Source organism: Lonchura striata, chromosome 2 (genome assembly GCF_050655825.1).
Source record: "Lonchura striata isolate lonStrDom1 chromosome 2, ASM5065582v1, whole genome shotgun sequence".
In the NCBI taxonomy this organism is placed as follows: domain Eukaryota; kingdom Metazoa; phylum Chordata; class Aves; order Passeriformes; family Estrildidae; genus Lonchura; species Lonchura striata.
The window spans coordinates 97,218,041-97,362,219 of NC_140704.1; the positions used below are offsets into that span (position 1 = coordinate 97,218,041).

Sequence of the window (144,179 nt, forward strand, 5' to 3'; positions counted from 1 at the left end):
AATGGCAATGCTTCAACATCAGCTGCTGTTCTTTGTTTCAGGACAGGGATCTGAACCTACAAATAAGGTGTTGTACATGGGTATCCACTCTGCTGGAGGGAAGAGAAGGTCCACATCAGCCTATCTGTAGATCATGCTGCCCTCTTATTCATTCATGCAAATACAGAAATAAAGACAAGCTATCAAAGGCTGTACCTGCAGCCTGGTGATTCCTGCATTGGTCTTAAACACAACTTGATCCTGGGACATATTACTGTGGGGAGGTGAAGGTAGGGTGATCATATCAGAAAAGTTTCTTCTGATGTTGAATGAAAAAAAAGTTCTGCAAACCCTCACAACTGTCATAGAGCTAAAAAATTGTTTTGCACATAGCCCTATGGATTTACAAGTAGTATTAATTACTTAGAAGGTTGCTTTGGCCACCTCTGCCAATGTACCCATTACAAAGTTATTGAGCAGGGGTTTAGGTAGGGGAGGCACACAGTTTTCTCTCTTCTGTTAAACCTGTTAACTCAAAATTGCATCATATTTTTCCACATAACAAGCCTCCCCTGTGGAATGACCACAGGAAAGCTCAGGTGTGCAGACTAGCCATTGTTTAATCCTGTCTTGCAGTCAGAACTCTCCTCACATGGAACCTGTAACCTGTTAATTGCCTTACCCTCATTTATATGATAAGTGGTTCATTTCCTTTATTGTGATTGAATCCCCTCCCTATATTACAAGAAAACTGGAGCTGCAGAGAGTGCTTGATTGGATTTCATTGCTGTAGGCCATTTCTTAAACAGGTTACAGGTTGACAAACATAGAAGGGGGATCAATATCCATCCTTTGCCTCATTGACAAGCTAATCTTTTCAGTAAACATTTCATCAGTACCTGCCATTTGTATACACACCTGCCTCGTGAGGATGGAGAAAGCTCTGCTTTATAAGGTTTAGGTAACTAATAAATGAAAAGACAGGAATATAAATTGGGCAAATCATTAAGATAGCATTTTTTAGGAAAATGGCCTTTCACTGCCTGCAGAGTATAACCAAACACATTTCCAAGCACTCTTAATTTTGATTAGGTTGCATTACACTGAGACCTGGTGTCAGCTCCTGTTTCTTCAACTCAGCCTGTACTGCTCTCTCTGGAAAGGTCTCTCCCTAAGCCCAAAATCTCACACTTGCCAGAGCTGAAGATATTAAATGAGCTCAGGGGAACTAAACTGTCTCTTTTTCAGGCACAAGGCCTGCCTGCTTTTTTCCTGCTTTTTCGTTCCAGTGCAGATAAGAAGGGCTGCCACACTCAGTAAAGTGACATCCTCCTCTCTTATCAGAGGTAACAGGGCTCTATTTTGAGTTGGGATTGAAGTTGGTGCTCTACTAATAATTTAAAACCCATGAGTCACTCTCCAAAAGAAAGCAAGTGCATTGTGTTAAATGTGTTGGGAGATATTTTTTTGTTTGCTTTTGTGTCACATGTTGAAGCCCACTTCCCCCACAATGATGTGGGCTAGAAACTGGCATTGTCTCTGACATAAATAAGGGCCAAGAGAATCACTGTATTTAGGCTTCTTTTACAGTCCTGCGTATCAGAATTGCATGTCTGGATGACAAATGCTGCCAAAATTGGTGATGCTGGATTTCAGTCTAACGTAAGATGGAGCATTAACACATTCCTTGGAAGATATCTAACTAATAGTTGGAAGGTCTGGGATAAAGGAAAATGAACAGCAAACATAAAACTTTGTGTTGACAAGAAAATTAAGTAATTCTGGTATGGATACTTTAGTAATAAGTTTATTCCTACCCTCCTGTCTTTATTATTAACCAAAAAGTATATCTTAGTGATGTGAACAGGTTCTGAAGCATGGCAGGTAATTTAATTCTTTTACTAGCCCTTCCTCTACTGCCAGGATCCAGAGCTATCATTGGCTGTGCTAGAGGACTGCACTATTTCCTCTTGCACTTCTGAAATGCCACCAGCAGAAGGATGAACACATGACAAATATTCCTTTCCAGGTAGAAAAGCCTCCCTTCTGTGCTCACCATGGCTAACAGAAGAGGGTCTGCTGGGGCAACCTGGCTACTGCTGCATGCTTTAGCTAAACTGGCTCTGATCCCAGCTACAGAACTTCACCTTACTCCAGCTTTAGGCAACATTAAGGCTTCCAAGGCATTTCCATACAGAGCTGCCTCTCAGGCTAGGATGGGAGGTACTGGTCCTCTGCAGTCATATCATACAGGCAGGATACTGCACCAGCTCTGCTCGTGGTATGTGTTTGTTCCTTTGGACATCTTTAATTTGCCATCTCACAAAGTCCTGCAAACCAGAACAAGTCCCCTGCAATAATTTCAGAGGTAAACTGTTTCTCAATTTCTCACTAACTTTCCTGTTTCCTTTCTTCTGTGACATAAAGAAACTCTTCAAAGTCACACAGTAACACTTTCCAAGCAAATACATTTTGCAGAGTAGAATATATTAGAGGGGAAGTAATAGCCACTGAAATAATAGTAGAAATATTTTGGTGCTGCATCTTGCTAGTGAAAAATGAGGGCATACCACTACTCAGTGGCATCACTGAGTGTAAAGGCAGTGTAAAGGTCAGGGGAACACACACACAGTTCCTTTTCTCTCCAGTGGAGTATTCCAATCAGTATTATTTTAAAATAATAACTAAAAGCAACACATCTTGGAAGTCAATTCTATCATCTATATAATAATAGGGAGAACAAATAGAAAGCAAGAGATCAGGTAATGTTCAGCAACCTGAGAAAGTATTTAATGTAACATTTTCGCAGCATATTGGATGCCCTCTTTTCTTTTATCAAGCTAGTTCATGTAGGCCTGAGAACTTTTGTTTTCTAGACTCTTCAATTAGCAAAACAGTGTTAGAATACATCTTTTATTTGATGTGCAGACTAGAATAGAAATGTAATAGAAAAAAAAAAAAAAAAAAAAATCGCATACCCATAGGTTAATTGCCAGCAAATGTTGCTCAAGCAGTCCTGGGTATGTTGATTAATGGCCTCAGTGAGCAGCTGAAAAATAGCCAGGCTGCTGGAAAGATCATTAGCAATTTTAACTCCTCAGCTATTGTGATGGGCATAGAGAAACAATTGCTAACATATATAATGCGTTTTTCTGAGTACGGCGGCACACTGAAACCAGTTATAGCAAGGGAGAAACAATCACTGAGTTGCTCTTGAGTTCAATTTTATAGAAGTTTACAAGACAGAGAAAGAAAATATTTTTTTATTATTGTTTTTCCAAAGCTTTTGGACATCTCCTTGATAAATGCAAGGGAGGTTTTATACATAAACACAAATACTCAGTTCTGCTCATTAAATCCTATTATTTGAAGGAGAAGAGGGACAGAGATGCTGTGTGAAAGGTACCGTGACAGAAAGTGTGGTAAAGGCACAGCAATATAAAGCAGAGCTTTTTGACAGCACAGAAGTCCTGGGGCTGAGGAAAAGAAAGTTGATCTTTCAAGCTGCCTCTGATCTTTGAAAGCTCTGAATACCACTGCCTCCAGAAGACCATGTTCCTTTTGGGAATTCATTACAATATCTCTCCCTATCCAGACACTGAGGGTGCCACAGTGCCAACTGAAGTTTTGGGAAGGAAATCTCTCAGCAATCAGAAGAGGGTAATTCAAAGCTCTTACACACCACTCCTGGCCATTTACACCACATAAAACCAGGGCAAGGATCCCAGCATCCTCCTTTGGATAGAAGCCCAGCTCCACGAACAGTCATAAATTGCCTCTTTCTAGCTAAGCTCTCAGAAAAGAAGGAAACACCACACTCAGGCTGACTCTTCCTAGTGAGGCTTCTGCAGGCTAGAGCATGGCCCCACAAGGTCCTGAAGCACTGCATGCAGGAGGGTGGGAAAACAGGCAGCTGAGAAGAAAGCTCATAGAAACATGCCTGGATACATGGCAGTGAATACTTTGTTCAGGAGCAAAGCAGCCGCCAGAAATTATGATCAGGTTCCTTGGAATGGTGCACCTTTCAGCTGAGTGTGTGGGAGGCAGGGTGTATTGGTACACAGGTCTGTCAAAACCAGTTCTGTGCTGCTGAATGATGTTTCCAGCCCTACGAGTCCTCAACTCACTTCAGGCATAGCTGGGGCATCTCCTCCGTCTGCTCCACTGCACAAACCAGATGTGCATAGAAGATCCTTGGAAGTCCTGCTGACATTTCTGTCGATCCTCCCATAGTCTTTGGGCTACCTGCCCTTCCTTCAGCCCTAGGAATTTCATAATGACCTCTGCCCACCAGATCATGTCCTTACCGAAGAGTAGCATATGGGTGATGCACTCATGAGCAGTCATTGCTCTCTCCTGGACTATCCTTTGGTCAGCCCTGGTCAAAGATACAGGCACCATATAAACCCTTTATGAAGCATCCCTGCTGCTAAGAGCTCTCTCTTCCTGACATTTTTCTGTGCTAACCCAGACAAACTTGTGACACCTACTGTCAGAGACTCCATGATCCATATTAGCACTCAAATCCCAGGAGGGGGAAATAAAACAATTTTGAACGACAAGAGAAAAAGGGTGGCAAGAAGCTGAAGGCTATAGCTGGCTGATAATTAGACAAGTTCAATTGTAGCAGGCTCCTGGAAAGCTCATCAGAAACAATCCCTCACATGGTTTCAGAAAATATGCAACAGGAAATTACAGCCTGAAGGCACTGTGTTCACTAGCAATTCCCAACCAAGGAAAAGAGAGATGACACAAACCGAAATAATTGCATAAGACTCTCTGAGCTTTACATGCAAGCTCTGCACTTGTCAAGGGAAGTGGGCAAGCAGCCAAAAGGGACACAATATGTCACTAATTATCAAATATGGGAGACAAATAGCCGGCTTGCTGGAGAAACAATTCATAGAAACAGGGAAACATAGTATCTTTTATGTTGGAAAAGACCTTTAAGACTATCAAATCCAGCCATGAATCCAGCACTGCCAATTCCAGCACTAAACCATGTCCCTAAACTCTGAATGATTTAAATATCTCTAGGGATGGTGACTCAACACATTTCCCACAATTTAACTCTGGAGCAAGGAATTTGGTAAGGTATCTGTGATGGAAGGGCAGGGGGAAATCCCTTCATGCTCCTTACTCTTGGCATAGTTTTTATATTGGAGATTCTAAGAGGAGACTCAGCCAGTGCACAGCACAAACGCAAAGCATGCCAGGCACTCTAAACTACTTGCTTTGGATAAGAAACATACAGGACAGGTAATTTTGCACAGAAGTTTGCCACTGTCGTAAGGCAAATGAACCCTCCTTGGCAATCCCACAAAAAAGCCAACTCTCTGTTGCAGAAAGCTTCTCTGTTTTGCAGAAAGCCTAACTAAATGGTGGGGAATGAAGAAAAGTGGAGGCAGGAGGAATGAGGAAACTACCTACATCCCCTGTTGCAGCCTGGAAGGACACAGCTTTCCTTCAGATGGGAGAAAGTACGAGAGGTCCAGCCAAGCTGCTCTGAAGCAGTGTTCCAGGCAGTGATTCCCACTTCTGTGCTCTGCTACTCCCGACACATCGACAGACATCCATCAGTACACGTACAGGTACCCAGCACCTCCTTCTCCCCATGCCTAAGGCCAGAGAGGACACAAAACAACACTGGGAACTGTGTCAGGCAGGACACTTTTTGTGAATGTCTATATTGTTGCTTTGCTTTCTGGCAGCTGAATGTGAATTTTGGATGCAGGTGCAGCCCCCGAGCCGTAGCTACAGGCGCAGACACCGGGCTCACCAAAAAAAAGGACAGACTATAAATCCACTCCCTGTTCCCATCACTTTATCTCACTGTACGTTTGTGAGGGCTCAGTTAATCCCCTTCCAAAGCGCATTTTCAGTCGAATTCGTGCAGCAGAGCCCCGGCTGCCGCGGCGTGAGGAGCGCTCGGCCGGGGCTGGGGCGCCGGGAGCGGCGGGGCCGGGCGGGATGCGCGGGGCTCGGCTGCCCCCTGCGGGCCGCGCGGGGAACTGCCGGGTAAAAGCGGCGAGAAGCGGCAAAGCGCGCACGGCGCTAAGGGGAGAGCTGATCGTGGAACCGCGGAACGGTTCGGGCGGGGAGGGACCTTACAGATCATCGAGTTACTGTCCTCCTCGTCAGCCCCATCCGGCCTGGCCTGGGACACTTCCAAGGATGGGGGTACGCGCAGTTTCCCTGGACAACCCCCTGCAGTGCCTCACCACCCCTACAGTGAAGAATCTCTTCCTAATAGCTAATCCAAACCCACCTCCTGTCAGTTTAAAGCCAATCCCCGCATCACTACGTGCCCTGGTGGAAAGTCCCTCTCCAGCTCTCATGCAGGTCCCTTTTACACGCTGGAAGAATCTACAAAGTCTTCTAGGAACCTTCTCTTTTTCAGGCTGATCAGCCCCACCTCTCTCACAGGAGAGGCGCTCCAGCCCTCTGATCATCTTCATGGCCCTTCTCTGAGCTCAGTCCAGCCGGCTCACATCCTTTTAACAGCAGAGGCCTCCGATGCTCCAGGGATGCAGTACCCTGGGAGCAGGCAGAGGCTCTCCCCGGAGCACAGCAGAGGGGCCGAATCCCCTCCCTTGCCCTGCTGGCCACGCTGCTTTGGGTGCAGCCCAGGACAGCGTTGGCTTTCTGGATCGAGAATGCCCATTTGTCGGGCCATGCTGAACTCCTAGTCAACCAACAGCTTCAAGTCTCCTCAGGAAGAGGTTTTGTTCTTTTGGGAAGGTCAAGGAGGGAAGCTGGTAATTGAAAATGCTTAATGCAGACTTTCTTTTTCAGCTTCTTTTAAAGACCAATCGCAATACTTCCCCAAATGCTCTGTTATGATTTAACCCAGAAGACTAGAAATTAACCCTCAGACCAACAAGTAATCCTCCTCTTCCTCCTTCTCCAAAAAGACCTTAGAAATTATCTGCAAGCCTCTAAAAATAGGTATTTTTCTCAGCTTAGCCTATTCTTTGTTCCCAAGGCAAATGTCACTTCTACCTCTAAAACTCTGTCTGAGGAATGTCTTGTTTTGCTCTAACCTGACAGTAGATAACCTTTCTTTGCCACCTCCCAACATCCACAACTTTCTAAGATGTGGTAGAGAGTGGGGCAATACACCAACACAGAGCCTTTTTAGTACTACGCTGGCAAGTCAAGGTTTAGTGTATGTACAATTCCAAAAAATCATGTGGCTTTTGGGTGAGTCACATCAGCAACGTTATCCTCACCTTTGCATTTGGACTCCTACATACACCATGGTTTGTAGCACAGCCAGAGTTCATTTGCAGCTGGTATCAGTATCACAGTCTTGGGTCACGAAAAAATAAATGAACAGTCTGGGGTTTTTTAATCGTTACAATCATACTTACATAGACTCTTTGTGGAGTGCATGAAGCAAGCACTGAAGCTATTTGAGTGGCTTTGTGTTTCTTCCAAGTCCAGTTACTTCTGCTGCCCTCTCAAAATGGTCTGTCTAAAAATGTCCAGACATCCACTTGCCGTTATCATTTTAAATAAAGATAAGTAAAGCCTTGTTTTTGTTTTGTTTTCTCTCTTTATCTACCTTCCCATTTCTCTCTGAACTTAAAATAAAACCTAGGTGGCAGCAAAGATTCTGACTTGACTCACGAAAATACAATATGTACAGTTTTGCATCAATCATTCAATGAATTATAGGGCCAATAGCATAAAAGTCATTAGAAAAAACCCAGATTATTTTAATACTGCCAATTTCTTTAACATCAGCTTTTACCTTTACGTCAGTTGCGGCAAGCCTGTTATTTTTTATAGAAAGTTCTGTTTTCATTCCCATCTTTCTTGTCAGCTGAGGGCTGAGGGGAGGAAAGCCCCAAGGCTGCAGTTCCTGAAACACACACACACCTGAGTGGGAGTCGAGTGGGTTTTCTTTACTGACAACACGTCAGCCCAGAGAGGGAGCAGCAGAATGAAGCAAGGGACAAAGCAGGAGCTCGGGAGAGAAAGAGGCACTCGTCTGCAGCCTCAAACCTTTGCTCAGTCTTTGGATTAAGTGAGGATTTATGATCTGCTGCATGATTTAGCCTCTCTCAGGTCTCTTCTTCCTTTCCTGGACTAGAATAGTTGCTGCTTTTATTTCCCCCCATGTTACAAAAGGAATACTGTCATACGTTAATGTCCTGCAAATAAAATTTGATGATTATTCGACAAAGAATCAGGTAACAGCAAAGGCTTGAGTAGTTCTTATTCAAAAATATTTATTTTTCAGTTGTTCATTATATGTGTCAAATTCTTGGTTACAGCAAAAAAGTTGTAACAAACAGCATTACAGTAACATATAATCAAGCCATAAGAGTGCAGTTTATTACAACTGTGTAAACAAAAAATAGTATTTCTGTAATGGCACTGTCCATGAACCAGATTATGGCATACAGAATCCCAGCAAAAGTCAAGAGAAACTTTTACAAAGAAAACAAACACCCAAATTGAAGAAGTATATGAACCTGGCCAAAATGGCCCAATCCACATTTAATCAGAGAAAAGAGTGTCCCCAGAATTTTTGCTTGGCTTGTTCTTAAGGAAATTTAATTTTTTTTTTCAAGGCATTAATCCAGCGCATGAAATAGTACTATTATTGAATAATATTAATAAAGAGCATACACCTCTTAATTATGACAATGTGAATACCCCTACTGTTACATTATTAAAGGAGATGAGATGATTTTGGAATGTTATTGCCTGTATAGCATGACACCTTTGAGAGATATTCCTCAGGAAATAAAAATAAATTACTGAGAAATAAAATCCAAAGTACATCATCAAAGAAACTTTTTTGTGCATAAATATCAAAAAAGTAGAGTCTTATTTTTATGCAATGAAAGTAAACAATTTGATTATAATACAAGGTACATACTGTAAACTGTAGGATACACTTTGAGTGAAAAATATACTAATCTCAAACATATTTTATACATCATCATCTAAAATGAGATTTTAAAACTTCAGGGATTTTTTTTAGATCATGCATTAGTTACAACTTGCTTCATGGCCACAGTTTTGTCAGCAGCCTTTTAGTGTTCTTAATAAAAACACACAAGTCTGAATTTCACTACATTTTACACATGTACCTTTCATACAGGAAGTTTTGCATATGTTCCATCTGCAGAGAGTAGGTCCCACAACAGCAGGAGGTAAAGACAAAGCCACCAAGGTCCAGTTATTAAAAAGTGCTGGACAGCTGGGAGCACATAATTACAAGCTGGTATCTTCAGTTTACAGAAAGCTATACATTTGTTTGTTCAAAAAAAAAAAAAATAGACATCCAACATGTGGTTACTCACACGCTGACATAGAGCTCATGCAAACAATTAGAAAAAAATCTTCCCCATTTTATCCTTCAGAAATGCTGCTTATAGTTCATCCTCAAATAAATTGAGGTTCCCTCATAAACAGAAGGGGCCTGATGTGCAGATTGACTCAAGCAAAATGTAATTGCTTCCTGCACACTGAGACATGAACAGAAGTATCAAAGAGGAGATTTCATTGACTTGGGCTTCATTTCAACACTGTTAGGTCCAAATCCAAGTTCACTTGTCATTAAGCAATAAGACTACCTTAAAAAAATAAAGTTATTTTCTTGGAGGAAGAACATTTTCTTCATAATAGCCTGGATTTACTACATTTCCAGCTGGATCATATCTAGCCACCACAAATGTTGAGCCATCACTAGCAGATGCCTTTCCAACTCCCATCTTTTTTGTGTTCTTCCAAACCATTGCTGTAAAGTGACCTGAAGAAAGAGAGAGAAACAAACATTCCCTTTAGATACTAAATCTGTAACATTTCCTTTAACATGTGAGGTGCTGGGGGAAAAAAGAAAAATATACAGCTGCTTCTTTGTCTAACATGAGAACAAGCTAAGGACATGAAAAGGAGCCCTAACTCTACTAACACCCTACTCTTTAGTGCTGTGTCCAGTTCTGGCCCCCCAGTTTGGGAAGGACACTGAGATGCTTGAGCACATCCAGAGGGGGCAACGAGGCTGGTGAGGGGCTTGGAGCACAAACCCTGTGAGGAATGGCTGAGGGAACTGGGGTTGTTTAGCCTGGAGAAAGGAGACTCAGAGGTGACCTCATCACTCTCTACAACTCCCTGAAGGGTGGTTGTGGTCAGGTAGGGTTTGGTCTCTTTCTCCAGGCAGCAACTGACAGAATGAGAGGGCACAGTCTCAAAATACGTCAGGGAAGGTTTAGGTTGGATATTAGGAAAAAATTCTTCACCTAAAGAATAACAAAGTACTAGAATTGTCTTCCTAGGGAAGTGGTAGAATCACCACCTCTGGATGTGTTTTAAAAAAGACTGGACATAGCAGTTAGTGCTATAGTCTAGTTGAGGTGTTAGGGCATAGGTTGGACTTGATGATCTTAGAGGTCTCTTCCAACCTCATTATTCTGTGATTCTAGCATTTTGTCTTGAAAACCCCTAACCTGATCTGTTTTCATACTACTATTCCCATTTTCATGTTCCATGTTTCATGTATCCAAATAAGAACATGTAGCAGGAGAATCGTGAAAGAAGTAGCTTGATAAGTATCTGATGTAAAATTTGACAAAGATATCAGTCTGTACTCCCTGCAGTGTGAACAGCAGCTCTGAGAGTGACTATTATTCATTTGCTTTAATTGCCTCATACTCCCCCATGTGTTTGCATGTGCAACTCTTAAAAAAACCCCACTGTTTCTGTTTTTTCTTCTGCTTAGTTTAATAGCCACCCCTACATTGTTGTTCCCACTATGAATAGGCCAATCCCAAAGTCAGGGAGAAAAGACTCATTTTCTTAATCTGAAACAAGGTCAGGTGCCTCTCTTGCTTGAGCATTATTTAAGGAACAACATTCTCAAATACATTTTGCACTAGATTGTTAATATGCAGCCAATGACCTGTTCCCAGTCTTCAAATTAGCTGAAGTGATCTCTGTGAATAGAGTGATATAATTCAGCAGAAGTCACATGTCAGTGTAAACAACACAGTACATTTAGTAAGACTCCTATATGATTCCAATTTAGTATTTTTTACAAATTAATTTCCCTTAAATATAAGCTGCCTGTTCAAAACTTTGAAATCAGAGGAGAAATGCAGTACTAAAAAACTCTACAAATTTTGCTTATTTTCTAATTTCTAAGGGGTTTTTTTATACTTTTGTAAAAGTTTTTAGCATAATAGTAGAAGTTTCATCTTTGAAGAGACAGCTCCCAGTCTGAACTTACCTGTCCTAGAAGAAAATCCTGGGTTTTGAAAGCTGTAATTTTTTATTTCACTGTACCATCTATCAGCCACATCTTTTCCTGAAAGACAAAAGAAATGTGCTGCAGAATCATAACATAAACACAAAAGTGGAGCTCACTTACAGCCTGGCCAGTAAGATCTTCTGTAACTTTCAGCTTGGAAGGTAATGAAGACATCTGCCTCATCTTGGATAAGTGCTCCTGTCATCAGGTTTATACATACAGCTTGCACCAGCTTCTTCCTCTTGAAATGTGTTTGAAAATGCCTAAGTGTACCAGATTTTCTAAGCAAAAGGTTACACCTGTGGATGTTTACCCCTTCCAGCTCCAGGCAATCCAAAGAAAAATTAAATTTCTGATGTCTTTTTAGTTTCCCATGTTTTCACCAGCATTGAATATTTCTGACTGTATTTATTTTTAGAGGTGTCTACCTAGCACTAAAGCCATTGTGAAGGCCCATTTTGAGGCACTATAATCTGGAGTACTACAGAAACCTCAACTATTCATACTTAAGAGCTGTTTCTGTGTGGAAGCCTATGTGTCCAGCGTTTTCTCATCCCACCCAAGGTTTTCCCTGACAACAGCTGCATAAGGACTATGACTACACCAGGGATGTAGCTCAGACCCATATCTGCAGATGCAATGCAGACAAATGTCAAATGTTACTTGTTTTCCATTACTGTTGTTAGGAAATTCTTGTGCCAAACACCAAGGGGATGAGAGGGGTTAGGTTTTTCCCTGAGCAACCTCAATAATTAATTTTCTGCTTAGCATTCCAGGATGTATCATCCACACAAGGCCAGGAGGTTTCAAAGCAAGCTGCCAAAGCTGTTACGCCTGCCATCGTGAAGAATGCTGGTTCCTGGTGGACTGTTGGCTGCAGAAGAGCAATGAGTCATGCTTTGCTATTTCACAGCAAAAAGTCTTAAACTTGTGCACTTCTGGAAGTAAGGCTCTGTGTTAACCTCTTTAAACTTCAGTTTGTTATGACTGAAGTCAGCTAAAGGGATGATGCTGTTAGCCTGGCAAGCTGGCTGTCAGAGCCCCAGCTGATAAGCAAATATTCAATGAAGTGCTATCTCTAGAGAGGTTTATGAACTTGAAGTACTATGAACTTATATGCCACTTTGGTCGTGAGGAATAGTGCTTAGTAGAGTAAATATCTTTTTCTACATAGAAAGGTAACAAAACATCTCTTGCCTCCCAAAGTAAAAGTTTCAGGAATAACAATTGGTTCTTCTTTTCCTTCTCTCCTCGCACCAGAAAAACAAACCCAGTAGACCTGTATTATGGTTGAAGTATGTAACACACACTTATTCCTTTCTTCCTCACACTAGAGCTGAAATGAAGGCTAAAATAAAATGCAAATAGTGACTTTTATGCAATACAAGGGGAAATAAAAAGCACATAGTAAAAACCCATACAACAAACCAATCCTGTCCCACTCCAGATTTCATAGCTTTGAAGGATTTAGATGGGTTTGTGGTAAGCTGGGTGTAACAGAAGTACAGAAGGTGACTGCTGATATATCAGGCCTTATGAAGCCCATATATTTTATGTGTACTAGTGCTGAAGTGAATATACTACATAAGCAAGATTTTAGCAGATGTAGGACTGCATTCTCACTGCTGCCAGGTATTTATTCACTCTGTTAATGTATCAGTGTAATATAGTATTTAAAGAGAAAGTCACTCCCACTCTGCTTACTGTAGCTCTGAGAAGCGTGTCTAGGTTGTATGTGACAGAACTTAAAATCTACATAATGCAAGTATTGCAGGGCACATGGAAGTTTGGACAAACACTTTATCTTCATAATTAATTTGCTTTTAATTAAAAGAACACTATAATTTTAAAAATTGTTTTCTTTTTAATTCAAGAGAGATAGAAATGGCATCAGATAAGACTGCCTCAATCCTATACTTGAAAGACAATGAGCATAGTTAGACAGCACAGTCTATCATGTGTTAATTCCCAGATTTCAAGGATGAAAGGTTTCAACTGACTGAGGCCAGGCAGTTAAAGCTGAGAAACTGATCACTGTTCTCCATATTTCACATGCTGGATCAAGTTTTCATTATATAGCATTGCTGTCATCATCCTTGAATTAAAAGAGTCATGGCCTCGTAAACCGTGAGAAAATAAAGACTGACTTTTTTCCAGCAAAAGAGAAGGTCACCAAAGGACTAGGCAATTTTCTACAAACTCTGTCCTGAAATCACGTAAAAGAAGTGTCCTGTAAGTGAAGGCAATGAATGGTATCTGTCACATGGCACAGGAAGTGAGGGGGAATGCAAAGCGGAAGTTATTACTTTGTGAGAAGACAGGTAGGTACCTAGCAATTGATTAAACAGCCTCTCTTTCCTCTGAAATACTTTTATTCTGATTCTTTTCCCTTTGTGGAGCAAAGACAATGCCCTGATGGGACACAAGCCAAACCAGTGTTGAAAGTGACAGCTGGCACACAGGGGACCAAGGAAAACCCCTGTTTTGAACCCAGCAACCTCCAGGCTTCCAGAGAGAAAACAGAACAAGGGTCAGGAGTGCACTGAGCCTACCTGCTTTAGCAGCAGCTTGCATCCTCAGACTTACTGGTTCAGAAAACTGACCACAATATTTCCATTTAAATGTATTATGGAATAAATTATACAGTCATATTTAGGGTCCGTTTTGATTGCTTTTCAATGTTTCATTGAAAACAGCTCACCCTGCTCCCAAAGTTCCCCCAAAGCAAAGGAAGTTGGTTGCGGTTCAAAATGCTTTTCAGTCAGAAGGAAAAAAGCAGAAAAGAAATTGCTCACATTCCTGATCAGAGCAGAAATGATAAGGTTTACTTCTCTCAAGAAGCACATGGATGTGCCCTGCAGTCAGAACTGCAGCTTGAACTGTTGCTCTGCTTGTGGAACTGATTAGTAAATATTCTGCTGGGCTTTTTTATCACCCTTCCTCTTTGCACTGCTGTAAACTGGGCTCAGAGTTTCAACGCTTTCACTATGGAAATGCGGTTTGACTGCACCCTTCTCCGAGTGAGAGACAGCTCACTGATGACCTGCTCAGCTAAATTTACTAGATATTCATTTCAGAACAGGCTGAATCTCAATCTAATGAGTTTCAGTCATGATGGACAATCTGCCTCAGGTGAAAACTTGGCGCAGCAATCCTTGAACTAACATCCAAGTATAGTTTTGCCCAAGACTAGGACCAGAACCAGCACAGTGATGTGATTTTATTTGCACAAGCCACATGCTTGCAACATGGCCACACTGACTGTGCCTCAAGCTTCCTGAGAGGGTCAGATGAGTGACCATGTGGGCTCAGTCCATATGTAGGACTAACAGTCTAAATTATGTCCTCCTTATTATCAAGGGGCCACTGCATGTAAGCAGTGACTTGTCCATGCTCTGCATCTCATCAGCTGTGCTGTTGTGTCATTAAATGTCATTTTTAGCTATTCTCCTGGGTGAAGAGCTCCATTCTGTGCGGATGTTGAGGGTGTGAGGGCTAACAACTGGTACCAGACCAAGGGTTGCAGGGAGCTCTGGGTGGTGCCAGCAACTGGAACACCAGAAAACCACAAGAGGAACCAGCTGGTGAGCAGGCGAAGCGCTCTGGGGGGAGCTGCAGAAGTGTATGGCCATTGCAGGGTGGGTTCTGGTCAGCAGCCAGGACCTGTGTGTGTGAGATGCACTGTACTGAGGACTGGAGTGGAACTGCAACCTCAGGAATTGGTGTGTCCAGGTGCAAGCTACTGGAGAGATCAGAATCCAGGGACAGCTACTGGGCTCACAGTGTCTGAGCTCAGTTACTGCTGGGATCCACACTGGAATTCTATTTCTATTATATACATATAGATAAACATATGTAATATAACACTATACAAGATGCATTACATCTACTTTTAAATCATTTACTGAGAAATAGGCATTTGTATTTCTATATACTACATTAATTTACTTACATATGCTCCGGTAACATATATTGGAATCAGAAAGAAAGGGAAAGAGGAAGAGGCTACTGGTGCTGTTCATTTTAATACTGACTGCATCTATTTGTGCTGCTCTGCACATAAACACATACCCACAATATATTGTGTAAGGCTGGAAACACATTCCCAGCCTGTGCAAGACTGGACACACATTTCCAGCGTCACCATTGGGAACACAATGCTGTGGCAGCCCTATTCCTGTATTTAGCTCACCTCAACTGGGCCCAGTTAATTCCTCTGGGCCCAGCCTTACTGTTTCTGCTCATACCAAAGAATGCTTAAATCCTCAAGTAATCCCACTAAGTTGCCAAAAACATTCTAATAGAATCACATAGGCCATATTTCTCTGCAAATGGACAGCACCTTGGTGATCTACTTAAAAACTAAGTTTTCACAACATTCTTTCGACCAGTCAGGGGAAAGAGGGTAGATTTAACATTGCCTTTGAAATAAAGTATCTGCCTAGACTAAAGTCATACCAATGGCTTTTGGAAATAATTCTCTGCTTTCAACATCCCTCATGCAGGTCCTTACTTTATTTTACTTTATTTAACACTATGGTATGAGCCTGGTGTTAGACAGCAATAGATACATCAAGGCAGGCCTTCAGTCAGAGCACACTCCTCCAGGGCTTGGACAGACAGTGCTTGTGCTGTTCTGCACACTAGTCCCAACCTTAGGAGACCCAGATTCCTCCCACGACAGATTTGGGGGATAGCTGACTGGATTTCTCTTACAAACTCTCTAGAGTTTATAAATCATAGTGCTTCCATCAGCAAGAGGGCATGTTCTTCTCAGCCACACCAGCCATCCCAAACAGAATTCAGACATCCAGTGCTTGCCTTCAGCCTCCCAACACACGAGAAATAAGATGAGGCATCCTGCAAAGCCTGACATAGCACAGCTGCCAAGGCAGGCTGCAGTCTTGCGCATTAGTGGCAGATGACAGCTCACTTATTTGAACAGACAAAGAAAAGTCTGCCACGGCGCAGTTCCTGCAGGACTGGAGGGAGGAAACAGCTGTCAACTCTTTCTTGGATTACAGGGATAAACATATTTCTAGCAACAGCTTTAGGCTATGTAACTCTAAAATCCTGAAGAGAATTCAAGGTATTCTTGTACCACGGGAAGAGTCATATTAGACGGCTTTATAGCTGAAAGCTTAAATCTTCCCTGAAACAAGAAATGCATCTTCTGGCATTATTACAAAACTCAGCAAGAGCCAAAATAAACAACAGCATCACTTTTTGAGAGAGAATACAGAGTATTCTAGAGGTTTATTGAGTCTTGCTTTATCTGGGAAAGAAACCAGAAGACACTGCCTGCCTTTGTTAAGTCCCTGAATGGATGTCTTAATCCAAATTTCAGCCTCATTGAGCAGGGTACAAATTAACTATCCAGAGGGAACTATATGAGAAAAAGAGGAAGAATGAACCAACTCCACAGAGGTGAAGACTAAGCCTAGATGAGAAAATAACTTCCTTTGAAGAACTAGCTTTCTCATTCTGGTACTTCGAGTGAACTTGTTGGAAATACAGAAATGTTTCACAGAACAAAAGAGGATGTAGTTTAATTTTCTCAACATGGTATTTAATCCTGTGGATAAAAACCAGCAAAACTTTGCAAAACTGGAAAATTATGTATGGAAATGGTGTATTGAAGAAAACAGACCAGATCCAGAGAAAAGACAGACATTTTGTAGAAGCATTTGTGTGTTATGTTTCTAGCTCTCTAAAAGGGAATTCTGTGGCTTTAACCTCAAGGGAAGGAGCACAGGCCAGTAACACAAACAAGAAAGAGCTAAGATCAGTCAGTGAGTCATAGCCACTATTCAAACTCTGCCATACATCTGTGTTTTCCCATGCTGCTCCGAATCCTTTCCTCACACCCTTGCAAAGGACAGAATGCCAAATATGAGCAGATCAAATTGTATTTTTCCACCATGGGTTTCTTTTTCAACATGAAAATTTGGACTAGAGTTGGCACTTGAAGAGGAACCAAACAGCATCCCTGGGACTAAAATTCACTAAAATTTCCAGGTCCTTCAAACAGAGCCTCCAGCCTACAGAAAAGAGCTTCTGTTTCTTTGGGTCTGTGCTGAAAATTCCAGGGGTAGACTGAAATAAAAAAAGCAAGTGGTCACTTTTAATACATCCCACCTGCTGTCCCAGCAGGCTGAGGCATGAGCCTTACTCACTGGAAGGAGGCAGGAGGGAAAAGCCTGCTGAATCTCTCTCCAGCCAAGGGCTCACTACAGGCTATCAGCCTGACCAAAATTCAACTCCTGGGGCACCCAAATCAAAGGCTCCCAATTACAAATTACATTTACAATCAGAAAATACATGAAGTAAAACAGTCTTCAAAAATGTTATAATGAAAAAGGGCATAAAGCTGTCTGCTACAGATTGGAAGATACTGTGGAAGGACATTAGCCACTTTCACTTTGGTGTCCAGTGCTTTTGCCCCTACAAACAAGAACTTCTGTGCAGTGTGCAAGAGACATTTTTCCACTTCCCTCACCACAGCTGGGCTGTAGCCAGACCTCTCTTTGGCTGGGACAAACTAAGGATCAAGGTGAAGTAGGAGGCACTGTTGACTTCCTTCTCTCCTGCATGGACACACAAGTGCCACCAAAGACAGCTCCACAGCAGGGACACAGGGAGCAGCGTAGCTGCCAAGTCCTGCCTCCAAAGGGACATAACACACCACCACAACCCCATACTCCCTCTGTGCCCACATATGCTTCTTGCTCTCAGGACACATAGGTGACTGCAAACCACCAGCCTGACCCCAGGGAACCTGGACTGGGCTATGCTGGATACATTTTTGAAATAGAGGAAACTCCAGCACCCTTGCTACCAGATGCAAGCCAAAGTACTTAAGGCATTAATCAGGCATCTGTGAGAAAACAAGTGAAGAGAGCTCACCTGACTGGTCATAGGATGCCCATGCCAGGTTTTCTCCACAATTCCCATTAGCAGATTCAGAGCTGTGCTTGAGGACTCTCGTAGTAGCCAGTTCTTCTGCATACCTAGCAAATGAATCCACACATTGAGTTAGGGACCACAGCTGCAATGAGCAGAAAGGAGGAGGAAGAGGATATGCAAGCAAAGAATTGTGCTGGAAGATGACGGGTTTAAGTCAAGTTGCAAAGCCCTGAAGCCAGAGATGCTTTAAAGTTACATAGGTCAATGAGTTAGACAAAGAAAAACACATTTTCCTTCTCTTTCATGAGTGTCTGCATAAATTCTGAGAACGGCCTAGAAGAAATGAAAGGGCAGATCCCCTTACACCACATTTTATCCAACACCTGGAAATCCTACGGCCATCCTCAACCACAGCTGTGGGTGGAAAGGGACGTACCTACAGCAATTGCTACAAGTGCCACCTCCTGGCATTTCTAAGTACCTCACAGGTAAATTAAATGTTCTCAGTGAGAGTGGGAAAAAAATAGATGTGGGAATTCAGTCAAAGCAAGCATAAACCCCCTACATTTACAAATGAAAGAAAAAGGTCAATTGCAAAAAAAGAGCAATGTTCCAGGCAATAAGATGGAAGAGAAGGGGATCACATGGAGACTCTGAGGCAACAACTGTGTAAACCAACATAGGGATAAGCAGCACTGTTTCTATAGAATTTGACATGTGGGTGAATGTGGGATGCATTTTATTTTCTTAGAAAAATAGGGTTAAGAAGAACATAATGGGTAAAGCAATTACTCTCTTTATTCAGCATTAGAAAGGCTTCAGTACAGAGATAGGGAAATTGGAAAGACCATTTCTTATTTCCTATAGTGGCAACAAAGAGAGTCATCAGGTCATAGATTTAAAATTCAAGTGAGACAAAGCTCTTCTTCTACACTGTGCAGCAGAAGTCATTGCCACAGGATAATGCAGGCACCAAAGCACATGTGAGTTTGAAAAAGAGAGACGCAAAAACAGTGCATGGATGTGGGGAGGAATCTTCACAGCATCTTAAACAAGAGCAACAAATAAATGAGCATACAACTTAATGCTTAGGAAAATGGTAATGTCCAGGATAAATCCATAATTTCCAGAAGAAGATAACAGGGGAAGGATCACATTTGTTTTGTCCTCCTACTCCTTCCCTAATCATGAAAATCATGAATTACCAGCATCTGCCAGAGACATGAATTTTGTGCAGCTGAACATTTTGACCCAAGCTAGTACTTCAGTCATTAGGTTCTAATTTCCTTCTGCCCTAATCCTCCTACAAAAAAAAAATTATTCAGCTACATCCATTGATGTAGAAAATGTGGAAATAATGAAAACTTATCAGTTGCCAGTTTGCTAGATTCTGGACTAAAGAATATTTAGATACTATCTTTACAGTTTCTGTATTTTTTCTCAGGATCCTCATATCCCAAGTTAGAGGCAGGACTGAGACTAAGTACACATTGCAGATGGATGAAGCTGCCAGGGATTTGAGACAAAAGGTGATTAATCCACTCCAGCTCAGGCAGTTGAAAGCATGAGATTTTCATCTCAGATCATCACCCTATGCTTCATTACAGTCAGAGATAAACAGACACCTGCTGAGGCTGACTCATCTCATGTTAAAGCAGGGATCCAATAGTCAGTTCACCTGTCACAGTAAGTGGACCTGAAAATAGTAGGAAACACCATTTTCAACACAGGTAGAGAAGCACAGAAAAGCACCCAGAGAGAAAAGCACCTAAATACATATCAACAAGGTATATATATAGGATATACCCAAAGAAAAGGTGAAGTTTTTATTTTAATTTAAGAATATGCAAGATCTGTCTTAACAAATATGAGGTTTCTTAAATTTCATGTCTTTTATTAGGACCAAAACATTTCTTGTTCTTGATATCAACCAGTTTTACTAGTCTCTGAATATGTCTTTTAAGTTACAGACCTCAACCAAAGAGAAACCTCTTTGTTGTTCATCACAGCAGGGCATCAGCTGAGACCAAAGAGGGCTGTGAGGAATTTCTGAAGGATCTAAAAATACCCAGCAAGGGCAACAGCACACTTAGAGATAAATGTGGAGCAATGCATATTTGATAGAATAATCTGAACTATTCATACAAGCCATCTTGTTCAAACTGAGTGTTGCACTTCTGAGACCCAACAAGTGCTATTGACAAGTCAATGAAATCTCTTCCTCAGTGTGAGCATGAAAAACAGAAACAAAAAAAGAAACCCTTAGAAGAACAGAAGGAAAGCCCCAGCAGATTACAAGGTTGGTGGATGAGTCACTGGCTTTCTGTATTTTAGGAATGCTGTATCCAGTTATAATGGTGTGTCAAGAAGAGGAAAAAAAAGTGAAAACACCAAGATTTTTCTTGCTGCCAGAGGTCATGTCCACATGCCATTTACATGGTGTGTTGTACAGCACAACACCTGGGAGAAATCTAGAAGCCAGGAGCCAGTTCATCTGTGTGACATCTATGTCCCATCATGCTGGGACAATAAATCAGGTTCTGGAAAGACTACAGCATCTCTGACTCCTAATAACTCAGCACAAAGAAACCTGTGTGGTTATGGTAGAAAGAAAATGGGAGGAGATCTTATGTCTAGAGTAGGGATCAAACTGCCCACCATTTAGTATAATTTATCTTCTAAATAGTTTAATCAGCATTTGCTCATTCAGTTATCTCCTTAGTACTGTGAGGATCAGCATGAAAAAAAAATTGAAGATTTTTAAATCTACTTTTTGAAAAAGATTGCTGTAAAGAGAAGGGAATTAATCTGGTTATCATAACTATGGTAAAGAGGACAAACAGTTTTGGACTCAAATTTCTGTAAGGGAGACTCAAGTCAGAGAGCAGGAAGATGTATTTACTGTATGTTAGAATGAGAAGAAGTTGTGCAGACTTCAACACTGGAGTAGAGGCAAGATTTTTTCTTTCTGACAGAACAGAGAACATATAATACTTTTAATTTTGAGGCTGGGAGAGACAGATAAATTAATCAGAAATTACTTCCTCCTGATTCTACTGATCTTAGACCAGTCACCACTTCTTACCATGAAAAAGTTATTTTCTCACTATTTCAGCAGGAGTAGATATTCTCCTGCAGATGACAATCCCTCATCTGACAGAAGTGGTGGTGAAGCATGTTCAATACAACTGGCCTTTGCAGAAGACATCTAACAATGCAGACAGATGTAGTCCACATCTGAGAAAGGCTCCCAGAAAGATTTGTACAGTTCTGACAACAGAAGTGTCCATGTGACCAGCTACAGCTATGAAAAAGAGGGGATGAAAGAGCAGAGTCCCTCACTTTCTACTCAGTAAATCTTCACTGGTTATCAGCATGCCAAAATGAAACAGTAGTAAACACAGTAAACCTAACAGATAAAAGTAAACACAGTCAAATATAACAGATAAAAGTGTCACAAATCTCTTTAGAGAAAAGAAAAGACTGAACTCACTGTTGGGCTCCTCTGTTTAACTTCTTGCAGAGTTTTAATGGGGGGACTCCATGTTTCTTCCGGTAGTCATTGTGTACTTTCAAGACTTCTTCAGCAAATTGTTTGGAAGCTGAAATCACATTAAAAAAAATGGAAAGGTCTGTCAAATATAGACATTAGTGAAGACAGAAAAAACATACCCTGTACCTAAGCCCTGATGCAGGCTGGACAGAAGAACACAAGAGTATCCTCATTATCTGGCACCAGGGTGAAATGAACCACTGACTTCCATCCAAAAACAAACTCTAACAGATACTCCCATTGGGAAACTACAGACTCACCAAAGGTTGAAGAAAACTGTGATCCTTACTGCTTTCCTCAATAGCAAAGTGATTTAAGGTTGGTCAATCAGTTTGTCAGTTCAAAACCAAAATCAGCTTGACTGACTTTCATTTTAAGATATCAGTGCACTGCATCACCAGTCCAATTTCAGAGTAAGCAACAAATAAGTCTTTTGAGGAGATGCATTAAAAATGCAAATGATTGTCCCTCTATGCAAGGATTGTCTGTATTATTCAGGGCACCACCTAAAGAGAATGAAGATACTAAAATATTTAGATCTCTGCAAGTACTTGGAAACATGCACCATTCTTCTAATTCATTTTATAGTACAAATTCATAGAAATCTCAAAACACACCTTTATTTGGCTCAAGACAAATAAATGTTCACAAACAGCAAGTGGTAAAGAAAGAAACAACTACTGTGGCATGGGGTTTTATATTTATTAATGATTCACCAGCTTCATTGCTGAATATCTCAGCATGACTACCATCATTTTCCTTGTAAGACACTTAGGAAACCCAAACAGATCCTATGGCTAGAAAGAGTTTCCTGTTATTAACCTTGGATTTCACAAATTTCTCTCACTACTTGATCCTGACAACTAAAATCAATCATTCTCTGCTATATTAACATTATTCTCTTCTGCTGTTTGTAATGATGCACTTTCCCCACAATAGAGCTGTCAATTTGCACACATTGCTCTCAGAAATTTTTCCTAAGATGATTACCCAGCTCACTCTCATGCTTTAGGCTGTTCTTGGCGTTGTCTCTAGTTTCCTCAATAGTACTGGGATAATAAAGCAGCCTAATATAATCTCAGTATCCAATGCATACAAGAAAGCCATTACTATTTAATGCAGCATCTTAAATCTTTTGAACACAGCCTGAAGTTGGTTTGAGTCTTTCCTGACCAAAGAGTCGTTGTGGACATATATCTAACATATTCTCCATAATATGCTTTCAGAATCACTTTTTTGGTATCAGTTTGTTGGTATAACACAGCAGCCCTGTTGAACCTGGTGACATCTGCCCACCACCTTCTTCCTCTTCAGTTCTCCCTAATTTTGTGTATCACAAGTTGCACATCATCAGAAAAACAGGTACCTCCCTTCTGGTATTCATGCACACAGACTCCTTTTTGCTAATGTACCTGCCCCATCAGTCTTGCTACCATAGCTCACAGCTCACTGATTCCATCAGGCCAGAGTCTTAAACCTCTCATCTGCTCTGTTACAGAGGTAGCCAATTTCTACAGCATTTATCACAAGTCACTGAGGAAAGCAAGCCTACATCAAATTCACTCGCTTCCCTGATGCAGGTGGTCCAAGCTTCCAGCAAGGAAATGTTAAGACAGCCTACAAATTAAAGACATTGAAAAACATAGCTTTGAAAGTTGCATTACATACTCCAGACTAGTTTTTTTGTTTTGGTTTGTTTTTTTGTTGTTGTTTTTGTTTTTTCCTTTGCTTGAGACCATGCTAAACTTGTGGCTGTTATCACCTAGACTTAATATCCCACCAACTCAGAACTGAATAGATAAACAATTTGACCTGCAAGTATGGAAGTTTTTATCCAAATAATTTGCTCTCAATGACAACATAAAATTGAAATTCTAACTAAAAAAAAAGAGTCAACTGAAATACAGATTTTGCAGTGTTCAGTCAATACATTAACAGATATACTGCAATGTAGCTCTGTACTAACTTTTTTGACTTACAAAGATAAGTCATGGACAAAACTGAGTTGCTTCTATGCTGTCCCTGGAGAGCCTCCTTCCTCCCCTTCCCTCAGAGGTGGCTGCTATAGAAATGCTTATCTTCTGTGACTCAAGCTCATGTGCAAACCACCTCCCTCTGTACAGCTTTTCCCGTGCCTGATGATGTGTGGAGAGGGACGCCCAAGTGCCAGATATATTTCAGATTTGTTTCAGAATGCATGTTAAGTTTTTCCATTTTACCAGTGTTCCATACACGGAGAAGCCAGGCATTGAAAGTGGGAGTTAATGGGAGTTTTCAGGCTCCCACCCAAGTGGGAACAGCTTCCCAAACAGCTGTGGAGACGTACTTCTTTCCCTTCATGTAAGCTGCTTAAGCTGCTAGAAAAAAATTATTTTCTACTGCCAGACAGTTAAGTTTGGTCATGAATCATTACACACCTTAATAAGTAAAACAACTGAAGGTATTAGATACAGTTACTTGCTTCTCAATATTCAAGTATTTGCCTCTATTTCTCATTCTTCTGGAAAACAGGCTAAGAAAATGGCAGCATGTGACTCTGAATTTCTAAGCTATGATGTGGTACAGAGCATACCTACAGCTGCTTTGCTCTTGGACTTCCAGTTTCATTGATCAGCTTTGTGTGACAGGGAAAAATAAGCAGAGGAATCTAGGTTGCCTTTTCCCATCACATTTGTTTTTTTGAGAATTCTATTTCTCTATTCTTAGTGTCTCTAAACAGTGCCAATCTACTCAGTCTTTCTTGCATGAAGAGCTCTTCATGCCTGAATCCATACAGCCTCTTGTTAGAGCTGTCTTCTCCTGTCATTTCTGCTTTAGTTTGGGCACCAAAACAGAGGTGAGTTACCTGAGCATGTGTTCCACAACATGAGCTGCCCTGCATCACCTCTGCAGCTGTCAACTGCAGCTCCTCTCCTGGTCTTGGGGAGCCACAAGATGAAAAGAGTGAATTGTTCACAAAGCACCAAATCCTTACACAGCAGAAATGCTGTGGGTAGCCTTCACCTCAGCACAGGGGACACACAACATTATAGCAGGCACACACATGACTAGCAAAACAGGCATACATTTTTATGCCTAAGTATCCACCCTAGTGACTCAAAAATGACCCCTGTATCAATCTCCAGAGGTATTGTTTCTTCTAAGTGCTTGTTGTTCTATTGCTTATGGATTAATTTTCACTGGTAATATTTTACTTTCCATAAATACTAACTTTTTCTGTTTAGCCTTCAAATAATTAATATATAATGCTATCAACAAGAGAGACTTGGGACTGTTCAGTCTACAGAAGACAATGCTTTGGGGAGACCTTATTGTGGCCTCTGCTTAAAGGGGGCTTATAAGAAAGACAGAGGCAGACAATTTATTAGGGCCTGGAGTGATAGGACAAGGGGTAATAGGTTTAAAATAAAGTAGATTCAGGCTAGATGTATGTAACAATTTTTTAATTATGAAGGTGGTGAAACACTGGCACAGGCTGCCCAGAGAGGTGGTGAATAACCCATTCCTGGAAACATTCCAGGTCAGGTTGGATGGAGCTTTGAGCAACCTGATGTAGTCGAAGATATGCCTGCTCTGGGGCTTGTATTAGAGGACCTTCAACAGCCTCTTTGAACCCAGATTGCCCTACATTACTATGAAACAAATCTCCTTCAGAATCCTATAGGGAAAGATACCATTATGTCTGTCTCAATCTCTCTCTCGGAACCATGACAGAGGCCTCAAACTCTTCACCCAGTATGTGCATTAGAGTTAAATTGAGATAACGACCCCACCTTTCAATCTTCCCCCAGAAATAAATACCTAGAAAGTTGCTTTTACATTAACAGGACACTGCATGTTACTTCCATGTTACTCTTTTGGGCCCAGATCCCAAGCAGAAAAAAATCTATCTTGCTTCCAGCCAGGCCAGAGCTATTTTTTACAATAGCCAGGAGGGACCACAGCTCTCTCATCATCACAGAGGTGGTATAGAATAATCTCCAGGGACCACTGGAGATTATTCTATACCATCTCTCATCATTTTCGAGGAATGGGGGAAGGGGTCTCTTCCATGTCAAAGTAGCATGGCACGATCAGCTATTTTAGGCTCCAAGTGGTAGTGAACATTTGCATATGAATCACTCACCTGTCTTGCACATTTTTCTATAAATATTGTTGCTGTTACTTTTTGTTTTCTCTCTGTTTCCAGTAAATCGCTTCTCATTGCTGTTTCCAGTAAATTGTTCTTATCTCAACACGTCTTTACGTTTTGTTTCTCCAATCCTCCTCTCCAGCCAACCATGGAAAGGGAGAGAGGGGATTGAAAGAGCAGTGCATCATCTGGGGTGGTTTCAGTGGGAACACTAAATTGGAGAATACCATTCCTAAACCACAACAGAAGCCAAGTGCCAGAATACATAGAGAAGACAGATGCAAAGTAGATAGAAAACACATAAAAGGTAATTAAATAATTGTTTAAATACTGAATTTAAAGCTCCGATTTAAAGCCGAAATCCCTTCAGTCTCCCTTGATTCTGCAGAATTGTTCTGCTCTACCCTGAAGCAGAAGTGGGTTATAGAATAAGAATGCAGCAAATACAGCTTTTAGTATGCCCAACAGGTTTGTGGAAAAAATTAATTAGAATGTTAAGGGTACTGTAAAGTAATTACATCAAAAAGTACTTTGCTACTGTCCCAGGTAACTGATACTTATATTTGTGACAAATTTCTCAAAGTATATTCACTGACTGGAAACAAATAAAATTCTCAAGTAAAAGAAACCCCGACTTCTAAAGACAACATTTGCAGCTAGACTCTTTTAAGAGAACTGACATTTATTATTAATCTTTATCCACACTTGAATTGTAACTCTCTGGAAACCATCCCTATCTGAATCTTTCCCACTGTGAGAATAGCATTCCTTTTATGGAGAAGTGATGGATGTCTAACTGATATGAGAAATGTTCAGAAGATAGTCATGTTCTACTGCACTTTAACTCAGCACTTTGGTTTGAAGCCACAAATGCTTCAGGGTGGTCTCATGCTGGCTGATGTCTGCGGTAACACAGGGAGTGAATGTTCCATGCTTCTTTTTCCACATATTTAACTGCACTTTCTTGCCCCCCCCATTGGGGACTGTAACATCTTCCAAGACTGGCCCTTAATGCTCTATTCATTTGGGAAAATATATCTGACACTTCCATTCATGATCCCTTTCCAGCCATAAGAACTGATCTCCCTAGTGTTAAAAATCCCCTTTTCTCGGACATAACTGGCTGATTGCTTGGAAATAAACAGAAGAAATGAAACCATATATAAATCCTGGAGGAAAGGAAAGATAAAATCATACTATGTTTAGAAACTATTGTATCCTGGGTGGCGTTTCCTTGCCTCCTCTTACACAATCAAGAATTCAATAAAGGGGAAAGATCTCCATCCCATACAATAGGCATTTATGAGAGAGATCATAATTGCTGGTACATTATTTCCCTTCCAACCTGAATTATCCTGTAACCTTACTGAAAGTTAGAAGAGAAACTATTGCTGATGGAAGTGAAAGGAATTGGGAGTTATAATTAGATACTAGTTTAAATGGGAGTAGTTTCCTGGAACCTTCCCATGTTTGCTGCTCAAAATAGCTTTCTTTTCAGCTCAGGAGATCCTTCTTCAGGGAGGAGTTTGTGTGATGTTTCTCAGCATCCAGTTTTGCCTGAATCTGCTCACATGCTTGCTTATCGCTGGGGTGAACTTCAGGACAACAGTGAGATGTCCAAGTTAACAGCATCTGATGGACAAGGACCCCACTCATTTCAATATCTGGGCTTGCTCTACAGCAAACTGACAACTTAATAACCTTGCATTACCTATGCCACACAATGTTACACACTCTTTTCCCCCCATAAGCAATTTGGGGCATGTGGCCTGAGAATATGAAGCTGCCAGTGCAATAATGTTTCAATGACGTGAGTCATGTCACTATTTGATTGCTAATCCTATTCTTGCTATAATAGACAGTGCTGATTACTTCCTCATTTAAGGCCTTTTATAAACAGCAAGGCAATTGACTGCCCTGATTAAAAAGCAACACCTGGTAAACTGGAGGCTGCACAGCTCTGAGAGGCAGCAGAGCCTTCTATGATATAGGCATTTACAAAACAAGCAGCACTAATCAGCAGCCTTGAGTTCTTGATCACTGACAGAGGCAACTTGTCACTTCCACTGGAGGCAAGGGTGTGAGAAGACCTTGGCTTGTAGCCTCTGTCTCCTCCAAACTGACCAACAATCAGAACAGCAAGCAGTCACTTCCATGGAATGTTCATCTTGCATAAGGTTGGAACTGATTGCTCATCATCTCCAGAGCAGCCAGTCCTTTTGCATGAAAGACAATCAAAAGTGTTGTTTTTATTACTATTCTGCCAGGAAGGACACCTGAATATTGTAATCATGCCACACACCCACAGAGACAACATTTGTAGGCAGCTAATGTGTATGCTGCTATCCCTTTTCAAAAGACAAAGGAGACTCTCACATCAGAAGGACCTCCTGTTCTTAAATCCAACTGCCACAGAATTCCTAGGGCACGTGCACTTCCAAACACAAAGCAGTAAGTGACCTGCATGTGTTAGAATCACACTATACAGGAGAAGTAATTCATGTGATCTTCTCCATCTCTTCTTCCCCCAACGTTCTATCTGCTCAGAGTTTATAATTACAGAAATTTATTGAAGAAAATAAGGCACAACTATGTTAGCTTATGAGTAACAACAGAAATCAGTTGTTTTGAGTAACTGTAAAGAAGTAATTGAACTGAATAATATTTCTATTCATATTTTGGATTCTGCATGTTCTTATGCTCTGCAGATGGACAACAACAGACATAACCTTGTTTTTTACCCAGTGCCAAGCTCAATTTACATAGCACTGCTAGCTGTGTGGTGCCAACCAAAGTCTTTGGAAAGTGAAGAATTTTGTAAACAAGAATCAAAGTGAGATAGAACAATACCATGTCTGCTGGGATATGCTCCAGCATTTTACCTCTATCATTCATGTTCTGTTATGGTTTGGGGTAAGCATACCTGATCTAGCTTTAATCTCATCACTCAAATATCCTCCCACATTGCTTTTCTGCCAAGGACATCCAAGATAGCTCTGGCAATGCTCAAAGTATGTTTACTTATGCACCTCCCTGAGGCATGGAAATATGGCCATGCACATTTCTTCTGATCACTGATGTGTGTGAACTCACCTATCCAGTACCCAAAGCCAGGCAGGGAGGCACAGAAATCTTTCTTTACTCACATTTACTATCAATTACATCACCTGTTTTTCACCCCTCTGCTCAACAGGCTAAACTCCAGCTCTTGCAATTCAAAATATTTTTAAAAAGGTATTTATTTTATAGAATCGCAGAATAATAGAATAGTTTGGATTGAAAGAGACCTTTGAAGGTCACCTAGTCCAATTCTCCTGCACTGAGCAGGGACACCTTCAACTATACCTTGTTGCTCAGAGCCTCATCTGACCTGACCTTGAACACAGGGATACATTAAATGATGTTTACAGTGACCTAAACAGGCCCATATTGTCTTGCTACACAACACCCCAGATTCCTACCACTTTCTAACACCTACTTGCACAGGAGCCAGTTCTGCATCAGGGAGATTCGGCCTCACCCTATCCCCCTCTGCAGGGCCAACCAGCCCAGCTCTGGCTGCTGTTCAGACCTTCACAGACTGGGCAGAACTTGCCTACATGTGCCTGTAAGAACAGAACAGAGATAGGCTCCAATTTATCTTTCAGAGAACAGCACAGCCTCTACAGAAAAAGAGATCTGACATAGCCTTCTGGCCTGTTGAGATAAATAATGAGCAACCAAACAGTTAAAATCAAAATACTTGTTTTCGCATACTTTTTGTTCCTGAACATAGAGCAGCAACAGAAACAAATTCAAACCAGGCAAGACAGACACTACCAACCATACTGATAGAAAATGCAGGGTTTGCATGTTTCCAGTAATAAAACATTTCTTAATGTCTTTTTTTTTTCTTTTAATGCACAACACAATAGTATTGGAAACCTTGGTAGGTATCTCAGTTACTACAGATCATCACATTCTATCTTATTCTTCCTGAACCCTACACACTTGTTTTGGTATTTATCTGCCTTGAGCATGAGGTGTTAAGGGTATAATCTAACAGCTGACAGAAGCAACCACTGTTGTAAGGGGTGGCTGCTGCATTCCTCCTCCCCCATCAAAACCCTGATGATGAAACAGACAGGTAAAAATTTGGCCCAGAATACTGTCAAAGCCTGACACATTCCTGGAAGAATTTTTTTTATCCTACTGAACTATTTTTTATCCTTATTGAACTTGAACCTGGCAACCAACGCCTTCTGCACACAGCAACTGGAGATGAGGAGCTATGAATTGAATTACACTTGGTTTTGAAAAGTCATCTTTCCACCACATGTCCAGTTCAGCTCTGGTGTAAAGAAAAAGACAGTAACTTGTGTTGGCAAGTTCTGCAAATGTCCTAATGTTACCAAATGCAAAAGCTCAGTTTCTAGCAGTTCAGAACAATCCATCTTCCTTATCCCCACCAGTCCTGTAAAACCAACCAGCACAACTCTTTCTCATTTTGGCAACTTGGGAGTATCTAATTTCTCAGAAAGCAAACAGGTCACTTGTCTAGTATGCCTGTATTTTTCTCATGACCTGCCATGACTGCCTCTTACCAGGATGCTGAAGTAAAAGTCAGCATTTCAGCTGAAGATGTAGCTCATTCTGCAGAAAACACAACAGTCCTTTTACTGTACTCTGAAAATGCACCTTAAGAGTTAAAAACAGCACATGCTTCTAAATGAAATTAAAACCAGCATGGAAAATTGTATTTAGTCTGGCTCCTGTCTCTTCTTTTTCTTAAAACTCTTTCTCAGCCCCTCTTTGTCTTTTTTTGTACTGACTCAATATGCAGAGCAGTGGGTACCTCCCAGCCCTTTCTATGGAGTCCCGCCCACATTTGCAGAAGTGGGAGAAAAAAGGAAAACCAGCAGAAAAATAAAACAAAACTCTAAAAAGAAAACCAAATTCTGTAAAATAATTGCAGTATTTACTAAACCTGATATTGACAGCTTCTGCACACACTTGCCAGAATAAAGAGAGCTATTCCCCCGTAGGGAGCAAGTGGGGAAAGCTCCCTTCCCCCACGAGGTTGAACCCAGGGGGAAGTGGGAGAAATAAGACTTTTAGCAGCCTTTCCTACCACCGTCCCAGCCTGATCAGAGACTCCCACTGCTCAGCAGAAATCCACGTGCTCCAGAGCGGAGGAGTGGAGCTCGCAGGCAGCTGCTTTCCCGATCATCGCCTGCAGCTGCCGGCAGGGATGGATATCCCCGGCGGGGCCAGGGCTGCCCCCCGCCCCCGGCCGCGCACAGCTGCGCCGGGTCAGAGCCCTGCCGGCACGGCACTCCCAGCAGCAGGGCAGCAGAGAGCTGCCAGCTCTCCATCTCCCCCTTTCCTGCAGAAATACTATCCTTGTCTTTTTGCTTAGAGCTCTCTGCGATCTGTGGGACGGCTGCCTGCACCCCCACTAATCCAAATGGTGTCTGAAAAGACCTTGGGGAGGGCAGAGGGGGTCTCTGTATTTGGCTTAAGTCTTTGCAGGGGTTATGACCACGGGAGGCATTTTCTAACCCTGACAAGGAAGTTTCAGTACGAATTTGGTTTCGCCAGCCTGCAGCTTCCAGGGAAGAAAGCTGAGTCAGAGGAGCCGATACTTTCAACACTCAGCTCTTTGCAATGAAACACAGCAATGCTAAGTCTCTAGCTCTGACACTTGGAATGAAGATGGCTTCAAATATAATCTAATAACTACTAATACAACACTATTGGAGAGTTTTTACCAAAGAACTGAGATTTCCAATGCCAAGTTTTTTTTTTGCATGGTGATATTTAGACCTCAAGACAGATTTACCAAAATCAAGAGGTTAAAGAAACTGCTCATTTAATTTATATTAAAGTAGTAGTCCCGCTTGTCATGAATTAGAGCATCCTTAAATTAAAACTTCAGGTAATCTCTGCCTTAACCTTTCTGACCCAGGAGAGGAGTAAGGAATCTGTACTGAGGTCAACCAGTTACATGTCCATGTACCCTAGTGCAGAGAAATTTGTCTGCATCATACCTTATGAGTACTAGAGTGGGAACATATTTTGTATTTCACATGAAACACAGAGGAAGCAGTACTCTGTACAACAACTGTTCTCCCCATTCAAAGGCAAACCACATTGAATGATCTCAGACAAGAATTTTAACACTTCAGTGAACTGGAAAGGGCAGATGGGATCTAGTCTATAAACCAATTGTCAGGACAGGATCTCAGTTTTATGATTCATCTAAAAATATTGCATGCAGCTCAAAGACAATAACCTGGAACTAGTTTAACATTGGTTTGCATTACACAAGTAGTTAGAAAGCATTCTTAACATGCACCTAGATTTTAAGCTCTATTTGTATAACCACTTAAGGATGCAAATATTACCCAAGCCTTGGCAAAGGAAGTTTCTGGTCTGCCATTGTTCCTAAGTTTGTAAAAATCAACTAATGCACAGCAATAAATGTGCAGGGGGAAAAATGAAGATGGTAATTGCTTTATGACTGTTTTAGCAATTTTCATCCATTAAAATAAAAGAAGATTTTTATTCCTTTGGAAACTGTGAGGTGCACAGTGGAGTATCTCTATTGCTTTTGCCCAATGCGGTTTTCTAATGTAATGTATAGGCACGACACTGATTTGGTATTTGTACTTTTTAGCATGGTAAGTGCTGAGCTTGATATTTCACAGCAACTACACTTACTTAAATTGTTATAGGGTTATTTATCCCAATCTAGCTGCCAGGATATGAGGCCAACCCCCCCACTGGCAGCTGGACTTTGCTAAAAAAAAAGCAGGTGGTTTGTCTGGACTGGGTGTCATACCAGTAAGCCCTTTACAGTCACATCTGCAGACAGCTCTGATCTCATCAAGCAAGCTGACCTTTAAAAATAAAGAAAAAGGGAAAAAATCCAAAACACCCATGCTGAGGCCCTTTAAAGTGTTACTCACACAAAGATTTTCCTTAAATTTCTCTGAAGAGGCCTATAGTTTTGACTCATTCAAATACTAAATTTTGCTGAGCATGTCCCCGTATGTGCTGTTCACACAGAGGACAGAGAGACAACATGCCACCAGGCTCTTATTTGTCACAGAAACAATACCCTAAGAACAAGAACAAATAGTCCCATCCAGTTTCACAGCTGTTTCAGAAATTCAGGACAGTTTTTCACTCGTGGCCTTAACAGGACAAAGATGGAGAAAATCCAGGGCACTAAGCACTCTCCTCTTAAGGTCTCTGGCTCCTTGGCAACTTTGGAGAAGTCTCTCCAGCCTAAACTGAGCAGAGCACACAGACAGCCAGCAGCAGTGGGGAAAGAACCAACAGCACAGACAGCAGCAGTAGCAGCAGCAGGAAAAGGCTTAAAGAATACGTGCACAGCTGGGGAGAGGCTTAGGAGCTGATCAAGTCTATTCTCAGTTAAACGGTAACCAAATCTTACATTTAAATCCTTCCGACAGGAAGGGTGATAAAGTTTACCCCCCTCGAAGCATCCTGCTGCTTTTCTGCAAGGCTAGTAAGTTTTGTCAGACAGCAAGACACAAAATAACTTTAAAGCTACAGCATTCGTAGTAATTTTTTACAGCAAAGCAAAAGTATTTTAGGTTACAAAATACAAACTTTACAAAGTTTTACATGAAATACACCTAGCTCTGCACCGTGCAGGCTAAGGAGGGGGGTAGCTTTTCTTTCCGTTTTTTTCAATCCAACCCTTTGTCAGAGAGAAAGCTCCTCCCAGGCTGTACCATGCACAAATGAAAGCAGCCTTCTCCGAGGAAAGCCACTGAACGCTTTAGCAATGCTTTCCAAGCACAAAACCAGACACGGACTTTGTGCGAGCACACAGCCACCTGCACGAAGGCATTTGCTCACCTGATTTCCCCATGACCAAGTGGGTTTCTTTTTTTTTTTTTTTTTCGGTTCTTTTTTTTTTTTTTTTTAATTTCACCTGCTTCCTCCTCTCTTGACTGAGTTTTGCCGCTCAGTGCCGGGATGAAGTGTTCGCAGTTTCAGCTCAACTTCTTCATTCGCTTGCGACCGCTGCTGGGGAAAAAAAAAAAACAAACTCGCTACCGCCCCTTCTTGAGCGCTGGAATAAGCCTGCCCATGCCTTTATAAGGCATAGGGACACCGCTCTTTTTTTATGAAAAGATCCGGGTTAGGGTCACGAGCTATTTATCCTCCGCAGTAACCAAGCAGCTCCAAAACAACATATGTTTTCACATACCATTTTAGGTTAGTAATCGCATCTGTCTTCTGATAAGAGTAGGCTGTGAGAAGAGATTCTGCTGACAAATAGTTCTGCTACCACAATGGGCATAGCCCACGGAGCTAATTCATACAGCTAAATGCTGTTGAAGTTTTACCCACTTGCTGTACGTAAAGTTGTAACAGAAACGTGATAAGGCACTTTGAAGTATAACTACATTTCTATGTCCAAAATGAATCACTTCCTGCCCTGTTAGAACATAATCTGTAGAAGGTATTAGTAAAATAAGATTTTGCAGGTTAAAGAGAAACAGTGCTGATGGTGTGTTTCTGTGAAAAGCACTGGACGTGAGTACGTCTCATTTCATCCGTGTAAGCACGCTGAGCCACTGTTATCTTCACATTACATCAAAATGCCTCAAGCCAATCTGGCAAATATTAACCACTTTAACTACAGTGAACATGATACTTTGATTTAACTTCAGAAGTGCTGCATATCTACAAACACTAATTCTGTTACGTGTCTCCAACTTTCATCTTCTCATCATCACAAAAATCATCTGAGGTTAACGCTTCCCAATTTTTTACAATGCCTTTCAATATGTCAAGGTTCTTCTTGGTTTTGTGCCAAGTCTGCTGGCTCATCAGGATTTAATTATCCTTTGTCCAGCTCTGCAGGCTTGGCTCCATGGTAAGTAAAGGAAAATAAAAAGATGCAAGGGTTAGGTTTTTCTCTTCTTATGCAAGTAGCAGCAGCAGGTGAGAAAAGGCAACCAACACGCTGCTCCTCCTGTGGTGGTTCCACTGGCAGGATGAAACACGGGTTGAGAGAGTGTCACTGACAGCTCATGGGTTCATTGAGAAGAGGCACGAGGACAAATGATCACCACCCAGAGGAGGAAACCACAGGGTGTGAAACCACGGTCATCTTCACAGCTGCCCAGTCTTTTCCTTTGCTGGCAGCAAGGCAGACAGCAGAACATGAGACGGAAGTCAGAGAAGGTGCAGAAGGAAATCTCTTCCCGGTCTCTCTGCTGTAAGTGGCAGTAGTTGGCTGAGGAGGAGGGTGGAGAGCTGGAGTTGGTACTATCAGAACCCTATCAGGAAAAAGCTGCTGTTTTACTTGCTTGCAGGAGTGAGCAACCCATGGACCAGGCTGAATGAATCAGATCCCTGGTCTCTGAAAATGCTCTGCTAAACTTAAAATACTGGGCTATACTACTCCTAGGACATACATCAATGCTCAGCAATAGCCAGTGCCACCCTATGGCCTTGACAAAGAGTAAAAGGGATTTTATATTTGTATAGCTGTGAGTCTCTGGTATTTGAAATGGTCACTTATATTCTCATATTTGATTGTTATATTTTATACAGTTTATGTTTTAGATCTTTATAATATTCAGCTGAATTATAAAGCAATACCACTTCAGGACCTGGACTGCTAGTAGGAAACAGCACCAAGCATTTTCAAAAGTGACCAGATATACCTGCATAACATATCCTGTGAGATCACAGCTTAGAAAAGAGGGTTTCTCTGATCTGACAGAAATCCAGTGATATCTACAGGGGGAAAAAAAATTTCTGATCAGAAAACAAGGAAACCAAAATCAATGCTCCAGCCTGAAACATAAAAAGTATCAGTACAAAGTAAATGTAATGACTCATCAAAGACTGGAAAGCAGTGTAAGCTGAGACATACAAAAGCAAAGAGGAAGGAGGGAGCTGGGCTCTTTTATTATTTTAACATCACCTGAAAGTTCCACACTAAAGAATATTACTAAAGAATATTATCAGATGGAAATTTAGAGGAGGTATGTACACTAATAATTAAGAATTCAAACAAGCCTTTGAAAATAATAGGAGTGATTAAATAAAAGCCATTGCTAGTGATAATTTTCAAGCTGTAAGCCATTAATATCCTCTTACCAGTTTCAGGCAAATGTAAATGGTAACAAACAGGATTTTCCATTTCCTTTATGATGTGTCAAAGCACCTCCAAAACATGATTCTTTTACACAGAGAAAATATTAGGATGACATGGGTATTAGCTAATAGTAGACATTGGAAACTACATTACAGCTACAGAAATGCCCTATGCAGAGGAGTTGCCTCCTATGGCCACATCTACTCAATGTTTCTGGAAAAAGAGCAAAAAAAGGTACAATGTGGACTGACTAATTTTTAATTGTTTCATGTTCCTGTTAAAAGGAAAGCAGAACAGAAACAACTGGCTAAGAAAAGTAACACTTACCTAGTAAAGACTGGTGTAATAGATGTTCTTTCTGGAAATAGGCTATAGAGCAAATGAGAAGGAAAAATGGAATTTGAAAGGAAGTGCATGAATCATTACAATCAAGAAGTTAGTGATAACTCATTAGCAGTAGAGCTATTTCATCTACATCCTGAAAATCTGTGGCTGAAATTTTTGTGTCAAACTAACTGGGCTATTCAGAGGACAAAACATTCTACATTCTGTTCCATCTTCCCTTTTCTCCTAACAAAGCAAATCCGTTTCATCTGCCCACATCAGACACTTCTCTTTACCTTGATGTGACTGACTCTAATGCACAGAGTCTCATAACCTCCTCTGGTGCCACCAGATATTTCCCTTCTTTGTTTCTTGCCTCTTCTGGAAGCTTCCTGCACCTCTTTTTCTTTCTTTGGTGCCCCAGCTTGCCCCATGTGACCAGCCCTGGGTAGCCACAGGCACTCCTGTGGTGCCCCACAGGTTGCCCTAGGGCTGTGGACCTGGCAAAGCCAGTGTTGGAAGTGGCAGTGTGGATTTCTGGGCTCAGCTGGGATTGTGCTGTTGCTGCTGCTGCTGCCTGCTGTCTCATCCAGCTTGGTCTTCACAGCCGTGTGCTGACAGCCTTCAATATTCCTCCAGGACCCTCCACCAGCCAGCCATATATGGCTAAATCTGTAGAAAGTCAGGATTAAACAGATGTCTTTTTGATAGAGCAAGGAGCCCCAGGCAGATCCCAAGTAACCTGTTGTCTTCCCAGAGCTCTGCCTGCACACAGCTAAATACCCCCTTCCATCTGGCAAGGGCAGCCCCCTAAGCAGGGCTCCACAGCAGCTGTGTGCCTGCTGCAAGAGCCCTGGTAGCATCATGGATTTCAGCCTGCACACTTCTGTTCCAGCAGCAGTGCAAGTAAGGAAGTAGCAGTCAGCCAGCTGTGCAGATCCCCAACTGCTGGCAGGCAGGTACGGACACATAGAAGGAAGCCTGAGATGAACCTTCCCATACGTGTACGCTCTGATGGGTTCAGTTGATACAAATGCCTATCATCATCAATGCTTTGAGTCATTAGTTCATTCCATCAGTTGGCATTCATCAGGTACAATTAGGTGTCCACACAGACTGGAACAGACTTTTGACAACACTGTCATACACCAGCCCTGCCAGGGAGGTGTGGATGCATCCCATCCTGCTTTTAAATACAACACTGAGCAGTTTCTCCACAAGTCAAACCATGCAGGCAATAAATTTGTGAGCAATTCTAAATGTAACAGATCTGTTTTCCCCAGACACCCTTAACAAATGACACTAAGGACCAACAGTATTTATATGACTACAAAAACATTACACAGGAATAACATCGTGTACAGTTACAAGAATCATAAGTAAACTGAAAAATAATGCACAAAGCTGTATCAGGCAGCAAGAAAACTGCTTATTTGAAAAAATGAAAAAATGAAATGGGGCAAAAAATGATGGTAGACTATTGAGAATATTCTTCCTCTTGCACTTATGCCAGGCTTTGCTTCTGGGCTCTATATTGGTATTGCCATTTCACCTGTGAATTAAGCCATGTGGTGTAGCAGATCAAAAAAATCAACTTGAACACAGTTGGAGATGTTTTACCATAATACTCAGTTGCTGAAGAAAATGAAACTAACTGAGATGGAAAGAGGAAGAGTGCACAAGCAAGGCTATACCTCTTTTCTAAGCACTATGCTGTTATCAGATGGGCACATCCACAAAACTCTCACACAGAAAACAGCAGACTGTGATTGCAGAATAGTCATTCACTTCAACTTCTTCCTACACACTGCAAGATAAAAGTAGCGCGTGATTAATCATCATCATCATAGAATTACAAAATGGTTTGGGTTGGAAGGGACCTTAAAGATCACCTAGTTACAATCCCCCTTACACTGTGGGGGTTGGAACCAACAATGGTCTCAAGGGCTGGGTTCCAAGCAAAGGTTTGGGGAACAAAAATGTGTGAGTACTGCTGGCCAATGGAGTGTAGCACAAGCACTGCCATTCTCTCGAGAGGCCCAGCTGAGATTCTCCAGAATCATCTAAATGAGAGCAACAGTACACTGATATCACCAGAGCAGGGCAGTGAAGTGCCCACTTCGGACTTGGGATGTACCTCAACATGGCTCAATCTACAGGGGTTCTCACTTCACAAAACAGTAAGAATAAATCTCTCAGCATGGTTGCTCTCAACTAGCTCCAAGCAGGAGCTAGGAATCCCACTTCCCACCTGTCCAGATGACCGTAGTGCTTCCCCTCCACCCTACCAGGGAGAAAGGGGGCTCTGTAAGACACAGCTCAGTCTCAGGATACAGAGGAGTTAAGGGAAAGAGGGGGAGAAGAAGGTACCATGGACAGACTTGACACAAAGAAGTATTCGGGACCACTGAAAAGGGAGTTTTTGTCATTTCCTCAAAGTGTTACCTCTCTCCTCCAAGGCTGCAGTGGGCTGAACAGTATCTGGAGCATGCTTCATGGGCTCTCTGCTTCAGCACAGTACCTCAGGTTGAGTTTAAACACCATTTTACCAGGACCACTGTTCTGTAGCAATGATAAGAAAAGGTAAATGACAGTCCAGATGAGCACAAATACACAAAGGGGTCAGACAACTAGGCCAGTTGCTGACTTCCAGTAGTGGTGTCTCCACACAAATACACTGACCAATGCAGCACCTATATTTTGCCTTCTTGTGCATTGCCTCACAATCTACTACTTTTCACATCTGATCCACATAACCTTTGTTTTAGGAAAACCTCATCCTACTGACTGGAAGAAGCTCCTGCTTAACAGCTACAGATTTAGCTATTACATTAAAATATCCTTGTACATGAAACACATTATGAGTCAGAAAGTAAATTTGAGCAGTTACTCATAAATGAGATCACACAACTCTGATAGGTCCTGGAAACCATCAGTTTAAACATTCAGAACAAGACAAGAAAGCACAACTGATACAGGGAAATCATTAGAGAACAAACAAGAAAAAGGCAAGTTGTGGTACTGTTTAAACCTCTGATTTGCTTCTGCCTTAAATTACATGGGTCATCTTAGTTTTCTGATCTTAGTTTTAGATGCAACGGGCACACTTCCACAAAAGCAACCCCTGACACCAAGAATAAGGGCACTGCTTATCACTAGCAGATGAACCACCACATTTTAGTTGATAAAATATTGCTGGAAGCAGGCATCTGAGCAGGACACACAGCCATCTCTGTAATGACAAGAAGGTTATTCCCAATACCGTATTTCTTTCCTGTTCTTCTTTCCCTCTGTGATTCCATGCAAATTGCAAAGCCATCCCTGTAGAGAAAAGGGCTAATCAAAGACACATGAAGGAAACAGATGTTAATTCCAAAGCAGCATCTCCCCAGCTGTACATGAGGACACACTGCCAGGGAAAGTGCTTTGCTTGCCTTCTCGGGGGGATAGCCAGGAGTAGAGGAGTGTCACCCCTCACCCTTGTGCCAGGACATCAGTGCTGGGGCTGGAGTGTTTGTCTTGGCAGAACTGATTTTTAGCCAGGACAGTCCAATGACCTGGGTAGCTACCTGCAAGTTCTACTGCTTTTGAGAAAGACGCAGTAACCAGAGACAGTAACAGCAGCCTGGTCCAGACACACACTAGAACTGGCCCACAGTTCTAGTACAGTTACAGTCTCTCTTAAAACTATGTACTTGGGAAAAGTGCACACTGAAGGGAAAAAAAAAAGCTCCTGAATTGTGAAAAAAAACCCATCACATATATACATCATGTCTGTTGTGCATCTCCATTTTTACCTGCCAGTTGAGGGATCTTGCCCTCCTCTGTTGATACTCACAGCTCTGTCACCACAATTTCACACCTTGGCACATGTCCTGGTTTACCTCCTGGATATGCTATTTTCTTCCTCTTCCATTCGTACATAAGACTCTTACTATTCCTTTTTACTTTTTTCTTTTTTAATTTTTATGAATCAAACAGAACCAGCTTTATTGCCAGTCTGCAGTTCTCAGGTGCTTCTGTCATATTTAGTGCCAGTCCACAGTTTTAATGTCCTAGGATTGTGGAAATTTCTGCTTTTGTTTTTTCTTAAAGGTTGCTTTTCTAGACCTCTTGCTTGTAAAGAAACTCCTGACAGTGTCACCTGTAAGGAACGGATGGCAATTAATTTATTTTTAAATAATATAAGCATTTGAGCTATTCTTATGAAACCTACAGCTTCTGAAACAGTGGGAGATGAGGAATTGAATCTTCTTTTCTCATTGAGTGCACTTTCCCCACATGAATTCTGTTCCTTTGTCTTTTCACTCTGAACCCTCTGATTAAATCCCTGCTAATATTCAGTTAATTTTTTTAGGTCTGTCAGCACATTCATGTCTGTATTTTCAATATACTTTTAAAATATACTATTTAAGATCCCATATAGATTGCACATTGGAATGATTATCAATGCAATTTTAATATATTTTATCACTTTAATAGCCCACCAAAGAACGTACAACCATTATTAAAGTTGACAAAAATGAAGTATCGTTTTGAGTCTTTCATGTGGGGTTTAGACAGGCTATCTAGGTTTCCCTACCATATCCTTTAGTCTAACATAATTTCAAAGGCATTCTTTCAATTTTTCCTTTTCACAGTTTGTATCTATAGGTGATTGCACTCTATCTCCCTGGCATTGTACTGTATTGTCCATGAGCAACACTTTCTGTCCCCTTTTTTTCTGTTTTGCTTGTTCCTTAGTACTTTTAAGACATCATGAACCATTCACATACCCCTTGCAGTTTTTCAAAATCATAAAAAATGGCCAGCATTGAAAGAGTTTGTGAATAGGTAACAAGCATGAAAGACAAGAAAACTCCCAAAATCTCTGAGATCAGCTGGAGTCTGTAATGCCATCTTTAGGTTGTACTACCACCCATCGGTTTGAAGTAGAATCAACAAAAGCAGCTGAGTGGACTAAGCCTCAGCTCTGCTGCTGCAGCACAGCCTGCCACAGCAGCTCAGCTCCTACAGGGATAGGAATCCCAGCAGCTGGAAACTCCTCATCCCTGATGGATTTAGCTGCAGTGGCTAGAAAAATACAAATTCCTGTTATGGTCCTCTTTGACCATAGCTGTATCTGACAGGGTTTTTGGCTTTTCAAGAATTTTCTTGGTAGCTGGTCAAAGACCAATTTCTTTTCTACAAAAAGTGAGGTAATTTTTAAAAAGTAATCGCTTAAGAAACATTTTCCTTTTTTTTTTTTTTTTAATGGGAGCATTATTTACCAAATCCAAATATAAAGTTCTTTTCAGAGACGAACGTGCAAGCTATCTTCCTCTTCCTTCTCATTCTGTGAGGTCTTTCACTCAGGACGACTCTTAACAGCTTTAGCTTGTTACTTAATTCTTAGTGTTGTAGGCAAAACTACTTAACCCTGAAGGTTATTGTCAGCAGAAGTAATGAAATGCCACAGGTTTTTATGTCAATGTAATGCAGTGCACCTTTAAGTAATTTATCTTATTTGATCAGATAATCAAACCTGTTTCTTTTCATTTCATCCTTCTGTAATTTCTTTGGGCTTTACTGCAGTTGCAGCACTGCTTGACTGGAACAAAATCTGCTGGTCCAAAAATAATTAAATACAAATATCAATCTTTCTGTGCCAATTTCAGGCATAGTTTATCATTTAACTAAATATCTATGTAAGACAGATCATGCTGATTTTTGTCCAGGGGCTATGAAAAGTGTAGGCCTCTAACATTCAGTCCAACCTGACTGTGATACAACCTCACTGCGAATATCTTGTGAATGCCGCTTCTTTGACATATTGACATACATTGTACAGAAAACAGATAATTTATAGAAAGCTGCCATCTTAGTTTCAATTACCATTAGGCTAATGCTAATTAACATTTGCCTAAAATGTACGTAAGAATATAAAAACTTTTAGTGTAACTTTTGCTAGGATTGCTTTAAAATGTTTGCTTAATGGCATAGAAGAAAAGTAATATGTGTATGTAGACTCCTTTGTTGATACTAAACTTTAGCTCATTTCACGTGCCTGATACCCAACTTTTAGCACCTCAGTACAGTAACCACATCTTGCTTTACACCGTTTCTATATGAAGAGCTCCATGTTAAAAACAGGTGATGTAGCCCCATAGTCACTGGCTTGTATCTTGGAACTCAGGCAAGAGGACAAACATTGTGTAGGGAAAGATGCAAGGAGAGCCTTCTGGGACTGTGAATATTGGTATCAGTGGATTTTGAGATTCAGGTTTTGTCTACTGCTGGCAAACCCAATAAACATTGAAGCTAATTCACAATATACTTATTACTGGTTTATACACTAACATAAGGTAACAGACAGAATAAATGAATATTCTGATTATTTCTTTACTGAGTGTGAGCACTTGATATGTTTTTTTATGTTACTCCTGCGAGGTGAGACTGACCATGAATAAGGAGACAGCCAAGGTGCAAACAAACCAACGGCAGAGTGTATTTTGTCAGTATTATGAGAATGTCTTAATTTCATCACCATGAGCTTAATTTTATAACACATGAACTGTGACCTTGGTATTGTGTACATGTATTTTTAAAAGCCAAAATTCATTTATTGTCTTTTATAGCATTTCCTTAAAAATTTTTCCATGTATTGTCCATTATTTTCAGCAATAAAAGTATTTTGGAAAATTTCCAACATAGCCCTATACTAATTATAGTAACTGTCTGATTTTTGTTTGTGGTGTGCCTTGAAGATACAGCTCTTCTTTTTCCATACAACAGTTCAACAAAAATGTCCACTTCAGGATATATGAATTTTCACTCTTATTAATATGAACAATATTGTCTGGAAAATATTCAGCTCTATGAACTTACTGAAATCTTTATTACTATTTCAAACACCATCGCTTTAAAAGAAACTGCATTTTAGCTCCACACCGCAGAGGACAAAGTTATTTGAGAAGGTGATTAATTTAATTAGATAGTTGCTCTAAAGATTTTTTTTTTCATACCAGTGTTAGTATGTTTAGAAGTACTTAACTGCAGCCTTCTGTTGCTACACTAAGTGTGTAATTTTGTTAGATCTCACTGAGAGGGATAAACCTTCAAGCATTATTTATGCATACACTGAAAGGCACCACACCTTTTGGAAATGCAATGGTTGCTCCAGTGGAACATCTGAATAATGAATTATTTATGAAAACAAGGAGGATGGGAGGGGAGCCTTCTTCAAAGTCTGTTTCTTTCTGCATGTTTATGTGATTATTTTTCTATGTTAAAATTCAGGTAAGTTTGACATCAGCACTGCTTTTGGAGCCCACTAACTTTGACTTGAAAATTTTTAATTTTTAATAAATGTTGCTTCAGATACTGAAGATGTTTAGACCCCAATCCCTGCTGGTCTTTGGAGACATGATCTATTAATATATAACCTCTGCTCTGGAACTTCATACCGGTTTTTTGCGCACAACATGAAATCTAGAGAAATATTGTTTCTCTAAAGCATTCCCCCCAGACTTGAATTTTGAGTATTCTAATGAGTTACACTGGCAATATAGCAGCAGAGGTACAACTTGTTCAGAGGATTACATCAATTTATGATTAACACCTTCCAGGTGGGTAACTACGGTCCGGTGAAATGCAAGACAACAACAGGGGTTAGCCAGCTATTAGTTTATTGATAATATAAATTGCAATCAGCATGGGAAGCCTCAGTATCCACAGAGAGTTGTGAAGGAAAAGCAGTCTGGTCAGGTACCTGATGGAGGTTCAGTCCAGAGTCATACCTCCCTCAACTTAGATACTTGTTCTTTTTGACAGAAGTTTTTATACATCTATGGCTCTCTCTCTATATATAAATCTATTTCATGCCCACCTCGTTACACATCAAACAATAAATGATGCAATAATTAAAAGCTTGGGTCACTGTGACCTGAGGATCATCAGTGCAGCAGGGTGTTTGCTTTGTGAACTGGGACTAAATCTCATGGACTGAGCCATGTCCTTGATTCCTGGATGACTTTCCCATCCTGCCCTTGCAACAAGTACATCCCAATGTGGTGCATTTCTCTGTACAAACTGCAGGGACCAGGCTTAAAACCCTGGAATAGATGTGAAACCTTAGGCATAGTTTTTCTTTCACCTTAATCAGCACATTATGAAAAAAGACAAATAAACCCCCATCCCTGTAGTAGAACTATTTACACATGCAGCAGCACAGATATTTACGTGTTAAAAAACTTATATACAATAGTATGTTTCCTATTATTTCCATATTAAAAAGAAATGTAATGCAAAAATATTCTTAAATTCCTTCCCCAAAATAATCTGAAAACTTACGTGGTGTTTTAGGAAAGCTTTTGAAATAATGTGCACAAAGATTACCTGAAAATATTGCCTGAAGGAAGACAATGAGAATCAGAATGGCAATATGCCATTAATAGTGCTTAGAAAATGCAGCTGTTCTGAGGTTGGTACTCCTTTTGTTCACTTGGCTCTCTCTATTCTGGCTGATTCATATCAATCCCAAAGCAAAAACCATCAATAAGGTGCTTCATTAAGACACGGAAAATAGTCTTCTGTCTTGAAGAGGACTGGAGGTTCATAGAGGGTCTGCTGCTGTCGTGAGGAAGACGATTTCTGCAAATTAGAGAAGTTTATTTTTCGCCTGTTTCATAAAGCATTTTAAAGCAAAGCCTGCAGAGCTAAAATGCAAAACAAGAAAAGTTTTGAGGCATGTCTCCTTAGTTGAATGAATTCTTAATCACAGCTCAGATGAGTCTGGCATGTTCCTAAAGTTAGTAAAAAAATTCAGCCTTTGACCTTTGCCATTCCAGCACCTAAAAAGACTCAGTCCTGGAACTTGTACAATATGCCAACACTGCAGGAGCAAAACTGCACCATCCAGCTGATGGGAGAGTCATCCTTTCCAAGCCATACACCTTTACCTTTTCTGCTCCAGCCTTCAAATTCTGCTCAGCCACTTCTTTTGAGTCAACTCTGGGCCTGGGTTCTCATTTAGTTACTCGAAAAGTCTTCCTATGGAAACACACCTAGCAAATGATTCTTTCAAGAAGGTCCTTGAAGATTCTTTCAAGAAGGCCTTCAGCTCCTGCTGAGCTTCTACATGTAACAACACAGTTTAAAATAATCTGATAGTGGACTGGAAAAGAGCTGTTTTTCAGGGAAAGTGTACATGTTTTTTTTTTAAATATTAACTGTACAATGTTTTGCTGTATCAAATGGCTCATTGAAAGAGACAACATCAAGGACCACTAGTGACCACTGTGTCAGCTTTGCTACCTGTATATAATGCTGCAACACAACGCAGACACAGGATATATTTTCAATGCCTGACATTAAATAGAATGCTTGAAATCAAGATTTCACTCATTAGAAGTTCTTTTCAACCAATAAAGAGATTCTGATGAACTATTTCGTAGAGCCACGTCAGTCTGGAATGAGGAAATTAGCCTTCACCAATAATAAAAGTTAAAAGTACACCAAATATCATTGTTTGATAGCCTTGGAGTTTAGGATGGTTTTACAGCACCAAAATGAAGATATAAGTAACCATACCTACAAATCAAAGTGAAAATTTCTCAATACTCAGTTGAGCTGTATACTTGTACTCCATGTGACATAAGTACAAATTCTCCTGTTATATACAAAATTGCTGATATATTACATTATGTCTTTAACTTTACAATACCATTAATTTCTCTAAGCTTGTTTTGCCATTCAAGTTCCAATGAAATTAAAAATATAAACAAATATCTGATCTATAAATGGTGTGTATTATCAGCATTCTTCATATCACAAAATCTACCAAATGTAAAAGACCCCTTCAAAATCCAAGTTCTGATTTTTAAAGTATTTTCCTACACTGTACTGTCCTATCAGATAACAACCTGCAAGCACGGGAAACTAAGGTCACTCCTGACATGGATTTAAGGGTGCTGTATTTGCCTCTGTGCAAGAAGGGGGTAATTTCAATCCAGTGAGGAAATTTATAGGCAGGCACAGTACCCACAATTGCCTAACCACACATTTATGATCAGTTATGTTTGCAGCTGCTAAGCAAACATTTTTACCTTTTGGGAATCTACATTCTTAGGTTATAGTACTATTCTTTACAGTGCCTGGTATTCACAAGGGAAGAACTTTGGGCAAAATCTGAAAGGGAGATTATAAATACACATCTTGAGAAACAGAAAATACAGGCTTTGTGTAAAGAAACAGATACATTTAAATGGGAAGAGAATGAGGGTACCTGAGTAAGTTAAAACTAGCAGTAAAATGTGAACTACAGCTACAGTGACAATCATGACATCAGAATAACCTTCTTTTCCAAATGTATTTTGCCATTGATGTATTAAGCTAGTTAAATATCAGGCATGTGGAGAAATCTCTACATGCATTTTCATTCACACATGCTTGTGTTTGCTACTGGAAGTAGGTATTATACTATGCAATACCCAGAACCACTGTGGAAGAGTAGCTTGCCTCTTAGTGAATCAAATAATGCCACTAAGTTCGGAGTGTTATTTTATTGCTATCCTTAATCAAAGTAAGAAACCACTGGAGATGCCAGGTTCACCCTTCTGACACTTTTAAAGATTTTCCACCTTTTAAATTGTGGAAAAAGTGCTAATTTGACAAAGTGTTTCCATACAACACTAAAAAAATACTTCCTTTGAACTAGCAAACTTTTCAAGTGAAGACTGTAATTCCTTGGTTAATAACATTTTTTATAGAAAAAAATGGAAAATATTGTTGAATATTCTTCAAGGCAGCTTGTGCAGGTTTTTGTTTTGTAACAAAGTGCAACTTTGTGTTGTTCTTCTTAGTTTGCTTTTTTTAAGAAGAAATGACAGAAGTCTAAACTTAAACACCAAGAAAAATTAAGGAATGAGATGAGAAATTAGCTTAAAGACTAATTAACTTAAAGACTGCACAGTAAACAGCGGTGAAGAACAAGTTCCTTGAACTGAGCCTTAACAGATGTTTTTTATATGTATTTTTCTCTGCTGCCATACATGCTTGGAAGATGTTGAAACAAAAATACCTCGAAAAGTCACAACCTTCTTCCTCTCCCCTTCTACAGAGCTATTTTTTATATCATCCTTACCAGAATACAGAAAACTGAGTTAGTACAGAATGTATATACTAAAAGATAAAACAATCTGTGAGCTGACAAGATGCAAAAGAGTAGAACTTACAAATGGTGTACTGCCAGGTGATGTCAAGAAGCATCAGGAATTCAGGTGATATTTTTTTACACCAAAAAGATTATTTTAAACCTGAAGCACAACAGCACATCAGTGTTTGGTAAGGCATCTCTGAAATATACCAGAGAGAGTGCTTCAAGCCTTTTGTAAAGGAACAGTCCACAAGGGAAGATGGAGAAAACTGCATCCTTAGGAAGCTTACCAAGGCATTAACATGATTAACGCTGCGCAGACTGAATACAAATATAACCTTTATTTTTAAAGTACTGTGCAGATTAGCCTTTTCTTTTTTGGTAACATTTGTGCAGTGATTTTATCAATGCAGAAGGATCCTTTAGCAGTGTTGCCAGTACAGGCTCTTCCTACTTGCTTTGCATACCACCAAGATCAGGGTGCTTTAGTAAAAAGCTTGTGCATTATGTGCCTGTGCTTCCTTCACATCCATTTCTTTGTGTGCTCGGGCTTGTTCTGCAGTGTTACACAAATCCTTATAAGAAACTTAATTTTTAAATTCAGTTGTTTCCTTTTTTGTTTTTAAGGAAGCCTGAAAACTCTATAAAAATCCTAATAAAGTATATTAAAAATTTACAGCTACGTTAATGTACATGTACAACAAACGTATTACTATTTCAATCATCTGGTCTAGTAAGCAGAGCAACTAAGCTGGTCACATGGCAGCAAAACTTTACTTACATTAAGGAAGGATGGCATGCTGATTGTGTGCAAGATTTTCTTGAACGTGCTGGGAAAAGCTCCAAGGTCTGTTTCTGCCTTTGTGACCCGTTCTTCCAGTCCAGCTACACTATTCCCAACCATTTTCACAAAAGCCTGGTGTAAAAAAAACAAAAAAAACCCCAAATAAATATTAGTTTCCCTATAAAAATAAAACAGGATTACATATTGCAAAACAGTGGTGAAAGATCCTTTGCTTAAATGAGTCGTCAAAAATTTCATGCTCAGTTTCCCTTCTGCCTACAAGTCCATTTTAAATATAGAAATTACCTGAGATACTTAAAAGGCTGAAAACCAGGTTAAACATAATAAAATAATCTTCCTTTTCAAATTTACCTTTCAAATAACTAACTTGGATTTTTCACAATCTAGACTTCTACCTGCCTTTCTACTACCAAAGGAAAAATCAAGGATCTTAACCACAGTTTTAAATCTTTATTAGGAATGATGAGATCTCTTATTCTATTTGTTTCTGAAACTTTGGAAATTAACACAAAAAGCCTGCCTTGCTTCACACAGTCAATGAACAATTTTTTTTTTTTTAATATGTCGCAAAAAGATCTAAAACATGTCTGGAATTCCCACAGTCCCCAGAAATTTTTCATAAATGTAGTCCTCTTTATTAACCCTGAAGTACTGATCCAGCACAAACACAGAGAGCACAACTCACCTGATCGCACTCCACATGTGTGCACATACACACACAAACATTCAGACACTGATTTTTTCCCTCTGTTAGGAAACACAATGCATCTACAAGACAGCAAATACATACCTCTAGTTTGTCAATCTTCCTATATATCTGCCTCATTTCTGTAGCTTTTGTGTAAATTTGAGGTATACTTTCATTGACAACTTGAGAGGAATCACTTCGAATCTAAAGACAATGCGATACAATAATACAAAAATCAATGAATAAAACAAAATGTTTAGTAGATTTTTTTCTGGAAACTGGAACTGTGCCCCAGTGAACAGACTAATATTTAGAGTTTAAAAATACTGGAATAAATTAGTATAAAAACACTAGATTAAAATCAATACACTATAGTTTTTTTGTACAGTTTCTAAGTAACTTTGAAGAAAATGTATTTTACAGAGACTAATATTTACCTTAATACTTATATTAAAAATAGGCTAATACAATCTCTTCTGAAGAGATATGAAACATTTTCTAAGACACATAAAAGACTTAAATATATTAAGCTAAAATTTTGTCTTAAGTTTTACTACCTGTACTTTTCCTCAGGTTTGTTAAAAAAGTCAGACCACAAAAATCTTAATTTTCTGGTCTTAAAAAAACTCCCCAAACCTACAACAGAGTTGTGAAGGAGAAGCACATAGTGCTTCACTTTAAAAGACAGCCTATCAACCAACGTCAGCTTACAGGAACTTTCCATTCGGTTCTTCCATATAACCCCATGAGAAAAGTGAAAACAAAAGTGCCTTTCTGAAAAGAGGGTCCCCTAAAGACAAATCTAGTTTTGGTGGTTTGGCAACTCTGATTAGATACTTTCATTATAAAACCAAAAAGTATGTCTTTATTGTATTTTAAAGAATAAGTGGAATGTCATACTGTTCTTTTAAACAAGAATACAACTACACGAATATGCAGTTAAGAAAAATTTCTTCACTGGAAATATTGTGAAGCATTTCAGCAGGCTGCCCAGGGAAGTGGTGGAGGTATTTAGAACATGTGGCACTTTGGGACATTTTGCTCTAACACAAAGGCTTGGTACTTTTCATCCATGAGTTACCTGATTATCAAAATAAGTAATCTAATTATCCAACATGTTTTGAAACTGCAACCTGCCTTGACTAAAAGCTTCTTTCTCTCGGTACCTTACTTACGAACAGCTATTCAACTGTGTTTACTCTGCCTTCAAAAACACAACCACATGCAACTTACACCTACCATATCCAGCATTCCCACGAATTCATCCACCCTGGTCAGTAAGTCTTCCAGACTCTTGTCTAAGCTCTCTATCTGCAAAACAGAGATCACTTAAAGTGCTTGAAAACGCACACACCCACATTCACAAACCCCGGCCAGTCTCACAGACAAGACCACCGAGCAGAGACACGGGTCGGACTACAAACAGTCCGACCGGAATCCCACGGCTTTTCCCTCTCTCGGCTTCGTTCAGCAAGGGACGCGCCCCCGGGGCTGGCCCTGCCCTGCCCCGGCCCGCTCCCGAGTGCCCGGGAGCCGTGCGGAGCCGTGTGGGAGCCGTGTGGAGCCGTGTGGGAGACGTGCGGAGCCGTGTGGGAGCCGTGTGGGAGCCGTGTGGGAGCCGTGCGGAGCCGTGCGGAGCCGTGTGGAGCCGTGCGGAGCCCGGGCCCGCTCCCGAGTGCCCGGGAGCCGTGCGGAGCCGTGCGGAGCCGTGCGGAGCCCCGGCCCGCTCCCGAGTGCCCGGGAGCCGTGCGGAGCCGTGTGGAGCCGTGCGGAGCCCCGGCCCGCTCCCGAGTGCCCGGGAGCCGTGCGGAGCCCCGGCCCGCTCCCGAGTGCCCGGGAGCCGTGCGGAGCCGTGCGAGCCCCGGCCCGCTCCCACCTGCTCGCTGAAGAGGCTGCGGTCGGCGAGCAGGCACGCCGAGTAGGCGGCGGCGGTGGCGCTGAGCGACGCCTCCGAGGCGTCCTCGTCCTCCGCCTCCCCGAGGCCGGAGGCTCTGCTTTGGCTCTGGGACACATTCCCGCTGTCCGCGCCGGGGCCGGCGTCCGGCAGCTCGGCTGCAGCCGCCCCAGCGCCGGCGCCCTCCGCCATCTCCGCGCTCGCCGCCGCGCCGCCCCTCACATGACGGGGCGGGCCGGCGCAGCCGCGCTCCCGGCGGGCGGGCAGCGCCCGAGCCCGGGCGGGCAGCCGCTGGCTGCGGGGAACTCGGGCTGCGCCGCCCGCGAGCCGCGCTGCCTGGCGCTGCGACAGGAGCGGGGCTCCGTCTGCCGAGGATGTGGGCTTTGGCGAGGCTGGCGTGCCGCTGGTGCCGCGGCCGCACACCCGAGCCCCGTTCGGCAGGTCAGCCCCACAGGCTGAGCGGCTCAGCCGCGTTCCCACGCGGATTCCTCCCTCACGGCCTGAGGGGGCAGGGAGCTCGCTGTGCGAGTGCCACATAGCTGCACCCACGGTTAAGGGGCACTCACAACAGAAGCTGGGCTCTGTGTGTGTGTTCGTTCACCCACGAAGATGCTGCACAAAATGTTTGCAAGCCTTTTATTTCACAAAGTGTTGGGACACATCAGTAGCCTGGCTGCTCTGTAATGGGTACGTGTGTGTGAAACGACTTAGGCTTCCTCCCTCCTGCGATGAAGGCGTGGAAAGTTCGGATAGATTGCACCAGAGCGCTTTCTATGGACAGTGACAGCCAGCAGGCAAAGGAGTGCAGAGTGGCCATCAGAGGTATCCCGGCCTTTTTCCATGGAGCCAGAACTACCCTCAAAGCCCAGAGGTCTGCAGCAGGCCATGCTATGAGGAAGATAGGAAGCTACTCCGTTCCCATGGAAATCAGAACAGGAACTTTTTGTAAAAGCAGCACTGAGAAAAGACACTGCGCTAAAATAGTTGCGTAGCTGAAGAGCCACACAAACTGGACACCTTGTTTTCATAGGGAGGGGAGGTACTTCCATAGAAAATGCTTGAGGCACTGGGAAAAAATACAGAGTAGAAATAAGACAGTCAACATTTTATTGCAGACAAGGTCACATTTTCATCAGTTAACTAAGGTAAAATGAGTAACTTCAGTCAGACAAATCCACTTATTCATAAAAGTAGTCTTATTTAAGGTATAACACATTTTTTCTGGATAAGATGGTCTGATTGACTGAAGCATATCCAGCTATTCATTTGTTTTACTGCACCAATAATCAGATTTATTTTTTTTTAATGAAAACCTTTGGTAAAGTACAAACACAGTTTTAAGAACAGGATCAATGTTCTATTCTCACTGTGCTGGGAAAAATAAGTACAGCTCTATAGCTGCTTTGATACCTAGAAAAGTTTTAATTAGAGTAAGTGAAAGACTTTTAAAATAAACTCTTAAAGCAAATCTAAAAGAAATAAACTAAGTTCAATGTCCCAAAGATATTTAACCATGAGCAGAAGACTGGTTGTTCCACAGGTATTCTAAATTAGTGACAATGAATCAGTCCACACATCCTTTTTCCAGCCATTACAGATTCCAAAATGGAATGTAATTTTTCCAAACCAAGACTCCTGAATTTTCATATTCATAAAATATTTAAGAAATGTCTATTCCACCATATAAAAAAAGCTTTAATGTACTACAAAGTTAAAAACAAAGAGCAAATGACACAAGCTAAAAGTAGAAAAATACATTTTAAAACATTTATATTTTGTTCCTTACACTGATCAAGATATAACAAAATATTTTAGATTAGACCATTTTCATAAAACTCATGGTGTTTCCAGAAGCAGACAGGTACTGACTCAACAGTCACTGGTCACTCACTAGCCACCTGGCCACCCAGCAAAGGTGTCTGACCTCCGCAAATATCCAGTATACTTTAACTTTCTAGAAGTCCTGTGTAGACATTAAGCTTTATTATTGGAGGAGTCCAAAACAACAGAACTATCCTAAGTTACGCCCGTGAGTCAGTCAGCATTCCTCCCCTCCGTAGGGCAATCTCTTGTCAAGGAAAGACCTTGCGGATTCGGGTTGCCCCAAACGTACAGCAAGGACCTGTGTCAGCTCTGAGACTTGCACGCCTAAAAACCCACAGGAACCACGATTTTGAAAAAACAGAGATGATGCGGGGAGGGGGAAAAAAACAACCAAACAAACCAAAAAAAGGAGGTATCATCTAATAAATATGGTAAGAGAATACAAGAAGGCAGCGGCGCTGCGGTGCCCCCGCCGGCCGGGAGGTGGCGCCCATGGCCCGGCAGCCGCGGCCACGGCCCGCGGGAAACACGAGGTTTACATGGATGCGGGTTTCTATCGTTTCCTTTGGAAAATGTGTCTGCAGCGTCTCCCGAACGCTGCTACCTCCGGAATAGGAAACAGCTGCTTTTACAGAGCTTGTCTGGATTAGACATAACGCTGAAAAGATGGTGTAAACAAGTAGGCAGAAGGGCTGTATGTAACAGAAAAAGACAGGATAACTATTAAGAAGCACTCTCTCCTCAGCTGGTATTAGAAGAAAACCAGATTCCACTTCAAATAGACATGTCTGTTACTATTAAAATCTAATGCATATATATGCATGTATAAATACGTCTACCCACGCTTTCAAACCCGAGTATATAACACTGCTATGGGTAGCCTGTAAGACTGCTTAGGTTTATACCAACTAAAACAAATTTGTGTTCTCACTTCAGGGCTGGGACATTAACCAGGTTTTGCACTCTAGCTTTCTCCTGACAAATTTTGCAGTGCATGACAGTTTTATGTCTAACTCCAGATGCCACATTTCCTAGAAAGCAACTATTTTCTGCACCCGTGAGGTCTGTGAGAATATATCAGCTCCCTGTTTCGTGCATGTGTTGCACGAGTCGATTGTCCCAATTGGCACTTAAGACTGTAAGGAGAATTGCAGAAATTGCTACTAAAGTGTAATGACTGTTCCGTCCTCCTCGATACCTCCCCTGGGGATAACCAGACTGTGTCTGGGATCAGTTTTTAAAGAACTTAGTAATTTGTGGATGTTGCCGTTGCTTTCTCGGCCAGAGCTGTTGTTGAGCACCAGGTCCCTTTGAAGTCTGTGGCTAAGGCTGCTGCCATTGATTCTAGAGAGGCTACTGGAAGTAAGGCTGTGCAGTTTAGGAATGTGTTGTGGCTCCAGACCACCCTCAATGACAATGTCAGCCTCTTCGTCACTCTCCATTTCATCAGGGTGGAAGTTCTGCAGCACATGGGGTGTAGGCAAGCTATGGTGACTCGCAGTGCTGTCTGTAGACTGGCCAGAGCTACCAGACATCCTGCTGCTCCGAATAATATTGTTCCTCTGGTTTGCTGGCTTGACCGTGATAATGAGATTATGGCTGTTGGCAATCATCATGTCTGTGACTTGGTCAAGAGTCTTTCCTGCTACTTCAATGCCATTGACTTCCAGGACTTCATCATTCACAGCCAGCAAGCCTGTGCTCTCTGCCAAGCCACCAGGAACCATACGGGAGATGAAGATACCAGGAACTTTTTCCAGTCCGTGAGGAGTCACCCTTACACTGGTGCCATCACGAATGTAAAACCCCAAGGGTTTCTCACACCCGTGTCGATACAGCCTCACTCTCCTGTGTGTTTCGGGGAGAATGTCCACATCAATTATGGAAGACACTGGTCTAAAATCATGAGGCATACTAATGTTGATGTGGGGACGTCGGCGGAGGGTGTCATTGCGCAGTGTCACCAGAGCCTTCTTCTTCCTTGACAGTGTATTGGTCCCGAAATTGCTGTAGTCCACTTCATCTGAAAGAGAAACAGTACCAATGTATCAAACAGAATAATTCAATCTGCAGGGCATACTCCTCCTCCAGTTGGTTCAGTGAAGGCATCGATAGCAATATGGAAATAATAATAGTAATAATATGAAAAAAATAACACTAATATGAGGAAAAACTCAAATTAATTCTTCCATTTACTCTAATTTTTGTTTCACATTATGTCCAGCACAACACTTAGAATGAATTAATTGTTTACAATGACTCCCCATACTTCTTCCACATTTTGGAGAAAAGAGGCTTCTGATTCTCAACTGTTATCAGCTGTGTAGAATACAATTTCTTGCTGCAAGCCTACCATCTTGGATATGAGACTGTATTTTCAGAGCTGTATTGTAATCTTACACATACCTCTCAAGTGGGCATTCCTAACCTAAAAGTCTGAATTGGGGAGTGTTTTAATACCCAATAGAGTGCCTTAACCTTAGAAACAAACATGAAAACAAGAATGCAAGAGAGTAGTTAGATACGCTTTCAGCCTAGGCTTTTCTAGAAAGTGAGTTTTGTTAATATGCACGTCACTTTACTCTCTGGTATTTTACTTCAGTTCAGCTGAACTTGACAGCAATAAAAAGTGCTAAAAGATCCATATAACAAAAGGTAGTATGTAACCAAGCAGCCTGGCAGAAAGAGAAGCAGGTAGAAGTCCTCTGCTTAGTCTGTATGCTAAAGATCACAGAAAGGACATGGATTCACAGCCACACTCCTGCCTTGAGACCAAGATTCACAGGAAAATGCCTTTCTGGGGTCTGCAGTTTAAGGAATTGTTTCAATATTTCAGCCTCTGTAGCAGTTATCTCAAGGGCATATGAAAAGTGATCACCTTTAATTCATCCAAGTAAACTAAGTTATTCCACATAAGAAGTTCATGTTGTGCTTTGCAAAAAAAAATACTAAGTCATGAAGTTGTTAGTGTATAAAATTGTGTCACTGCATCTCACAATAAAAATACTATGCATATTTTAGATGTGAACCATGCACTAGCTGGAAAGTTATTTCACCAGGAGTTTAAGCACAATTTTCAGATAAACTAACATATTTGCAGTTTATACTCCTGTTGAAGACAAGCAGTACCATACAAAGTACAATTACAGAACTGCCCCTAAAATTGCTTCTCTAACAAATTAACCTTACCTAGCAGTGTTGGAAAGAGTAAGACAATACCTGATAAAGGCTGGAGGAGGGAAAGGGTTGTTAGTAAAAACAAGCTTATAATTGCATTTTTATGTCTTGCAAGGTTTCATTTTCAAGTCCACTTTCAAGATGTATCATTGACAGACTACAATCAGGTGACATTAAGTTACACTAATTAGAGGACACTAAAAAAAATGGTCAATAGCAACCTGACCTAACTGAACCTCCTTGAAGCAGGTGTTAGATTAGGTGGGCTCCAGAGGTGGTCCCTTCCAGTCTAAGTTATACAGTGATCCTACACAGTCCTTTGGGCTGGAAAAAAAATTTAAAGACTTCAGAAAGATTATTTCTGCATTCTCCTATAACTTATTTGCACTGGCTATAGTAACCCCGAGGACATGGGATGGGACTGTCGATGGGACTGAAGTTTAAAGACTGAAATTCTACCTCTCCCCAGCTGCTTTTCAAACTTATAAAACAAAAAAGGGGGAGATGTGGTGGTGCGTGTTTTTAAAGGATTTTACAATATTTTGTTTTAAGGGTCAGGTGTTTAATGTTAGGTAGTTTCAGTTGGTATGTTCTTTGTGCCCCCTAACTCTTCCCCTCACACTGGTTTCTCCCAGGTCGTTTACTCCTAAGTTTTCCCCCACTTGACTGTCCCTCAAAGCGCCAATCTCCCTGTTCCTCCCCTCGTACCCTTCAATGGTTCTGTCAATCCAAGCTGTGTTGCCCACCTCCCCTATCTGTCATGTAGTCACCCCCATTTGGTTCTTGAAGGTTCCCTGTTGCATAGTATTCCCTTCCCTAGTATCTCACTGGACTGGTGAACCTGCTCCCTTCCCCTGGATTGCCCTCATTGGGCTGTCCCAGCTTTGTTCTCCTCCCCCAATATCTCCCCATTGGATGTGAGTTGTTTCCACCCCCTCATACCCTCCCCTCTTTATAATGTGCTGCCGCCTCATTCCTGTGCCTACTTGTCCCTGAACCCTCCTAGGAAATAAATTACCTTGGAATTCACACAAGTGGCCCCTCTCTATTTCTTTACTTTGGTCCTTTGTTTCTGCTTGGGAGCTGCGATTCCCACACCACAGCCAGCCACAGGGAGCTGCCCTCCCCTGTGAGCACTGCCACACTAGAGGTCTTGGAAGAGATCTGGGGGCAGCCACTCCTGTTGTGCCCTCCTGCAATAGGGAGCGTGCTAGCTGGGAGACCTCCACACTGTGACCACAACTGGCCAGTGACAACCTCTTCTCTCTCTCCCCAGGATGTTCAGAGCTGTAACAGCTGCACAGGCCTTACTGTGTTATTTAGACTGGTGAGGCACAGGATTGTTAGTCCTTAAAATGACCCAAACACAAGAAGCTCCCAACTGGTTTCTGGAAGGGTATTCACAGCCAATACAGTGACTGTAGAGAGATGGCACCTTCACAAATCCACCTGGTGAACAGTCAGTGCAGTGACTACTCTTCTGAGTACAGTAGCCCATTACTGCAGCAAAAGCCAGGTCATTATTCCTCTTCTTCCATCAAGATCACCATCTACATTCAGCTACTTCTGTTGGATGATTCCAAAGGTTCACAAAAAATTATTTTCCTTGTAAAGTATGGGTGTACAAGAGCTATCTTTTATCACCACAGTCTCCAACATTGTGCCAGCTCACCCCCACAATTCACTGATAAATTTCTGTGACAGTCCTATGAAAACAACTTGGGGCTTCAGATCTAGAATCCAAATTCTTCCTTACTTGAAATACAGTGCTTTAGAACAGTAGTGCTGTACCTTATGTGCCTTAAGGTCCAAGATAATATCTATCACAAAATTTTCAGTTTAAGATGCCAGTTAAAATTACACATGGGTTTATGCATTTAAGACTATCTCTAGGAGTACTGGCAAAAAAGCTTAAAACAAAACCTGCATTTCTTAAAAGACTCAGAAAATTAGGCAGATCAGTACAGTTGATTGCACTGCAGGTAAAATGAAATACATGCCCTAGTTAGCCATCTATGCCCTGGAAGCATGCAGGTAGCTGTTAACCTCCCTCTCTCTAAGTATATTAACACCTTATTACTTTAGGGCAAACTTGCAAAAGTTTTACCAAATAATTAATCTGTGAATATTTGTTGGCAGAACTGTCTTTTTTCCCTTAAATTAACAACAACCTAGAGAGTTAATTCTTACAAGATGCAAGCTTGTGATTATAAAGTAGCAAAGTCACAGAAGTATGATGGCCCTCCTAACACACGTAAGTAATTTCTGAAGCATCTCCCTTGAGCTGAACCACCAGCAGGGCACTGGCACAAAATGAGTGATTGTTTTGTTCCTGTGACCTCCTCACCTGTTCTCAGCCCACTAACCAGTCTCCCCAGATTATTGCTATCATTCCTAAACTCTGAACAGCTTCAAAACAACCACCCCCTTTAATAACAAAAAGCCCATCTCACCACAAAAATGCTAACTTTTTCCTCCAAACACAAACCAGGCATGAGCAGGGATTACATTACAAGTGATGCAGGTTACCTTCAGTGTGGGACCACTGACTGTTCTAGGATTTAGTATTATAGGGCTGGACCATGTTAAAAAATGAAGTCCATGTCCTGATGATGACTGGAGTTTTTGTTTCTAAAACAGTGCCAAGCAGTAGTTTCCAATTTGGACTATAAATGGGATTGTATATGAGGAAGATGAAATCTAATTGTAACAGGTAAAAACTGTTAAAAGCTATTACAGGTTGGAGAAATGAAAACTAATTTGAAAAGTTTTTAATAAAAATACTAACTTTACTTCTAGAAAAAAAAATCAGAATACATGCTCTTTGGCAATACAGGGATTATTACATTATAATTCAAGATAACTGGCTATCTAGTGGTTACATTCACTTTAGACATCACCTTAAAATAAAAAAAAAAATAGCAAAATAAAACAGTCCTGTAGAACAAAACAGCTACACCCTCAATGTTATTTAGAGGGTGTATCCATTACTCCTGCTGTAGGAATAAAGAAAAGTATGTCAACTGAAGTTTAACATTATTAGCTGTTGCTGTGGCAGCAGAAAGTCATCAATCCCTATCCAAATGAAAGTAAAACTTCCTTCTTCACAAGGGAACTGGGAGAAGTTAGCCAACATAATTAACTTTTATCAACTATGTGGTGGTCACAAAAAGGTGCACTATCCCTTTCCAGTACTAAACTGCTTAGGTGGCAGGTGGCAGGCTGAAATGGAAACTGTATCAGTGCAAAATTTATGACGACACACTTTTAATGTAGGTCAGCAACTCGTTAGGTTTTGAGTTTCTCACCATACAGGACTGCAAGCAGGAATGCCACTTCAGCTAAAGAAATAGACTGTGCTTGATGCCAGATTTCAGGCAAGACCAGAATGTACCATATGGAACCAGACAGAGCTCATTTTTCATTTGTTGCCATATCAAATTCCCCTTTTGCAGAACAGAAGGGGTCTATAGAACTCTGCATGTATACTAGCAAGAGAAGTGGCATCAAGTGGCACATCTGAACAATGCTTAAAGCACTGAATCTTACAGGGTCTCAATTTTTCTTATGTCTCAATGGAGGCCAAACTTAGATGTTACTTATATACAGGTGACAGAGGGAGAATTAATCTTTTAGGTCTTGAACATGTCCCTTATTTCTCAGAATATGTCAGATTACACGGATCATTTTAATCTACAAAATGCAGTGCTTTCAGATAAAATGTACTATGAACTGGATGGATAATCCTGGATAACCACTCAACTTTAACAGTTGGACTGAATTTTACTTGTGCCCATAATTTGCTCTTGACTGAAAATACTGTTCCTGTAAAAAGAGATGGGGAACATAATTTACCACAGTTGGAGAAGAACTCCTGACCTTTTCAATTCTCTCTTACTTGAATCTGCAACCCAAAGCTTCACAAAAAATACCTCAAACTCCTCTGTAGGCACTGAATAGCTGCTCTTTCCCCCACAAGCTTCAGCTTTCAGTACATTTGAGGAAACATTTTCTCTATTAATGAGTTACACAAAATCTGAAGTATTTGGTTAAATGTTTTCTGCACTATGTGTTTGGTCAGTGAGGTGTTTTTGGGTTTTTTTAGAACTACCTACTTACCCATAGGGACCTTTCTGTTAGAGAAGATACATGTACAGATCCCTTCATGCAGAGATGGAGACTGTGCTCGCTTTCTTCACAACAGCAATGGTGGTGGTTAAAAACACACCTGTAAAATCTATAACTTTGAGATGCTATCCTAACAATTCTGTAGTCAGCTTGTGGCTTTACAGAACACCTTACACCTTCCTAGTGGGCATCACAAATCCTATCTTTAAGTCACACAGGACATAACAGCAGAACATACTAAAGGGCTATTTATAAGGCTAAGAAAACTGCTTAGAGCACTTGGTTGTAGCCAAGAGAGTATTGTATTTCTGTAATTTACATGAAACAAGAAATTATAGACCTTCTGAAAAAACCACCAGGAGCACCACTCCCACTGCTTGGACAGCTGCTTTTCATAGGAACTGCCTGCCAGATAAAATACCAAAGCTTAGCCAGATAAGATTGTATAAACAAGCTGAATTCCACAGAGAAGCAGACTGCCAGGCTCCTATAGGAACAGTTCGTTTCAGACTCTACATTTTCAGTGTACATGCACTCATGGCTTATTGTTTCCTCTGGGAACTGTGGAACGTTACTTGACAGCCCTGGAAAGTACTTCAAAGACAAAATTACTTCCACTAGGGAGAGCGGCACTTCAGGCAGCTTGGGAAGGAGGCCAATGAGTCATTAATAGTGAAGGGTAACCCCTCTATCCAACAGATTTCTATTACTGAGCATTCAAATTAGCAGCAGTCATAAAGCCACTTCAAGGCAATGTGTCATGTTTAACCCTTCTACCTTTCTGTGTTCCAGCTACAAAACACTGTCCATGTTTGACAGAAACTGCAATCCCTTTCTATTTTCTTCAAAAAATCAACACCAGAAGCATTTGTGAAAACAATCAGACAGCAAATAAGCTGGCAGTCTCTCATTCATGACCTGTAAGGCTGACTGCATGCAAAGGGATTTAAGAGGAAACAGATACAAAATTAACTATGACTTGGGGGGAGGACCAGTGCCAATACTGCTCATCAAGGAGTATTTAATGGCGGGAAAAAGAAGGTTATCTGAATGCTAACATTGCATTGTATGTGTTGCAGGAATATTAAAAAAAATCCAGCCATACTGCTGCCAGAAACCTCTGGGTGAACCAAACAAAAAAAACACACTGTAGGTAAAGAAGTTGTAGCTGCTACTCTGTCAAAAATCAAGTAATGTATCTCACACAGGCGCAGACCCACACACACATACTCACTCCCTCTCTCCCCTCGTATCACCATATCAGGAGAAACTGGACACAATCTCATCAACATTTAGATGACCACCTAAATGCTGTAGTTTATCATTAACATTCAACAGGACTTTTGAACCAGCAACTATGCCTAATAAACTGCAGGTTTTAATTGCAAAAGGCAACCTTCTTTCTCCAGTGATTCAGTGAGTACTAGAGAGATAAATTTGCCTTCCTACTTAGGAAGTGTTCATTAGTAGGTTCGGATAAAACCTTAACACAGATGTATCATACAAATGTATCTCCACTTCCAACACATTTATAAACTTATAGCATGTTACAGCAGTCAAAACTAGAATTGCATTAATCTCAGTCTCTTTACAGTATCAGACATGTATAAAAAACATTTCTAAGCTGGTTGCCTTGAGATGGTGACAGTCAATTTCTTGGGACTTCAGTCTGTGCTGCTGGTGTGGCCTCCTGCACTTCTTCCTGCACTTCCTGCTTGTCATGAGAGGCCACTGTTCCCTTGCTGAATCCCTTCCTTTTCCAGCAGGAGGCCCTTCTGACTCCCAGACCTGCTTCAATGGAGCAGAAGCATGACCTGCAAGTTTGTCCCATGAAAGAAGTAAGGCCTTTGGAAGAGATGGGTACTACCAAATATAATATATAATATAATTATATATATATATATATATATATATATATATATATATATATATATATATATATATATATATATATCCAGGCATGTGCCTCCCAAAGTTATCCAAACTGTCCCATAAACTACAGGACTCCAAGTAGTGCAGATAGTGATTACTAGGATTTTCAGGGTTTTCTTTCTCTAAGTTTATGTGACTTCTCTTCTATCCTCAAACATGCCAGAAACAATAACCTTTCTCCCTTTGCTGCTTTCCACAAACCACATTATGTCGAGATTACGTTATTGCAGCACTAGAAAATTGTGGGGTTTGAGCTTTGGCTTCATTGCCAGTTTTTTTAAAGTATTAGTTAATCTTTCCCATTTCCTGCAGGCGGTCAGTAGGAAGTTGGGAGGAGCCATGTTTTTGCTGCACTTCTCAGATATCAATCATTATTATGTTCATCCCAGGTCACAGGTGCTGCCCGGGAGGTTTTGATGGTGAGCTGGCTTCAGTCAGCAGTGAGGACACCTAGCAGCAGTACTGGATCAGTGGTGTATGCAGGGGGCAACAGCATCACCTGTAAAAAGCTCTCCTGCTGGCCTGCCAAAAGAAGTCTAGCACCATGTACCCAACAATTCCCAGCAACCATCAACAACTGTATTCATCCAGCTGATGGCGCCAAAATGGGAGGGCTATCAATCCTATTCAAAGATGTTTGGAGAGACAAAAAAAAAATCACCTTCAAAACCACCCTCCCCAAGCAATAATTTCATACAATCTATTCAGCAAGTTATCATTTAAGATTTAAAGTTATTAAAAAGCAACCTTTAATTATTCTACTTCAACCACTCAGTTTTTCACCTGCAAACACTGTCCTATTTATTCAGATCAGGCAATTGAGGGGAGCACCATTTGCTCCCTCAAACAGGCACTAAAGGAATCGCTTTTTCTAAAAGAAAATGTGTATGTGTTATGCAAAACAAAATGAGAGACAAAACTGCAATAACTCTTATTAGCCAACACAGATACAATAAAAATCTCATTAATGACACAAAAAATGGTATATTTTATCAAGTGAATATTGAACACAACAGTTTCCCAATTGGTAGCAGAAAATATTACTTCTTGCACAAGTCTAAAGTGTGGAAGGCATGAAATGTTTACAGATTGAGCCAAAGAGTAAATTCAGGAGAATATAATTCTATTTCTCATAGTGAAATAGAGGTTTTTGGAATTCACTTAAATTAACAAAATTAATTAAGCATTTATATTTTCGTTTGTAGCAGTATGTGTTGAATTTTAACCTTTTACTTAAAGAAAGCTCTGCCATGGTACAACAGGTCATGAGAAAATGCAAATTTCTGAAGTTTATTGCACAAAGAACAATGCCTAAGGATGCAAAGAACCCAGATAAAGAAGCTTCCCTGTCTCCAAGCCCATCAAGACTGACAGACATGCACAGATAAGCACCGAAGGACCAAAAGTGCACATGCAGAGAGAAAGAGTTCAAAAGTTCAGTTATGAGGATGACCACGATCTTCAGCCTCAAGAGACCACCAGAGACCCCCGCAGGACCACCAGGGCAAACCACACGTGCCCAGAAGGGCGTGGACCTATTTAGTATGAGAGGCGAGGACAGGCAGGGCCAGGGGTTGAATATGCATGAAAAGTTTCTGCAATGTACTCCATATGGAACACCTTTGTGAATAAAGGTGTGGGTCAGACTGAGGCTCAGTGCACAAGTTTTTGGAGAGTTATCTCACTTGTGCTGGGCGCCAACAATACATACCCACTTCATAACTACCCCAGGTTGTGGAGTCTATTTATTTATTCCACCTATAGCTTCAATAGCTGCAATACTTTGAAAAACCACAAGTAATAAAAAAATTCACCTCAGGATCACATGAATTCAGAATATGAATTTTACACCTCTGAAAAGAAACTAAATTTTTGTCTTTTACTAGTTTCAGAAGAAGCTTCAAATGTAGCTTGAAAATGCAGCACAACATCAGGTAGCACAAAATAAAGGTGGTACATGTGCATGACGAGACTATTTACACAGGCATAGGTGAAAGGAAATTATTTTTAAAGGGCTGCAATACTGAACCTGATCAGAACCATCATCCTACAGAAAAAAATATTAAAATACAGCCTTTTTCCTCTCTTCAGAGGTAACCTGATCAGCATCAAAGATCATTTCAACAGCCAACAGAGGTGAGGAAGGCAGGCTCTCTATTACCCAGCTAACACAGCTTGTGGCTCACCCGAGGGAACCCGAAGCCAGTGTGGTACTTCACATGCTCCCTTCTGCTACTGTCTGCCACTTAAGCATCCCTTCTCTGCCAGGTGCTCTCCTCCTTTCCAGTCTGGGGTGATCTTCCCTCCATAGCTAAAAGCAAAACTGATAGCGATCAAGTTATGTGCCGTGCTCAGCTACCTGCTAATCATGTTTCTGAGCATGCAAGCAGTTTTTCTTCTTGGAAAGAACAGATATCCCAGAACTGGGAACACTTATGCAAAGGTGGCAATAGAGACATTCAAATGCTACAAACATTAAATCTGTGACAAACCAGGATACTACTAAAAAGACTGTTTACTGTTCTGAAGTAGTTCTTTCTCACGCATTCTTTTGCTGAGTAACACCTTATTCATCTCAAGCTAGTTCAGACAGGCAAGCTAGGAAGTGCCTTTTCACTTATTCTTCTAAATTCCCAGTAAAAATATTTTTTAAAAAATCATCAAACTGTGCATATTTAATTAAAATATAAGTCTCAAAGAAATAAATGGCAGTATCTTCCACACTCTTTATCCTGGAGTGTTCTGAAGTTGCTACCAGACTTTCTCAGAGAAAAATGTGGTTTTATGCAATCAAAATTTTTTCTAAGGTTGTATTTTCTCTCTTCAAAAAAAAGGACATAACAATGTTTTCACAGCTTCACTGCTGTGGTGTGATAATGCCACATACATCCTGCAAAGGGAGGGAAGGAGAGAAAAATATTTGCAGTGCTTCTCAAAGCACTTTTCTGGTTCCTGCCTCCAACCCAGCAAATTGTAAATGAAGTCCAGATTCTGCCTCTTATCATGGAATTAAAAAGGCTTCAAAACAAGCGTGGCATAAGAAATTAATTACAACACTTGTCTTTCAAGTCAGGACCTCTGGGAGTCTCCCAAAGTTTGCTGGCTGGAGTCAGGCTAGTCACAAGATAAACAGCAGCGGTGGCCAGCCCCGACAGCTGCACCTCTCATCAGGCGCACACAGCCGCTGCCCCGGATGCCCCGGGCCCGAGGGCACTGCCAGGCTCCCGGATGCACCGGGATGCCCTCCTGCCTGGTGGGACTGTGGGAATCCCAGACAGCTCATCCCCTGTGTTCTGGTGGGGCAGGAACAGGCGCTGCCCTGCAGAGACACGTTCTCCAGCCCCCCGTTCCCCAGGCTGCAGCAGGCCGGGGCAGGCAGGAGCAGGCCCGCGGGCAGGAGGAGGAGGAGAGGCACGGAGCCCTGGCAGAAGCAGGTCTGAGCCAGTCATCATCCGCGCCAAGGCGTCCAGCCAGCACGGAGATGACGGCACTGAAAAGGAGCATCAGCAAGGGAAGCAAAATCCTGCGCTCCTCAGGTGGTGGGCAGCAAGGGAAAAGCAACTTCTAAGTGCTGCTGGTGCAAAGCAGAAAAGTTGCGGACACCAACTATATAAATATATTTAATGTTTGGTTTTCTAATGCAGAGAGAGGAGAAGCAAAGTCAAGAGCCCAGTCTATTACAGTTCAAACTGCATCTCTAACATTTCCCAAGTTGCCGGCACTCTTCCCCTTCCAGAGGACATGGCTGCTCACCTCACAAATCGAAATAATCTTCCCGGTTATAAACAAAGCAAACGCCAGGAACCCCTCTTTCCTGAGAACAGATTGCAAAGCAGTAAAAGCTGCCTGCAGAGTGCAAAGTCAGAATTTTCCTGGATGCTCATGAGGGCAGAAGCAAAGGAGACTTGTCTCTAGAGCTCAGCCGCTCCTGCAGAGGCTCAGCCGTGTGCCAGGCAGCGCAGAGCCAATCTGCTCTACAGAGAGAGGCTGGGAAGAACTCCCGACTTGGGAAACAAAATGCCAACCCCATCCCCAGTGCTCAGCTGCCCCCAGCTGAACACTGTTACTGGCATACCCTGAGCTCCTGCCCACAAGCTAAGGAAGGGATAAAAAAAACCAAAGCCAGTCCAAGGAGGGCTGCCTGTCTTTGTCCCACGTACACCCTCCCTACAGAGCCAAGGACATGCTGGCCATCTTGGTGGAGGGAGAGGCTCCACAATACATATTATTTTTTTCCCCCAGTACAACCGTAGACATTTAAAGAAAAACAAATTGATCTCATAGGCTCTCAGTGTGACATCATAATCCCTGTGGTCTTCACACTTGTACACATAATGATACATTTCTATGTGGCTCCCATAACCCCTGCTGCAATGGTGGCACTTACCTGTGCTTCACCAGCACGTCACCTCCATTTCCTTTGCTGCCTTAACACCATGAAGCAAGAGGGTTACAGCTATGTCCTCACCCCTCTTCCTCAAAACAGAAATGAAGCCTTGCCTAACATACAAGAATCATGTTTTCCACTGCTTAAAACAAAATCAGCTTGTTATTTTTAACATCAGATTAGCAAAAACCTTTCCTGGTCATCATCAGAAAGCAGGAGGCCCTTAACTCTCATCCCCAATTCTGTCAGTAAAATCTGCATGTTTTTCTTAGAAGCAGCTTAAAGGATCATGTTGATTCAAGAAGAATGATCAGCTGTGTAGAGTTACTGGTTACGTGATTTCTGTAACATTTTTATAATGCTGTATTCCTTTCTCCATCACTGACTACAGATCCATACCCAATTAGGTACACAAAGTAATTAAAGGCTGCAGCTTGGGCAAACTTTGCACCTGAGGAGACTCTCCAAGATCTGCTGACACTCACAGCATCTGCATACTTGAGGGGCATATCCCACAGATGACCCCTAACCGGACTGTGAAGTTTCTGTTTTCCTAGAACATTGAGCACTGATCTGCAACACTGAAAAAAACAAACAGGAGAAAAAATATCCCAAGTACACCACCTATGTTTACCCTGCTTAAAACCTGTCTTCTTTCTCCCCACTTTTGAGATTCTCCATCATTATGTGAGTGTGGTAAGCTCGTGGCTGGTGCACTTTTTCCTTTAAAAAAGTGCTACTTCCTATGAGCACATGACACAAGCAAGGGAGTGGCAGACAGGAAGCGATTATTCAGAAATTAAAGAATTAGATCAGGTTCCACGATATCAGAACAAAACATGAGACATGGCAAGTGAAGCTGACATTTACTGGCTCAAATATAAGAAAACATTTCTTTATTTACTAAATATAATTCAGGCCTCATGAAACAATTTTGCCTCCTTAATGCTATCAGTCTTGGCAGATGTGAGCATTGACATGTCTCCTGGGAGCACCAGTTACTCCATATATTTCACCAGCAAAGTTACACCGAACACAGAAATGCAGACCTACAGCTTCTACCTAAACATGTTTGGTTTTTTTTAATGAAAGCATAACTCTGCCAGTAGCAGCAGCAAGTGATAGCATTCCTGCTCATGGTTTGAGTGGCACAGCTGCTCCAGAGATGGTAAACACAGACACTGCTCAAGTTCAGCCCTCATCTCTGTTGCCAACTATCTCCTGCCACAATGAACGGAGGTTCCCAATGCCACGGGTACACCCAGTATTCATGCCACTGGGAATTCCCTTAATGATCTCAGTTTTCCTGTTACACAAGAGATGATAACACTGAGTCATCACCACATTTGCCTGTGGATTGTTGGGGGGTATAGGCAGACATCTACCTGACAGAACATACAGCCTTCACAGCCTGATCCCTGCACAAACTATGTTGGGACTGTCACTGGAAAATTAAGTTGTGGCCAGACTACTGCTGTGCAACTCCTTGGTGTGGAATTGCTCCTCCTGATTTACTACCATTTCAAGTTCCAAAAAAGACACCTTAAAGAAATGCATCCCACACAAGAGAACTAATTACATAAAGTCCTTTTCATCTGTGAATCCTGAAATGCTAAAAATAAAAGTTTACTGTTCACGGGAGACTAAGCTCCCATTAAAATGGTTAAACTAAAAACCTGGAGAATACATCAGAAATTACACAAAGCCCAGCAGCTTTAAAGGAAAGAGGAGGGATTTGCAGGGTTCAAAGGCAGGAAAGAACAGATGAGGTATGTTAGGACTTATTTTCATTACACTGCATAGTTTGTTTCCAAGAATGCTTTCAACAGAAGCATCCTCTCCATACAAAAGGCAAGTGCTTGTTGAGCTGACAAGATTCAACACAAGCTGTGTCCCAGCCCAGAGACAGTGAACTGCTACCAGTAGCCTTGGCTCACCACTTGTGTCTGCTCCTGAGACCTTTCTCCACCTTCTGTCACTCGGGGGCTCTACTGTGAGCAGCCAGATCACATCTTTACCTCCCGTATGAAACAAGAATGAATTAAAAACACCTTCTGCTTTCTTTAGATAAAAGCTTAGTGTCCTTTTCCTGTCTTTCCTCACCTCACTTAAATTGCTAGACAGCATCATGAATTGGCAAGATCTTTAATAATAAGATCAGGCAGTATTACTAAATGCATACTAAATTCCCACAACAGGAGCCAAATGGTGACCAAGACAAGAATATTTATTCAATGATGTGTTCTATCTTCAGAAGAAAAGCATTCCAAGGACATGAAAAGTGAAGACAAACAGCTATATAAAACAAAAAAATGGCTCAGCATTGATTAAAATGCTGTCTTGCTAAGGTGTTCTTGGGGGGTGATGCAAACACTCAGCACTAAGTTGTGCTGTATTTTAATAATACACTAGTTAATGGAACATCTTATTTACAGTCTACCAGCTTGACAAAGTTTTGCAGCTGCAGTGTAGAGATCAACATTAAGAACCAACAACTCACTCTCAAGGTTAAGGAAGTTTTCTTTGTGTTTATGTTAAGTGTTGTGGACATGTTTCAAGGTGGCCAAAAACCAAAGCGCAGCACGTTTTTTTCTCTACAAGCATCCTGCAGAAACCGGGAAGATTCCAGAGCTTCCTCCCATGCTGAAGGACAGATAGAGAGTGTTCAAAGGGACAGGTTAAGTAAGTTCCAAAGTTAACAACACCTGTCCTTAGCTTAGCAGCTAACACCACATCAATTCAGGGAGCTGCACTGCGAAAAAAAATAAAATAATACAGAGAAGTAAAAATTTTTTTTCTGGGCTCCTTTTCCTTATCCATGCAGATTGTATTTATCTGCTCAGCTCCAGTTTTTCCTTCTGCATGGATGCAATTTAACAACCACATCACCACGCTAAAACTCTACACAAGACAGCTCATCTTGCTGTTGTCTGTATCAGCTCATTTCACACAAATCAGGCCTTTGACCATGGCAAATCAAATTATGTTAGTTGAAAGGAATCCACTTGAACTCTTAGTTCCACTTTTAAATATACAGATACAGTACTGAAAGTTTAAGAAATAAAAGGGCTGTGGTTATGAAGGTTATGTGGTTACCTGCTTGTCTGTGGAAAAAAAAAAAATCTGGAAAATCCTGATACTAAGATTACCTGAAGTATATAATGAAAGAGTGGCAAAGCATTCAAGATCAGCTAGGCATCACAAAGATCAAAAATCTAATCAACAGAAGGGAGACTCTCATTTGTAACACATATTTCTCCTGGGAAAGCACCACTGTCCTGTTTGTTTTTATGCCTCTCATGTCAGATCAGTCAAAGGCCAATGTAAAGCTAACATGCCAGATTTCACATCATCTGCTTGCCCAAACAGCTGGGAAAACTGTTTTAGCTGAGCTCTGCTCTTTTGCTCGCTTCAGATTGTTGTGTTAATTAAAAAGTCTCGCTCTTGTGTTACACAGCCCACAGGAAGTGAGGAGGAGATTCCTAACTTCATAATCACGTTAGCCAATGGCTCCCAGCGCTCTCCCCGCTGCTCTAGAGCACCAGAGCTGTGCTCTCCCCTGGCAGGCTGTGGGAGGATGCTGCGTAGGAGACCCCTCACGTTATGCAGTGTCAGCCCAGGCTCCTTCACAATGGGAGCTTTCTGCTAAAGAGCAACATAAAATCCTCCCTAAAATTACAAGCCTGATGGAGTAAATTTCCCAAACTAAAAGCCAACCTCACAAAAATCCACTTGGTAAGCAAAGGTAGGCGCTAGCTGAGGAGTTACTGGATTATGAATGTGTCCCCTTTGGGCTCACCCCTAGCCTAACAAGTAAAAAATATTACTATTGTCACCTCCAAGCTTAGACTTTAGAATTTCCATCTTGGAAGCTCTACAAGGAGTGAGTCACTCTGTATACCTTGGCAGTGACTTGCAGGCCAACAGGGAATATCCAGAAGGAAATAATGTCACCAGTTGGTGAGGCAGCAGCTATGTTTACCAGCCTCAACAAGCTCGTGTCTCAGTACTTTTAGTTAAGTGTGGCCAACAGCAAACCCCCAATTCACAGGTCATAAAACTTCCATTTTAGAAGTAATTTACTATTTAATATGTCTGAAAATTAGAGATCTTCAAAAGTTATCCCAATCACTGAAGAATACTAGATATAAGAATCACACCGTGAATTCTTTTGAATACCATATTGTCCTTGCCTGATCTCTGCAAGGCCTTTAACAGAGCAGGAATTCTGGATACTGGAAATGCAGAAGTTCAGAGCAGCTGCCACCTTGTCCTATCTCTGTGAAGCAGGAGGAAGCCTTCACAAACAGGAGCCAGGCATGGTGGCACAGGGCACCCACAGGACAGCAACCACAGCAGCTCAGCACACACAGGAGTGAGGCAGGGAGATGTCAATCTGATTGATTTTGACAGCCTGAGGAAGGTTTAGGCATTTCAGCAGCTACAGTTGACCATCAAGAATTTGCAAGGTGTGACCAAGCTAGTTAGGAAAAATCAAACCAAGCCCGCACCCCAAACCAATTTATACTGGTCAAATTGAGTTTTGAGGTAGTTATCAATAAACAAGGTACTGAATAATTAAGAGGACTGCTTATGTGTCAAATGAGATGGTTAATACTGTACAAGGTGGCATGTACTTGCTAGCTAAGGCTAAGAATAAACTGAGGAATTAAGGGCTCTCAACACATCAATTTACTCAATAAATTCTAGCAATTTACACCCATGCTACCTGATGAGCAGTGCTAAAAACACTCAGCAGTGCACTTAAAGGAAATCTTTCTTACTTCATGGCAAATACACTCTGCACTTGACTTATTCACATCTTGAGCTAAAAATTAACTTTTAAAAAGGGCTAATGGAGATGCATCAACTGTACCTTTGAAGACAGTGAGGAAGCAGCACAGAGCCAAGTTTATGGCATGGCAGAATTAGGATGAATGTCACACCAAAGGCTGGCTAGGAGGCTGTGAGAATACCAGTAAGCAGCCACTTGAGAGAAAGTGCAGCTGGTTTTTGTCTACTTCTAACAGATCTATTACCCTCAGAGGATTTATTCTTTCCAAAGCATGCCAACAGCCTTCATTACCAGAAATGCTTTATAAAAAGCTGGACACTTGTATGAGCAAGTACCACATGCAACAAGTGCATGTTTTCAAAATGGTCTGCAAAAAAATGAGGATGAAAACTCTTTCCACTGCACTGATTCAGAAATCAGGAGACATATCTTGTCACCTCTGCCCTCCCTAAGAAGTTTCAAAACTGTCTGACAATAGACTACATACTACATCCTTTCAAGCCTTTTTGTGTGTATTATAGTAAGTCTCTAGGATGCTTTCCTTAAGGCCACAAATGGAAGAAAGTAACCATGAGTACAAACTCTCCCTTGTTTCTCTCTGGAATTTACTCCAGGTTTTTTCTCCTTCACTATGTATACTCTGTGTCCTATCAGCTGCCAACAGGTTAACAGGCAGAAACAAAGGTGTCATGGGCTTTTAACACTGTAGCCCCAAACTCACAAAATAAAGCTTTGCAAAACTCTCATCTTCTTTTATTTTATTAAATAAGCAAGTTTCTGCTGCCCACTTGTGAGGGCACTTCAAGCATCCTTATTTTCTAAGCCAACAGAAACTGTCTTAGCAAACTCAAGGAAGGCAGCCTTACAAGACCCATGCTCATTTCTTCTTATGAGGAAACAGTTTTCTGAAATTCACTTTCAGATTTCCATTTTTGAGGTATCAGCCCATGGAGCAGCAGCACACTCAAAGTGTCCCTAACTAGTATTAACAATTATTGCAGTTTGAATTAATTGCTCATGCAGATATTGTCAGCACACAATTATCACCAACCATGATTATTTGCAGACTCTTCAGGAGAAAGTCTGCCTTTCCATAATACTGTTCTCATTACACTAATTTCATGAAATCATTCACATTACAACGGAGGTAAACAAATGAAAGTGACTAGATTGATAGAGCATTTACAATTGGAGTAACTTGTAAAGTTTGAGAATTTGGTTTAGGCAGAATGTTTGCACAGCAAGTTCTCTTTTGATGACTAAGCTGTCACTGAAACTGGCTGAAACTCTGAACCACAATTCCTCTCACAGGGGCTTTGCCAGCTCTGCTGCCTACTGCCAGTTTTCATCAGTTCAGCAGCAGCCGGCACCACCACCTGACAAAATTGCTTCCAAATTCAACTTCTGTAGCAAGCCTTGCAGTCTAGGGGCAAGGTAAGGCAGCCAAGCATGGCAAGAACATTCAGACTTCTTACACTGTCGAGCTGGACTCAATGAGGGAGAAGTTCTTTTGTTTCTAGGAATTTACACAAGATCAATACTGAAAAATTTCTCTCTACTGCTCTAGCAGGGAAAGCCACATTAAATAAAAAGACAGACTACTGTATCAGACTTCTTCTCTCCTCCAATATTTTTCCCCCCTTCACATTCCCCACTTTATTTCCCCCCCACCTTCTTATCTGATGAAGCATGAAAGCTGTTGCTCTGTCCCCTCCGCTACCTCTCTCTGCCAGCAATACAGCCAAGAGATTCTAACTCTAAAATTTACAGACTGTATTACAACCTGTCAGCACTTCTAATATAAAAAAATATGCCAGATCACATCCATCAAACAATTTTCATCAGAAGTCATGCTGTCAGTGGGGTGCAGTGAGTGGAGGAATTCCTGTTTATTGTTAGACTTGAAAATTTACTGGGGAAAGGACTTCAATTACAAGCTAATACCTGAAACATCACACCAATTTGTATGTCATTAGCACCGATGTTTATGCAGAAGACCAAACTAAAGTTTGTGGATGAAGAATCATTGCAGAAGGGTGACCAGCATGAGAGGAATGGGCTATGCTCAGTGCCTGTTACGATAGGAAGTGATACCCGAGGAAAGATGTGGCCCTGTCCTCTCAGAGGACAATCATGCAAAAGAAGGTATGCTCTGTGTCATGCTATTGCACTCCCAAATGTCACTGTCAGGGCTCAGATTGCTATATGGATTCTGACTCTGAGCTGCCAGGCATGCACAGACTTCAGCTTCCAAAAGCTATGATCTGTCATTTCATTTTAGGACAGGCCTGACTTTGTGATGTTTTATTTTAGATGCTGTATTACTGTTACAGGTCCCTTAATAGTTAAGCCATTAGTTGTTAGCTGGAGTCAGCTCACTAAAAGGTACCTTAGACTTGAAACTCAAACATGAGCACAAAATGCAGGCAGAAAAGAGTCACTAGTATCTAAGTGTGAAAGTCAAATAAAGCTGGCAAAGCTGGGACTGCCACGGCAAGGAGAACATACCTAACATCCTGCAGCATGCACAAGGGGGTATCACCTGCTCCAGCCAGGGCTGAGCACAGCTCTGTCCTACTTGTACTCAATCACTGCAAAACGGGGAGAGGGGAAGTAGACACACTGTGGGTCTTCTCATGAAAGCTCCCAACTCAAATGAAAGCCAGATTCCTTCCCAGTATTGGGAAAGAACACACCTGTTCAGGATATCACCACATCTCTCCTGAGTAAGGGCAGCAAGGCCCTCAGAACACAAGCTGGCTCATTCCTGAGCTGTAACACACAGACAGATCTCATTTCTGCCTATTCATGGGTGGCTAATTTGTACCAATAGTGCAGCTCTGCCAAACCCACCCAACAGGCCCAGTCTGACACTTCCAGTGCTGTCAGCTCCCCATGGACAAACCTGATCTTCACTAACTCAACTCCACCCTCAGCTCTTTCATCCTGACAAGAGACTAGGTTGTCCAGGATGCTCCTGGATGATAAACTCCTTTTTATTACATCTGGTTGTACTAATACAGGCAACACTCTAGCAGCTGGTTCTACACAAAGAAAGCTTGAGGAAACAAACACCCAATGACTACACCAATAAAAAAAAGGGCTGTTGACAGATGAACCACTTGGAGAAGCATTAATTTGTCAGCCATTGGCCTGCTGCACTCTGCTCATGCAGCAACTCTGTCCAGTCTCTCCTGACAGACTTTCAGGGCAGGGACAGGATCCATATTTTTGGTACTCTGAGTCTTCAAATTCTAAACACAATGCAGAGATCACTGAAGCTTGTGGAAGAGAAAATGCAAGCACAGAAAGCAGTGCTTTGTAAACAATCTTCAACATTTTCCTGTAAAAAGAAGGCAAAGTGTTTCATATATATATATATATATATATATATATGAAAATTACATTCATACATACATATGAACAAGCATTTCACAATTTTCAGTCACCCATTTTCATTTTCTTTGGCCTACTCGTGTTTGGAAGACAGCCACACTGTATTGAACATTCCACAATTTCCAAGTTTAGACAGAACAGGCCTGAAGACAATCTGGATTCAACCCAAAAAAACAACTTTGCCTCAATTGAACTTTATTGGCAATTCTAATTGTGAAGAGGCAACCTAAGAGAAGGGAAGGCTTATGTCAGTATTACAATCCGTTTCAGTCACAGAGAGATTTTCAGTGTGAAAGTTTTACTATTTACACCATGAAAAGTAAAAAAGCAATATGGAAAACACATTTGAGAGGCAGTAGGAAAGAAGTATTGATACTGTTAAGTTCTGAAGAAGGGCTATGAACAGACATGTGAGTAATGAGGACCATATCCAGCCTATTGGTAGTTTTGCAGAAAGGATAGATTCAATCTATGAGCAATTCCAGCATGCCTCCATGGTTCAAGGCGACACATTTAGGTCTCAGACTGAGAATTTTAAATACTCACTGTATTCAAGCTTGAATTTGGGTTGACTTCTTTCCTCCACTTTCATCAAGCTTTTGTGGTTAATCCAATTGGTCCCTGCCTCTATCTTCTCAGGCTGCCATAAGTTGTGTCATGGTATGACATAATTATTTAATGAGTTTATGTGCAAGTTTGTAGAAGAAGATTACCAATTCAGGATCAGTAAGTTATATCATACATTGAAAACATCAATCCTTAGAGATAAATGTTTCCTATCTTGTCTTAGCTCAAAAGCCTAAGCCTTGCCTGCTTCAAGTATGATTTGCAGATTTTGCTTTGGAAAGTATTCTTTTCAAGTCAAGAGAGGCCTGTTAAATAAAGTCAAATACATATGATAGCTCTGTATCAGCTATTTCTGGATGCATTTATAGCAGTAATCAGCAATCTTATGCATGTTATCACCTGACTATACAGACACCACCTCTGAAGCAGCTACTGAGGAAAGCAGGCAGGAAGTAAAGTCATGCCTTCTGCTTTGGAGATAAGGGAAACACTTAAAGGACTATTAACAAAAACCACAAAGATACCAAGCTAGTAACTGGCTGTTCATCTGTTCTGGCTTTGGAATAAATCCTTGAAATTTGTCTATCAATCCCTGAGCAGCCCCAGGATCAAAAGGACAGTGAAGAACCTCTGCCCTCATCAAGCTCCTTCTGGAACAAAGATGTACACACACATATGCACTGAAGCACAGATGATGATAAGCTCTGCAGAGCACTCCCTGAAGATAGGCCATGTGGCCAACATCAGAGAGGTGATAAACTCTGTGTAACTATATCTGCATAGAAAAGGCTGTTAAAGTCAGATTGCTGACTGCAGGATGTGCTGCTCTTACAGGTACCAGCCAACAAATAGCTCCAAAAGGATGCCTGCTGTCTGTATGACCACTCATTGCCTTGCAGAGCGAAAGAAAAGCTGACCTGTGGATTTACCACTTATGAATGTAACCTGAAGTTCCTAAACACAGGGCTGTAACCCAGATTCTGTTCTAAACATCAGACATCCTTTCAGTCCAATCTGCAGAGAACTGACAGCAAGTCACTTCAGTATGAGGAACCTGGAGAAGTGACAGTGTCACGGCTCACTTTGACAATCTGGCTAAATTCTGAAGGAACATCTAAAGAAAGGAAAGGTTTGCATCTGCTATTGAGGGAGATTTGGAGTAAGAGCAGATAAAAACCAGGGTTGTTTGTCCTAGGAGGTTCTGACAGGATCTTAAAGCAATACTTAGGGTCTGGTCAGCATCACTAACAGAGGCCAGCAGAGCTATGGTGATATGGCAGCAGATGGAAAGCAGTGTTAAGTGCTCCTATGGCAGGAGAAAAAGCATCTGACCATCTGCTGAGTTCACTGAAACAGTGGCTACTTAAGCGCAAAAATTAACTCCCCAGAAAAACAAAACCAAGTACAGCCTGTTCTTCAGACAGTCAACTTTATAGATATCCACTCTAAGAATCTGGATTTTACAGCAGAGGCATACAAAGCAGTAGCCCAGCATACACAGAGAGAGCCAAAGGCTGTCATGGACACTCAGTTACAGAGCTATTTAGAGGAGCACAACGGAGAAAGAGAAATAATAAAAATTAACAGGAACAGAAGATAGGGGAAGAAAAGGGGGGTGTTGAGGGGGTTAGTGCTGAGCTAAAGACTACATTACAAAGCTCATATATAATAGAAAAGAAGCACTGAGAGCATTTACAAGAGTCAAAGTCTGTATAGTCTTAGAAGGCTGGCCACAGGGGAAAAAAGGTAAGAAAACTAGAGGGTAAGGCATCAGCTCATGAAGCAGAAAGAGTACTGTGGTCAGCACTGAGGAAAAAAGGAGATTCATTATTTGAGAGAGAATGGAACCAAAACCAGTGCTAAAGACTGAAAGGACTTCTGTTAATAGACTCACGTACATTTCCTCAAACACCTCACTTCAGTCTGAGATATGCTCTTCTTAATGCAGATTCCAGGAGGCATATGAAAACAAAGTTTACAATTCACCCCGCCCAGATACCAAGCGCTGATTTATTTGTATCCTCCTTTCTTTCCACTGAAGATCGTATACAGGTAGAAAACCCTATTCCAAACTCACATCAAAATCTTTCCTTTTCACCTCTAGAAAAGGCAAGCTGTAGCTTTTATTGTCAAATTATACATTAAGGACTACATTGTAAGGCCTCCATGTGCTGTGACTAGATTTACAGGGCTGCATCCTCAGCTGTCATGTCCATTATCACTACACTGAAGTCAGCAGAGCTGCAGCTGGACCTGCTTCATGAACTTCACTGTTTAAACATCAGCCTGATGTGCTGTCCAGTTGCAGGAAAAAAAAATATCTATCTTTCATAGGTTTATACATTTTCTACCAAGAAGTGAATCCTGACTTCTGTTTTTGGTCAAGTCTTCAAGGTCTGGACCTAGTCTTCTGGAGGCCATCAAAACCAGTGCCTGCCTCAACTGTTCAGAACTTGGCACCAACATTTGCAGCCTAACAGTGTTGAGATATCCTCTGAAGACTTACTCCTGGTAACATGCAAATAGGTGGATTGCATTGCACAAAGTCTATACAAGTGTTCAATAAATAGTGCTTTATAAGCTCCTTAGCCTACAGGGATAGATCTATCACACCATCTCTTGGTGACTTCTCTATGAAGTCTAAGGTTAACTTGCAAGTGGGCAGGAGCCACACCATTCTGCTTTGGTGCTGCTGAAAGATAGGACCATTGCTTAAAACTTGGAAAAGACATGGCATTTCCAACCCAGCAACACATAGTGCAAAATAAATTCTGATCCTACCCTAAAGTAATTTCATGCCTACTTCCATGCTTCTCCTCTCAGCTGCTGAAGCAATCTAGTTGTACAACTACACTCCTACAGCAGAGCACAAAAACAGAACTAAGGGCAGAGGAGACAGGAGGTTGAGCCAGCTGTTGCACTGCACTCAGCAGAGAATTCTTGTTCCTGGAACTGATGAGGCCACAGAGAAAAATCTCACACTCCTGCGACTCTGTTCTCTCAAGTAACGAATGCTGGGTGTTGGGAGGAGGGATAAGGGTGGTGGGGGTGGTGGTAAAAGATGATCTCACACAGCTATCAAGAAAAACAGGAGAGAGGGATAGGAAAGAAAGCATACCTGACAGACATGTTAAGAGATGTCTGAACAAGAACAGGGCTGGCCCAAAACCACACCAGTCTCTTGGGAGTTTGTGAAGTAAAAGCAGTTCTGCAACTAAAGGCTTATCAATCACTTGTGTGCGTATGCTCTAAAGAAATGAGAAATAAAAGATGGGAATTGAAGGATGACTCTAGCAGGCTGTTGACAGGAAGAGTAGATATGGGAAGAGAAGAGAGCATAAGCAGCACAAACATTATGTTTGGGAAAAGCCAAGACATACAAAATGCCCCTGTGCCATATGTCTGGAACAATTCTTATCTCACCTCCTTTGAATAACCAGTGTCACATTGCTGACTTCCTTCATATTCCCACTTACATCAGACTCTCCCAAAACATCATTTCTTTTTCAGGAGTGGTGACTCCTATGCTGCAACCTATGAAGCAAACAGCTGCTGAAGGAAGGAAGCAGTGAGTTTTCAGTCGACTTACTAGTCATGCAACTCTGTCAAAAGAGAATAATAATTCACAGAACCATTCTGTGGCACAGGATGATGAGAATTATGTACTGAACTATCAAAATTGGTTTACTAAGCATGCTTATCCACAACTCTAGCAATCCAGAAGAGGTGGTCAGCTTGTTTCCTAGGGATAAAAAAAGCAAGCCTGATAACACCAGGTTACAGACTTAATCCCACAAAACATTGCGAAATGTTTGCGAAAACATATTCCAGCCTAAGCTTGTTTAGGTAATTAAGACGAAAGATCTTCCACCCTACCTTTGCTATAAGCTATTCCAGTACAACTGTACCCGACACTTAGCCTGAAAACATGCCCATTCAAGTTTGCATACTGGATTCAACCCACTTAAAAATTCTTCTGTATAACTTGAAAAAACTGAGCATATACTTCCTTAACAGCTGGGTGATTAGCGTTAATCAGCCATTTCACTCTTCCCTCACTGTCACTGTAACCAAAGGCTGAAAGGATTCACTATAAAAGCCACTCAATTTATAAAGTTTTGTCACATGATAAATATGGTCATGACTTAAAAATATCACCAAGCCTTTCCTGAGTCAGCACCACCGGACTGACCCATCTCCTGCACTGAGTGTCTGTACTGTGCAACCACATTACTCCAGGAGTACACACTCAACTCCTATTTCTGGCAAAACTGCTCTATCCTCAACAGAACAGGTTTTAACAAGGATTTTAAGTCCAACATGATGCAGCTATAGCTGCCAGTATTCAGTGCTACCAGAACCACTACACTGATTTGTTGTTTGTCATAGTTCATTCCTGTTTGAATATATAGGTCTCTAACAACTCTCTAGAGTAGCACAGCACACTCAGCAGCACAAGCCTCCCTCATAATACAGCTCCTCCTCAACCCAGAAACAAGAGCCCTAGAAGGGCAGAGTAAGGTATCTCTAAGCTTTCAGGTTTGGAGGAATTTCACACAGCACATGTGTCCAATCCCTCACTACGCCACACTCAATTTCAAAGAGTGATCTCCTGAAGACAGTTAGATGCTTTTTTCATTTTGTGTCATGGGAAGGCTCTCTGAAATCACATGTTCCATTGATTAGAGACCATTTGAGCTGCTGCACAGGTGCATTTCTGTCAGTTCACAAGCATTTACTCTCATGCCAAGAAGCCTTCAGCTTCTTTACCTCCTTTTCTTTCCCCAGTCTCATCAGTGCTGCATATATTGACATCCACATAACTCCTCTTTACATATTCCCTGGACAGGGGCAGTGACATTTGGATTGGTATCGCCAGGACTTTGCCATCTAATGAGCTCCCAGTTTCTATCTTTCTAGCTCTGAATGAACAGAAGGCATCTGCCTGCAAGGGCCTGGACTGCAAGCAGAAGCATTTCAGAGCTGCTGCACCATTATTTAACCTGTGACAAAGTCAGGAGTTTACAAGAACAGAATAGGAATAGGCATGTTAGTTTTGACAAGCTGGGGCTCGAAAACAGGAGCATGAGGGCATTTCCAGTAAAAAAAACATAGCATAATTCTCAGAGTTTTATGAGAAACTTATTGAGAAAACATTTATGGTTTATGCCTATATTTAAACTTCATCCTTCACTTTCACCAGAGTGAATAGAAAATTAAGTCCTTTGTTATTGCATTTGCTTATGTTGTCCCTTTATTTGGAGGGGGGTGGGGGGGGCAGGCAGGGGGAGATGTATAATCCAGACTTTGGCATCTGTTTCTCTCCCCTTGGCTCCCCTAGCATTCTGTATCACACTAGACCTGATCATGAAAGACTCCAACAAGTTGCTTGAGCATTTTCAAGTATGTCAAATCAGCATCACCACTCCTCACTCAATCTGCCTTCCCACACTCCATGTAAGGCTACTCATTGTATAAGCACCACCTGCTGAAAGAGCAGACATCACACAACTGACATGTTTTCCAAAGGTAGTGAGACACCTCCAGCCACCCATTTCCTGTGGATTGCCAGCAAGGATGGTCTGCTGGGACCCCAGACATGAGGGAAAAAACAGAACAGAAACAAAATAACCAAGTCACAGTTTCACATCAGCAAAACGCAATGCTTCTTCTGCAGCAAGCAGTGTGTAGAAGACACTTCCCACTATCTGCCACTCGCCTCCTCCAGATTCCAACAATTGAAGTATTCCTGGTCAGCAGAAGTCCCTTTCTTCACAGGAGCAAGAGGATAAGCTGTCAGCTGTGCCATACAGCCATGGTGCTGTGAGACTGCTGTGACAGGCAGCTTGCATCTTGCCAGCACAGACATATTTGTGAAGAAATTAAAGCAGCTTTAGCAACACACTGCACAGCCACCTACGCATCCTTCTGAAGTCACAGCTTGGCCCCATGTGCTGAGGAGAACTGTGGAATGCTGGCACGCAGAAACAGTTGCCAAAACCAGCAAACCAAAGTGGCATAGGTGTCGGAGGGAAACCAGTGGTTAACACCTGCTGCTCTCAGACCTGCAAGCAAGCAAGGTTCCAGCGAACAGTTTTCAAAGCCATAGACAAGATTTAACCAACTTCTGCAGCAAGGATAGAAAACAATTCATCTTGGATGTTTCATGTACAAAAACATGTTCGTTTCTTCTTCCCAGTCAGACAGCAAAGTCATTTCCACTGAAGCCAGAAATAAGAAAAAACAAAAAAATGAATTCTCCCTTCATACATAGTAGGTCAGGGAGAAACTGCATTTCTCATTCAGTAGAGGCATCTGCTGATAGAAGGCAGAGGACGGAAGGAACAGTAATGCCAAAATCAGCAATACAAATATCAGAAAAGCTTCAGCACCTCATCCCCTGCCTGCTGGCAAAGCAAATGCCCTTCTACCAAGGCACAGGGGAAGGTCAGCCATCGCAGAAGTAATTGAAACAGAGATGAACACTGGGGATAGATTTCCTCGAAGAGTCTCATTAGCAGATCAACTAGAGTCTGATCTCCTCCCTCTTTACTATAAAAACATCAAAACATATTCTTTATTAAACTCCACTTGCAAGTGATTTCAGAGAGACTAGGAGAAGGGCACGCTTAATAACAAAACATGACTGGAAGGGCTAGACCTGATTTAGAAAGTCAATAAAGCATGTGTTTTCATTTAAGAAACAAAACTTAACTGTGGTTTTAATAAAAATCCAACCCTTATTTGTTTTGGAGGAGGAGAAGGGAGATCAATGTGCTGCTCCTCTTGCATCCTCAATTTTGAATCCATCTCGCTGCTCATAGCAACAACAACCAAAATTCAGCTCACCACTATGAGAGGCCTACTCCTAAATCAAGTGGAAAACCCAGACATGTGCTGGGTGGATAGAAGAAAACCATTCGGAGGTTCTTGCATTGCTTCAAAGATTAATCAAACATTTTAATTTTGAACCAGAAGCAGCACAGCAGGATAGGGATTTTGTTTTTAAAGGGCAATTAGAGTCTTCCTCCTCCATTTGTTCTCTCTTTAGAAGAAATATCTCTATTGTCTTGACATTTTGGAAAGGAAAAGCACCACTGTGATTGTTTCACAGCAGTTATGAAATGCAGCAGTCACACAATATGCAGCCCTAGGTTTATGTTTTTGGTTCTCACTTAGGTGCCGGCATGAAATCATTTGCCTGTCAGCTCAGCTGCTGATCACTTATCTAGGGAGAAAATCACTGATGACTGCAAACCAAGATAAACACCCAATGTGCACAATGGAAGAACTCTGAAAAACAATATATGCTTTCAAAGAGAGGCCATACATTAATGACCCATTGCTTTTCCACCTTAGCCACTACCTCTACCAGACTCATATCTTAGTGATCAGCCTATTCAAACTCGAAGATATAAAAATATTTGGTTTGCAGAGCACACATAGACTTAAGAACAAGTTACCCTGGAAGGTACTCTGCCAAATTTATAGTCTGAAAACATCAGGACAAGCAACCATTTACTGAAATGGTGTCTGAAGAGCCATCTTAAAAGTTCTTTAATCTCCTGCCTTGAGGAGGCTGGCCAGTATCAAATGAATTGCAGTCATGTTCCCTGCTAGCTAAGGCCAAGAGTTCTGCAACATTGTGCTATATGATTTAATCAGGCATAAGAAATGCAGAACTCCTCACATGTGGCAGCAGCCACCACAAAACACCTGCAGTGAGTGAATTTTCTGACTGTAAGCAGTTCCCTGGGTACATCTCAGATTCTTCAAAATTTTGCCATTTATGAGGTGCTTGCTTTTCACCCAGCAAGACTGCAACTTTGTTTCAGAGTCTGAAGGAGGAAATTTTGGGAAGCTTTAGTCAAGACATAGCAGGACAGAAGCCCACTGCATAAAGACCAGGTCCTTATTTATTCCATAGAGCAGTCATCAAAAACAAAACCAAGAATTCCCAGGATTTTTGCCTCAGTTTAAGGCTGGAGGAGGTGGGGGAAGTGTTTGGTATTTGATTCCAGATTTCTCACAGTGATTAACGCATTTTTAAAAAGTTCCCCAGTAAGACACAAGAGCTGTAGTGATCCAATCGATTTCACACCATGACACTGACAGTAAGACGCCCTCCTGCCAACAGCTGGCTCTCACTAATCCTCCCAGTCAACCTGCTGGAACATGATTTTGCACCCAAGGCCACATGCAAAAGCTCCTGGCTCAGGAGCAGAAACAGAGATGCTGTTAAGCAGGAGGAGTTCCACACCTTTCCTTTTTCTATCCCCACCAATGAACACAAACAATGTTTGATGCCAGATCCCACAGGCCCTGAGATGGAGGCTGCAGCCAGGAAATGCTTCTTTAGAAATGGAGACAGAAGCATCTGCTATAAATTAGGTACAGCCTGGTGCAGATGGCCACAAGGTTGTAATGTAATGCAAACTTAATTATAGATTGAATTAATTCTGACTCCAGAGGTTCATAGTACATCACTGAAGTCTCTTCTACTTACTAAATAGAAGAGACCAAGCAGTCAAGAGTCTGCTGTGAACTCCTTTCATCTTACAATTGCCAACTTATATGGGAAGATCAAGGAGGTGAACAGCAGCTTCCAACATATGTGAATTCCAGCAGAGACCATTTTAAGAAGTTAACAGAAACAGGGCTGGACAGTAAAAAGCGTAAACCTAAGCAGGCTCAAGGCACTCTAGCCCCTTCCTGCTATAACACGCCATGTTTAAATGGAATCAAGTTTTTATGCCTCGATCCAGGGAGGATTTCCTTTTCTAGGACAGAGTAGCATACCATTTCCTTCCCTCATATAAAATCAGCAAAACTAGGTCTTCTGAACATAATTTAATCCAGCAATGCTGGCATTGAATGCTGATCAAACAACAAGGGAGAAATTATTTTAAAAAATAATTAACATAATAGTTCACTCAGAGACTGCCTTTGCACTAAGACTCAGGAAATGGATGGCAAAAGTTTTATTATAACTAGAGGGGGAACATTTTTCTTTAATAATCTCCACAACTGAAGTTACTCAGGTGTGTCTCCAGCAGACCTAGTCTGAGACACATTGCATAGTCAAAAGATGAAGTCATCGTCAGGGCAAAAACCAGTCTAGCCACCAAAGACACGGGCTTTTCTCACAGTCAGCTACTTACAGCAAACATCTGTTGCACCTGAACAGGCCAGAGCATGGCCAAAAGACACAGCAAGCAGAAAGCTCCCCAAGCAGAGGCAAGACACAGAGCACAAGCTACAAATTCAGAAATGGAGAGCCCTGTGAAAGACCAAGTTGCTAAGCTGTGGAACTGCTCTGTGTTACTGATGAGGGTTTAAGAAACTCACATATATCTGCCTTGGAGCTTCAAAACAAGACAACTGTAGAGCCTTTAATGCATCTCTCTCTCCTGTGTCAGAAGCATGTCCCAACCATCCAGTCACAGGGCAATTAATGGTGGTTAATGGTTAGAATTGCTTCCTGAGCTGGCCAAATTTAAACATATATCATAATAAGCTTATGCAAGGTGTGTGCCATTTAGGACACATTAAGATTAGGTTTTATTTATTTGCTGTTTATGTCAGTCTATAATGTTCCCTCCTCTTCCACCTTAGGCAATTCCAAATGTTGTGGGTGGGAGAAGGAAAGGGAAAAAAGGAAAAGAAAACAAAGTCATAAAATCATAGAATCGCCTGGGTTGGAAGGGACCTTTAAAGACAATCCAGTTCCAACCCCCATGCCATGGGCAGGGACATTTTCCACTAGACCAGGTTGCTCAGAGCTCCATCCAACTTGGCCTGAATACTTCCAGGGATAGGGCATCCCCAGCTTCTCTGGGCAATCTGTTTCAGTGTTTCCCATGAGGAAAGATAGTACTTCACTTCTAGTGGGTCCAATCTTTCTTATGTTACATTTTGTAAACCTGTTCTGGGGAAAAGCATGGCTTTGCTTCCCCCACCTAATTTTTGATTTTTGCCTTATTCACTCTCCTAACCATCATTTCAATTTGGGTAAAATATAATAAGACTGCAACAACATCATATGCTTATGGTGAAAGGCACACAGGCATCTCTAAATATCTCTGCAGGAGCACACAGCACCCAAGGAAGACTCCTAACACATACAACCTCTTTGGTATGCAGGGACTGAGAAAGCTTCTCAAGAGACCATTTAGTGCAATTCTCTACAGCAAGACAAAAATCAATTTTTCCCAGGAAGAGAAAATAGCAAGATGATGAAAAAAGGGCTTCTGACAACTTTCAATGACAGCATGAAAGGCAGCTATAAAAAAACAAATAAACAAATCCTAAAAAACACAAAAAACCCCACCCACCCAAAAATGTGAATCCACTGAAAGGGAACACAGAAGTCTGCCATACATTTCCATTGGAATAAGGGGATATGCATCCACAGCAAGTCATCATTTCCAGCCTCCCCTCTGGGCAGTCTGTCCTTACCACCACACTAGAGCTGGCTTTGCAGTTCCAAATAGCTTGGCCCACTTGAAGCAACCTACAGAACAATTACATAGACGGTTCCAACAGCCTGATTATTAAAGGTGTACGAGGCTTTTATTTCAGACCAGCTCTCCTGCCATTGATCAAACACCCAGCACATCAGGTGAGCCAGACGGGTTTTGAGAATGCAGCCTCTGGTTTTGTTTTAAGTAGAAGGAATCTAGTTTGCAGCTCATGATGCAAGCTCAGCAATGCCAGCCAGCACACAGGGCAATACAGGGAGAAAGTCAAGAGGTTCACTTCACAAGTGCCTTCCTCATCCAAATCAAAATATAAAAAGCAGGCATACTCAACTTCCAATGCCTTTACCCCATACCAGTATCAGACACTTGTTCTCCCCCTCAGCTCATATGCTTACTTTGGGAAACAGGAGAAGGAAAAGTTTCTTAAGCCTCTTTGCCTTCTTGCTGCATACCTCTGGACCCTTCTTTCATAAGATGAAGGTTTAATAGTAAAAAAGGGCACAACACATTAAATAGAAGCTCCCTTTGTGCCAAATTGCTTCTCAGCTGTCGTGTGCTGATTTTATTGATGAATGCAATTTTTGCAGCATGTTTTTATGTCACATTCCCAAGTCTGCCATTTACAATGCTGGATGAAACCACTGGCTTAAAGAACAGCTTTTACAACTGTTTTTGAAGAGCTCCCCCACCACCTGCAGCATTGCTTGTGAAATGGCTCAAGGCTGGGAGCAGTGAGGAAGACAACACTGCACTGACAAGTCCATTACATGGGCCAGGTGCTAGGCTGCTGCTGGAGCAGGGAAGAATGGGAAACAGCAGCCAGCACAAGGACTCTGGTCCAGCTGAAAGCACTTACTGGTGGATTTGGGGGGGGTTATCAACAGCTACTCTGTGAACTTGAAAGCTCCTCGGCTGAGGAACCTTCCCCAGAAAATGGGCATTACCACCAGTTGCACCAGGCTTATGGGCAGTGCTGTGCAGGGCCATGGGCCAACAGAAGATGGATGCTCTGCTAGGCTGCAGAGTCTGAAAGAATAACTTGGTCCTATGTAATAATCTTGCTTTTAAAAAGAGACTGTCATTCGTGGGAAGCTTCTGCAGAGAATGTAAATTACACACAAACACACACCCTTACATGCCTTGAAGAGCTTCAAGCAATACTCAAAACACTCCCAAGACCTCCAGTTACTGTCTCAGCTTAATTGCTTAATACAGGCCCATACATTTTTCCTCTTCCCACATGCATGTCTTCTTCCCCAGGTTCCCAGAGATCCACTGTTGCCCACATGAAGATAGACAGGGGTTACACTTCTAGCAGCTGAGGGAACAAAACTGCACGATTTACACAGCAGATCTGCAGCAACAAAAGAGTGTTTGAGATAGGGAGGAGGAAAGCACAAGGGGAATAGTGTGCTTTTGTCCAGCTAGGCAATACCAAGTGGGAGTGTTTTTGTTTATTTCAAGGGAAAAAAACTCAATAAATTCTTTTTAGTATGCATACTATAATTCAAAGTCTTACAAGCTTCTATGCAATAGAGATCTGAAAGATGCTGCCAGGCACAGAACTGCCGAATGGCAGAAAACTGAGGATAAGTGGAAAAACGGCATCAAGTAAGTTTTCCTCCTCTTCCAAAGGACTTTTACATCAACACACTGGTATTTCATTTCCTCCCTCCATCGCCACAGTCACTGATGCTCTCGAGGCTGACAGCACTTGTCTGCATCACTCTCCTCAGATGGTTCAGAAAGCAACAACCAGGGTAATTTGGTGCACACAAAGGGGGATTCAAATCAAGCTAGGAAACAGTGTGAGTAGCAAGCCAGACTCCTGTGCTTTCAGGGGGTTATGCTTCTCTGCCTTCAAACAGCAGCCTCCTTCAGTCCCATTCCTCACTGAAGCCACTTTTCCTTCTAGTCCCCATTGCTGAGAGTTCACCATCCCAGGACTGAGGTTAGCCTCTGGAAACCACCAATTTTCTTCCTTCCTGTAATGCATGTTGATAGAGACCATACAAACTTTTCAGGAAAAATCTGCCCCCTGAGGGCATGCATTTGTTTGCTGTCACCCAGTGACCCTTTTGGCTTCACAGGTGCTTATTTTAAAGAGAACCTGTGCAGCCAAAATAATAATAGTAATTTCTTATTTTTCTTTGCAGATAAATAACTGTTCACACCACATAAGCTACAAAAATTGAGGTGCAGTAGAGAAAATGTCTGTTTATAGTATAACAAATAACTGATGTGAGACACACATTGTAAATTCCCCTCCTCCACTTCCTCACCCAGAAATAGGGCACAGCACAGCAAAAATAAAATAAATATACATAGTTCTGTTAATTCACCCACGAAGGACCAAGGCCAAGGGCATTGCTTTCCTGTCCACAGAGGATGGCTGCTCTCCCAGCCCATTCCAGACACCAGGCACAGGACTATGAGCTTGGCACCACTAACCCAGCTATGTGGCTCCTGGAGCAAAACCAGGTCATGTTCAGCCAAGAAAGCAGAGCAGCCAAAACGCAGCTGCCTGTACCACTATGCCCTTAGATACTTGTACTGCTTGTGTTTTCAGGTCAAATTCTTTTTTCCTTGGTAACTGTGAAAAATAGACAACTTTCATAAGTGTCTCAGAAATTGACCACAGACTCTAGAATGCAAGGGCTTTGCAAATAAAAGCATCCTGCGCTGTCAGAACTAAATAAAGCAGCTGAAGTTTACCTAGTAAGAGCATATTAACTATATGTTCTTGAAAGTCACTGGTTCGTTATTTGAAACTACAAGCAGCAGTGTGCCCTGCAGTGCTGCCTCCCCAGCCTGCACAGAGGATATACTCTGCTACTTTAATTTTCTACTCCTTGAATTTTTCCTTGGAAGTCTCCACCCCCTACACCACATTCCCATCTAGCCACCCCCAAGCACTTGGACTAAATTAAGCCAAAAAAATCAAAGCCAGCTGATTATTTATTAAACAAACAGGACACATTTTGTCTTTGGTAGAATGGAGCACTCCTGGTTAGCTGAAGACTTTAAACTTCACTTTGGAGGGGGCAGACTGAAAGGAAGGAAGCAGTGTTTCACTTTAGGAGAACACACTGAGAACTCATTATTTGACTTAAAAGTCATCTGCCTACAAAACGAAACTGTACACATACATAAGACTTAACAAGCTGTAAGCAAGCATCAGTAGCAACAATCATATTTCAGTGACAATAGCCAGCTTTGATCTTGTTCCTTTAGGATAACTCTCCCCTTCAAATAATTTTCAATTCTCTCAACTCCTGTCAAGCCCATCTCCCACATCTGCCAATCAAAAGAAGAAGCAGAAATTTGAATCAATGGGGGTGCAGGGAGCAAGCTAGTGCACTTTGTCTGTGTGTCAAAAACTTCACCAGGATGCAGAGAGGTCTCTGACAAACAGGGGCCAGCAACCTGTGCAAATGAAAAAAAGCCAGTTTTGTACATGGAAAGGCATTCCTAAATTTTTCCAGACAAATTCTCAATACTTTGTTTCCTCTGAGAAAATAAGCATTTGACTAGAGATCTCCTAATCAGGAAACAGACATGTCAGGTATTTCTAGAATGCTAATGAATGTACAGAACAGTGCAGGGATTATCTGCTGCCTGCCTCAGCTGACACCAGGGACTCCCAGTATCTGAACTCCCTCCTGTTTTTATTCAAGTCACAGTTTGCAGAAAGATCTTTTGCATGAAAAGAAAAACAATATGTGAAGTCAGTTCCCAAACGGATACAGAGAGCTACATGTGGAGCTACAGGAAGACAGAGCTTAGAAGCCACTTGCATCAGGGATTGTTTTCTTCTTCTGGTTAGAGAAAAAAGAGAAAACATATCCAAGACAAGAATGTGCAATAAAGTCAGATTAAGGAATATTAGTCACTACTGGCTTCCCCTCAAAACAGAAGTCAGAAAGTTTCCTCCATTTATTCACAAGATGTCTAAACAGTGAGTCTTGCTGGAAGAACAAGAAAAGAAAAACAAAAAGAGGTAAAAGTGAAAGGAAAGAAATAATGTTGCTCTTCTCAACCTACTAATAAGCACCTGAAGTATTCTTCCTTCATCCATGTACTAAAAGCCAGAGCATACCCTGCAGCATCAGCAGGCACCGTGGTCAGTGCTGGGTCCCAGCCAGACAAGAATGCAAATACAGTATTAAATGCATTCATACTTTCCCACTGAGATAAAGCCTGAATAGCCTAACAACTGCTCCATCCTCTGTGCTCCCTCTTCCCAGCTAAGCTCCTGATACTGCTCCCAAATACAGATGTCCCTGACTGTTTCCATCTATGTTTACACAAGGAAGAGGCTGAGGGTCACAGGGTGAAACAGCTGACATGAGCAGGCACATTGCTGCAAACGTGTCCACTCTTCTTCAGATTTGGCTCTGGTACTTAATGGCTGTGCTGTTTGCTGTTCAGCATCCATTTACACAAACACCAATGTGGTTCTTGGAGAAAGGAGAATTGTAATTGAAACCACCAAAAATAACCATTGGCATACAACACTTGTTATTTAGCACAGACCCCCTTCAGCAGTTTTCATGGTCATGATTCAGCAGACACAGTGGCAGCACTCCAAAATAAGGTCTCTTCCTCCTTTTACTGCAAAAGACCCATGGAGCTGCACAAGCAGCCTAGGAAAGGACCTCATGCCCCAACCTTAACCAATTTACCACCACACTACATTCCAGCCACAAGAGAAAACATAGACTAAATGCAGTTGCAGGCAGAGAATTGTGCTAAGCCTTCACAAAGCTTCTCCCATAGAGCCCTGCTTCCCCATGAGCAAAATGGACCTGGGCTATTCCCAGTAGCTGATGAGTCAAATAACTTCATTATGAAACACTTGCTTAAGACCAGAGTTGTTATTTAAGGAGCCAGTATCTCACCTCCCTCTCAAAGATAATACAGGTACACGAGACAACACACCCACAGCACAGCTCCTCTCTCTACCTACAGAAGTGATGCGCTCTGAAGCAGCTTTTGACTGCTTTAAATGTGTCACACCAGCACAGGAGTTGTTTACCCAACTTCTGCTGAGATAATAAAACTGGATATGTAACACCTCCCAGCAGCTGCAGAAAGTAGTCAATGTACCAAATAAAAAACAACCATTGTTAGGTTTGGTTGGTTCTATTTAAAAAATAATGAAAATTCCTCATTTCAAAGAGGCAGAAAAAGTTACTGCATAGATGTATGAAGTGATGTTTTTCTCCAATTTTTCCCACACAAAGAGCACAGGGAGTAACATAAGCCCAAGACTTCTTGTAAATATATTTCAATACAAAAAAGATTGTACCACACAGTTTCAAAACAGTTGAAATAAAACTCCCTTCTTCCTGTAAAACTGTACTTAAACTACAGCCATAACATACCATATTTAGCATTTACAGAGGAATGCCCACAGAGATGACCATGAGAAAGTTGGCTGTGGTTGTAGACTTCCCTTTAAAATCCATCTTTTGCTTTGAAAACAGACAAACATGCCACTAACAGCTCCCACTTTACACATCTGCTGAGCAATAGCGTTCCCACAGACATGAGCATTTTTGTATTGCATTGGTCACATCAGATCCTCTGAGCTGTCAGACACAGCCATCTTCACATATGAAGAGTCAGAATCTTCTAACCCGATTTGGAGGAACAATTCTTCTCCTTGGAGTCTTAATAGGGCTTTAATGGAACCTGGCCCATATCAGCTATGAACCTGACCTTCCTCCAAAGGTCCTGGCCTGTTCAGATTGTGACTGCCCTTGGGAGGGCTGGGAATCAGAGTACAAAAAAAGAGCAGCAGAGCGTAGCAGTGGTACCATGCTGATGTTTGGAGAAACACAGAGAAAATGACAGATAGGAAACTTTTTTTTTAATTGTGGAACTGTGCATTTGACAGTTTTTTTTATCAAAGTAAACCACTCCAAAATGTATACTTGTGTTCTGAGCAGATTACTCATCATAACCATTTTAAAACTATTAGCTGGCAATTATTTCCCAGTTGATGTAGATTCCCAGTTGAATGTGCACTAGACAACAGACCTAAACACCTTTGTATTTTTCCTCATCTTTAAAAACAATTAAGTGGCATGGGATCTAAATGTCTTAAAAACACCTGATTATTGTTGTCCTCAATAAAATCTTATCAAACCAGTGCAAAAGCTGTTCGCCCAGCTCCTGCTGGGATGATAAAGAGGTACACAGCTTGCACATCACAAGAGGACAAAAAGAAGCATACCCACCTCCGGCTGTTGGGAAAGCAGGATTCTGCAAGTTGCAAAAGCTCATATGCTTTATCATGGAAATGATTACATTATTCAGGAGTGGCTGGTGGCAGTGACTGTGCCACCACCCTGGCAGACACACCACTTGTGTGAACTGGCAGCTTGGCAATCATCAGTCTCCCAACCTCTGTTTCCAAAAGAAGCACCACTCTGAAGAGTGAAAAACAAAGCTCTCCACAGAAGCTCTATACTGCAAGCAACTTCAAGGGCTGTGTTTCAGTAGCACTACTTTTCCACACCTTACAAAATAACTTTATTTTACTGACATTCAGGCTGCCAGAGTTGAGATTTAGATAAAAACAAGTGCAGACAAATATTACAACCACTCTGTTCCTTCTAAATGCCAGTATTTTCAGTGCCATTGACACTGACAATACACTTGAACTGTATACTGTACTTTACTATCCAAATTCAACATCCAGCCTCCTTCTGATGTTCTCCCTGACAGGGTTTCTCCAAAGCCACTCTAGCCAGATTGTGAGGTATCAGCTACCTCTCCCAAATTGCTATTCACTACAGCTACTGTTTATGCACTTGTATTTTCCAGCCTGTTGGTTGAGAATGCTAAGTGCTATAGAGTTAAGCAGATTATATGTTTTTAAATTATTCATGTTTTAACTACATTAAGAAAAACTCTTTAGGCAAAAGATCTAGGAAGGAAGGTTTTGCAGATAAAGTATGTGAATTTGGAACTGAATTGTTTCCTTTTAAAATCAGTGAGGTTTTGACATTTTTTTTCCCCACCAGTTCTTTTCCCCCATCTTTCCCATAGATATTTCCTGTGCATTCTCTCTTCCCCTGCAATTTGAATTTTACTACAACTTTGTCTTTGTGGGAAGTAGATTCTGGAGGAAACCTCGGAGATATGAAGACAGCAATCTCAGAACCATCAGAACTCCTGCATGCTAATGAAGCAGCCAAGTGCACAGTTGGAAGTTAGGTGCCATGTGAACCCAAAGGTTCAATACACCTCAACAGGGACAAGACTTCCACTTTGATCCTGAGCTCTGCCCTGATGCTTTGCACCAAAGTGCACCAACCTCTGGATCAGCTCACAGAGCCCATCCACATGTGCTGTAGCCAAACACTGTGTTCAACAGGACAGGGTTCACTGCATGCAATAACAAGCATTCCTGATTTATTTTAGGCTGCATGAAAGCTAATAACATAAGCAAATCTTATGTTTGTCTTGAAACAGTACAAACACTACGAGTCAGGGAACAATGTCTCAGCAAGACAGCAGGAACCAAATGTGAGTAATCACAGAGGAGTTTGGGTAGGAAGGTGGCTTTGAAGGTCATCTAGTTCCCCTGCAATGAGCAGGGACAGAGACCACATAACTGCATGGCATAGAGCTGACACAGCCCTGTCATGCAGGAGGCATGCAAGGCCATGCCAGATCCTTTGTATACCTAACAGACACAAAACTGTAGCAATCCACCTTCACAGATCTTTGGGATCTCAGCACAGCCCCTAAAATATCTCCAGCAGCATTCCGTCCTCAGTGATCCCTCCCGAGCAGGGATGAAACCTCTTATCTTGTTACAGGGATGCTTGTTACTTCCATGTGCAAGCAGCTATCCAGCAATTTACGCTACTGACACTGATGTGCCTGGTAGTCCCAGGAGGTCTCTAAGGCAAGGAGACCTGATTTGCTGGAATTGTTCAGTTCACACCAGTTGTGAGAGCCACCATGGAAAGGTACCATTCAGCAAGATGCTGGCATGCAGCCTAGCTAACCTAGGTTACACTAGCAGGTTCTCTCACGGCTGCTGCTGATGCACATACATAATCATCTTCATCACACTGATCTCCTTCAGCTCTCTTGGGACACCTACATGGAACTGAAGCAGTCTGAAACAGAGGCAGTAACATTTCTGAATGCACATGGTGCTAGGAACTCTGATTTTCCAAGATAAGCACACACCCATAAACCAGACCAACAAGACTCAGGAGCGTGCTACCCACACACTGTATGACACGCATCATGGTAGAAGGGAACCTGGACCACACTCTGCAGCTCCAGTACTTCCTCATGATGCAACACAGCTCTGGCATCTCATCTGGGATCAGGATGCAACTGTTGAGAGGAAGGGTGTGGGACACTGCCGCCACTTACCAGCTGAACCGGGACCGAATGAGGTACAGTGCTAAAAAAATCCACCCAGGGAAATTATTATTCCAGGCATCCAGAGGCAGGACAAACTAGCTGCAGGGATGCTCTGCACATGGTCTGGTGATCAACACTGGTGAAGTCCATTGTAAGACAGGGCTTGGCACACACCTCCAACAATATCCTTTCTCCTGCTGACCACCACTGTGCACTTGCCAGAGCTGATGCAGATGACACGTACCCTTGCTGAGGGGTCATTCAGCAAAGGAAGATGAGTTTGTTGTGGCAAGCTGTTTCCTGTGATCTGTACCCCATGAGCTGGCTCCTGTGGCCAGCTGCTTCTGGGAATGTTCAGAGACAGGAGATAGGTTCTGGGGTACTGCCAAGCCACTCTGTCCACTGCAGAACATTAAAATGCAACATATATCCAGTCTGCAGCTTCTCCCAGAGCTCCCCCTCTCCTCTCCATCCCTTATAGATGACATGGCGTGCCTGTGAGATGAGCTAAAAACCTCCCTGCATCCCAGAGTGCCCAGCAGCACCTGCAGCACAGAGAGCAGCATGCAGCAAAGAACAGCCTCTAACACAGACCCTCTGTGACACCCACAGGTACCACACTGCTTTGTTACTCAGCATGTCCCCTGCCAGGCGGCTGAATAGTGCACGTGGGAAGGGGAAGCGTGCTATGGTATGGTAGCCAAGCACATCAAGGAAGGAGAAGTAAAATCCCACTTTAAGCAAAATACAGCACAGGGAACTAGTGATCTTCTGAAGGACAGGCTGGGACCCTCAGGACAGCCTGCAGACAGTAATTCAATTCCTCTCTTTCAGGGCAAAAAATGTTAACTCTACACGTGGGTGACAAAAGCTGTCAGGTAATGCTGTCACATGTCCTTTGAAGTCAGCCAAAAAAACAGAAAGGAAAATTCTACAATACTATCAAGAGCACCTTTGCATCCAGAAGCAAAAGGCAAGAGACTTCAACAGAAGTTAAATAACGTTTATTTAAATCAAGCTAAATAAAAAAGTTTCCTGTTTTTCAGAGTCAAAGCCCATTACAAGCACAGATACCTTGATGAGGTCAGAAAGGCACCAGCCACACAGCTACTGAAATCAACTAAAAAAAAGTAATCTGATGTGCCTCTGGGCTTGGTCTATTTACACAAGAAGTGTTAGCCAGATCTAGCAAAAATCATGACTCTAGTATTAGCATTTTCAGTCACCCATGAACATGTTAAGCTCACTAGCAGATCATTGTCAGCACTGTTTGCCCTCAATTATTGTCTGCCCAGGGCAAACATTTGGGATACAAGCTGATAAATGGAGACATCATGTGGTTACCCATACAGAAAAGTAACTCCCTCATTAAAGAACCTCAAGGATGAAGAAGCAATTTTTGAACCGTAGCATTGTATGACCCAAGTTTAGTTTAACACTGGAAACAAAGATCTCACAGTTTGTAAGCAGTACAGATAAATCCTATAGCAGGATTTGATGCACAAATGCTGTCTCCCTACATGGTACCTTCTCCTCTCTAATATGCAGGGATTTTAAAATGCAATGAATACATTGCATGAGCGTTCAGTGCACTTTTAAGTGACTGAAGAACAATGCAGATACAAGCATTCCTCCTGCTATTGATATACTTTGTCCCAGCTAGGAATCATTCTGAAAGAAGATTTTTAACATTTCTTGTTGCAAATTCCTCTCCAAATGTCTTATACTTCCCCCCCACTGGTCCCCCCACCAAGGTTAAGGCATGTTAAAAGCATTCTGCTTCAAGGAATACAAGCTTAGGAAACTCAATTTTTAATTTTTATTAGCCACAAAGGTACTACCCTAGGAGTTATTTATGGGCTCTATTATAAAGCATTCATTTATTCATTCAGAGTCAGAAAGAATTTCTCCAAACTGGAAGAAGCTTAATAGTTTTCTGATTAACACAATGTGTTTTGTTAATGCAATGGGTTTTCTTCCCCTTTACTCACATGTGCTGCATTTCACACTAGACCTCAGTAAGCACACAAAAGCAAAAATATAAAATTACATCACTTTGTATACAAAATAACTGTATCATACTACTAAAACTACCAAATTGCTTGGCAGAATGAAAACAAAGCCATACTAAAACAGGCTAATGAAGTGAACAGAGGGGTTGCCACCAGTGTCCATCCTGAGGCCATAACTAACATATCTCCTCTTAGGACACCTTCATAGCATCCAGGGATGAAGGAAACAGCTTTAGCATTTTTCAAATCCCAGTTGGTAAGTCTGCTTTAAAGGAAGGAGTTGTGTTCACCTACAGCAGCTGAAGAGGCAGAAAGACTGGCCCAGAGCTCACCACTACCAGCAGCTGGGCAGCCTTGCAGTGCCCTTGCAGACAGAGCTTTCCCCCAATTCCACTGAATTCCAGCTGGTTTCTAAAGACACCAGACTGTACAGAGTTTCTTATTTATATATCAATTCCAATTAAATAGTAATTCTTCTTCAAAACTTTACAATTTTACTTGAGAATTAAAAAAAGTAATCTATTATTTTTAATGCAAAGGGATAATCAGAGAAGAAAACTAACTGGTCCAAGACTCACAGCAGAAGGCCAATTCTCCTCACTAAGTGTTACTTCCATACCTGTTCTGTCACTCCTCTCCAAGTCTTTTTCTAGTGCTGGGAGTAAAGCAACACCAGCACTTGTGTGCTTTTACCTAACACATTCTCCTGCCCAGAGAGCAACAGCGTTACAGAGCAATTAAAAAGCTGAGGCAAGGAGTACAAAGCCAACAGGTGAGAGGAAGAAAAAAGCAAAACATGGGAGAAAAAGCAGGAGAGAAAAACTACAAAAATATTGGAGGTGGCAGGAGAGATAAGTGGTGTTGAAGTTATTCATGTGGAGTTTTTAGAGGTTACTTAATATCAGCATATGGCAGGGGCCTGAAGAGCAAGAACAACAGTGAAGTTTTCTGGGTTAATAGCTTCCTTAATATTCCCACAGGATTCATTACTACTCTAAACATAGCGCAGAGGAAAAAATAAGATCCAAGGAGATCATCATCAGGGGCAGGTTCAAGATAGGGTTCTTTCAACTTCCCCCAAACTGTTTTCTCTCCTGGAGCTGAAAAATACCCAGAGCTCTTATGCAGCATTAATACTGACCCATTTAAATGTGAAACACGCAATCCCAACAACACAAGGCAGAGTGAAAGCAAATAAGAAGGTTTCATTCACTTTAAAAAAGTGGAGTTATATTTGTTGAACTATATTTGGAGTTAATTCTTCAATGCCTACTACAAACACCTAGCAGAAATATCCTTCATTGCATGCTTGTTTTCAGTGCAAGAGTCTACCAGTTAAGTTGTCCTAAAACCTTTAATGTACTTAAGGGTTTAGAACACTTCAAAACTTCAGCAGAAAACCTATTCCTGAAGGCCTGAATCTTGAGTTAATGTTTGTATTTGCACTGTGCCATCTACCTTCATGTGCTATGTGAAAGCTACTTCAAGCTTGTGAGGTCTTGTCAGTAAAATCCAGTGTCAAAGAAGAGACTGTCCACTCTCATTATCATCTGCACATTATACTTGTTTCCATCACCCACAGAAGGGAAATGACAACTAGGCCCAACAGGAAAAAACCTGAGCCATGAGCAGGAAACAGAATTTCTTGTTTTGACTACTAAGGTAAGAAAAGGTAAATAGTGGAAAATTCCCCTCATAGAAGGACCATAACAGAGGTGGATTATTTGACAAGTTTTCCTCACCACTGCTCTTACACAGCCAAGCCACCTGTCTGAGTAGCTTCACTGTCTTAAAGAAAAAGCATCAAACCAAGAAAGGAACCAAGAAATAGCATTACTTTAGACTATCTGTGAGTATACGTAATTGGGAAGTTCTTGTATTTTGGTTTTTTGAAGAACTTTTAGGGCAGCAATCCACAACTATGAGAGAATGAACAGAAGTTTGGAGGGACAGAAGAGTGTTTATTTGCTCGCACTTACCTTGGTTAGGAACTGAAGCTAGGCATGGAGTTGAGAAGCTCCTATTAAAGGCTGCATGAGTTCCCACTGTAAACAAGTTTCTTTAGCCTAAATTCAACACAGTGGGTGGTGCTGGTATAAGCTTGATGCAATTTTTATGACTGTGAAAATCTATTTTTATTCTTAATATAGTTGGTTATGTGTATTTATGATCAAGTTATTAAACTTTGAAACTGAAAACAAATCCCATGTAGCTTTAACATGGAAGTGCAACAAATGTTTGCTGCTTTTGCCAGGCTTCTGTTTTGTGATTACTGTACACTGCAACTACAAATATTTATGCAGTGTATATTTCTGCAACAGCTCCCACTATCAGCTATCAACTGTCCCCACAAATCCTAGCTGTAGGCTACACTATTTCCATCCTCCTTTCACTGAAATTCTTGCTTAGCATCTGTTCTGGTTGCAGTTAAAAGTAAATGGTGATGAAAATCAAATATCCTCATACTCTAGAAATGGAGTTTTCAAGGAGAAGGAAAGAAGCAGCCTCACACTGGCTCTGCTCAGGCACCAGGTATCACTAACTATGCAAGCAACAAAATCCAAGCCTGTTTTTTGTTTATGGCTGACAAGTCAGATTAAAAACCTTATGTTTTTAAAGTTGCTTAATAAACCAGTAGAAAGATAATGATTACCCAGTCTCATCATTTACACATGAAAGGTGGAACAGAGAAGCTACAGTAATTTGTTGCCAGACTTCACTGGAACAAACAGCTGCGTTTTACTTATCTTCAAATATCAAAGGACTTGAGTGGGACAGAGATTACTTGGCTTGACAAGCTTTCAAAGACCCCTCCAGCTCAAAACCAGAAATGTTTCTGAAGAAAGTCATGAAAGGATTTAATACAAGTCTAGCAGCCATTCCTATATATTAGCACAAAATCTACCATCATCTTCTAATCTTGTCAAAGCTAAGACAAGATGCTTTTCCTCCTTTCCATATCCAGTGGAATCACACATTACCAAAGGCTAGAAATAGACAAGTTCTTCCTCCCAGGAAGCAGAGGCTTCATGGCAGTGTTAAGCTGCTTTAAATCTGCCTGTCCCATGCTAGCTCCTCACTCGAGCAACTTGTTTTCTGCCCGAGAGGGTCACATTAATGCCAGGGCAGAGGAGACATGGAAGCGTACTTGGGACAGTCTGACCAACAGCAGAGCCACATCCTCCAGTGCATCCATGAGCTACACTGAGTGTCAGCCAAGTTTCTTCTTCACCCTCCCACCCTCCTTTAGAGCAGATAAACTGAAGACCTCAAATCACCTTCTCTGCAAACTTTAATAAAATTTATTCTACTCTCCCAGACTCCTAGAAGACCACTGTGAAAATCTGCTCACCTCAACCAAAAGGAACAGCAGGAGTTCAGTATTTTCCCTTACTATATGCTGCAAACTGCTATATTATTTAATATATCAAATACCTTTGACAACAGCAGTAAAATCACATTGCTCTTGCTTAGAAATACAACATTTCAAGAAAACAAAGACAATGCCTGTGCTGCAAAACAAACAGAAGGGTTACTGAAGAACCAAAAAAAAGATGTGAAAGAACTGAACTCAAACTTTTGTAATTGTACCCACTCTAGTAGGCTGAGCAGAGAGTTAAAAGTTTTAGGTAGCTGGAAATAGCTGCTGCCTCAAAGCCAGTTTTTTTGTTTAACACATGTGGTTAGACAGCCAACAACCATTCCTGGGGATTATCTGCTCAGAGTATGAAAGACAATAAAACAACCCACCACTGCTTTTTCAGGCAGACCTGGGCATGATTCCCATTAGCACATTTTTATTTTAAAACTGAGTGTGATTGCTCTGATTTTATAATACAAGAAAGCTAAGCACAGATGTCGGTACTTAGAGCTGCACAAAGCTTTGCCAGGTAAATAATAAATTGCAGAGTTATGAACTGCTTCTGAACATACACAAATATATTGCATGGCACAGCAGTTTAAATACATTAGTCACTGTATGCAGTTGGAAAAACAGCATCTTCCAATCTTTATATTAAAACAACGCAAATCCAAAACCCAAACAGGTAAATGCACATTTTTTCCCTGTTGATTTTGGATTAAGCTTTAAGTGAGAAACAATGGTAGACAGCAGTTTTAACCACTGAAGGAGAAAAGCAACGACTGTTGTTCAATGCTGGTTTACTGTAACAGTAATGAATTATTAAAAAATAAAACTACCAAAGAAAATACACTTATACCAAGTTACTGAAGGTACTTGATGGCTTCTTACATACTATCAGTTTTCTAGACTGCAAAACACAAGACAACACAGATATCAGCAGTCATCAGCCTTCTCTAACTTCCATCTATGTCAATTAACAGCTGCAGTTAATTTGTGGTTTTATTAATTTATGATGTAAGGCCCTGCTCCATTTTGCTGTGGAGTGTGGTTTAGTGTAATGGCTATTAGAATGTTCTTCAGCTTGTTCAGATTTTCTTTTTTCCCTTCCTGTTCCTTCAGGAAGTGTAATACTTGACAAATTTAACCTGAAATATAAATTTTTCTCCTGCCACTTCAGTGCTTCATAATACTTGCAGGACACATACAAGGAAACCATTTAAACCTTTAGAAAGCTTTAAAATTAGCTTTACCAATGTAAAGATTGTGAATTTGACCTAGAATTTGCTTTACGATTGACAAAGTGCCCCTCCTTTATTAATTTATTGTTATTCTTATAGAATCAGAACATACCTCCTCTTGTGGACAAAACAGAAAGGCTTCTCAGGCAAGTTCATTTGACCTCAGCCTGGCATCAGGATGAGACCAGATAAGCTGTGCACCACCTCTGTCACCTCCTTTGCAACTTGAGCTACAGCAGATTTTCTGCGACTGCCCATGGAAACCCTATAAACCCAGCTGACCCCGGTAGGAAGTGAAGGTCTGGACATCAGCAGCCTTCATCAGTTCTGCCTGGATTTACAGTGCTGTGCTCAGTTAACCGCTCTGTTCACTCTGCTTGCTATACTTGGTCCTAGACATACCACTTGGAAAAAAAGAAACCTTGGAAAAAAAGCACTGCACAGAACACTGACAGGGTGATCAGCTTGTTCATTTTGCCACACTTCCTTGAGTTTCTGAACTTTCTAGATTGAACACACCCCAGTAGGTAACACAAGCAAAAGAGGAGAAATTCTCAAATCTCTTTTACTTGATAGGCCTCCACCTAAATCCTTATACCCACCCTGCAAAGTTCAAGGAGTCATTTGAGGCAAGTTTACAATGAAGAGCTCATCATAATTCTGCCATTTATTCTATGTAAAATTATCCAATGCAGATCAGTTTGAGCACATACTGTGCCTCTGAAATTATTATTAAATCTTGCATTAAAAATAATTTCATTCCATTTAATAATACAAGAAATAATGTAATTCATTCATAGTATGTAAATTAACTCCTTTCAGTTTTTCTGGTTTATGTTTCTGCTTGAATTCAGAGCTTGCACTTAAATATTTTTGCAGTATACAAGAGATTGTTTGAAGTGCTGTAGTTTAAGTCAGACCCAGACCAAACAGTCTTGAAAAACATGATCAGCATCATTAGATAAACTCTTTCTTGATGCAGGTCTTGGGCAAAATGCAAAAGTTATTATGGAACAAGTCAAACACATCCTCAAGTTCCTGCATTGTTCTAAGGTCTTTGAGACATCTATCCCTTCCACAGCAGCAGACACCTTCCATAGGGAGTTCAGTGCATGTCTGCTATCAGTTACAGCTGAGTGAACAAATCCTCATGCTCAAAGCATCAGTTGTAAAGCACTACTGTACTAACAAAGCCAAAAGAGCCACGTCAGTTTACAACACAGGACATGACCCATACTTGCAGCCTGGGAAAGCAAGTCAAAGGAGAATTACTTTCTTTTTATAGCCTGGTTCTCTAATTAGGATTTTTGTCCACACTGTAATTTGGTATTGGAGAAAAAAAGAAAAAGAGCACCATATACTTTAAGCAGACAAATCACTATGAGCTATAAAAACTTGCTAGAGCTGAATTTACTCAAACATAACCTGCAAATGTCCCAGATTCTTCAAGACCCAAAAACTATGAACTACAATTGTTGCAAGCACAATGGGAACATCAGTTCTAGTCCTTATTAAAATGGCTGGCCAATAAGCACTAATACCCTCTGTGTGGAACTACTGTGATCCTGAAAAATTTGGGACTCAGGAGATTTGAACAAAAAAAAAAAAAAAAAAAAAAAAAGAGAGAAAAGAAAGAGAGGAATAAAATAGCCATATCATACCTGGACACCAACCCACCAACCTGGCATGAAGAGGCCAAGCAATAAGCACAATGTTTGCCCCTGGGGACAAGTGAGAGAAAGGCTTTTGGAATGAAAAAGGGCAAGATTAAGCTCAGATGAAAAACATCAAACTAGGAAACTGTTGCTTGATTATTGTGCAAAGATTAAGTTACCTATTTTGCCACTCTGAGAAAGTTTTAAGTGTTTTAACATGACTGTGAAATTGACCTGACATGAAAAAGGGTAACTCGGCTAATAAACTGGGAAAACAGACAGGATGACTAATCATGCAGTTGATAAACAGCTTGCTTTGCTAGAAAAAAGAGTCCTGACCTTCAACTATTCAGTCCTCCTGTGCCTGCATATTTCTGCTCTGTTCCCTGAAACTCTCCCTATTCTACAACACAGAACAGCCCCTGGCAGCCAGATCCCAGGACAACTCCCACTGAAAAGCAGTGATCCCTGATCCAACAGCCTAGAGAGCCCATGCTCTGCAGCCTCCTTCAAAGTCCCAAGAGAGCCCTGCTCACATATTTTACTAGCATGGCTGTCACGCTAATTTCCTGCCTCCAAAGTCAGAATTTAGGGTGCAGGCACAACACATTCCCTTGAATGGCACAATGATTTCTTGGTGCTAGTCACCTTGTTCTCTTGTGCAGGTCTCAAACAGAAGGACCAGCACTGTTCTATCACCCCAGCAGAGCAAAGGAAAAAAAGATGAAGATTTCACCTTCATTCTTGAAAGGAAAAATTTCTAAAGGCATTGTCTAAGCAATGAGCATGACTGTTAAGGATTATCCACAAGTATGAATCTCAAATGTTAACCTCAGAAGTCCCTTATCAAAGTTAGCACTAAGCAAAGGGATGAACCAGAATTTACTGTTCCCTTCAGCTTTATAGAGGGGGGGAAGGTGTGTTGGGAAAGATTTCAGGCTTTGCCACATGTGAGGAAGAACAGGCCTGTCCTCCTTCATTTGTCAGCATGATTCTTTTAACTGAGTAACAGGTAAAAGAAAAGCGTTTTAAAAAGAATATATTGCCCTTTTCCATTAAAGTTAAAAGTCAGAAACCTTAACAACCAGCACACTTCTCCTAGAAGAATTTTTTCTATATGGAGACAACAGCTCTCTGATTTACCCGTTTCTGTGATTAGCATTTCAGAGGCAAACCCCTCCCAGTGCAGGCTTAGGTCAGTGGTTTCAGCAGTCTGTCCAGAGCACAGGGGTGTGTGTTCTGAACAGGACTGATCCAGAGACATGAATAGACTTAAACTGAAGTAGGCATGACAAAGTCATGCAAAGGATTTCTCATGGCTTCACCCACCATGAACATTCACAAGCTCTAACAGGCTTTGCAAGACGACCTAATCAGATTTGTGATACACATTTGCACTTTCTGCACAAAAAGGATGAGCAAGTTTTGTCCCATAAACATTTCCACTCACCTGACAGATAGACCAAGTAAACAGCCTGCTCTAAACCCTTTTCTCAATTGGCTCCTTGAGCATCTAAAAATCACATCTAAAAGGTGGCAGACAATATGCTCTGAACAGACAAGAGCCACACAGCCCTGGATGTATTTGATGACACCAAATCAAACACACTGCACCAGCAAACAACAATGAGCAGGTTGAAACCTCTTGCTAAATCCTTATCAGTACACAGCAAGAATCCAGGCCAAAAAAAGCCACATGACTGCTCCAAGTCTCAAATCAAGTCTTGTTTCTGAATCTGTTGCTGACGAGATTGTAATTCCAAAAGCCCTGTGCTATAAATCACTAGACGGCTGGAAAAAAAACTGTGGAGGAAGTGTTAACAAGTGTTAGGTTCTCCTGGGATTTAAGGAGCTCTGCAAGAAGACACCTTATTATAAAAGCTAATCCTCTTCTGAAGAGACTGCCAAACGTGGTCCTTAAAGAAAATAACACATCGGCCTTAAACCTGATGTCATTTTGACATTCAGGCAGTTCTACCCAAGGTTTGTTTGATGATTCAAAATGGGAAGAATCAGCATTCCTTAGTGTAAGGACAGAGGAGTGGGAAAAAAAGTCATCATTTGCCTGTTTGCCAGGTTAACACAGCCAAACAAGATCTTGTTTGTGACAATTTTTTTTTTCTTTCAGAACTACACATCTGTGTGCATTCACACACAGGCATGAATAACTTGGGTGTGACACTGACTGTCAACATGGGTAGATAAGATCTCTAAATGTGAAGTAGTGGTACTAAGATCCCCTCCCTCCAAGTGGAATGGTGCACTTGGCATGCTCAGGTGATGACAGGGTACCAGCAGCACAAGGTACATTCACCTCAGACAACAAAGGGGCTCATGGTGATTCTCAGCATGGCATCCTTCTAACACCTTACAGGCAGCAGTGCAGTTCCTCTCCCTGCCATGAAGCCATGCCATTCCTGCCAGCTGCAATGAAGTGCCTGTGAGGAAGAGCAAGATGGCTCCTAGATGCCTCTTACATCATTTCAGCCTTTAAATGGGTGCCACAAATCCACTCTTGCCACAGCACGCTCTGAGGCACTGAAATGAAACTGCATCTTACCTTGTCTTTGGACAAAAACCCTGAGCAGTGGATGAGCACTTGAAACAGCCTTGAAGAAGTTATCATCATTATTAATAGGGAGAAGGTCTCCATGCACATCAGCATATCTGATCATCACTTCCAGGTTGGCTATGTGATGAATGTGAAGAATTAGTTTGTAGAAGTCTTCAAACTTTCCTGGCTTGTAGCGATCCAGAGAGAACCTTCTGAACTCTGCCCCAAACTGCAAGAGAAAGCAAACAGAGCATCAGCAGATGTGTCACCACAGGCCAACACTCCAGTTTGTCATTTGAACAAGGTATAGATCACCTCTCTTCACAGAATTAGAGAGCCACAGGATCAATCATTGGAAAAGACTTCTGAGATCAAGTCCAACTTCTACTACTCAAACCTATTCTGTGGTGAACACAGTCACATGTTGGTGCTTACAAGTCTACTAGTGGCCTTTTAGGTCCTACCATCAGAACATAGCCATGGCTACCGAATCATCACAGGTACACCCAAGTGTTCTGTGTTAAAATAAATAATTTTTAAAATATTAAGTTTTCATTAAATCCTCTAGAGGATAACTGCATTTGTAAGACTTAACTTTGAAGGTCCATCATTCATTATCATCATCTCAGGCATCCACAGAACCATTCCTTTCCAAAGCAGAAGTATTCACTCTACTGCTTTCAAAAGTTACTCAGCTATTCAAACAACCTTATAAAAATTCTTTGCACGTTTCCCATCAATACCACTGGGATCCCAACCACAAGACCTTTAAAGAAGCATGGTATGTGAGCACACAGCTTGTTATTAGAAAATACACTCATACATGACCCCTGAATTTCCTGGCAATCCACGCAGCAGAAAGAAAGTTAGTTTTCATGGCTTTAATTTTTCTGTCACTCCACTGGTTTTTATTTTTAAAGCTTTACAGACCATTAAGTGCTTGTCAAAAAAAAAAAAAATAGCAGGGGTAGGAGGGTGTGATTTGGCACAAGACAACAGAAAATGTTATAAATCCATGAGGCTGTTTTAAGTAAGTAAAAGTGGCTGAGAAGATTTCAATAGTCCTTATTTCTGGTATTAGAAACAAAATATGCTGTTCAGAACCAGAAGAAGAACTTGATCCTCTGTTTAAGGAAATTACAATAATGAAAACAGGCATCTAGTTAGACTAAACAGCTTAAATCACCTTTCTGGTACATTTAATTTAATATTTCAGATTGAATAGTATGAGTAAATTACTGTTCATCAACCGAACCTCTAAAGCCATCCTGACTCGCTCCTGAAAGCGAGGAAACGAAGGCAGAAAATCCAAGAACAAGTAAGGCTATAAGTAGGACCTCATGGAAGTTCTTATTTGCAAAGTCAGCCAATACCAGGGCTAGAAACCAAAGACATAAAACTAACAAGCACACAAAAGAAATAAGAAGGGGGAGAATCTTCTCTAGACAAATTCTTCCTCAAAATAGAGAATTACTTGCTTAGAGGTTCTCAGCTGTTAAATCAACTATAAATGCAAGCCACTCTTTTGCTGAGACTAACAAAAGTATGAATCATCACCATAATCATCTTCAAGCAAAAAGGAAAAAAAGAAGCCAACATAACCCCACTGGCTTTGGGCACAAGCATGTTCTCAAATTACTTCCGCAGTTATGAAAATCCCTCTCTTGAGCATCAAAGCCTAGTTGTGATCATCTGAAAGCTTGTTTAGTCAAATTATGCTGCTTGTTTGTAATATTAACTGCTAGTTCCAGTTTGGATTTCAGAGTGCCCATCCAAATGCACACAAAGCGAACAAACCACAGCTGGTTCCAATGGAGGAAAAAAAGTCCTCATTTGTCCTCCACCCCCTGTTCCTCCCCAGAAAAATCTGAGCAGCAACTTACTTCTGTGGACACACTTCAAACCAAAAATAAAAAGTTTAAGTCTTTTTATTTAAGAAGTATCTTAAAGTTTTCTTTTTCTTAGATTCAAGCTAGAAAAAGCCATCTTCAAATGCCAAGTTTAACACCATGACAAACTAAAGGGGAAGGAACAAGACCTTTGTAGGTTTTGCTTAGAGTTGCATCTACTGTTCTGCACTCCTGGCCAGGATGCCAAGATTCCTTAGGATTCGCTTAGCCAAAATGCCAGGGTACTCAGATGCCAATCCCAGTAAGCATTTGTTCACTGGACAGCACACATAGTACTGTGGAGGAAGCAGCTGCTATCAGTCTTACCCCAGGCAGTACAACATCCCCTCTACACAGACCCCTTGGACCTGTGGTCTGCTGAGGGAATCCATGCTGCTCTGCCCAACACAGCTGAGGCGGAGCTCAGGACATTGCACCCAGCAGGAAAGTGACAAGGAAAAGGACACAGGAGAGAACTACGCTTACTTGCCCTTGGCTGGTATGACCCACAGCTCAGCTTAGGTTGCCACCTGAGAAGACAGCTGGCAAAAGGGCCAAGCCTCCCAGCCTAGCCCCTGCAGGCACACTGGAAACTAGTGATCAGTGGAGTCTGACATGTGGGAATGCCACTGCAGGCTTGGGGCACTGAGGTCTGACAGGAATGCTGCCCAGTCAAAAATTGCCTTGTTCACATGTTCAGCCTTAGGAAAGCCCAAGAGTCCATTTCATTTGCCTGGGAATAGCACAATAGTAAACAAATACAAAAGACTTCACTTGTGCTTTCTCCATGATCCAGCTTTTTAAGGCAAGGAAGCTAGAAGGGGATTCTGTAGAGAAGAAGGGAAGAGTCAATAGATTTAAGCAGATAATGAGAATGTCTTTTTTTTAAAAAAAAGGTTAGTATTACTGTAGTAAAAGTTTAGCTGATTTATTCTCCCTGTGCACATACACAGGCAGCAACCATTGTCAGCAGGTCTTTTCAGAAGAGGGGAATAAACCGCTTCAGCTCATTCATCATCCCCCTAATGAGGCTGATAGAGAGTATGGCAGTAATAATGGGGTTTGCAGTGCCACTCAGCTTGGAGACTGGGTGCTCTGCATTGTATTCAGCCAGGATTTCAAGATACCATCCACCGTGTATCTCACAGAAACTAGAAATTCTGATAGCCAAAATGACTGATCTGCTTCTCTAAGCCACAAAGTTCATCTTATCATATCCCTTCACAGAAAGATACACAAGGACTGGTGTCTGCCAGCAAAGTCTCTGCCAGAACAATGCTGTATTTCACTGTCTGATAAACTAACAGCTTTAACAAGCAGATTAGTTTTCCATAATGAAGTAAATTATTCAGGCCTATTTAACTAATGCAAATACTGCATCCAGTATTGCAGAAGTCAGAGGACAGGAGTAAGACAGGGAACTTAAAAATAATTTAGTCAGACAGAGTCTAATCAGTCTTATTATGACTGATTATGACTGATAAAAACAACTTAGAAACAACTGAACATTTTGTTTCACAAAAATAACCTCTGCCCAAAGTTCCTCAAAGTATCAGCCAATCACAGTATTTGTTGTCTACAGTTTGATGACAAAAAGCACACAACAAAAATGCAACACATCAGGCATGAACCCCAAATAAAAACAGATGCCCAGAAAGGTGTTTTGATAAAAGTTGTGAAGACACAGCTAGCTGATCAAAACTTCTACAGGCTGATCAAGACCAATCAACTACTTTATTTGGTTTTTTTGGTTTGGTTTTTTTCTGACTAAAGGGTACAAGAGGCCAGAGGAGATGAGGGAGCAGGATTTTGAGGTTTGTTTACTTAGAGAGCTGTTGTTTTGTGAAATGAAGGAGTTATTTGCAAACAAAAGAGAGCAACTCTTTTTTTCTCTTTACATTTTAAGTTTCAAGATGTTTACAGGGCCAAAAATGAAGCCCTATGTTTATGAGGTGCCATCCTTCTAGTTTATTGCTGGCTTTGAAATCAGGCTATTGTAATAAGAAGACATCAAAGAGCAACATTTAGCAATAAACATGAGTTACATTAGCCACCTACTTCTCTCATGAAGTAAAAAAATCAAGAACAGAAAGAAAGCTAAACACTTTCATCCTTGCATAGACGGTAATTTCTGCTTGCATGTGAGATTTTCAAAACTGGGAAGACCTAATCAGGGATGCTTTATCAGTAAAAATGAGCAGAGGGCAAGAAAGGAGGATAGAAGAGAATGTAAATGGTTTTGTGCTTGCTGGCTTCACCTGGAACTTCAGAGCTCTGCCATCACATTCTGTTTCTTTGTTTCCTTTTTCTCCCCCAGTTACACCTCTCCCAGCTCACACACATTCTCTGGCTCTGCTCCCAGCCCCAGAGTGGCTGTCACTAGTGGCAAGAAGCCACCAAGCAAGCAGATGCTCTCTTCAACAAGTTCTCTCTTCAATGGCTTGCTCCAGAGCAGCTCTGCTTCAATAAAATGATTGAGCTAGTGGAAAGTGTGAGACTTCATGCCCTCTCAAATCTCGCTATTTCTTTCAAGAGAAAGTCACAAGAGCAAGACAGCTTCTCTTCTGTTTGCCCTTCATAGAAATCCCATCAGGGACACAGTTTCACTACCTTCAGCCCCAAACTTTTTTCCTGATTGAAACCATGCCATACTTCTACACTCCTTCCTTCTATTCCGCCCTTTTACTCTCCCAGAGAAACACAGCCATGCTTTAGTACCTTAAATGTTTAGAATAGTTGCTCTTACCAAAGAAAAATCAGTGGCTCCCCTTCTTTTTCCTGCTTCTCTGACACAATATTTCACATCACATTTCATTCAAAGAACAACCTTTGTAACTCCTTCAACCCTCTCCAGGGGTCTGTAAGGCTCAGTTCAGGACAACACTTTTCTCTCTCCTACATCTCCTCAGAAGCGAAATTCTCATCTCTCTGTTTCCATCACCCTCAGACCACCTTCTGCTCCTGAGATGCACCTCACATTCACTCTCACAGATATTTGACTCTCAGTTCAAGCGCAACTTAAAGCCAAGGTTACCCTTTCCCCTGCCTCACTTACTTTATTTCACATGTTTTTAAAACTAGACCACTACACGGCTTATTTTGCCTCACCACTGCATGGCAGTCTGTGAAAATAGTTATCCACAAAAACAATTTTTTCAGCCTGTTTGGAACCACCAAACCTTTTTTTGCCAGCCATGTTCCAGTAGTTCCTCTCCTATCAGGGCACCCATGTCGCTGCTTTCTCCCTACCATCTCTGTCAGCACTACCTCCAAGCAGCACACTGCCAGCCTTCCTCACTCCTGATATTTAAACCCCCAGTCACCACTCTCCTTCAAGAAACAATTGTTTGCAGGAAAGCAAGGACTTTAAAATAAATCAGTGATTTAAGTGCCAAGTCTACCTTTCCAAAAGGAAGTATCTTCCTTTTTTAATTCCAGTCCCCTGCCTCTCTTTGCTCCCTCCCTTGGGAACAAACCAAAGTCTTTTTGCAAATGATGTGGACCGAGATGGTCCTGGATTTTTGTGCAACACACACTCTGACACACCACAGAGCTTAAGCATAAATACAGCACAGGATGCACACATCCATGACATTTCACCATCAGCACGAGGGAGAAAAAGAAGATTTGGCACCTTGACACCCAGAGAGACAAAGCAGTCGGGTCTTGTGAACACTGTGATAACCCTAGCTTCCTCCAGAAAGGCAGCCCTGCCCTACTACAGGTCTCCAGAAAGAGCAAACCACTTTCAGAACATTTACTGAGAGGTATCTACATGGATACAGGAAACCTGCAACCAGTAAGGGCTCTGGCTGGTTGCAAACTTATTTAAGACCTTTTTAGCTGCTGCCAGAGGCTTCCCCATGAGCTCAGTGCCAGCAACAGCTGCAGAGAAGTAATTTGATGCAGATGCACGCAAACCCCTGGCCAGACCTGAATGGGGACTGGGAACAGCTGTGCAGAGAGGAAGCAGGAGGGATGGCACAAGGCTGGGTGGCCCTGGGGCTGGTGCACCACACCAGCCATTTCTGCTTGAATGAACTTCTGGCATTTTCAATGAGAATGGGAATACCTCCACACAGAGAGATTTTGCCTTCACTTAGAAGGAGGCAACGTTTCCCAAGGTACATTTAATCTTTTAACTCATGGCCTGCCATTGTAAAGGTAATTACAGGGAAGTAGTGAATCCTTGGAAAACCTTTCTTGGCTCCTAAAAGCTCAGATTAAGTGCACACAAAGTCTCTCAGAAAGGGAATGATAAGGGACCACAAAGGAAGGCACTATTAATTGCACCTCTGAAGCACTCCTTGGAGGTGGCTACTCCTGGAGCCTGTTAGACAGAGCCTCCACAGGTATTTTAACCTCACACGGGAGGCATTCCTTTGACTTGGCTGTAAACAACATTTAATTTTCTGAGGTGCTCTTTAAAGTTGAAAGGTCCATTGTTCAGTGTCCTTTAGGACTGTTTCAGTGTGGTGAGACTAAATTTGAGAAGACTACTCATATAAGACAAACAGGCTGGACAAAGTTTTAAGCAGATCAAAAATTCCCAAGTTACTAGACTAAAAAGTATTACAAACAGGAGAGAAGCTGGAGGCAGGATCACGAATGGGAAATCACGGGAATACTGGAACACAAGATGGCAGCCTTCTGGTCAGTGCCATCCATCCAGTTAGCACAGCTGGTACCCATACCAATATACTTGCTTCAGGAACATTGTTGGAGGAACTACCAACTTTCTGTGACAAGACAGACTTGAAACTACATCAAACCTGAGCACCAGAGCATATCCTCCCACCACAGCATGCTCTGTGACACCAGGTAGCTCAAAGCAATGTTCCAGCATTCCCTGTATCTCCTAGAGGCACTACTGCTCCCACAGTGTCAGAGTACACATCACAGAAGTGAGTTACGCTGTGCTGGTGCTTGTTGCAGTTGTCACCTGAACAGAACCATCCTAAGATGATTTGTCTGTGCCACACTTTTCAGCTGAAAGGTTTGGCCTCTCATCTGTGAAGGGCAGCAGGCATGCACAGGACCCCCTGTCGTGGCTCAGCTGGAAGCTGTGGTCACTTTCTCTCATGGCACCTAGCAGACAGACTCAGGGTTACTAGGTATGATCACTTCAGAAAGACATCCTACTGTGAAGAACAAAGATTTGTTTGCAATGAGAGAGGAACCAGGAGTTTAGTGGGTGCTATTTAGCGCATCAGAATAAGCACAATACCTACCGTGAAAAGCCCAGCAAACTGGGAGGGAAAGAAACAGAGGCAACACTTCTTAAGAGATTAATATTTACAGTCTCTTTCTCTTGACACGTTTTGCAACAATCCAGACTGTCTCAAGTTGCTATTACTGTGGCACACTGTCTTCATTTGAGAGGGGGAAGCATTGTGGTTTTCTGAGTCCGTGCCACATTTGGTTTGCATATAATCAAATATGTTTTCAAGCTCAAAAACAGAAGTTAAATCAGATGGTTACAAAGATTTTTACTGCACTTATTTTAGTTTTATGCCAGGTATGACAAGTATGACCTTAACTTGGAAGAATCTAAAGTACTGCTTAAAAACTTTAAGCAGACTTAAAGTCTGTTTTAACATTCTGTAGCATTTAAAAAGAGCGCTGCTTTTTGATCTATTTTGAAGTGTGCTACACATGGAAAACTTTTCTTAAAACTTCAGAAGGCCTGTACAGCTTCAGGGTTAGAGTGAAATCAAAGCACACAAGGCTGGAAAACACCATTTGTAGACCTCTGTCAGTTAACACCAGACAGTGTAGAACTAGACCTTTAAAATCTCTTTAGAGGGGACTATTAAAAGTAAGCTTGCTCTTTCTGCTATTGCTTCAATTTTAACACTGCTTGATGTTACACTTTACACATTTCAAATACACAATGGGTATATATACACTGCCATAGCTGAACAGTCATGTTCAGCAACAGTCATGCAATACCAGCAACATCACCAGGGAGGAAGATGCCAAAGGTTTAAACCATCAATCTTTATGTAACAGCACAGGCACACTTTTAAGAAAGGGGGACAACACGTGAGCAGGACAAAGCACCCACAAGCTGTTTGAATGCTACATCTATCTGGCAGCTGGGTAGGCTTGCTAAAGCAGTGACTGCTACACGTGCCTCAGACCAAAACAGTCTTTCAGCTGCTAGTGACTTCATAAGCGCATGGAGCACAGCTGATCCCAAATATGCTTTTTGTCTTTGAACACCATAACAGTATCACGTCTACTGAGGACACATCAGAAAATGAATGAAAATTTATTAATAATCCACTGGTGGCATCCATCTAAACACCAACATTTAATGAGAGTTAAAACAGGATAGGTAGGAAAAGAGAGTATTAAAAAATATAGTTACAATTAACTGGTTCTGTTTATCTTGATGGGTTTTTTTATAGTAGTAGGATGTTAGTCACATTATTTGTAAATCAAGTGCAATGCAAGAAAACATGACACTATTAATAAGGCAGAAATGTGACAGTCAGCACATGAGTCAGGTAGCTGTCTTTTACAATCCTCGGCCACTGTCAAAAGTTCCATTGTTTGAGAGGGTTCATCAACAAAGGGTTCTTCTGCAAAGCACTTTTATCAGGGAACGATGAGTACATTTAGCCAACTTTGAAATCATGAAAATTTATTCTTACTAGTACATACAGTTCACAGGAATTCATACAGTAGTAGCAGAAAAACAGTACTCTGCTGCTTTTAAGCCAGACACATGGACCTGTCAGTTTCAAAGTAAAAAAAAAACTTTCACAAACAATTCAAAGTGCTATCATTTAAAGGCCCGAGGCAAGGTTATACTTCTACTGTTCCAAAATATCTAAGAGATTGGAAAAGAAATACACATTTGCGCTGACAGTTACCCTCCCATTTCAAAAACTGCGTATAGCATTCAAGGGAACAAAAAGCAAAATATCCTTTCACTCAGAGCAAGACAAAAGAAGATTGGCTACATGGAGTTATAATTCAAGAGAAGTTCCAACACTAATGTAGGAATTCCTATTTGAAAAGCATTTGTTCTTCTGTAGGCTTATATTCACAGGCAAAGAAGCCTGTAACCTCTCTGTAAAGCTAAAGACAGAAAATGAAAAATAGGTTAAGAACTCTGCCTGTGGCCACAAGATCCCAAACAAAACAAACACAAAAAGCCCCACACATTGCAGGCACTGGAGCTCTTGGTAAAAGGGAAAAAAGGGGGAGAGGAAGGGTCATCTGGAAACCTTTTTCAGAGATTAAGAGGCAGTTTCTTGAGAGGGGACAGATACTTTACTTGTCAGCCAACAGAGAAAAGGAGCCAGTGAGTACTAGGCACATGAGAATACACAGTTGTTTTAAACCAGCATGATAATGTGTTTTCAGATCCTGTCTAAAAGGACTGAAACATTAATCCTGAGCTACAGAGACAACACCTAGATAAGAACTGAGCTTCTAATTTATTTTGTCGTGAAAGATGGGATAGAAGGCCTAAGGTGTAATTACAATTAAATTAATATTTTCTTACAACAACTTCTAAGCAGGTTTCTCTTTACCCTTCCTCTTTTCTATCTAGCAATAAGCTTCAAAGTGTTTTGATTTTAAGGCCAGCTCTCTGAGGATGAGGGTGAGGAAGGGAAAAAGCAGGGTGCAGGATAGAAGGGGACTTCTTAAAGAAGATGACTGCAGCAATTTCCACCACTGCCATGTCTGAAACAGAGGTGTGCACAGATGGCAGTGGGTTTCCCCCTTCAGTATTTACTGCAGCACAGAGACCCATTAAGCTTTTGTAGCACCTTACAGTAATCCAGAGAAAAAGTGACCTGGCATAATCCAAAAGCTACAACACAGTGCCACAATGCTCATCCTTCTGCAATGACAGAGCCAGAGAATCTATCACTGACAGTGTCCCCCCAGTGAAGTCACAGTCATGAAAAATGCACCGACACAAGAGCTGAAGCATGCTTTGGGCCACGTTCCCAGCAGGGGTGATGGGTCAGGCTAGGTTCAGCAGAGCTACAGACTGGTTCAGACCCGCAGAAATCCGATCATCCACAAACCACACAGGCCTACTGGACAATAAAAAGAGGAATACCGCCTGCAGGTTTTGGCCCGATGGTATAAGAAAGATGCTGAAAACTGGAATAAGTTCAGCCATCAAGATGCTCCCTCCTTCTCCTCCCCCCCCCACCCCTTCCAACACATAGATACATACACACACTCTTTGTTTTTAACAACCCTCTAGCACACATCAAGAACCTTGTAACTTAAGGATACTTAGGGGTTTCCAGAGAAGCATCTTACCCAGCACAGTACTTAGTGCTGACAAACTCTCCCTTTTCAATAATCAAGGGCAAAAACTGACTTTCAAGAATTTGTTTTTGGAGAAAATGAAAGAAATTGAGAAAATCCAGAAAAATCAGATTTCACAGGAGCCATTTCTGAATTGCGACTAATGCAAGACACCAACAGGATGCTGGTTTATCCTTAAGGAACCACCTGGTTATCATAAGAGAGGCAGGGATATCAAAACCCCAGCATCTGCAAACAATCTCCCATCCAACACCCCACAACCATTTTTTCCCAGAGCTCCTTCGGATCAAACTCAATCTTCAGAGGAGAAAAGCTGTTTCACACCGTTGTGTAAAAGCAGCACTCTCTCACACTCAGCTCCTCTGCTAAAAGGGATTCCACCTGCCCACGGACTGCCACTTCCCCAGCCTTTGAAAAGCCACCAAGAATCCCTTGATCCCCGGCCAGCAGCATGCCCTGGCGCAGAGGCTGAGCTGCACCCACCTCCGCTCACCTGGCAGCCTGTGCTCTCAGGCGATAGCTGCAAAATCATGAGTTCTCAGACTCAACTTTCAAGTTCTCAGGCAAGCCCAGACAGGCCTCATACTTACAAAACACAAGCAACTAAGTGTTTAAAAGGTTGACTACACAGGGCTACCAAAAGTAGCATTACTGAACCTTTTCGTTTCCCCAGCCTCAGATAGTCCAAGCAAACAAAAAATCTCAATGCTCTGTATTTCTGTATGATTACAGCACAGAAACACAGTGATCCACAGGGACAAGGCTGCCAGCATCACAACCCACCCTACAAGAGCATCGTGTTTCTGTAAGAGGTATAAGGTTTTTACACAGCACCTAGCCAGGTACCATTGGCCAAGACCTTTTAACTGGACCTCCTTCAGATCACTGAAGAGTAACTCCGTGAGAGGGAGCCGAGGAGCTTTACAGGCAAAATAAAACTATCTTGCAACATCAGCACTGACAGCCTGCTACATCAACAGCCAGGCTGTTATTGTGCCCAAGTCACGCTAACACTAAAATTCACCAGCACCAGGAAATTCAGCAGCACGGCTTCCACTGACACACTCTGCAGGTTCACAGATCATTGCTGGGTGTAGGCCCTCAACAGGGTATTTTGAATGTAGCTTCTATTTTAAGTTCTTCCAATGCAGTGGAGTTCTCCATACTAATTTCTGGACCATCAGCAGTGACAATGCTGAACTACAGAAGGCCTTTAGTCCCACCCATGCAAGTTTATTTTCCTTCCCTCCAAAAATCCGCAATCATTCCCAGGCTTACAATCTCCCGATACATCATTCTGTGTCTATAGAACCAGGCAGGATTCACTTACAGAATTCCTGCAGCTGTAAGGGAAGCTATGAATTTGTTATTATAAGGTTGCTTTTTAATTGTTAATAGAACAAACTTAAGCTATGGCAATATTGAAGTAGAAGAGAGAGGATGAACTTAAAAAATCTCATATGTGGTCAAGGCTTTAGTTTAACACTCACAGAATGTAAGGGGTATAATTCAAAAGACAGGATCTGGAGCATTTGGGAGCCACAAGGAATGTTGTGGGTGGGTTACATCTCAGAACCAGTACAAGCTGAACCAACACTTTCCAGCTATGGAAGAAGAATGAAACTGTCTAGGCCAGTTGAGCCCTTTCAGTTGGCAACAGCAGGTTAGGAAATAAGGGCCTGAACCCACATTTCAGGTGCCATGTTTAGAAATAATGATTGGAGGCTCCCTTGGATAAAAGGTACTTCTCCCACTGAAGCCATCTCTGCTCTATGCGTTGCTCAAGGCCATTTGATCTGAACACCAATTTTAACAGCAAAAATGGACAAAAATGAGCAGCACCAAGCAGAGGGTCCCAAAGACATCACCTCCAACACCATCTCAGCAGGTGATCAGGGACTCCGGGAAAGGTTATCCATACTCTTTTCAACTTATGCATTACTTAAACATTGCCTGTTACATGCGTATAAAACAGGGGCTTTCGGGGAGATTTTACAGTTTTGCTCAAATGCTATTTATTTTTGCCCTCAGAGGCACGATTTTGATGCGCCGGTTCAACCGAGAGCGACCAAAGCCTCCTGAGGAGAGCTGAGCACGACCAGCGTCAGGCAGAGCCACCCGACACCATCCCTGGCGGCGGCCAGCCCCGCCGATCCCGGCTCCTTCCCCAGCCCCGCCAGCGTGCACAAGCGGACGCCGGTGCCGGCATCCCGGCACAGCCGCCGCAGGACCGGGAGGCTTCCCGCAGGTCTCCCTCCGGCTCCTGCGGCTCGCACCTACGGCAGCGCCGGCGGGGAGACCCGGCCCCTCTCCCTCCCGCTCCTCTCCGCAGAACGCGTCGGGGCGCCCATCCCGCCTACCGGGAGCCGGTCGGAGCACCGGGGCTGAAACGCCCCGGGGCGGGGCGGGAGCGGCACCGCCGCCGCGCCTCCCGGTGCCCCCGGGCCGAGCCCCGGCCCGCCCGCCAGGCGAGGCCGGCGGCGCTTCCCGAGCCGCCCCGCAAAGTTACCGCCGGAGTCCCCGCGGCGGAACAAAAGGCGGAGCGGGAGCGGCGGGCGCCGCGCCGGGGCGGGCGGGGAGGGTCGCGCCGCCGCCTCGGCCGGGCAGGGGCGGCTCGCCGGGAGCTGCGCCCGGAGCGCTGATCCCGCCTCTCCGCAGCCGCCGCCAGCCCGTCCCGCTTGCGGGCTGAGCCTGGGACTCGGCTCCGGCCGCACCGGGCGGGGAGGAGAGACACGGGGGAAGGGGGCGGGGGGCTCCATTCATTTTCGGGAGCACCACCGGGCAGGAGCGCTCCCGGCCGAGGCCGCGCCGCGGTCTGCTCACCTTACTCTTCACTTCCACCGCGCTGCACTCCAGATACCGCAGAGTCTGAGATTTGTTGAAACTCCGGTTCATCTTCCCGGCGCCGCTGCCTCCCCTTCCCGCGCCGCCGCCGCCTCCCGCGCGCCCCCGGGCCGCCCGCACGAGCCGCCGGCCCCGCTCGCGCCGCGCGCTCCGCTCCCGCGGCCACTTTGTTCCCGGCGCGCGCGCGCCAACGGCAGCGGCGGCGGCGGCCGCAGCGATCCGCGCGGGGCTCGCGCTCCGGCTGGGCCGGCGGCGGGCGGGCGCCTCGGGCCGGCGGGACACGCCCCCGACAGCCCCGGACACGCCCCCGACAGCCCCGGCCTCGGCACGGGCACGCCCCCGCTCGGCCCGGGCACGCCCCTCCTCGGTGGCCGCGGGGCTCCGGCGCGGCGGGAGTTGCTGCGGGAAGCGGCGTCCCGGGCGGCCGGCGGGCCCCGCTGCCGCGGCCGCGCACCGAGCACGAAGCGCAGCCGCGCCCCGGGTGCCCCCCGGCGCTCGGAGGTGCCCGTTGTGCGGCACAAAAGAGACCCGCACCAACTTCTCCAGACGGCGCTGATTGTTCTTGAAAGAGGGTTGGGATCTGGAAAGTGCTGCGAGTCATTAATTTGAGACCACAGATCACCAGGTTTGGGAGGGGAGTTTCCACCACGCCCTCCTTGAAAAAAAACGGTGGATTGCCTCCCTCTGCTAGCAGCTCTCACTAATTAGGTAGGTTATTAATTTGAGAATCTCGAAGGAACTTAACTTCTTTACGTCTTCTGCCAAGGATCTTTTTAATTTTAACAGGCCTTTTTCCTTCAGTCAGCATCTTTTAGTCACTGGGAGCCTTTGAAAGTGGTATTTTTTTTCCTACACAATCCTGCCCAAAACATCAAGTCGTGATGTACAGAAGCTCAGGACACAGCACAGACCTGTGCAACCAGTTTTCTGCTGCTCGACATCTCCTAGGATCGTCTGCCGGTCTAAGCAAGGAGCACAAAGTCCTAACAGACAAAAGCCACCCATCTCTTCTCCAGGTGTCAATGGCAGTGATGGGAATAACCACGAATTCAGGGGCAAAAAAACAAGAACTGAGTTGACTTTTCATGTGACTCCAAGTAGGACGATCAAAGCAAATGACCCAAATACAAACCAGCTCCATCTTATTGGAAAATAGACCTGAAATGAACATTTGCCACATGTTCTGGGCTTGCACCGTGTTTGGAAGTCTTGCTGTAAGTTAAACTGTATAAATAAAGTCTAGAGAGCTGAGAAAGGAAATGTTTGTATGAACTTGATCTTTCTTCTTTTCATCTTAGCACGAGCAATGTAGCAGCTTTGCTTTCCTGCTGTGATGGCCAAGGCCAGGCTGTGGAGATACAGCATCCCTGGGGTGCGCAGAGGCTGAACAGCCCTTTCAGGATGTTTCAATGTAAAGATGGATCTTGAAATCCAGCAGCTGGATCTGTATGATTTAGTGCTTCAGCATCTGGAGCAACAAGGCCAGTGCACTGGCATCAAGTTAATCAGTAGCTGGAGGACTGGTCTTCAGTCCAGTTTTTTGAAATTTTTTTTCAATTTCTTTGGTCAATTTTGGGGGGTTTTTTGTGGGTTTGGTTTTGGTTTCATTTTTGGTTTTTTTAAGAAACAAAGCTCCCAATAGACAGAAACCAGCAAGCAATTTTAGTCTTAATTTTAAATTCGGTACTTGTATTTGTGATGCCCATTTGAGTACACATTAAACTTGCTTGACTTTTATTTTATGCTTACTTCAGGGAGCACAAATGTTTCATTACCATCTCTTTTATATTAATAAAGACTCTTCAAACTAATAATGCCTACTGATTTGTGTGTAACCAGAGTGAGAATTCAATTAAAATTAATTTTAAAAAAATATATATCTTTGGGTGAGATAAAAGCTGGTAACCCATACTGAATTGATAGAGAATGAAGATACATGTTTCAAAGCACAAAACAGGTTTATTTACCAGCAGAGCTGAAGGGATTTCCACTCTCTCTTCCCCAGTCACTGCAGATCCTGTTTGTATTTCCACCACCACATGAATAGACAACCCTCTTCTTCTCATCTACCCTGTCTTTGAAGCTAACAGGTATATTGAGGACAAGAATTACTTTACTTGAGGAGTGGAGCTAATATATTTTCTGTTTCTTCTATCCTACAATAATTCAGAAATGGTAGATTACTACTTGTCCTTTTTAATTTTTTGATTCACCTGTAAGAAAAGCTGCTTTTTGGCTGTTCCATTCCTTCCCAAATTTTCAACATTGCATTAAACTCTTATTATAGAAACAAGATGAATACACTAATATGAGGAAATATGGTTTTTATATCACCAAAGGGGCTACTGCTAGCAAGGATTCCTTTCAAATTACTTCAAATAAATCTGATTTCTGCTGTTTTTTCTCAATCTGAGTTAAATATCTATCCTTTTGTAGGTCAGTGTAGACACCTTTAACCCACTCTGATCTGAGAAATGAACAGTTTCTGCATAGCTTATTAATTAGGCAAAAATTGGGGGTAATGTATGAAAAAATGGCTGTATTCTATTGTTAGTGGAAAAATAGAATGTTACATAAGTATTTATAAATTATGTATGATTTGTTGATATTATTTCTTAGTAGAATTTAATAATTTATTAAAAGTGAACGCTTCTCAATCAAGCTTCCCTGAAATCCAACGTGGTCCATTCTTGTAAATTCTTTAAGATACGCTTCCCTTTCGCTATTTCCAAATTAGTTGCAGCTTTAGTCCATTTCCTCCAGAGCAGAGCTGGGACATGACTGGGACAGCTTGAGAAAATTCCTTTTTCCCTTGCCTCCCCTTTCCATGCCCGTGCTGTGCTGTACGCGTGCCGGCAGGACCCAAGGCAGCGGGGCTGCTCCCAGGCCACCCCAGCCTGGGCTGCACGAGGTGCAGCAGCCCCTGCCAGCTGTTTTCCTCCTCACACTCAGTCACAAAGATGGTTTTCATTTAACTGCTTTTGCTCAGCCACCTTTCAGGGGTTTTGTTTTTGGTTTCTTGGTGTTTTTTTTTTCTCATCGCTTGCCAAGGGCACAGCATTCCTTTGACAATTTCTATAAATCTTCATCTGTTTTAGTAATCTGTGGTTATTTTACCCTGTTTCTGACCTGCAGAGCTTTTAAATCACCGTTCCTTCCCACGTGCCCATCTCTCAGCCCTTTCTTGCAGCCATGTTCCCAGATGCATGTGGAATGTGGGGGGCACATTTGCTGTCACCCAGCCCTTTCCTGCACACAGCACTTCACAAATACTCTTATTTCTTGCCCTAAACTGGGCAGTGAAGTCACAGTGTAGGGATCCTAGCAGGCCATTAAAAAAAATATTCAGATTCTCCTGTTTTCACTGCTTTTCGTTTACCAGACCAACAAAAAGTGCTGCAACATGTGCCAGACTCACATTCCTGCAATGCTGGTTTTCAGCTTGCAAGGGGCTTCCCTCTCACTGCTGTGTACCTCATCAGTATTAACAAGTCATCTACATGCTCTGAGAGGGAAAAAATACCCCAGACTCATATCCAAAGAATTATTTTTCTAACTCTACACCCTGCATTGATCTTGCAAGAGTTACAAATAGCACATCTGAAGGGCTTGGGGAAACTGCTGAAACGACAGACTGGTTTTGGTTTCTTTAAATGTAAACCAAAATGAAGCATAGCACAGAGAAGGGAAGAGGGAGGATGACAGCTATTGTTTTGCTTGTAGCAAGCAATGTTCCTGCCAGGGTGAAGATGGTGTCTACTTCATCAAATGCAGAGTACAATGCCAGGGAACATCCAGTGCCCTGGTGCAGGAACTACCTAGAGGGGAACAAGAAAAATAATGCCACCAGCCACAATAGTAATGGATGCTCCAGGACCAGAGACCGGCTGCTCCAATGTTTTTCCCTTGTTTCATCTCTTGTGGCAGTGAAATATCTTATTTTCTTTCCTTTTAAGAGCTTTTGCCTTCAGGCCTACAAGAGATGTATGTGCATTTAAGAGGAGAAAGAGCAGAGAGAGGGGAGGGTTGTTTTCAAGGCATGCGGAACCTGATGCTCCTTTTCTACCAAGGATGATGAAGCATTTGAGGAAACCTCTTATGTGACTTTATTACAAAACACTTGAAGAAGGGAGACCAGAGCAGTAGTTGAGGGAATGGCACCTGCAGAGCTCAAAATCAAGCATGAGGATGAGCACTTACCTTTGCAGCTCCCAGTATTTATCCAGAGAGATGTGCCGGGGGGAGCGGATGGAGGTCCCCAAGCTGTCTGTGCACAGGTACTCTGGCTTCAGCAGATTAAACCAACATGCTGTTCTTTCACCTGAAAATTTTCCCACTATTTCCCATGTTATATAACCAGATATGCTTTGACATGTATCAGTGTACCAGAATCCCAGCAGCCAAACTCTGAGCATCACAAGAGAAGAAGTAGGGTGGATTATGAGATCATGTGTCCCTTTTCCAAATTACACCACAACTGGGATTAAAAGCAGCAGTGCTTTACAAGGATGGGAAAGGTGAGTTTTGTTGCCAGGGATGAGTTTAGGATTGGAAGGAGGGAAGAGAGAGGATCATGCTCCTTATTCTGCATCCAAAGTATGCTTTAACTACATAACTCACCAGGATTCGACATTTCCCATGAAATACAAAAATATTCAAACTTTATTTTTTCTGTACATGAATTTGCTGCATTTAATGATTTTTAGCACCCTTTCAATTGCTTTGATTCATGGGTTTCTGTTCTTTACCAATGAGAAAAACAGGAAAAGCAATAATGTTTCCCAGATGTCATTCATTACAGCAGAGAAATAGATACCATCCCCTCAGAGTGTCCAGAAATAGGTCCTTCTACTTCCATGTAGGTTAAAGACTTTGTTTACAATGTGCTGCACTGCAGATAGCAGCTATTCATGATGTTAGAATGATTACTGCAAATACTTTTAAAATATTATTGATTTAAAGGAAGTACTGCTGATCACAGGCCTAGGGTGTGCAAGCATCTGCCTGGTTTTCTTCTACCTTTGTTGCTGATCCTACTTCTACAGGAGACTGAAGCACAGCTGGAAGTTGGCAAGTGCAGCATACATCTTCTAATTTGTCCAATGCTATCAAATAATTTATGCAGATGGCATCATTTTTATCTTCCCAAGCATTTTTTCTATGTGAAACTATGAATGCTGAAACACACTACAACACTGGAGTAATTTTTCTGCAGTAGTTACCAAATTTTCTAGTGGGGTTAAGCTGACCAAATCTGGAAAGAAAATAAGTGTTCTTAATATTTCCAAGTAAATGTCTTTTGGAGAAAATTGCTATCATGAAGATATAATCACACTTTCCTTTGAAGTGCTTATCTAACTTGCTCAGTGAACAGAGAATCCTGCCTGTGGAAATTTTCAGCCATTCTTTTCAATCACAAATTGGCTTTAATCTCTTTTGAGTAACAGTTTAACTCATCTGAATGCCATCTACCATCTTTGTTTCCTGGCAGCTGAAGTGTCGGGTCTGGTAAAAGAGTAAGAGAGTATGAATTTTGCCAGGCTGGCTCACTCCCTCACCAAGAGCACAGAGAGGTTTTTTAGTTTTGCATGGAATGCAATTGACTGCAAGGAGAAACCAGAATCTTCGTGAGAACATAATTTATTGAGAACTTCCACTTGGAAAGTGACTGAGTGTCACCTTAAATAGACAAACCCAATATTCCTGAATTGCAGCTTTAGGCAATTTGTAAGGCACTATGTCTAGCCAGTAAGTCAAGCCCTCTCAGAACTGGTGGTTTGTGGTCTCACCTGCTAATAAAGGAAATAATAAGAAACCGTCCTGGCCACGAGAGTCATACAACAAATAAACCTTTTCAGTTTGCTTACTGACTTGAATTCCTAAAAAATGAAACATGCTGCAGCTTAAAGCTTCTTAGTAAAAAGAAGATCAAAAATTGTCATATGACTTTGTAAGTCTGCTCTTGGCAAAATTTCTTCGGCAGGTCTGCTAGACCAGTGGCAGTATTAAGATAAAGATAGATCAAAGATGTCATTCCTGATTAAAAATAATAACAAAAAAAAGGTTAGAGTGAAAGGTCACATATTCACATAGCAAACTCCATCTGATGCTTACTGCACATAGCTGTACCAGGCTGAAATCACCTGATCCTGTCAGAACTACTGAAGCAAACTCCTGTATGGAAAGGCACTGTGAAGCTCTAATTGGCTGGGACCGGACATAATCTCTTCTTCACCCACCTGATTTGCAAAGAGATTTGCCAAGAAGCGGCTTACTACATTGGAGATGTCCTTCAGCATGCCTCTGTGCCCTGCAAACACTGAAATTTAAATCATTAGTGCACAATCAATCCTTTCCAGAACTTCCAGTGAAGGCAAACAGCCTCATGTGAGGCTTGAAGAAGTCCTTCAGAGCAGCTGTTTAGAAATGCATGAAGCATGAGGCACATTATATTCTCTTCCCACAGGCTGAGGGCCACATGTTCAGTGGGTGTAAAGCAACAGAGCCTCAGTGTGGCTTTTTTGGGGGCCACAGTGATTTATACCAGTCTAGAATCTGGCCCTTTGTGTTTCAGCCAATTGACTTCCCCAACCTCTGCTGCTGAAGAGCATGGTTTTGTGAGGTGAGGAGGGATGGGAAGTTCAGGAAGTTCAGGATTACTAGCCGAAGTTGCTGAAAAGGGAAATCTCTCAGAAGACTCCTGACACCACTTCTCCAGGCCCGATTGCTGAAGTAAGCCCAGGCTTCTGGTTGTGATGCATTTACATATTTTCCTTCTCTTGTTTCTGCTGTTAGCAATGTACATAGGTTCTTTATATCTGTTTACTCCCAAAGCAAGTTCACTTTTCCATCCTCTTAAGATCAGGAAATGAGAATATTTCTAAGTAGATGTGATGTTCCTGTATTTTTGTTTTCTTCATAATTTGCATTTTCCTGAAACACGAGTGAGAATTACTCACGGGAGTATGGATTTCAGAATCAGACCTTTTGGTCATTTTGACAGTGTCATGGGAGGAAAAAACTGTTTCCCAGAACCAAACAATTTTATTGCATTCCAGAATCATGTGCAAAACAGGGATCCCATCTGTTCAACAGCATTCCCACTAAGTACAGTTCTGCCTGTAGCTCACCAGAATAAGCAGCCCAACAAAGGAGCCTCAGTTTTCAATGATAATGTTTTCTTCAAAATAGAAGACACCAGTAGAAAAGGGCTTCATAATAATTTGCACATTTGCCAAGATGTATTTTCTTAAATACTGTTTTGACTGCTAAGGGCACTGCAGAGCAGTAGAGCATTAGAGCACTCACTCATAAATTAAGCTTTCTCTGATCAGTTTTGCCAATTCTTCCAAATTCACAATAAATTAATAAAAAATAATAATAGAAAAAGCAGAATCTCAGAACCGATGGATTAAAACTGGGCTAATATAGACTTCTTTGTATTTTCCCTTGACAGCTTGAAGAGTTTTGAATAAAGGCTGCCAGATTGCAGCAGTCTAGGTTTAGGCTAGTTTACTAGAACAATTCTACAATAAAAACATTATTAAATAAAAGAGAGGGGATTTAATTTATGAGATTCCACTAACTGAAGACCGGTGCCTGGGATTTTTATCATCCCCATGAACATCAGCAAGTTTTGCTTAGCAAGTGCAATGAAGAGCTTATGGAAACCTCAGGTTAGAGTTTTATAGCTGCTTAATTCTGCATATCTCCATTTCTAAGTGTCTGCTTTGAGTTACTTCAGAGTCCTCTTAGCAGTTTCTCCATCTGCTTGAGATTCCCTTGACAGCTCTGCTTGTGCTCTTCCTTCGAGAATCTGATCTGAAAAATAAAATACAATTTCAATGCTTGCCTGTGGAAAAGGATCGTGGTTGGTCTGGGGAGTCAGCCTTGCTGGTGCACATATTTTGCCTGTGGGTAAAGAGTGATGCCCACCAAGCCCAGTTTGTCCCAGCCTCCCTTGTTTCCAAGCTAGAGAAGCCTGGAAATACTTGTACCCAGCTTATGGATAGTAGCAAGAGGGCTGGAAGGGAGATGTTTTGCAAGACAGGGGCTGAAGTTGTTTTCTCCTTTCCTGCAAAGGTTCAGAGGGACGGAAGGATGTCTCTCCAGCCTGATTCCACCCTTTTTGCTCAAAGTCCACCTGAGCACGTCTGGTGCACCAGAGTGCAACAGAACCACCTCTTTCCTGCAGTCCTCCTATGCACAGAACCTGGGATCATCACCAGAGGGTGTCAGTATCCTGATCTCCTGGGATGTTTCTCACAAGATGTAGGTACTACAGCTGCCACCACCCACTGCACAGGTTTTCACACTGGCTGGATTTTACCACAGTGCAGACAGTTCAGCATGATTAGATGTAGGGTGCAATGGAGATATGTCTGGCTTTGACTCTTGGATTCAGCTGTAGGTGCAGGTGTCATGAGGGCCACATGCTGGGAATGACAGAGAGGTACAACCCAAGAGTCATCCCTTGCCTGCCTAATGATTCATATGGGTGTCTTCAGGAGTGCATCCATGGTGAGCTCCCAGGTTTTTGAAAAGGGGGAGGTACTTCCTGGGCAATGATTCTTCATGATTTTTATCTTTGATCAAAATTCTTCATGATTTTCATCTTTGTAAGAAAAGTTTGTTAGGATTTTGCAGGAGCACTGGATGTAGTCTGTTAATTTTATCAACAACAGGTCAAAACTTGTTGATGATCTGTCAGGTGGGAGTACACCTAGTGGCTGAAGTGGAGAGGCCAGCAGTGAGCTTGGGGTTGAGAACTGAGTAGCATGTATAAGCTGGTCCCTCATCTTCTTCATATATAAATCAGAATGAAGAGAAATAGCTGTAACTCTGCATCACAGGCTTAGCATGAGGCTTAATTAATTTGTGTTTGTGACACCCTGCCAAAAAGGTGTTAGGATAATTAGAAACGTAACTCTTACATCTGTTCAGGGCTACTCCGCTGGGGCCACAACCCATGATTAAGATTTCTAGCAGATGTCAGAATGCAAATAGCAATGACTTGTAAGTGGGAGTACAGTAAGGAGGAGCACAAGCAGCTCTCCTCCCTCTGAGGACAGGTACATTCATGCCATCGCTGATGCCCAAACACCCTCATGTTGCGTGAGGGCCCTCCAGGGGATCCAGCCCCACACCATGGTGCTGCTCAGCTTCATGTCTGGGGCAAAAGGGAAACTATGCTAAAAAATGGTGTTTTATGATAATCATGCAGCCCCTGCAAAGCAGATTAATCTGTTCTGTGCCCTCTACCCTCACTGCAGACAACTGCAAGAGAGAGGCACTTGCTATTGGAAAGCACGCTTTACTGACACTGTTAGGGAGCAGAGTGACATCACCTACATTTTTTGGAACAATGGCCTTTTTCCCACAACTGCCTTGGCTTTTGTTCCCTTCGAACTGGCGCCATGCAGCTGGCTAGGATCTGGCATTATTCCCCTGAGTTCAAGGAGAAAGCAGTCCCTGGAGAGTGGGTGTTTGGGAGGAGTCAGCATAATGCTGATGGGCCCCAGTTGATATTCAGGGGGAAGTGATGCTCTTTGGTTTTAGCCTGCTCCATGCTTCAAACTTGAAATTTGTTAGAAAAATGCCTGTCTGGAGAACAGAGATCCAGTCTGTTGGTCTATGTGGTGCTTGATGTAGAGGCAGACATGGACAAGAGAGAGATGAAGGTAGCTATGCTAGGTAAGGGCTGGGAGCTCCATGGTCTGGATCCAGGTGGGAGAACAGAAATAAAACAGGATCCTGTAAATAACAATTGCACTCACTACTCTCCTTTCTCTCCAGAGCAAGTCACTCCTTTGCACCAAGGTGATTCTTGGTTCTCCTGCTCTGTTCTTCCCCTATTGCTTCTCTAAAGTTCCCCTGCCGCCTTTGCTTCTCTGCATTCCTTCTCCTTAGCTGGATGCTTTTTCTTCTGTTGCAGCCTGGAGCCATTTCACACCAAGCCTGGTGTCCTTGCTGCTCACAGGACCAATGGGGCTTTTACCCCACTAGAGTACCCTGGCCTAGCATGAGTGGGTTTCTGCAAATTTAACCACTCAGAAAGTTGTTCAAACTAGGACTCCTCACACATTTGGAAGAAATTAGGTGCATGTCAGTGGCAGTGCCATCAGTCTCTTACTCAGTGTACTGAGCAAAACACTGAGTAAAAATGTTATCTGCATGAATACAATATTTCTTTTAGGTCCTGCTCATGTTAGGAATTTCCAAATGAAAGATCACACAATTTATGTTTTTTAAATATGGGTAAGAGGTACCTTCCCTAGCTTCTTTCTTGGCAATGGTAGAGCTATTTTGCCTGGGAGAAACAATACAAAATAATCACAAACAACCCCCTCCAAACCACAAAAATCCCAAACTGAAATCAACTCCCAACAAGACTTAACTAGCCTGAGGTAGGCATCCAGGGAAGATTTCAGCTTGCTCACTTTTGGCAGTGCTGCAAGGAAGTGAAGGCAGGATCCCATGCCAGGAAATGCCAGAAAATGCCAGGGAACCTGAACCTGAGGCAGGCTGCCCCTCTTGCCTGCTAAGCTGGCCTGGATGCTTGGCACTCCATTCCAGGTGCATTGGCTGTGGATGGCAGGTAGCCTCTCCCCTGCTGGCAAGCCTGCACCTGAAAAGCAGCACAGCGACGTTTTTATTTAATGCAAAGCAGTTTGAAGCATGGGAAGTAGTAAGGACAAGGTGAAGCATTTTGGGTAATCACTGTGCAGAGACTTGGCACCTGGGTTCTGAAATAACAATTTCCTGGGACGTTGATTCAGTATTAATGGAAAACACAAATAGGCTCCTGGGTTTATTAGGAGGGGAAGGGCAAAGCTTCAGCAATGTCATTACATAAATCCACAGTGAATATCTCTCAGTTATCTGGTGTCTGGTCCCATCTCTCAAAGGTGGTATGGCAGAATTTGAAAATATGCATAAAGGGCCAGCACACTGGCCACAGGTGTGATAGAGCTTTTCCAATACAGAAGATGAGCTGAAGTTCCACAGTCTAGGAAAAAAGAGGACTGAGAGGAGGAACTGGAGATGTTATAAAATCATTAAGTGAATGAATCACCCAATGCTTTGAGGTGGAAGAAACCTTAAAGATCATCAAGTTCCAGCCTCCCTGCCATGGCCAGGGATACCTGTCACTGGACCAGGTTGCTCAGAGCTACATCCCACCTGCTCTTGAATGCTTCCAGGAATGGGACATTCACAACTTCTCCGGGCAAGCTATTCCAGTGCCTCACCACCCTCAAAGTAAAGAATTTTTTCCTAATACCTAATCTTAACCTACTTTCCATTTGTGCTGTCATTACATGCTCTTTAGTCCCTTTCCATATTTCCTGTGGGCTCTCCTCAGGTTACTGGAAGGACACAATAAGGTCACCCCTAAGCCTTCACTTTTCCAGGCTGAACAAAACAAATTCTCTCAGCCTCTCCTCAAAGGAAATGTGCTCTGTCTCTCCAATCATCTTGGTGGCCCTGTACTCACTTCAAGAGGTTGATGTCTTTCCTGTGCTGGGGACAGGAAGGTGAATAACAAGTAGTTATTGGCAGTTGCTCATAAGACAAAAATCAAGAACCTTCAGATGGAGGTTTAAAGCAAAGAGAAAATCTTATTCCCCATAGCACTCCATTAAACAGTGGGATGCCATAGGATGCTGTGAAGGCTAAAAAATTAAATTAGTTCTAAAGCACTTAGTCGCTGTCAGGGCTAATAAACACAGAGCTGCAGGTATGTTCTTTAGGTCTAGAAACCTCTGTCTGCCAGCTGCTAGAAGCCGAACAACACAGCAGGAGGAGCAGTACTGTATGCTGGTCCAAATCCTTAATTTTTTTATTTTTATTTATTCCTTTTGTATTCAATGCTAACATTTTTCAAAGGCTACAGACTGAGTGGCTGTCCTGGTTTGTAAGATAAGCTTATATTCTATTTGCCATCTGTTGGAGGTTGGGCAGGTTTGTTATCTTTTCCAAGAACAATGGTTTGCTCCGAAGAGGTAATGGTTTGTTAATGGGCCATTGACTGACTCACTGCAGGGCTGCTAACGTAACACCATCCCATTGTGAGATGCTCCACCCAGAGGGGGAAGCCAAGAACTCTTTTATTGGATAAAAGGGGTACCTTTTGGGGGACAGAGCAGCTCTCTCTTTGCGGGATTCCCAGAGAAGCAGCTCCTTTGGCGGGATTCCCAGAGAAGCGGCTGGAGCGCGGTGAGGCGGCGGCGGAGCTCAGAGGCAACCCCGGTGCAGAGGAAGACCGGCCCCACTGCCACCAGATCTTCAGAGAAAACTATACCCTTAAAAGATCACCACTTCAGCTGCAATTCATCAGCCACTGCAAGAGGAGCAGCTATCATTTCAACCGGACTGCTACCAACACCCCAAATCCTCAGGTTGTGGACTTTATCACTAGTTTTGTTTGTAACCAATTGCATTTGCCTTTTTAAATTGTTATCTAGTTTCTCCTAGTAAAGAATTGTTACTCCCATTCCCATATCTTTGCCTGAGAGCCTTTTAATTTGAAAATCCTGGTAATTCGGAGGGAGGGGGTTTTCCTTCTCCATTGCACAGGAGGCTTTTGCCCTCTTTCACAGACTCCTGTCTTGTCAAACCTAGACAGTGGCATTGCTTGTAAGGTGGTTGTTTTACTTACAGTGCAACAACTGTGAAAACGCACCATCTATTATTTGAGGCAACTGAGAAAACAAGATGTCCAAGACAGGGTTCTCTGGGCTGGAAGTTCATTAACACCCCTGCTCATCAATAGAACTACACCAGGCATCAATTTGTCTGTTCATTTTCTACAAGTAGCTGCTTGGAGCATGAGTCCCTTCCAGCTAGGTTTGGTGGGTTGTGCTTCCTTAGGAAGGTTACCATGTATAAAAGAGCCATAAGCAAGACAAGTATCAAGAATGGCTGCTGGTCTTCTCTCTTCATAAAATGGATGAGATTGGAGTTATGTGCAGCATGTTTTAAGTTACTTTGTGTAGTTGTCTCAAAACTGTTTCTTAAGGGAACAATAATTCTTGGGAGGAAGTGCCAGCTAAGAATTAATACTGATAAAACCTATATATTTCTTTCTGGGGATTTTCATGGGAAATGTCTAGCTCTGCTATTTAAAATTATTTTTTGAAAAATGTGCTACCAGTTAGGTGTTCTGTAAATAGATTAAGTAAAGGAGTAAACATAAACAGGCATAAACATAAAAAAAGAATGGTGAACCCTCTGTCTCTAAGCTTGCCATGTAAAATTTGAGTACTCCTGAGAAGATAACCAGTACACTGGGACCTGTTTTTAAGCCAGCCACTAGATTACAGAAGCAGGCTTCCAAGTTTAAATCAGCTTCAAAGTGAATGACTGAAGAGTGATCCTGGAAAAAAAAAAAATCTCCAAAGGTATATTTTCCCTTTAATACATTGCCAAGAGTTTTCTCTACAACAGGAAGAGTTAGTTCACAGGGACAGGGAAGCCAGGATTGGCCCTCAAACATAGTAGCAGGAAAGTTAAAATGTGAAATTATGCTGCTAATGAGCCTAAGACAGTAAAGTCATTATCTCCTGTCAGAGAAGCTGGAAAAGCATGTGAGGAAGAAGAGCCTGTGCTGCCTGCAAGACAATTTTGTCTGCTAATGAACCTGTAGGAGTGAAAGAACATAAAAAAAGGCCAAGAGTCCTTCTTGTTTAATTTTCTTCCTGTAGGAATTTGTGTGAAGCTCCCGAGGACCCTACTGTCTGCTGCCTTAAGGTTTCATCCAGATCATCCCACCTCTGAATAAAGGACCTCAAACCTGTTGCTGATGGAAGTAGGTGGTTTTAAAAAACTGTGCCTTGCAGATATGCCACATTTTGTCTCCTCTGCTGTCCTTTGTTGTGAGGTTGCTGATGGCACAGAAGTGACTGCCGTGGCTGGGCACAGTCTGACACAGCATGGAGCAGCTCCTTGATTTTAGGCATTCCCCACCATTGTTCTTCCCCATATGGAAGCCTGGGAAATTTTGATTCACCACCTTGTTTCCTCAGCTGGGGACAACCCAGTGGCTTTGTGATACCAGTAAGACTTCCTCCTCCTAGAAAAGAAAGCTGTGGGAAATGTTTTCTTCTGCCTTTTCAGTGTCAGGACATCAGACTGAGCTGTATCCACCTCCTCAAGTTTCAGAGTGAGCCTTTGATACCAGATCCCACATCATGATATGATTTTCCTCCAGCCTTTAAGAACTTATTCTTCATCTGCATTTATACATCATTTTGTCATTTCAAGAAACTCATTGATACAAGACTTTCTTTCCTTCAGGCCATAGACCACTTACTGTCCAAATGCCTTCTGTTTATTTCACCTAATAATTTCTATTTTTCCCATCTCCCTGCCTATTTGGGTAATCTGATATAAACCATTCTCCATTCTGTTTCTAAGAGGAAGGCAAAGCTCTGCTGCAGGTTGACTCATTCTGGCACTTTGATGCTAACCTACAGTAGGTCTACTGCAGAATGACTGTCTGTCACTCCAGCTTCCTTAACCTATAGAAGACAGAGAAGTGGAGAACAGCAAAGACATTTAGGGCTCCCAGTGAGGATGAGGGAGGTCTTGGCAGGCAGTAAAGCCTGACCCAGAATTATTCGAGGTTGTATATACATATAATAGGATTCAAATTTTCACTAACATTTGTCAGAGGTTTTACCATTGGTATCACTCTTGACAGAGCATCATTACACCCGAAAGACCAAACAATCAATAATAAGTGTGTAGGGGAATAGTAGATTCAGCTTTGCTTCCTAAGGGAAAAATGCACAAAAAATAGTTGTTTATTTCCAGTGACAAAGTGGGAAGAACTGCTCATTTCTCAAAGCTTATGGAAAAAATGAAGCTGACAAGAAATGGAAGAAATTACAGAAATGAAATAGTCAGATGAACTTACTTCCCATATACACAGGCATAGTATTTTTTTTTCTTAGAAGAACCTGATATGAAAAAATGTTAGCATTTTAGGACTATGGAAAAGGAAACATTTTGCCTTTTCATCTTGGCTTTGTTTCAGGAGATAGAGCTAAATCTGCCTTGTGCATTCCACAGAAGATGAATTTATCTATAAACATTTTATTTGTAGCCCAACTCCTCACCATATGAAGGCACCAGTGTATCCAGGGAAGCAGAGCATCCACAGAGTTGTGATACTGACTTTACTGACGAAGTCAATTGAATTTTGGTTCCCAAATTTCAGAAAAAGTTGTAGGTATTGCCTGGGAATTGCATAAGCTCAATGTATGATAAAAAAGGCTCACATTTATTAAGGACATTCAAATTAGAATCCCAAGTGAAAGGCTGATTATTTAAAAGATGCAACAAGGGGGTAAAGTTCAGGCAGTTTGTGGATGGCATCAAGTTTGTCCTCCCTGGCTATGGACATTCAGTTCTGGGATGAAGGAGTACAAGGCTGGAGCTTGGGGCGGGACCAAGTCAAGCTTTGCTGAGAAGCAGGAAGAGGAGTCACATGCAAACATTAATTTACTAGTCCAAGCACACAGCCACTAACAATGCCTGGGTCCATTCCCAGGAGGCAGAACTTGCTTGTTCTGTTGTTAAACAATTTTGTTCAAATCGTTGAACAATTGCAACGTATTGTCAAATTGTTAGCATAGCTCCTGCCAAAGAACATCTTCCAAAGATCTCCTGGCCCAGAAACTGTTCCCAGGAGGCAGCTTGAGACAGGCACACTCTTTGGCAAGTAGCAGAGGTTAAACATACGGTACTGGGGCCCTTACTGCCAGGGAGTGGAGCAGGGCACAATAAATTTTCTAGTGCAGACATAGCTACAGGTAGTACAGAGAAAATAACAGCTTGATTTGAGTGCTCCTGAGCAACCTATTTAGGAACTAGCAATGATTTTAAAAGGAGTGTTTACCAAGCCAAAACAAAGGCCTGCAACAATGGTCTGGATGGCACCAACCCATGAAGGGCTCCAGCTATCAGCTGCGGGATGGCCAGCCATGGAAGCAGTACTCGCTCCATGCCAGGGACTTTGGATACCAACATTTGGCCTTGTAGAGGAGAAGGGAGTGCAGTCACACATTACAAACACTGTTTCTAATAAAGATTTATTTTTTCCTATTTAATTAAACACCCACACAGACAATCCTTTAGGGTTGTAAACACTTGCTGCTGGTAGATTAATTTGGTTGTTGCTGTATTTGTCATGCTGGTACTCGAAATCTGAAAGCGGAAACAAGGAGAAACAAAGGGAAACAGCTGAAGTCAGTCAGTCATCCTCTGAAGTAAGTAAATCAAAAGCAAATAAATAGCACAGATAATGTAATTGGTGATTATAAGACTACATAGGATCCCATCAAAACACAGAATGAAGTTAGCTACTCTCTTGATCTGCCTGTTGCTTATGTAGTTCTTGTTTAAATGTCGTTGAAATAACAGTGTGCCAACAAATATAAACTGCAATCACAGCATTTTAATAAGCTCAAAGTGAAATAAAACAAGTCAGAGCAGATCTGTTGGCTCTTGCAGTTTTTTGTTTGCAAGATGGGGAGGTTGGAGGTGGGAGGCATGTAGGGAGAGTATTATTCCTTGCACATGTTTATCTGGTGCTGATTAAGAGGTTGTTAAAAACTTTCTGTGACATGTTACAGGCTATAATCTTCAAATTTAGAGCTTTGTATTGCTCTCAATCTAGTCACAAAATCCCCATTAAGGAGAGTAGAGAGCCCTGAGGAGTTTGTGTAATAGGCTTTAATAGCATCTAAGAAACAAAAATCTCCTCCTTAGTGGTGCCCAAACCATCTTTTCTCACATTTTGCAGAAGGACCTTGGCTACTAGTGTATTTGTCCTTCATCTAATCTGTTCTTTAAGAGTGCTCATCTATGTGGGCTTAAAATAGATCTAATTAACAGATCTGACTAGCTGCTTAGTCAGATATAACAGCCACTGCAGTGTATAAAGGTTAATCCCAAATCTGAAGAAAGCCAAGTGACATCCTCTCTTCCCCCCCCACAGAATTTGCCATGCACCCATCATTTTCCCTGTCACATTCTGCACTGTTTGTTAGTGCCTTGGTTAACAACATCACCTCCCAACTCACACTGCTTAGTTTTGCTTCTGCTTTGCACAGCTAAAAAAAATCCCTGTAAACTTCCAAGCTGAAGTTTCTGCTTCGAATCTCAAAATAGCAAATTTTTCCAATGTGTAGGCAAAAGGCTTTGGCTGTTCCTCCTTTCTGAGCATGACTGCCCTGTGCTGATGCTGTCAGAGGGGCCTGGTGGATGGAAAGAGGATGCTCATGGATGCTGCCAGAGAGCTTCTGTCTAAGCAAAAGCATAGCCAGACAAGGCTGGGCATGGCAGGATTCAGGGACCAGAGCTCTGCTCCTGGCATGGCATGGCATGACATGGCATGGCATGGCATCCCCCAGGACAATGCCATCCCAGCCCCTTGCTTCACCACTACCTCCCTCCTCCCCTCTGAGCAAGCTTCTGCCTGGCGCTTTATAAAATTAATGCTAAGTAGAAAACCATGAAAGCATATTACCTGTAAATTACCTGACTAATCATATTCTCTCTCCTGGGACCTATTACGCTTCCAAGCTTGTAACTTAGTCATCCTTGCAGGCAAGCTCTCCTCGTTTCCCAGTTTTGTTCATCAGGTTCATCCAGAACATTTGCAAATTTCTTAATTTTCCTTCAAGCTAGCTGTTCAGTCCTGCCAGGTGCTCAGCTCCCTGAGCACCCTCCAGGAAATTAATTAAGCACATGCTTGACTTTAAGCATGTGAAGCTGATGGCAATTAGGAAAACCACTCTCTTTTTGCTGGCAATTCTTTAGGTAGGTAAGATGAACTGTCCTCTAGAGACTCTTGCCTCTCTCCATTCACTTAGGAGGAAATCCTGACAGCCTGTGCACCAGTAAGAGCAGTTTGGATATACCAGCCAAAACATAGCATGTGTATCCCTTGAGAAGGGTATTTTGACTCACATGGAAGATAAGTCAAGCACTATTTTTAGCATTCTTTATTGATTCCTGTATAACTTCCTTTGCTCTTCCTGTGGAAGTTCCTTCCTTTCCAGTAACACCAGCATTTGAAGTAGCACATCAATCCCTATTATGTGTCAAACCTGACTTTTTTCCCCAAGCCTCGGCATGATGCGGAAACTCTTAAACACAAAGTCTTCCTGTAATTTAAACACCCCACTGTATATGTAATTCGAATAAGATGTGGTGACTGCTAATGAAGTTACCCCCAGGCTCAGCAGATAGTACAACTTTCTGGATTATTTGTAAGAAGGTTGATATGGAGCCACAAAAGACTTTATCTTGCCAATGGCTCTATGAAACCTAAACTCTAAATAACTTTGGCTCTTCTAACATCCCTTTTGTGGTTCTGATTTATTCTTCCCATCTGAAAATTACAGTAAAAAGCAATGTTACTTGCAATTACTTTTTACTTGCTCTCAAGTAACTTGACTCTCAAAACCTCTTGGTGGAGTTGCTGCTTTTAAAACACTTTCATCATTGAAAAGAATTGATGTTTAATTCAACTCCCCCCAAAATTGGAAGAAGTTGTGCCACTAGATCTGAGAGCCAGATTTAGAGGTGAAAGCTAAGCATCCAGTACTGATACTCACTTGTGTCTTGATAAACAAAAGCAGGCTGTGTGAGATGAAGAGTACACAAGGGTTTTCACCTCAGCACCAATGTATGCTGCATCAGATCTTTTCAGGTTAAGATCTGTCTATGACTATGCGTAAAGCACAGAGTGAAGCAAGTGCACTTTGCTTATTAACTATTTTTATCTCGTGCATTTACTATTGGTATGCCAGCCTTTGTCTTAGGATATATCAAATGCTATCAAATGCTATTGTGCAGGATGGCAGCAGACAGAAAGGACCTTGAAAATTTTTTTCATCTTCCTTCCACCAAAGATCTTAGAGCCACATTTTCAGTAAGCACCCAGCCCTGTAAAAATGCCAAGGCACACTCAATGGGACAAAAAAACCCAAAAAACCCTGAGATGGTTTCTCTGCTTTTGCTAAGTATGTATTATTTGTCCCTAATCTGTTAGAGCCACACACAGTTTCCATGGCAGAAACTGTGAGCAAAGGCATTGAACACAACCACATTGACCTCAACTGCATTGAAGCACAGGGGCCCACCACCTCCTCAAGGCTCACAATCCAGCAGGCACATGTGCACCAGGGGCAGACAGAGGAGTGAAGGAGGATTTAGCTATCCATGCTACACATGTATAGCAGGAAAGCCAGCTACAGGGTGTGATGCTCTGAACTCATGGCTCTTCCATACTGTGTGAAACCCTCCCATACACTGCTGTATCTGAGAAATGAAGGGGTTAAGCAAAGCAGTGACACTTGTGACCCAGACATGCTTCCCAACCAATACTGCTTGCTGACAGCCATCTGGCTAAGGGCACCCCTTAGGTGGTCCATGCTGAGCTTCTCAGTAAAACAAGGAATTTCTCTTGGCTTCCCACTGCCTATGTCTGGGGACATAAGTGTGAAGCCAATGCACAGGGACCACAAAGACAGGGGCCATTTTCCCCTCCTGAGGATATAATGGTGACAGCATAGTGTGGGAAAGCTTTTCATTAAGGCAGCTTTCTGTCCAGCTCAGGTGAGCCCTGTGGGGTTGTGTAAACACCAAAATGCTTTGAAGGAGGCTGGAAATACTTAGTCAGTGGGGACAAACTGATAACACTCAATGTCACAGAAGAGTTTTCTGTCCTTTTACCTAGGTGGCTAGCTTGGATTTTGAATACCAAGGCTATAGATCTAACAAAAAATTAATGACAGGCTGCAATATTTTTATAATTTTATTCTAAACTCTGAATAGCTTTAAATGCTTCACGAAACTCAAGTAAAAGCTAGACTTAACAATAGCCAAGCAGCTCACACAAAAATGTAGCTGTCTACCTTGCTCTGCAGTTCTGAAATGCTTTAGATGGATGTTCTTGTGCAACACTAGCCCCGGCTTCCACGGTGTGCATTAGGACTGTAATAAATAAGTTGTGAGTTACATGGGCCTGACATGGTATTTATGAAAAGATCATATTTACTCCTTTGAAACAGCCACCCTGCCGAAAGTCTGGCACTTGTACAAAGGCATTTATTTGGTGCATCCCCTTTAAAGGTCAGGAACGAAAACCGAGAAGATGGGTAATTGCAAAACTGATTCTGAAAATGTGCTCTTATCTGCTGGACAAGAGGGGAATGTCAAGAAGGCAGGGAGGTGAGCTAAAGCAGGCTCAGGGAAGATGCAGATTCCAGGACCCTCACGTAGGCAGATGTTACGAAAGGAATTCCACTTGCTTTTGCCATCTGAGGAGTGTTGTGCTGTCTTCAGCCAGCAACAGAGATACTCAGGGGAGGCAAGAGTCGTGTGCTGTTTACCTCACCAGTTTTTTGCAAGAGTGGGAATAGGGAGGAAAAAAATGCTTTTAACAAACATTTAACATGGCATTTGGACTTCCCTGCTTTGGTATCAACTGTCCTTTTAAATCCCAAATCTACATTCCTATTCAGACGTGAATTTTGATCTGGCAGATATTTCAGTGACCAACCCTCTTTTCTGTTGACTTCAGCAGGTTTAAGTAGATTTTTTTACTAATGCTGCTGTTAATTTCAAATGGACATACATCCTATCCAGTAAACAGCAATTTAAAAACAACCTATTGTTCTTCTAGTCCTGCTTTCTTAGAACCTGTTCCCTGAGACTGACATTACCCTGTTTTGCCTTCTATGGTACTTTCTGCGCATATTTTCACTGCTCCCAAGTTATGTCCATTAAACATTTGCTGCACTTTGTTACATGAGAGTGAAGATTGGTGTTTCACTATGTAATGTATGTAAGCACATGCCTTGAATTTGTTTGGATTTCAGTCTCTGATGAGTAGAGTTATTGCACACCAGGAGAACAAGCCTTAATCCTTTTTCTTTGGTTGGGTTTACAGTGATATATTGAAGGACTCAGAGTGGTCCATCCTCAGGCAAAGTGCAAGCTTTTAAACCAGGATTTCTGGGGCAACTTCAAATCAGGTACTATAGTGCAGGAAGGAAGGACAGGACTGATCACCTTGCAAAGTGGAAAGTCTCTTACACAGGAGCAGGTGTTCTTCTTGTGGGCAATGCTTGCTCCAGTAAGCATAAATTACCATTTCTGAGTTTCTGGCACTGGTGAAACTTACTGAGCAGACAGAAAGCCCAGCACACAGGAGCAGAGAGGCACTGGGTGTCACTTGCTTTCACTGAGAGTCAAATGTAAGATGGCCAAGGACTCCTGAAGCAGCAAAACTTCTTCCCCATAAAGACTAGTGAAGATATTGTTCTTTTGAAATCACAAGAGATGTAACTTCTCTATACACATCAGCTGTTTCTTCTGTTTTGTTAATCTAGAAATAACAAAAGGAGATGTCAGAGCTTGTCTGGAGTTAAGTGACAAGTACCATGTGATGGAGGTCCACATTTCTTGACTGTGAAATGAGACAGGCAGCATGCCAGTGAGACCACAAAGCAAAGGAAAATAAATAACTATTTGTGGTAGCAGCCTAAACCCCAATCAGTTTCACGTCTCCCTTTTATTTATAGTACTGATGTGTTGGAATTGCTGGCATGAATTTGAACCAGTCAAAGAAAGCAGAAACCCCAAAGTTCTTGTTTCTGCACCAAGGTGGCCCAGTCACAAAGAGCAACATGTGCCCCGTGTTCTGGTCAGTGGCAGCAGTGCTGAGCCAGGCCAGAGGTGACTGAAGCCAAGTCCTGGAAGGGAAAGCCATAGGTTTTGCCACTGGCATTTCCCCGACCCTGCTGTGACCTCTTTGTCCCCACCACCATTATTTCTTTTATCACCCTCATGAAGGTGTTAATTGCTTCAAGGTTCCAAGGGTTGTTCTTTTAGTAATCTCTTTTAGTGGCTTCATTCACTCAGCCAGCTGGAAACACTGGGTTTTGCTGGTGTTTGTGCCAAGGCAGCAGAAGAAGAGAGCCAACCACAAAAAGAGCAACAAAACATGGTGTGAGGTGTGCAACCATCTCCTGCCAAGTGAAGGAAATATTAACATTATGCTCCCATCCGAAGCCCGAAAACACTAAGGTAGAAACAAAATATGAATTTAAAGCTTTGCACAACAGCCACCAGACCATAATGAGATTTATTCTGTGGTCTTTTAGATATTTTGGACTGATATACCCAGCAGTTCACAGCATGTGGTTTATGCATATCAGACTTAGGGCATGCATCTGGAAGAATAAACTTATGGTGCACAAAGGTGAGACACTATGCCTCCAAACTGAGATTCTAGTCTAATCTAGACTAGTCTATTTTTCTGTCTTCCTGTGTCATACCAAAAAGCACACAGGCATGATCAGATCTCCTTTTTGCCCTTGGAAAGGTTACAGTAGTTACTAAATTATGAACTTCCTCTCCTCTCCTGTTTTTAAACAAACTCACTTGAAAAATAATGGAATTAAGAATAAGAAAACCTAAATGCTAGGATAGCTACTTCAAAAATGCTTTGGAAAAATGTTTATTTGTGAATGAAAAGCTAAGTACTCTTATTCATCCCTCTGCATCTGTCATTAATGTAACCATCACTTTCAGCAACCATACAGATTTGAAAAGCAGAATTCTGAGTGAACTACCTGTTCCATCTAACAAACTGCAAATAATGAATGGGAAACTTGGGCTGATGTATATGCAATCTGTTTTCACACTTAATTCTGGACTTCTGCATAAGCACATGTTGGTGCTTCACCTCACAAAAACCTCATAATACCATGGTACCAGCCCTGCTGTGTCCATGTTGTTTCAAGACAAATGCACAGTTCTCAAGAAAAAAGGTCTGAGCTCCACCAACGGAGCACTAGCAACTGCTGTGATAGATCCTCACATCCTCCAGCCACTCACTTTCTTTTATGAGTTACAATCAATGGAGAAAGACAAGAAGGAGGGAAGATATGCAGCCTGTGCTGCTCACAGGTGTCTCCCCCACAGTAATTTCTGGAGCTCCTTGTGGAGCTATGTGATGAGGAAGACCACTGGCATTCATCTGAATACAGCTAGCAACTATCATTTTATTATTTTAGGATTTTAAGTTACAAGAAGTGGACACCCACAGTCCTCTCTGCCCATCACTGAAGGTCTTCTAGTGTCCTGTCTGTATCCAAAAAGGGAGACTGGATCCTTATTTTACTTATGAAGGGCTTTGAAAATGCCTGTATTTGATGTTGGCAAGAAGTTGAATCTGTGGTTGGGATGCAAAGCAGTAACATAAGCCTGGAGGAGAGCTTTGGGAGATTAGAGAAAGATGAATATTTAGATATGTGTATGAGCTGAGCAAGAAGCTGTGCAGAAAATTGGCATGATTTAGATGCTGCCAATGTCTGAGGATATGAAAAAAGAGTATCAGGTCAAAGCAGCAGTTCATAGATAAACTGTAGATGTATGAGAGGAATATTATGGCCATGGTGTCTGAAGCAAGAAAGAGAATCAATATCACGCTCTACTGAAGAACACCTATGTTCAGAAACAACCACATGAGAGTGCAGAGCAACTGCCATGTCTAGATTAGCTTGCTGTTTATAGAAACTGCTCACACATCTTTAAAACTTTCTCCTTTCAGCTTTGCCATTCTCTTTAATAATGAGTATAATTGAGTTGGTCACTATTTCTCAAGGCCACTAACCTCAAGATAACATCACTGGAGAAGAACCATGAATCACTTGGAGGCTGACTGAGAAGAATATCTGGGCTTTGCATCACTTCTACTCCGAGGGAGCATCTAGTGAACCAGAATCAACACATCTGTGAAAGTCAGCCTTACTCAAGAAGGTGGCAGCAGATTTAATTCAGAAGTTGCTTATGCCTGTGGCATGAGCAGCTTCAGTGTCTCTGGACAGAGGCCTTTCTTTACTTATTCTTAGTGTCCACTGTAAAGTGCCTGCTAGTGGTTGTTTCTTGACTATGTTGCCTTTTCAACTGCATGCCATTTGTAATATTTTTCAGGAAATAGATTCTAAGCACTGTCCTGATGAGAATTTGGGAACTTTTGCCCTGGGAACAACCTTTCTGACAAACAGATTTACACAGGTTTAATGCAAACTCTTAGCACAAATCAATAGGATCATTCTGGGAAACACTTGGATTGACATGCAGTTGACAGGCAACCTCTGAGGAGACAGTAACAGCTGCCCTCTTTGGCTTAAATGTCTAGAATATTTAAAAAACAAAGTTTCTTTCTCTTAAAAGGTGCTGGATGGACAATGTCCCTTCCTTTGTCAAAAGATGCTAAATATAGTTCCATGGGTCTGTACCAAAGATTCCAAATTCAAAAGTGCTGGCTGATACTGTTGTCTCACTGAGTTAGCTCCTGGTGGCCATGATTTAAACTGGGATATGAACCTCTTTGTACTCCTCTCAGTCCCTGACACGTCTGGTTCTATAGGCACGTGTAACAAAGAGCAGAATTTGCACCACTGGGCAGTAAGGGGAAGTTAAGCCCTTGCCACAGGTTGTGCTTGCTCATAATGAGTGTCCCTGTGCATGCTCTAAGGTCAAGATAAATTTCAGGGGATTTGAGTTGATCAGCTAACTGTCTCTCATTGAGGGGTAATTCAATCAACCTTGGGCTAAAGCATGCACATGATTAATTACTACAAATTACATGGAGCAATGACTACTTTGTGTACCTTGGATCCTCTGTTCTCCTCCAGTGTGTCACTGAAGTGCATGCCATGGATCAGGGCTGGATTCTGGCTCCACTGAAGCACTGGAGCAGCTTCAGTGTGAAAACCAGCGAATCCAGCCTCATGGATAAGAATATTAGTCTTCTCCTCTCCTAAGTCCCTCTCACTGCTGCTGAGGCTTGGTTACATACCGAGGTGTCTCACAATTTGTCATGTTGTGCACTTTCACGACAAGCCTTCTTTGCTCAGTCCCGTTAGATCTATCTGAAGTTTTCACCTTGCTTTTTCACCAGTCTTTTATTGGCTGAAATGACATCTCGATTAAAAAGGTGCTAAATAAGGCAAATGACCCTTATTTATCCCTAAAAATGACTTTGATAAGAGTAACATAAAGTCCAGCCCTAGTCTTAGACTAGAAGTTGTCTCAGCAGATGGGACTTCGGTAGGAGCTGTGTGAAGTAAGACATTAATTTATATTTTACTGAAAAAAAATCCCCAACCAAAGACCAAAACAACAGGAGATTTTTATTCCATCTGTTTCTCCTTCCTATCACCACTGTAAAGTGCTATTCAATCAGACACAATCAGTATTTGGTTCCTAACAGAAAGCACTTTTGTGGCCAGGCAGGTTTATATTTAGAATGGGAGTGGTTTAAAATGAGGGATGGGAGTTGTCTCCAAACATTGCCATTACTTCTTTAATGGAATATACAGCTTGCCTCCCTCTTTAAATAGCAAAATAGGCCTCTGTAACCAATTATTAGAACTTGCAAGCCTTCCTCAGGCCCATAGATGGCATATTCCAACTATTTGTGTTCTGTGAAACCAGCAGTGGGCCAGAGAGCAGAACAACCTAAAAGGCAAGATTGAAACTGAAATGTTTCTTCACAGGCAAAAGAGAATAGCAGTTTTTTATCCCTGGAGTTCAAAGGCAGAGAAGTGAGGAGCTCAGAGAAGATTTGGTGAATGCTCACAATGGATTCTCATCATTTACGCTTTGTCTAACTATAGACAAGAAATGCAATGTGATGGTACAAATTGTTTCTGTTTTCCTGAAAACAAAAGCAACTGGAAAATGAGGCACTAAATGCAATGCAGATGGGAACGATGGAAAAAAGCACACCAGCAATGAATTTGGGAAGAACCACAGACTCTCTTCCATGCCTGCTTCATAGTGATCTCAGCTCTTCAATTGTCCTTGCCACACTGGTAAAGCTGTTGAAAGCTGATCCAGTGTTACACCAGCCTTCCTACACAAAAAAGGCAACACTAGGGAAAGACAAAGGACTCAAGTGTGTTCTCTGAGAGAGATATTTGTTAAAAAGCCTGAAGAGGATAAAAGATGTGCAAATGAAGTAGTTGACCCTTTTGGGCCTTTGGTTTTGAGCTTCCTATGTGAAAGTCACATTCAAGAGCTTGAGTAAAACTAAAATTGTATCTTCCTCTCCCACCTCAAATCCATGCAAATTATGCATGCAGATTCTGTATAGAGGGTTAGGTAGCTAGGGACAAATAGTGAAGTAATTTGGAAATTAGTTATGGATGAATAAGCTGATTTGTGGGAAGAGAAAGACAAGATGATCTCAAAGCATTTTACAAGCAGATCTAATTATTAGCCTGCTGTGACCATCAGTGTTGCATTCTGGTACTGAGAGTCTCACATGTAAACATGGGAAAAACCAAACCAGCCTTCAGCAGGAATAGTCTGGGGTAGAAAGAATAGGGAG

At 42.0% G+C, this 144,179-nt stretch overlaps 4 protein-coding genes across 6 annotated transcripts; all 4 read right to left on the reverse strand.

Moving 5' to 3' along the window:
* Positions 1-8,196: 8,196 nt before the first annotated feature.
* GLIPR2 (GLI pathogenesis related 2) lies at positions 8,197-33,865 on the reverse strand. 2 transcript variants are annotated; one of them, XM_085571830.1, is made up of 6 exons: positions 33,709-33,865; positions 25,831-26,068; positions 21,645-21,753; positions 18,152-18,255; positions 11,225-11,302; positions 8,197-9,748 (listed from the first exon to the last, which is right to left on the reverse strand). In XM_085571830.1, exons 2-6 carry the CDS (start codon positions 25,841-25,843, stop codon positions 9,588-9,590), a joined length of 465 nt encoding a protein of 154 aa, XP_085427956.1. In that variant the 5' UTR covers positions 25,844-26,068; positions 33,709-33,865; the 3' UTR covers positions 8,197-9,587. The 2 variants fall into 2 exon arrangements, with proteins under 2 accessions (XP_085427956.1, XP_021384350.1); XM_021528675.4 differs by lacking the exon at positions 25,831-26,068.
* LOC146768346 (uncharacterized) lies at positions 33,757-44,807 on the reverse strand. 2 transcript variants are annotated; one of them, XM_085571828.1, is made up of 8 exons: positions 44,669-44,807; positions 39,555-40,436; positions 38,738-38,854; positions 37,987-38,099; positions 36,589-36,964; positions 36,296-36,337; positions 35,532-35,604; positions 33,757-33,879 (listed from the first exon to the last, which is right to left on the reverse strand). In XM_085571828.1, the coding sequence occupies exons 5-8, from the start codon at positions 36,879-36,881 to the stop codon at positions 33,781-33,783; spliced, it is 507 nt and encodes a 168-aa protein (XP_085427954.1). In that variant the 5' UTR covers positions 36,882-36,964; positions 37,987-38,099; positions 38,738-38,854; positions 39,555-40,436; positions 44,669-44,807; the 3' UTR covers positions 33,757-33,780. The 2 variants fall into 2 exon arrangements, with proteins under 2 accessions (XP_085427954.1, XP_085427955.1); XM_085571829.1 differs by having other exon boundaries at positions 33,757-33,876; positions 38,738-40,436.
* BLOC1S4 (biogenesis of lysosomal organelles complex 1 subunit 4) lies at positions 43,943-51,031 on the reverse strand. Its single transcript, XM_021528674.2, has 5 exons — positions 50,796-51,031; positions 50,159-50,230; positions 49,022-49,123; positions 48,208-48,342; positions 43,943-44,923 (listed from the first exon to the last, which is right to left on the reverse strand). Exons 1-5 carry the CDS (start codon positions 51,003-51,005, stop codon positions 44,825-44,827), a joined length of 618 nt encoding a protein of 205 aa, XP_021384349.1. The 5' UTR covers positions 51,006-51,031; the 3' UTR covers positions 43,943-44,824.
* An 872-nt stretch (positions 51,032-51,903) lies between these two features.
* LOC110469686 (partitioning defective 6 homolog gamma) lies at positions 51,904-117,949 on the reverse strand. Its single transcript, XM_021528672.3, has 3 exons — positions 117,737-117,949; positions 104,727-104,949; positions 51,904-54,660 (listed from the first exon to the last, which is right to left on the reverse strand). Exons 1-3 carry the CDS (start codon positions 117,806-117,808, stop codon positions 53,801-53,803), a joined length of 1,155 nt encoding a protein of 384 aa, XP_021384347.1. The 5' UTR covers positions 117,809-117,949; the 3' UTR covers positions 51,904-53,800.
* Between the last annotated feature and the right edge of the window lie 26,230 nt (positions 117,950-144,179).

Coding starts and splice junctions, on each gene's coding strand:
- BLOC1S4 (XM_021528674.2), bottom strand. CDS start 51,005: ATGGCGGAGGGCGCCGGCGCTGGGGCGGCTGCAGCCGAGCTGCCGGAC. Junction 50,231..50,795: donor GCAGCCTCTTCAGCGAGCAG/GTGGGAGCGGGC, acceptor TCTGTTTTGCAG/ATAGAGAGCTTAGACAAGAG. Junction 44,924..48,207: donor GCATGCCATCCTTCCTTAAT/GTAAGTAAAGTT, acceptor TCTAATTTGCAG/AAATCGTCTTCCTCACGACA.
- GLIPR2 (XM_021528675.4), bottom strand. Junction 11,303..18,151: donor GGCATCCTATGACCAGTCAG/GTGAGCTCTCTT, acceptor TTTGTCTTTCAG/GAAAAGATGTGGCTGATAGA. Junction 9,749..11,224: donor AGGATTTTCTTCTAGGACAG/GTAAGTTCAGAC, acceptor CTCTTTCTTCAG/GTCACTTTACAGCAATGGTT.
- LOC110469686 (XM_021528672.3), bottom strand. CDS start 117,808: ATGAACCGGAGTTTCAACAAATCTCAGACTCTGCGGTATCTGGAGTGC. Junction 104,950..117,736: donor CGGTGGAAGTGAAGAGTAAG/GTGAGCAGACCG, acceptor TTTCTCTTGCAG/TTTGGGGCAGAGTTCAGAAG. Junction 54,661..104,726: donor GGTTTTTGTCCAAAGACAAG/GTAAGATGCAGT, acceptor TTTCTCTTTCAG/ATGAAGTGGACTACAGCAAT.
- LOC146768346 (XM_085571828.1), bottom strand. CDS start 36,881: ATGAGACAGCAGGCAGCAGCAGCAGCAACAGCACAATCCCAGCTGAGC. Junction 36,338..36,588: donor TTAGAGTCAGTCACATCAAG/GTAAAGAGAAGT, acceptor TTTGCTCTATAG/CCTATTTCCAGAAAGAACAT. Junction 33,880..35,531: donor TCACAGGATATGTTATGCAG/GTATATCTGGTC, acceptor TTTTTTCCCCAG/CAGCGGTCGCAAGCGAATGA.